Source organism: Filicampus tigris, chromosome 5 (genome assembly GCF_054856515.1).
Source record: "Filicampus tigris isolate MCC_2025a chromosome 5, RoL_Ftig_1.0, whole genome shotgun sequence".
NCBI classification, from domain to species: Eukaryota; Metazoa; Chordata; class Actinopteri; order Syngnathiformes; family Syngnathidae; genus Filicampus; species Filicampus tigris.
Genome location: NC_141221.1, coordinates 906,775 through 1,028,670, shown reverse-complemented (window position 1 = coordinate 1,028,670; position 121,896 = coordinate 906,775). Strand labels below are relative to the sequence as shown.

General features: G+C 42.3%; 6 protein-coding genes across 7 annotated transcripts; 3 read left to right on the top strand and 3 right to left on the bottom strand.

The window, feature by feature from the left end:
• Nucleotides 1-2,079: 2,079 nt before the first annotated feature.
• Nucleotides 2,080-34,713, bottom strand: aacs (acetoacetyl-CoA synthetase). 2 transcript variants are annotated; one of them, XR_015086895.1, is made up of 19 exons: nucleotides 34,428-34,713; nucleotides 33,256-33,359; nucleotides 32,701-32,821; nucleotides 30,424-30,537; nucleotides 28,101-28,198; nucleotides 27,045-27,159; nucleotides 25,635-25,716; nucleotides 24,732-24,885; nucleotides 21,977-22,057; nucleotides 21,765-21,889; nucleotides 17,464-17,528; nucleotides 13,473-13,595; nucleotides 8,738-8,851; nucleotides 8,213-8,338; nucleotides 7,240-7,309; nucleotides 5,016-5,074; nucleotides 4,601-4,803; nucleotides 3,526-3,758; nucleotides 2,080-3,193 (listed from the first exon to the last, which is right to left on the bottom strand). XR_015086895.1 is itself a non-coding variant. In XM_086031407.1 (18 exons), the coding sequence occupies exons 1-18, from the start codon at nucleotides 34,555-34,557 to the stop codon at nucleotides 3,621-3,623; spliced, it is 2,022 nt and encodes a 673-aa protein (XP_085887533.1). In that variant the 5' UTR covers nucleotides 34,558-34,713; the 3' UTR covers nucleotides 2,080-3,620. The 2 variants fall into 2 exon arrangements, 1 of the variants encoding a protein (XP_085887533.1); XM_086031407.1 differs by having other exon boundaries at nucleotides 2,080-3,758.
• A 3,344-nt stretch (nucleotides 34,714-38,057) lies between these two features.
• Nucleotides 38,058-65,164, top strand: gak (cyclin G associated kinase). Its single transcript, XM_086030433.1, has 29 exons — nucleotides 38,058-38,443; nucleotides 39,193-39,254; nucleotides 39,357-39,416; nucleotides 39,493-39,607; nucleotides 40,562-40,704; nucleotides 41,908-42,033; nucleotides 44,162-44,251; nucleotides 45,152-45,287; nucleotides 45,367-45,479; nucleotides 47,688-47,787; nucleotides 48,549-48,666; nucleotides 52,287-52,336; nucleotides 52,426-52,574; nucleotides 53,551-53,673; nucleotides 53,770-53,903; nucleotides 54,577-54,771; nucleotides 55,207-55,324; nucleotides 55,612-55,691; nucleotides 56,136-56,329; nucleotides 56,451-56,618; nucleotides 57,454-57,623; nucleotides 58,541-58,745; nucleotides 60,139-60,300; nucleotides 60,373-60,510; nucleotides 60,594-60,680; nucleotides 61,506-61,784; nucleotides 61,873-62,021; nucleotides 62,615-62,791; nucleotides 63,560-65,164. Exons 1-29 carry the CDS (start codon nucleotides 38,302-38,304, stop codon nucleotides 63,659-63,661), a joined length of 3,885 nt encoding a protein of 1,294 aa, XP_085886559.1. The 5' UTR covers nucleotides 38,058-38,301; the 3' UTR covers nucleotides 63,662-65,164.
• A 664-nt stretch (nucleotides 65,165-65,828) lies between these two features.
• Nucleotides 65,829-74,749, bottom strand: LOC147146793 (uncharacterized). The gene is made up of 6 exons (XM_086030434.1): nucleotides 74,606-74,749; nucleotides 69,095-69,322; nucleotides 67,073-68,059; nucleotides 66,929-67,000; nucleotides 66,757-66,848; nucleotides 65,829-66,483 (listed from the first exon to the last, which is right to left on the bottom strand). The coding sequence occupies exons 1-5, from the start codon at nucleotides 74,648-74,650 to the stop codon at nucleotides 66,786-66,788; spliced, it is 1,395 nt and encodes a 464-aa protein (XP_085886560.1). The 5' UTR covers nucleotides 74,651-74,749; the 3' UTR covers nucleotides 65,829-66,483; nucleotides 66,757-66,785.
• Nucleotides 74,750-76,953: 2,204 nt separating this feature from the next.
• Nucleotides 76,954-79,437, top strand: selenoe (selenoprotein e). Its single transcript, XM_086031305.1, has 4 exons — nucleotides 76,954-77,457; nucleotides 77,649-77,725; nucleotides 78,439-78,517; nucleotides 78,957-79,437. Exons 1-4 carry the CDS (start codon nucleotides 77,338-77,340, stop codon nucleotides 79,098-79,100), a joined length of 420 nt encoding a protein of 139 aa, XP_085887431.1. The 5' UTR covers nucleotides 76,954-77,337; the 3' UTR covers nucleotides 79,101-79,437.
• Nucleotides 79,438-80,252: 815 nt separating this feature from the next.
• Nucleotides 80,253-83,689, top strand: LOC147146791 (transmembrane protein 17A). Its single transcript, XM_086030989.1, has 4 exons — nucleotides 80,253-80,600; nucleotides 81,330-81,442; nucleotides 81,872-81,985; nucleotides 82,171-83,689. Exons 1-4 carry the CDS (start codon nucleotides 80,486-80,488, stop codon nucleotides 82,513-82,515), a joined length of 687 nt encoding a protein of 228 aa, XP_085887115.1. The 5' UTR covers nucleotides 80,253-80,485; the 3' UTR covers nucleotides 82,516-83,689.
• A 3,785-nt stretch (nucleotides 83,690-87,474) lies between these two features.
• On the bottom strand, nucleotides 87,475-109,921 carry cabp7a (calcium binding protein 7a). Its single transcript, XM_086031980.1, has 5 exons — nucleotides 109,424-109,921; nucleotides 93,141-93,284; nucleotides 92,938-93,050; nucleotides 91,834-91,984; nucleotides 87,475-91,114 (listed from the first exon to the last, which is right to left on the bottom strand). The coding sequence occupies exons 1-5, from the start codon at nucleotides 109,530-109,532 to the stop codon at nucleotides 90,984-90,986; spliced, it is 648 nt and encodes a 215-aa protein (XP_085888106.1). The 5' UTR covers nucleotides 109,533-109,921; the 3' UTR covers nucleotides 87,475-90,983.
• Nucleotides 109,922-121,896: the final 11,975 nt, after the last annotated feature.

Here is a 121,896-nt window from a genome sequence, read left to right as displayed (position 1 = left end):
CTTGTAATGCTGTTCTTCTTGTTAGCTCGTGCGACCTATTTCGTTTAAATTGGATTTGATATTTCAAAGCCCGATAGAGCGTGGAAAAAAAAAAAAGTTTCTTCAAGAATTAATTTTTTTGTCGCCAAGAGTCAACTTTGAGGTTTTGACGGTTGGCAAAGAGAAAGAACGTGTCGACGCAACCAGGACACAAATCAAGCTGTGACGGTGGGAGTGTGAGGTGGCGCCTCCTGCTGAGACATAATCCACAAAAAGAAAGACGTGATTGACATGTGGGATTGGTTTAAAAAAAAAAGAAAAGTTTTGACATGGTGTTTTTAGAGATGTGACTTTTCCATTCCACTTCAACGCCAGGAACATTCACAACACAGTGAAAAAGTTATGCTCGATATCTCATCTGGGCACTTGACCCATTTTTGCCGCTCCGTCCTCCGCCCGCCACCTGGGTACCCTTCCGTCCTCGGCCCTCTGTCCTTATTCATAAAAATGATCCTCCTCCGACCACGTCCGTCCTCGTCCTTTTAAAGCGCTTCTGTCCTTACATTCCGTTGCAATGTAACAAACGAATTTATTGACTAACTAGTTAGCTACGTATAGTATATTCCACTAACAAAATAACTAGCTACAGTACTCCCTAATGGCGACAAAAGGATTTTTTACAGCGGACTATATAGTTGACTCTAGGGCAGAAACGATGAATCAAAATACTCCCTACACACAACAGGATGTTTATACAGTCCACTATATTTTGGACTCTAAGGTTGAAACGATTAATCGAATACTCACTAAACACTATAGAGGATTTTTTTTACATATTGGACTATGTATTTATATGGTGTATAACCTATACTGATTACGCAGACTAACGGTACTAGAAAATGGCCAACACGCAATATAGCGATTCCCAAAACAGCCAACGGATAAAAGAGCTAATGTAGGAATCGTCAATTTGTCTTCCGATTACGGCGTAATGAAGGCGCTAAACGAGCCTCTTGATTTCACACATCCAACCGAGGCGTCATTAGTCATTATTGTACAATCTCATCCCCTCAATCTCATAAAGCGCTCAGTTCCATCGCGACATCTTTGAACACGAGCTCCTTTAATTTGCTGCCTTCCTAAACAAAATGCAAACATCAAGTACACATTCAACTTTGTACAAGTCGCTCTTCCCTTGTTGATTGACAGGTGTTAGCGTCCGCGCTTCTAAAGGTTACTGGGAGTTTCTCAGAGCCAGTTTGAAGGCAAACTACATGTCAATCAAAATGGCTGGCTGGCTGGCACGCGTGTGTGCGCGTGCACACACACACACACACGCACACGCACACGCACTCACACACACACGCACACGCACACAAAATGTCTCTATTCAGGAAGATGAAGAATACCAGGACAGAAATAGCTATCAAGGACCTTTCATACACAACTTACGTTCTTATCAACCTTCCACCAAGGAAATACTTGTCGTGCATTAGTCATACGTCCCAGAAAAAAAAAAAAAAAAAAAAAATTGTCATTAAAGAGCACATTTAAATGTATGATACCTAATGAAAGATATCAAATGTAAATACATCCAATTACAACTAAAAGTAATATATTAGAAAAGTTTAAAATTTAGATGCCCTGCGACTGGCTGGCGACCAGTTCGGGTGGGGGGGGGGGGGGGGGGGGAGGGGGGGGGGTATAGTCTGCCTTTGGCCCAATGTCAGCTGGGATGGGCTCCAGCACCTCCCCGCCACCCTGTACAGGATATGCGCTTTGGAACATGACACAAGTATATTGACAAAATTATCATCAATTTAAATACATGTCATTTTCCTGAAATGTGTTGGACTGAAAAGGTTTAGAAATAAATCCAATACTCTATTTAAAATGTATTACAACATGTAACATATACATGCAATATATTGAGCAATATAATCATTGTTGAACATTATGAATTTAATCAACTGAAATCATTCAACTGATCGAAATCCACGTACTATAAACTTGTGAATAAATGTAACAATTATTACATATCAGTAGACTAATTATTTAATCTTCTTCATTTAAAACAAAATAAATCAAATGAATACTAAATTGTGGATAATAAATTTAATAAATGTCAACAATGTATTAAATGCATGAACAAAATTACAATTTCCATGAATTACATAAACATGATATCAATGAAATACATTAAAATAAACACACTTTCATTAAATTAAATCATACTCCCCCCACCCTTTTTTTTTTTTCACATTGTTGATGTATCGTGAGGTCATTAGAAATATTTTGTCACTTTGACAACATGCACAAAGACAACGTTCCTAATCCATATTTATTTCTAGAAAATGTATTTTGTCCCAAGCGTCATACCAAAGACACACTGACGTTTGGAGTTGGCTGACACGTCTGCATGGAATGGACAAAAAAAAAAAAAAAAGTTCATATTTCCGTATTTTGGACACAAATATGTACACGTTGTTAGTTTTGTTGACGCGAGCTGGGTACCCGCCTGGTTCATGGAACCAAATGACCAAAGTCACACTGCCTTTCATTTATCATATTGTTATAATCCTAATCTAAAAAAAGACAAGAAAAAAGTCTAAAGCCTTCTTTTGACGACACTGACAAAAGCATTGGCCATTTGAGTTTAAATTTGCACAGCAATATGAAGAAGCATGTAATTCGAGGCACTCACCCTTTCGCTGTTTTTTAACCATTACAATGTTCAGTGTCACTTTTTGTCCTCTGCACTTCGTGGAAAGAGTGGAAGCTGTCCCAATACTTTTGTCCAAATAGTGCAATAATAAGAATTAAAGTTCAAAGCCAATAGCCCATGATTGTAAACCATTTGAATGTTAAATGTGAATTTTGCCACCCAACGTTTCCTAGAAGAGTTGACGTTGTCCCAATGCTTTTGTCCACATTTTGTCTCCCGGGACAGCAAGAATAAGAATGAAAATTCACATTTAACTGCTGTATCGTCTATCGTTGCTAACCATCCAAATCGTAATCCAATATGATTGATCCCCCACCAAGAGGTTAAAGTTGTTCCAACTCTTCGGTCCACTCGCTTCATCTCACGGGACAGCGATAATAAGCATTACAGTTCAAAGCCAATCCAAAGCTTTCCATTAGAATGTTAAGCATTACGCATTTCCCACAAGAGTGGAAGCTGCTCCAATACTTTTGTCCATGTAGTCTATTTCTGAAGAGCAAAAAGAAGAATTCAATGAAGAGCAAAAAGAAGAATTACAGTTCAAAGCCAAACATCCACTGTTGAACGAGAGGTTGGGGGTTTTTTTCCCCCCTGGAATTTCATAGAAAAAAATAGAAATCGTCCCAATACTTGTAACACTATGGTCTCGTCAGATCACAACAATGAGCATTCGAGTTGATAGCGCTGTATCATCCAATGTTTAGTGTGACTTTTTTTGCATTACGCGGTTATGGGAGTTCAAAGCAGGTGATCAAATGGCGGCTGATGTCAAACCCAAGTGCTAATGCTAATGCTAACGCTAACGCCAAAGCTACGAGTACCTCCTTTGTTGGCGCGGCGGTCGTTCGCTGCTCTCCGGTCTGTCGGGCGGCTAAACCGAATAGTCTTTTGTTCTCTTTTGCGACTTCCTTGTGGCTCAGAAGTTTTGCAGTTCCGGAATGTTCTTGTAGAGGTCGAGAGAGTCGGGGTTGGAGAAAGCCCCTCGCTGGGAAACCTCGCGGCCCGCCACAATCTGCTTGACCGCCACCTCCACCTTCTTACCGCTCAGCGTGTACTAAACAACAACAACGAGAAGAAGGCAAATTACCGGATGGCTGTCTTGTCACCAAAGGTGATCATGGTTTGGGATTTTTCATTTTGACTTTTGTTTTTTAAATTCAGTTCATTGTAATTAGTTCTTTAGGGCAGCTTTGATTGTTTTTATTTTTGGGTCAATGCTTCGTTTTAGTTCCGTATATATATGGAGTATTTGTCGGGTGCGAGATGAAGTTAAAAAAAAAAGGAAAAAAAAAAAAAAAAAGTTCAACCTTGTTCCTTCCATACAACTCAACAGTAATACCGAAATAAATACATTTAAAATAAACCCTGAAAGTTCATGTATGATATTAACTGACGAAGATGAAAAGGAAGGACATTTCTGCTGGAATTATGGTTAGCTCGATTTTTTTCTATTTTATTTCCTTAATGAAAATGTGTTTATGTTTATGTCATTAGTTTTCATCAATGAGAATAACTTTGGTTGCCACCTCTGTTGGCAATTTTGAACATTTCTTCAAATGTAATCAATTGAAAAATTGCACTAAATGGAAGAAATATTCGAAAAGAATATTTCAATTTCGCGTTAAGGCGATACTTCTCAAATAGCCAGAGGGGCGCATAAAATTAAGTGTAATTGCACATCCTCTCCGGTAGGTGGCAGTGGCCATACCTGTCAACTTGTACATTTGCCCGTATTTCCTACGTTTTTTTGGTCATTTCAAATTGTGTACGCCAACTTTCATGAGCAAAGTCGTCGTCCCCCATTTTTACGAGCAATACATTCGAATTTGATCATGACCTCAGTAAAGTTTCAATTAGTTCTCTATATTTGAATGTCCAAACTCGTTTTGGACTCACAGGAATGTCGGCGATCTGCAGCAGGAGGGCGGGCACGTGTCGGGCGGAGAGCGCCTTCCGGACGGCCGCCTTCACGTCGGCCACCAGCTGGCCACTGAAGGGCTTCCCGGGCGCCATCTTGAGGAACAGGACCACCCTCTCCTCGCCGTCGGCGTTGTACTGAGGCACGCACAGGCTGTCCGATACCTCCTCGAAGGCCTCCACTGCGGTGCGTAGAAAAGACGCGGCGTCACTTGTCTGTTTTGGAGTGGCTGGGAAAAGTCTACACATCCCTCTTCACATGCCCCAAAAATGAGACCAAGATGAATCTTTTCAAAACGTTCTTCCGTCATGATTGTGACCTACAACCTGTCATTGGATTGAGTCTTATTTTTGGAAATGAATCAGCTCGGACGTCGATTCCGTCGGGGCTCACCGATGTTGTAGATCTCTGAACTGCCGAAGCGAACGCCGTTGGGGTTCAACGTTCCGTCGCTGCCAAACAAATATACAAAGAGGACAATCAGGTTGCTTGGATGAGAAGGCGAGAACGCCGTCGAGACAAGCCGTCAAGAAAGTAATAGCAAGCTTCTTGTCATCTGATAAGTTTGCATTATTTGACCACATTTACCGGTAATCATTTTTTTGTTCATTATTTTTGTATTTTGGGAAATGTTTTTTGTTTTTTTTATTATTTCTATCTCGTATTTTTGTATTTTTGGTGATATTTGTGTATTCTTTTTGCAACGTTTTTGTCGTTTATAATTTTCAAATTGTTTTTTTTGTCTAACATTTTACTTTAACTATTTTAAATGATTTTCAATTTGTGTCTATTTTTGGAATATGTAGTATAATACAAGCATGATTTTATGCGAGCATTACTTTGTCCTTGCTAGTGGCTATCATTATTACATTATTATCATTATTTTCTTTGTTACCGAATGTTACTATACGTTTAAATTATTTCTTTGAATATTTTTCTATTATTGATTTGAATTCAGTCCACTGATAGTGTAGTGGTACACACGCCCGAGTTGTGTGCGGGCAGCGTGGGATCGATTCCCGCTCAGTGACGGTGTCTGTGTGTTCCCTGCGACTGGCTGGCGACCAGTTCGGGGTGTAGTCTGCCTTCGCCCGTTGACGGCTGGGATAGGCTCCGGCAACTCCCCGCGACCCTATACAGGATAAGCGCTTTGGAAGATGACATGACATGACATGATTTTAATTCATTTTTAGACTTCTATAGAGTGCATTAGGGCTGTTCGATTTTGCCTAGCAAGAAAATCCCGATTATTTTCTCTCAAACCCGATTTTACGATTACGATTTCTTTGTAAAATGAAAAATGAAGTATTTTGAATGTCTTTTATTTAAACTTATTTTTTCTTTCTTTGAACTCAAAATGCCGGTCAATTTAACTTAATCTACACAGAACAACCCATTGGGATTAACAGCATTTTACTTACACAATAGATTTCAGATCTGTTCTTAACTAAACCAATAATGAAAGAAGAAAGTGCCTATCCCTTCTGAAACGAAATCATCAACATGAGAGAAGGTAGACAGTCAAGTCTGTAAACCAAACAGTCTGTCAGCAAGTCATTTTGCCAACCAGCTAGAGACTAGTCTTTCACATTTCTCCCTGGTCTTACTTAAACATAAATCAATGATTCGTGCAAAACTGTCACTCAATAATACGATGCACTCTCAAACTCGAGTAAGGATGGCTAGTCCGGCTGGACAAGAGGTCCGTTGTAGAGGAGAAAAAAAAGGGACGACTTTCAGACGACTTGCTCACGGGTTGTATTGTACATGCAGGGGCGCACACTACACTACAGATCTATATTTGTCCGATTTATTAACTAAACGCTCACTTGCCTGAGCAAATAGCAGAATCGCCGGTAGCCATGGATGCTGTCGTTGTTGTTGCTGTTGTTGTTGTCGTTGCACTGCGCGCTCGTGGGAGAAAGTGGAAATGCAGAGGAAACTACGGTGGCTTAGATACACCAAAACTAAAAAAAATTGAACGCGCCCGATTTGAACGTTATTAAAATCATTTTATCCAGAAAATTCGGTTATGGTTCAAAATCCCTTAATTGAGCAGCCCTAGAGTGCATCATCTATTTCATGTGAAATATGAATATATAATATATAATGTCTATTTCCATATTTTTTTCCAAATATTTTTTGTAGCATTTCCGATGTTTTTGGTCCATTTTCTCATAGTTTTTCTCTTGTTTTTGTGTAATTTGTACAAGATTTTTTTTAGCACATCTATATTATTTTTCAATATTTATTGATTTATTTTTATTTTTCGGGCTGTTGTTGTACCGTCATTTCCAAAGCTGAAGACGCAAAAGAAGGAAGCACTTAAACTTTAATCATCATCTTTTTGTGGTGTGTATTTTGGATTAAATTCTGTACCTTGCGGTAAGCAGCGTTTTCGGGCTGCGATAAAACCAAAACGTCACTTCCCTGCGACGGATGTTTACAGGTTAGCGACCGTACACACTTTGGTTTTCAACATTGCACTGAATAAGAAAAGATAACGAGAGCCCATGTGCGGCGCTGGATACTCGTTGAAAATAGAATGAAGGGCTTGCCAGGAGGGTGGCGGGCGTTCGCCAAGAACGCAAGCGAGCAGCCGGTGCCTTTTACTGACCTCCTGCCGAGCATGACGATGCCTCCCGTCTTGGGATTGATTTTGCAGTAGTCGCCGTGGGCCCAGACGCCTGCAAACACCGACACGCCACACAAACTGTCATTCTTGTAAACTGACAAGTCCGATAGTCGAATGAGCCAGTCAGGACTGACTCCATTTTCTTGAAGCGGAAGTCAACCCAAACATATTTTTTCTCAAGAATATGTTGCCGGCAGGCCCACTAGTTGAAACACGGCATTCTGATTGATATTACGTTTGTGGGATATGAGTTAAGCAGCAAAATCCACCCCTTTTTAGCCATCTCGGGGGGCGGCCATTTTGCCATTTTCTGTCGCCTGAAAATGACATCACAACTACTCAGGGGTCAGGTAACGACCAATCACGGCTCAGCTTCGGAAAACAGGTCAGCCCTGATTGGTCGTGACCTGAGCAACTGTGATGTCATTTTCAGTCGACAGAAGTGACAAAATGGCCGCCCCGCCGAGATGGCTAAAAAGGGGTGGATTTTGCTGCTTAACTCATCTTTCATATGAATCATATTGCCTTGTTTCAACTAGTGGGCCTGCATAGATCAAATTCTTGAAAAAACAAAAAAAGTTGGGTTTGACTTCCCTTTAAGTGCAGAAATGAAAGGAGAAAGGGCCTTTCATTCATATTCCTGAATACCGGTCAAAATCAATATTTAGCTTGCGTTTGTTAGATAGGGGGCGGTCCCTTTTGCACTCAGCACTTTCTCCTGATTCTTCAGTGCAACACTAGACCGGCTCACATTTTTTACGTCACGTTTTCCATTTGTGCCGAATATTTGAACATTTTTCAATTTTCCTACAGGTGACCATGAATTCTCACGGCACTTAAGCAAACCAGTTAACTGCGTGCCATTCATACCCATGGAGCCGCTTTTGCAAAATCCAAACGAGTTGCGGAATTTGCCAGTGTGACACTGACCCGCACGGGCCAACTTTCTACTGACCCGGGAAGGTGGAGAAGTAGGCTTTGTGGTACTTGCTGCTGTTGTCGTCGTTCCAGAAATGTGTGGGCTGGCACGGGATGGGTTTCAAACACACCAGCTCGCCACTTTCTCCCCAAACTGGCTTCCCTAAACAACACACACACACACACACACCCCTTGGTGGTACATCCAACAGTCTCTTCTCCCTCAGGATGGTGTTAAAGAGGCTTAGCGAGCTCTTTCCGTACAAAAAAGTGGTTTTAAATGATCCAGTGGCCGGCATGGGACTTAGGGACTAATCAATGCGGGGGGGGCGAGGGGAGACACAGCAAGGGCTTTACAGCTAGATAAAAAACTCTTATTAAAAAATTGGCTTACGTTTTTTTTGTCAACCGAGTTTACCCTGGGAATGTTCCGCCTAATTACTCTTGGATTAAAAAGTCCACTCGGGAGAACAAGCGTGCGATGTTGTGACAGCTCTTTGCCCAAGGTTAACTTTTCAGGCAGCAATTGTATGCTTGTTCACCCACCGCGCTCATTTCTTACCCTCAAAATTCCACGCTTCCACGGCCATGCCCAGGTTTCTTGTCTGGATCTCGCCCCGATACACCGGAACTGTTGGGTTCTGACCCATGAAACAGGACACGATGTCTGTGCCGCCTGTGGACGGACGAGAAAAGAAAAAGGGTTGGTTTTTTTACAACCATTTGTTAATTCGGATATACGAGTCACATTTGGATCACACAAAATCTCTCGGGGGAGTTTGGCTTTGACACAACCCTGCAAGTGGGCAAATAGACCCTAAATTGGCAGCTTTAAAGCAAAATGGTACACACTTCCTGTGTGTTTTGGGGAATGGCCACTTTTTTCGTGGGTCTACTCGGGATCGATATGCCTACCAAATGCAAGGATGCTAAGTGAAACTGGCTTGAGGGGCTGAATGTTCAAATCAAGTCTTATGGTTGTGCAAGTTGAGCTTTGGGTTTTCTTCCGCCTATCTGCAATGATGAAAAGGGAACTTCTTCACAACAGAGTGTCGTCCATACGTGGTTCAAATTTGCTAGCGACCGGGCAAAATCTCTCGGCAAAGGTCGTTTTTGAAGGGATGCTGGGGAAAATGTCCAAAATGACCCAGAAATCACAACTCGAAAGGAAAGTGGCAAACTCACTCACTTTGTCTTTTCAGGTTTCATGTTTTTTTTGTGAGTCTACTCATGATCGACATTCCTACCACAGTTCGCGCCATGAGGTGAAAGAGGCTTCAGAGGCTGAAAATTCAAAAACTCTCTTTGATGGATTGTTGGAAACTGTAAATTGGCAAAACCAAAATGGCAGCCACGGCAAGGCCATCAAATTTCCTGTTACCAAGTGAAACTGGCTTCGGGGCGGAATTTTGGAAAAAAGATCAAAGCCCCCCAAAATGGTCACTCCAAATGGCTGCCTTCCTGTGTCTTTTCTGACATGGCTTCTTGAGACTTTTTGGTGGGTCTACTGATGAGAGCAACATTCGGTAGGCAGGTGAGTGTAAAACAGGGATCCAGGCCTCAGTCTTTCAAACTCCTGACGACGTTTGTCTTTGAAGGACCCATTGGAAATAGCCCAAATGACCCTAAAATGCCCACTTCAAACTAAAATGTGTCTTTTCAGCTATGTCTTCTCGAGACCTTTTTGCGGGTAGACGCATGACAGACATGCCCACCAAATGTCATGCTGCAGGGTGAATATGGCTTGGTGCAACCCCCCCCCCCCATTTGTCTCTTTGTGCTTTCCAATAATGCGGTGTTCCTGACGCCTCCCATTCATCTCCTTTCTTGCCGTTGTTCCACGTCTACCTGGTCTGCGGCAGCCGGCGTCATCCATCTTGTTTGCTGCTCTCTGCCCTTCCTGGCTTCCTTTCTATCTCTTCTTCTTCTTCTCATCAATCCCCGGGCCTCACTTTTATTATATCGGGCTCTCATAGCGCAATTTAATGAGCTCCCGCGGGGGTCCGGAGGAAACTTCTGATTAAACGCACAAGCCGACGAGTGGGAAGATGCGCAATTACTTCATTATTGTGCTGACTTGTATGGGCGGACACACAAAGTGTATTTTAGGCACTGTTGCTTTCTTTGGTGTCGTGTGCAGGTGAAAGTACAGAACATGTCAGATCCCCTCATGTGTATACCGCATTTATCTCAATACCGGATATATATTTTTGTCTCAACGCTTCTTATCTCACATAAGAACTTTTCACATCGTCTGACACAGTCGGCGGTCATGACCTGAGGCTGAGGCTTCATTTGAATTACTGAAGATGAAAATATGAGAAAGGCTGGAAATGGGTAAAAAAAAAAAAAAAACATCACTTTTTTTTTCTTTTCTTTTTTTTTTTAACCGTGCCCGTTTGTCTAGTAGACTACATTTGGTACCAGTTGGATAAAATCTCAAAAGAGGGGTCTCTCTTTGAAAGACTGCTGGAGATGGCCAAAATGCCATGGCAAATTTTTACGAAAAAAGCAATCAATCACGATCAACAGGTTTAAAAAAACAAAACAAAACAAAAAAACAATAACCGATCACGATCCAATTACAGGATGGAGCAGCCCGTCCATCTCAAATTTTTGTTGATTTATTGTATATATTTGTGTACTGTTTATGAGTATAAACAGAAGTACTCTTGAGCATTTGAAGACAGGCGAGTGAACAGTGTTGCACTCTCTGAAATATACGTGGGGGAGCAAAAAAAAAAAAAGTCCATCAAAATCAATCGACATGCTTGTTTCCCGAAATAGTCTTTTGGCAGCATAATTCGAAACTCCAAATATCCTGAGCACTGTTGAAGTGATGTTTCCGAGTAAAACCACAAAGACAACAAAAAGAGCAGCGAGTGAGCAGCTGTGACACTGACGAGACGGCAAATACGCCCGCCGGAGCGGCGTCGATGCTGCTTGAGCTGTCGATGCCTCCGACACCACCGAGATTGATTCTCACCCTTACATAACGATACTTTTGATACTACGGTCATTTGTTTGCAGTATCTTACCACAAAGGAAAGGGCTGCTGGTATAGATTAGCAGACTCTCACAAGAAGCACAAACGGCTTCTCCGTGCAGCAATGAACGTTGATCGAACGCGGTAAAGGTAGCGCCAAAACCTGTAAGAGGCTGTCAAACGACAATTGGGACGGTTTGCCAAAGGTAAACGTATATGTAGGAAAGAGTGCGGCTGTAACGTCTTATTTCGCAGAGCCAATCATGAAAGGTGCACAAAATGCGAAATATCAAGCCAAATCAGATAGATGGGTGGACAGCAGGGGCGGAGCCAGAATGTGGCTAATGGGTGGGCCTGGAAAAATCAGGGTGGGCCTGAATATTTCTCTCACTTCGCGCACAATCCTCCTATCCCGACACATCCTACATCCAAATAAAATGATCAACTGAATAATATGAAATTCAGGTCTTCCTTAGACAAACAACCACAATTATGCCATTCTCAATATTCAATCAAATAAAAAGCACAAATTCAAAAATAATTTAATAATTTACAAAAAATGTAAAAGTATATCTCTTTTTCATGAATCTCATTGGGTGGGCAGTCTGTCAATCTGTCTCAACGCGCCCTGGTGGGAAGTCTACTTTTCAGGCGTGGCTTCTTGAGAATTTCTTTCTGGGTCTGCACATGGTAGACATGTCTACCAAATTTCAAGACTCAATGTTAAACAGGCTTTGGGGGCTGAATTTTCAAGTAATACAAACGGATGGACGAGCAGTCACGTTCACCGCCGTGACCTTGATCTGAACTGGCCACTTCCATCAACATGGCACATTTCCTGTTCCTTTTCAGGCATGGTTTCTTGAGACGTTTTTGTGGGTCTAAACGTGACGGACATGTCTACCTAATTTTATGTTAAAGAGGCTTTGGGGGCTGAATTTTCAAAAACAATATGACCCAAAACAAGATGAGAGCTGAGCGAGGGAGTGGCATAAGGCGAATCGGACCACCTTAAACCAGGATGGGGGGAACCAGCAGTCAAAGTGTTAAAAGCCCCCAATGAGAAGCCACGGGGGTCTCACATCACCTGCTGAAGTGATTTCTCATTCTCAGGCACACACAATTGAGCAGAGAGCGTGCGTTGTCAGGGTGAAATGGGCAAAGGGGTCCTGTCGCAGATGTCACGGCGACCACCGGTCGGCCACATATGCTGGGATAAATCCTGACACGCACACACACACACACAGTCATGGCCTCAGGGGTCAGGGTTAGGTGGGCTGGCAGCCAATAGCATCGCAGCCTGCCGTTGCCCGTGACAACGAGGAGGAAAAGCAAACAGGGCGTGGCTCACTGTCGTAATGGCTGAAAAATCAACATGTACATGAGTGGATATGTCACGAGAATGGCACTACTCTGCCAAAAGACAAACACTCGGCAAACTTGGGCAAAATAAAGGTATGGGCAAACCCACCTAAAAATGGCCACTTTAATTCAAAGTTTATTTATTTATTATTGAGACTTTTTTTGTGGATCTACTCATGATAGATATGCCTACCAAATTTCAGGCTTTGGGGACTGAATTTTCAAACAATTGGAGAGAGCAACCCCTGATTCTCATCAACATTGAAAAGAAAAGATGACGGATCCGACATTGGCTGCCTTCGCAAGCGTTCCTTGCTCTGTGAGATGGCACTTTAAGCCAAACAATTCCATGAAATAGCCCAAATAAATGGCAAAATGGCTGCCTTCCTGTGTCAATTCAATCATGGCTTCTTCAGACTTTTTAAGTCAACCCCATGATTGACAAGCCTTCTAAATTTCGTGTCTCTAAGTGAAACTCACTCCAGGGGAGGAATTTGCAAAAAACTCTCTACAATAAAATAAAGCAAAAAAATAAAGAATAAAAAATAACATATAAAACATGGCTCCCTGTAGTATTTGGAGTGAAGGGAAAATCTATTTATGGATGTGTAAAAGCGTTTTACTGTCCATCTTTTCACGCCTCCTCCATCGAATGTGTGTGTGTGTGTGTGTGTGTGCGTGCGTGATGTCAGTCAGAAAATGTTAAACGCTTCAGAGCTCGCATAGAAAGACAGATAGCATTCTGCCGCTCTGTCAACACAACAATGGGCTGAAAGGGCCTCTGTGGGTGGCTGTGTGTGCAAAAATGTACACCTCCATACATTTTTCCCTTTGTGTGTCAATCCTTTTTGTAAGATCGTGTGTGGGGAAGCACTCGTAGGGGAAGTAAAGAGAGATTCCAAAAAATAATAATAAATGATAATAAATAAATAAATAAATAAATAATCACCCGAGATGGAGCCCAGCAGCACGTCACTCTTGATGCAGCGGTACACGTAGTCGTAGCTTTGGGGCTTGAGAGGGGAGCCCGTCGACAGGATGGTATGCAGAGACTGAAGGTTGTGGGTTTCAGCTGCAAGGCATGAAAGAGAAAAAAATGGCTACACATACATACACACATATATATATATATATATATATATATATATATATATATATATATATATATATATATATATATATATAAATATATACATATATATAAACATGTATATACATATATACATATATAAATATGTATATACATATATACATATATAAACATATATAAACATATATATATATAAACGTATATATACACATATATATACATATACATAAACGTATATATATACATATATATATATATACACATATACATAAACGTATATATATACATATACATATATATACATATATATACATATATATAAACATATATACACATATATAAACATATATACATATATACATATATACATACATACATACATATATAAACATATATACATACATACATATATATATAAACATATATATATACATACATATATATATATAAACATATATATATACATACATATATATAAACATATATATATACATACATATATATATATATAAACATATATATATACATACATATATATATATAAACATATATATATACATACATATATATATATAAACATATATATATACATACATATATATATATAAACATATATATATACATACATATATATATATAAACATATATATATACATACATATATATATAAACATATATATATACATACATATATATATAAACATATATATATACATACATATATATATAAACATATATATATATACATACATATATATATAAACATATATATATACATACATATATATATAAACATATATATATATACATACATATATATATAAACATATATATATACATACATATATATAAACATATATATATACATATATAGGTATACATATATACACATATACATATATATATATATATACATACAGTATATGCATACACACTGCTCAGAAAAATGAAAGGAACACTTTTTAATGTGAGTATAGCATTGCGTTTTTTTTTTTAAACCTCTGGAATATTGATCTGGTGAGTTAAGTAACAGAGGGGGTTGTTAATTAGTTGCAGCTGCTTTGGTGTTAATGAAATCAACAACAGGTGTGCAAGAGGGGCAACAACGAGATCCACTCCAAAACGGCACACTGACTGCCATTAGGTATTGGGATGATGTGTCATTGCAGCCATTTGCCAAAATCCCCAAAGTTCATTTTACTTCTCATTAAACTGCCTTTGAAAAGAAGTCTATTAGGGGGACACTTGCTTAGCGGCTAGCTGCTGGCGCTGGTATCCGGCGCAGTATGATACAATGTCAGCGTAATTAGAGGCTTTTTTTGTGTGTGTCCTTAATTAGCGATTGAAGATGATTTCAGGATGACTTTGTGTTTATGCTGTTGGAAAAAGGTTTGTGATAACAAATTAACTCAAACAGGGCTCCAAATTCCAGTCGGGAACACAAGTCAAGTCAGCCGCCACACTAACATGCGCTGCCATGAGCAACTTCAAAATAAAAGAGTACCAAGGCGCTGCTGTCAGTGTACCACTGTGAATACTGAATCACGGGAAGGCTTTATTTTGAAGTTGGCCTTCCATGTCTTACTGTCATGCAACGGCTTGACGTGTCTTCCCGATGGTGCAAAACAATTACAAATTTTAATCGAGGTACTCAAATTACTCGGAGACTGGTTTCGCCCCTAAACCAAAACACTTGAATAAGTGGGGATATACTGCCATTAAGTAGTAATGGGAAAATGAAGCTTCAAATGTGCTTCATTAACCAGTTGTTGTATTTTTTTGGAGTCCTCAAGATGGCACTCTCTGTTCAACATTGGGCTGAAAGAACAATGACTTTTGGCCATTCCTTAAATACCTTTATTCAAATCAACAATGCTATCTAGCGGGGCCAACAAAAATACTGGTTCATGAAACACAACACATTTGAAGCTTCATTTTCCCATCACTACCATTAAAAGATTGGCACACAAAGCAGAGGGTTGGCTCATGAAAAAAAGAGATAAATACTGGAAAAAAAAAATCTGCCAATAGGTGAATCCACGGGCGGCAAAGCGCGAGCAAAGAAAAACACGAGCAAGAGGGTGTGCTGTCCAGTGGAGCGGTAACAGCAACACACGCATGCTTGCATATGCAAATACACTCAAGTGCACAAACACAGCAAAAGACAAGCAACTACACGCCCGCTCACAAACACACACGGCCACGGGCAGCGGTTGACAGCAGTCGACTGTGAACCAGCGCCAGTAAAGCTTGAACCGTGAGAGCAGATGGACACGATAACGCTAACGATGACGATGATGCGGCTCGGCCGGCTAACGTCCTTTCGGCCGTTTAGGCGGCGGCGAGAGCAACAGTTTGCCGCGCTTGACACTCAATCACCGGCATAAAAGGGCCTGTTAGGCTTCTTCACACGAGTCACCGGGAGCGCCGGCTAATTGCTTTTAGTGTTGCGGCTCTCCCGAGATGGAAAAGGGGACTGCGCTCGTAATGGGAGCCGTGTCGGCGTTTATTAGCCGCCCCGCTAATCTTACGACCCTTTCCCCCCGCTCCCCGACCTCCGCCGTCCTCGTTCCCTGCAATGTTGTCCTTGTTCCGGCCCAAAAAAAAGAGAGGAAAAAAAAAAAAAAAGAAATCAGCATAAGCGAGGCAAATTGGTTACATAAATCGTCGGGGGTGTAATGATTCACCGGTGCCTCTTAACGCGGGCGGTTTGAGTTGCGGTTGATTAAAACAGATGAACATTTTCATTTTCAGGTTTGGTGTCAGAAGTGGGATGGCTCCGCCGTGTTTGGAAAAGTAGTATGCCGCGATCTACCGAGCACGTCCAAAAGCCTAACACAAAAAAGACGGTCGGCGCCAGAAGTGGGATCAATTGCAGCAGGGGGGCCTAGCGTGACCGCCACTCCGGTTGTGAACTACTCCTTGTGTCAGTGACAAGTGGTGTTCGAAGTTGGACGCTCCTTGTAGAGATTATGAAATGGGGTTCCTGTGTGGGACATGAACCCGCCGGTGGGAAGAGGAAGGAAGTTGGTGGTTGTTGTGTTGACTAACTGCTGAGATGTGTGGTGTCAGAAGTGGGACCGTTAGCCGTGAGGGAAACCTCCCACTACGAAGAGCCAGTCGGCCCAGGATGGAATCCGGGTCATGAGTACGACTCCGCAAATGTCTACGACACGCGCTGTTGGAAGTGGGATCAAATGTGCATCCGTGTTGACTCAACAATAAAACACACACACACACACACACACACACACACACTAATATACACAACTACAAGCACACATGCTTAAACACAAGTACACACAAAACACACACTAATAGCCAAACAGTTCCAACAACACAAGTACACGTTTGTATTCACACAAACACACGCACACAATGGCTACACGCACAACACACACTGGTACACATATAACCAGCAGTAACACATCCAGACCAGACCAGAACATGCGCGCGCGCGCACACACACACAGTCAAGGAGAGAAGTGCAGAGCGGGAATGCCTGCCCCCCCTCCCCCCTCCACCCACGGTGACTCCAGGTGTCCAGTCCAAATGTCAGCCCGGGGAAAAGGGCCCCTCCGCACGCAAACAAGCGCCGCCTTCCTCCCGGCCCACCGGAGGCCTTCTTTCTCTCGCCTTACACATGAAATGAGGGACCGTCCGTCCAGTGGTGTCCCACTTCACCCAAGCAAAGACGTCTCAGACATGCCTTCATTTTCACAGGGCCCGACTGGCACTTTCTGCACACACGATGGATTTCAACTGGTCGCAACACGGATGAGCATCCCACTTCAGACACCAATCGTAACACAACGGTGGGGTGGGGAAGTGTGGCGCTCTTGTCACTGACCGGGCTTGAGGTTCCTCTCCTGCAGCACCGACAACCACTTGGCGCCAGTGCCGAAGATGCTGATGCTGAATAAGAAGAGAGAAAAGATTCAGTCATTTCCGTGACAGATAAGCGTTCCAATATTGGTCACGCAGTGGAAACATCAACTCAACGCGTTCCACTTCTGACACCAACTGTCAACAAACTCTGGATTTGGCATCCTAGCATGTAAGGCGAACCGTGGCTTGAATTCGTAACACTGACTTGAATTTGAAGCTTTAATTACCAAGTCCTTCACCCTGGCTTGGAACACTCATTTGAAACATTGAACTAAAAACCCTAATGTGAAACAATACATTTAAAAGCCGATCCAGTCCAATGATTTGCGAACAAGAAAACCTGAAAGTTTCTCTTCAGTTTTGGCTCCCGAGCTGCCGTTTTGTCTCTTGAAATCGGACAAAGGCGACCGTCAGAGCAACGAGCAGCAATGAAATCAGCAGAGCTGGACATTCCGCCAATGTGACGGACGGGTCCGTCTATGGCCGTCCCAAGACGGACATCGTTTTGTAGGCGATGAACCATGGACGGGAAACTTATTAAAAAAAAAAAAACAGACGGACTAAGCATAGTCGGAAGCGCATTTTTTCCATCTATGTAATCGTCTATTTTCACGGTGAGACTTTTGTCTTTTGTTGGCCGTGGCTTCTGGGTCCTAAAAGAAGATCAACTTAGTCGAGGTGAGGCTTCATTTCAAATATTGCTCAGAGGACGGGGGTGAGTTGAAGTTTGCCAAAATTCACTGTACACTGAAACGCTAACGGAAGCCTGTTGAAAATGATCTGCGGGCCGGCCCTTAGGCCATTACTATTTGGTCCGGCCGGGCAAAATGGCGGATGAACGGACGGCGGAAGGGTAGCCCGGCTGCAGTCGGTAGGTGATAAACGGCCCGGGAAATTTGAGGCAAATGCCCAGCTTCGGAAATCAGCAAATGAGGCCTTGAAGCTGCCACTGATGCGGCTCATATCAGCCTTTTACCGGTCTTTTTTTAGAAATCATTTTCATCATCATTTTATCAACAAGCCTCAAACGTGACAATCACGCTCAATTTCCACCTTTTATTTTCCTTATTTTTTGCTGCTTTCAAAAGTTCAGGGCCGTGTCTCAGTCTTCAAAATCACCACGGTTGGGTTTCATCTACGATATATGTTTGTCCATTCCGGTAGTAACATTGTTGCTCAGTCAAACGGGTTTCAGGGGCTGAATTTCCCAAAGATCTCTTTGAGGAGTTCATCTTTCAAGGACCCTCGGAAACAGTCCAAAATGTTTTTTAGTCAATTTAGAGCTTTGTCAGTTCTTCAACACTGGTCATAAGCTTGAAGAAAATGGACACTCTTGCTCAAATTCCCCCTTTGCGTGTGTGTGTGTGTGTGTGTTTTGGAAACTTCTGAGGATCGTGTCACCCCCAGCGCAGTCCCCGGGACAGCCGCTTCTCGACGGTGTCACTTCAGCTCCCGAACCCCGACTAAAATGTGCACTGCGGTCAGCAAAAGTGTGTGTGACGATTTAAGGCGACGCGCTCCAAATGGCACGTTGCCGTCAGCAATAGACCGGCGCCGTCTTTCTGACACCGACGGGAAACGTGTCAGGTCAAAAAAAAAAAAAAAAATTTGCTGACTAATGAGCTCCTTTCACATCTCAGCGAGAAATATGGATTTCTGGATTTATTGGCTGGTGCAAAGATAGCTAGCGACCTGCTGCTGCTTTAATTGATTACGGCGATGACGGAACTTTAACGAGACGGGGTGGAGGTGGGTGCGTGTACTTTTTGGCAGAAATGACCGCCGAGAGGAGCTGCCGCCGTGGCACCAAGACAGATTGGAGCTTTTAAAGCGGGAGAGACTTTTTTTTTTTTTTTAACCAATTAGGGTGCAGACACATTTCCCACATCGCAAGCGCCGCAACGGGGGGGCGGGTAAAGCCCAGTGGGAGAGGCTGACAAGAACATTTTTTACACCCTCGTCCTGCGAAGGGAGGTTGGAGCGTTTAATTGGGGCTAAATCTGTCAGAGGCTCCGAGAGGCTTAAACTCACAGTGAAGCTTCCCGGCTTTTGATTTGGACTTCCACTGGTCCGCTCGCCTTATTACGTCCTATAATTGGCATTTACAGCAACTCGCAGTTGCCACACACGTTGATGGTAATCACTTAACGTTAAGAATCGTTGACAAAAAAACCAAAAAAAAACATACCGCCATCTTGAGGACGGGAACTTCGCCACACGAGACACGTTTGGTCGAGAGTTGTTTCATGGCGAGTGGTCAACCTTGGCTGCCACGCTCTCTCGTGATCTGCAATTTTGTGTCATCCATGTGGAAATGGCCAAGATGAGCCGACCGACGCCGGCTGCTTGGAAAGACAAAGGCAGCCTCGAGATTTTCTTGGTGGGTTTAATGATGATAGACATGCCTACCAAATCTCCCGCAGCCAAGCAAAACTGGCTCGGGAAGCTGAATTTTTGAATTTTCAAATGGTTCCAAGAGGGTCAACAAAACCAATTTGCGGGAATCACCCCGGCCAAATGTGGCAGTTTTTCACGCAGACGCTTAATCCAGCGTCGCTGAACTGATTGTTTTCCCTTTGAGTGTATTTTGACGTGGTGATGTAACGCGCGGCGACCTTTGCACTCTCACCCCATCAACGGCTCAGATGAAAATGGATCGATTTGAACCTACAGTCAATCCCATCACTCCGTGTCCACGCGGCCGTTTGCCTCCCCCAAGGGACGCATGTCTCGTCTTTTTTGAGGGAGTTGGCGCGGGGGTGCGGTTGACTTTAGTGGTTACCATGGCGATCAAAGCTGCTCCGGTTGATCAGCGGAGATGTTACGCAAGAGCAAGCGGTGTTATCTTTGACTTTTTCTTGTTTGCTTGGCGTCAAAGTCAATGGTCCCGACGGGTTTTTTTGTTTCCTCTTGGTCTTTCTCCGCCCGGCGCTCCGGTCAACGCGTTCTTGGGTACGCCTCAGCTGGTATTTCAACAACTCCCACCCCTGGGTGGGACCAAGTACAAATACTCTGTTACTGAGCTCAACGCGATATTTCAGCTTCGCTTACGTTTCGGTAGCATATTTCTTTTTCTGTTGACTTCTTAGCTTTTATTCTGTTGATTTTATGATTTAGGCGGACTCACGGCCGAAGACGAGGCGCTGTAAAGCGGGCATGCCGGTGGACTATGCGAAAGGACGATCAACAATTGAGTTCTTTCTCAAAAACACTTCTAACAGTATCTCTACTTGTAGTGAGAGTACTTTTCACAAGCGACAAGACACTCACGAACGGTGGTTTTGTCTTGCCTTGTCTTGTTTTGTTGTACACAAGGGTTAGGGTTTGAGAATAGGGTTTCAAGACAGGGGTAAGGTTTCAAATTAGGGTGTCAAGCAAGGGTTAAGGTTTCAGTGAAGGGTTTCGAAAAAAAGAGTTACAGTTTCAAATTATGGTTAGGATTTTACAGTAAGGTTCAAGCCAGGGTTAGGGTCTCAAATTAGGGTTTCATTCATTAAGGGTGTCAAACAAGACATGGCCACAAAGATTCAAACCGGGATTAGGCCTTTGATTTAGGGTTCCAAAGGCTTCAAATTAAGGTTTCTAAGAAGTGTTAGGGTTTACAACAAGAGTTAAGGTTTCAAATTGATGTTTCTGAGAAGGGCTAAGGTTTCAAATAAGGGTTAGTATTTCATAGTAGGGTTTCAAATCATTAGGTTTGGTACAAGAGCTAGGGTTTCAAATACAAGGTAGGCTTTCAGTCGGTTCAAATCTGGTTAGGAAATCCAAGGCAGGATTAGAGTTGCAAAGTAGCTTTTCGCATGAGGTTAAGGGTCAGGGTTTCAAATGAGGGTTTCGAGCCAGAATGATGGTTCCAAAGTACGGTTTCAAGCACAGTTTCAAGTTTTAAAATAGTGTTTCAAAGGAGGGCTTCCAACAAGGCTTAGGGTTTACAACAAGGGTTAATTAAGGGTGTCAGATTAGGGTTTCAAGCCCGGGTAAGGTTCCAAAGGAAGGTTTTAGAGTTCTCTAATTAAGGTTTTAAACCTGAGTTAGACTTTCAAATGAAGTTCTCAAGCCTGGGTATGGTTCTCAAGTCAGGATCAGCCACCAATCAATCAAGTTTGCAATCAAGTTTAGCGTGAACAATTGACCCGATGACTTTTTCGACTGACTCGTCACGCATTCAAACAGGCAATCGTCACTGGGGCCATTTGCCCCGTTTTCTCTTTGGCTCCGCCTTGGTCACGTGATCCCACGTCTTCCAGTTCCACGATTGCTCACCCCAGCGTCTCGGTCAGGTTCCAGAGGACGTTGGGCGTCGGCACGAGTGGCGAGCCGTCATAGAGGACCACCGAGGCGCCCACCGCCAGCGACGACACCAGCCAGTTCCACATCATCCAGCCCGTCTGATGGCACACGCACACGCACGCCGTTACAGAGGTCAACAAAACAACACGAGATGCCAACGAGGGCCGGTCGTCGTGGCAACCTACGGTGGTGTAGTAAATGATGACATCACTGCTGCTCATGTTGCCATGGAGAACGTGTTCTTTAAGGTGCTGGATTAGGGTGCCCTGCGCACATGCACGCACACACTAAATTACTGTTTCCGAATGAGGGTTTCAGGGATGTTCAATAACACTTTTCTTCGGGCCGATGCCACTACGAGCACTCACTGATACCATGTACCGATACCGCTAGCTCTTTTGAAGCTTAGGTTGAAGCTTAGGTTAACAATTCAAATTAGGGCTCTAAAACAGGGTTGGGTCTTAAATGTAGGGCTTCGGGCCAGGGTTATCGCTTCAAGGTAGGGGTTTAAGACAGTGCTTAGTGCTTTCAGCGTTTAAAGTTAGGACCGCAAATGACAGTTTCCAGGCCAGGGTTAGGGTTTGAAGGCAGGGTACCGAGCCAGGGCTTAGGTTTCAAATTAGGCTTTCAAAATAAGATTATCAGTGTGGTGTTAACGTAGGGCTTCAAATTAAGGTTTCAAGAAGGGGTCTGGATTTCAAAACAGGCCTGGGGTTCCAATTTGGACTTTCAGTCTGGGTTAGGGTTTGACGTTAGGATTTCAAGTCCAAAGTTGGGTTGAAATTAGGGTTGGGGTTTCAAGACAGAGTTAAGGGATCAAATCAGGGTTTGGAACACAAGGTAGGGTTTCAAACAAATGTTAGGGATTCGAATTAGGGTTACAGACATGAGTTAGGGTTTCAAATTATGGGCTGGGTTAGGTTTTTAACGACTGGGTTACGGTTTGAAATTAAGGTTTCAAACAAGTGTTAAAGTTTCAAATTAAGGTTTCAAACAGTTGGTGGGGTTTCAAGTTAGCATAAAGGTTTCGTTGCAGGCTTGTAAACCAAGGTTCATGTTTCAAGATTGGGTTTTAAACAAGGGTCAAGGTTTCAAATTAGAGTTCAGATTTCATAGTAGTATTTCAAGGCTTGGTAAGGTTTTCACATTCGGGTTAGAATTCCATAGTAGATTTTCTAGCCAGGGTTAGGGTTCAAAGTAGTTTGTGGTCCTTATTTACTGTCTGTCGTCAGTTTTTGGTAGCCAGTCTGTTGGCGCTCACCATGAATTGGCGATTTTCCACGCATCCGCCAGAGCAACACACTCACTACTTTTCATCATCACCGCCACCCCCCCCCCCCCCAAAAAAAAAAAAGATGTCAGGAGGGCCCCCCCCCCTCCTGAAGCCGCATTCGCCAGCAGTCAACGCTGGATCCCAGCATGGCCATCGGGCGCCGTTTTCTGCTGGGAGCCGCGACAAAGGCGGGAAAAAGACCGTAATTGGCCGAGGGCCAAACGTTTGGACTGCGGCGTTACTGTCCAATTAGGGAGCAAGACGGGGGTGAGCCCCACACAGAATGACGGAACCAGTCCGGGAAAAAAACGAAACGTTTGCCCGCACTCACACGAGGCTCCAACAACTCATTGAATTCAAATCGATGTGGCAACGTAGTAGAACGCAATTTTCGAAATCTGCTTTATTTCAGTTTACATGTCATTGTTTGATGAACACATTTTTTGCTTTATTGTTGGTTGACGCTACACTTGTTTGGTAGCTTCAAAATCGTTCGGCCCATTCGTCACATTCCCAACTACACAGACATGACAGGAAATGTGCGCAAAATACTCATTTGTGGCCACGAAAAACTATTTGTGGCTACAATACATCAATTCTTGGACAGAATATACAATAGGTGGAATGTGTGCGTGAAACACAAACCTGTGGTTTTAATATCATTCGTGGCCACAAAATGCAAAATTCATTGCCACAATATTCTATTTTGTGTTCGCAATATAGTCATTTGTAGCCGCAAACTACATTTTGGCTACCAAATACTCATTCGTGGCCGCATACTAAATAGTGTCCACAAAATACTAATCAATGTTCACAAAATACACAATCGTGGCCACGGAATACGGATAACATCATTCGTGGCCACAATATAATATTGGATCTCACAAAATACTCATTTGTGCCAACAATATATTTTGTGTCCAAGAAATAGTCATCTGAGGCCACAAAATACCCATTTGTGTCGACAAAATGCTGATTGTCATCCAAAAAACAGGTATAATGAGTGCAACAATACATTCGTGGATTTAATAATATCACTTACAGTACTTTGCGGACACCGTGTAGTTTATCATAGCCACAAATTAATATTTAACCCACAAACGACTATTTTGTGCACAAATTAGCTTTTTTTTTTTTTTTTTTTTTTTTTTAACCACAAATTCATTTCTGTGGCCTCTACCTGTATATTCCAATTTGTGTTGGCAAAGTTTTATTTTGTGGCAACAAAGTACTACTATGTGGGGTGTTTGTGGAGTCAGGTTTTTTGTTGGGTTTATGGTATCAAATTCATGTTTCAAGCCAAGTTGGATTTTTTTGTTTTACTTTAATTCTAGTTCTAGGCCGTGAGTAAGGTGTCAAGTAAGGAGTAGTCTTTTAAAATGAGTGTATTTGCGTGGCTTGGGCTAGGCTAGGACAGGCTCGACTAAGCTACCACACCTTCAACCCTCCTCCAATGTGCTGATGGAACTCTGCTGCCCTCTGGTGGAAAATGACACAATGGCAGGAATATTTCCACACAGAGAATTACACCAGAAGCGCCAACGCTGTCAAGCTAGGGCTTAAGTTTCAAAATAGGGTTTGTAGCCATGGCTGGGGTGCCAAATGATGGAGTCAAGCAAGAGTTAGTGTTTTGCTCTCCGTGTAGAGCCCAGTGGCGTGCTTCTCACCCCGGCCGAGTGGACCATGCACTTAGGAGCTCCGGTGGTTCCTGATGAGTACATGATGAAAAGCGGGTGGCTGAAAGGCAGCTGCTCAAACTCCAGCTGGGGGAGCTGATCAACATCACCACGACCGGACGCCAGGAAGTCGTCGATAAACACACTGGCCGGAACAACATAAAGAAATGGTTCAGAAATATATACAGCATAGTGATTCCTTTAAAACACAATTAAACGGCACAGGTTTTTTTTTTTTTTTTTTACCTGTTTTCACTCTGTCAAGCAATGGGAGATTATCGTATCACTTTCAGGGGGGAAAATAGAAGACTCACTTGCAGAGTTCTCTAATAAGAGGCAAAGCGTGCTAGCCTCAAGTTATTTGTCACTCCCAGTTCAAGTTTATTATAAGGTGACACATAGAACAAAAGAAAACATCGGATATCAAATCACCAAACTGTTCAAACAAACCACCTCAAAGCAAAGTCCAACTAGGTAAACGCTAACATGCAATGTGAAGCGCCATATACGGGCTAACGTAAGTTAGCATAGGTATCAGCGTAATTCTGAACCTTCAAACACCTGCTACTATACACGCAGAGAGCAGCAATACATACAAACCGCATACAAAAAAGGAGACCAAAGCAAAGTGTTCACCCAAACGTCATCATAACAAAAGTTTGCTATCTTAATGCTAACATATAATGCAAAACAACATAAGCAGGCTAAAGGGAATTGGCATCGATGTGACAGTGGTTATAAATACTTCACACACAAGTTGACACAAACACCAAAATGTAGCAAAGTCCGCTGGTTTAATGCTAACATGTACTGTGAAACGCCATAAAGAGGCTAAACGAAATTAGCATCAATGTTACCATGTACGCCGCATTTTGCGATTATTTGTGAGCATACCTGTTGGGGATGTTAGAGAGGTCGACATGTTGTTTGTCACGAGCGTATGGAATCACCACCACCTTCTGCAGGTCAGGAAGGCCTACAGGAGACACACACACGCACACACACATGCCTTGGGGATTTTTGTTCTTCTCGCACAAACTGGCAAGATTATTTACTTGGTTTTGACAGAGAAATACAGTGAAGGGTTCGGGTTTTAAGGCTTCAATTTAGGGTCTCTAGCCAGGGTTAGGGTTGAAACTTAAGGTTCCAAGCTAGGGCTACGGTTTCAAGTCTAGTTGAGAGTTTTAATAAGGGTTGAAGTTTCAAGGTCGGCTTCGAACCCTGGTTTAGGGTTTCAAAGTAGCACTGTGGTTTACGCAGGCAAATGTATTGGGGTTCCAAGAATGGAATAGGGTTTTGAACATGAGGTAAAGCGGAAGTCAACCCAAACATCTTTTTTTCAAGAGTATGTTCTTAGCAGGCTCACTAGTTGAAACACGTCATTCTGATTAATTTTGCGTTTGTGGAATATAAATCAAGCAGCAAAATGCACTCGGTTTTAGCCATCTCTGGGGGCGGCCATCTTGTCTTGTGTCGACTGAAAATGACATCACAACTGCTCACAATGACCAATCACGGCTCAGGATCAGAGAACAGGTCAGCCGTGATTGATCGTTGTGAGCAGTTGTGATGTCATTTTCAGTCGACAGAAGACAAAATGGCTGCCCCCAAAGATGGCTAAAAACGAGTGGATTAACACTTATTCCACAAACGCAATATTTATCAGGGATGCAGAATGTTTCAACTAGTAGGCTTGCATCGAACATATTCTTGAAAAAAATGTTTGGTTTGACTTCTGCTTTAAGGTTTGAAATGAGGATTTCAATCCAAGGTTAGCATTTCAAGCCTGGGTAAGGCTCTTAAGCAAGGGTTAGGTTCTCAAATTAGGGTTTGAAGCCACAGTTAGTGTTTCAAAGTGTGGTTTCAAGCCAGGGCTAGGGTTCTGAAGCAGCTTTATCAGGGTTTCAAGACTGGATTAGGGTTTTAAACATGGGTTAGGGGTAGAAATTCAGGTTTCAAAACAGGGTTAGGGTGTAAAGGTAGTGTTTGAAGGGTTATGGTAAGGATTTGAAAGAATGCTTTGAAGCCAGTATTCGGGTTTCAAGCTAAAGTGAGTGTTTCAAAGCAAAATGGTTAGGGTTTCAAGACTGGGTTAGGGTTTATAACAACGATTAGGCTTTCAAAGATGTGCTTTAAGGCAGAAATAGGGTTTCAAAGTATGGTTTCAAGTTGGAGTTGCAGTATTTGAGTCACGCAAAGGCTTTCAAACCTGGTTTAGTGTTTTAAACAACAGTTAGGATTTTGAAGTGGGGACTTTAAAGTTGTTTCAAGTCAGGATTAGGGCTTCAAGTCTGTGTACCAAACCTTTGACGACACAGGTGAGTTTCTCCATGTGGTCGTGAGTTTTCCCGTTGTAAACCACAGCGGCGACAGACAGCAACAGCTTGGGCTGGATTTGCGAAAATCGGTCCAGAACGCCCTGACAACACCACAAAGGGGAGGGTAAGGTTTTAAACAAGTGTTAGGGGTCCAAAATGGGGTTTAAAACAAAGTTTATGCTTTCAAATGAGGTTTTCAAGGAAAGGTTAGGGTTTTAAATAATGGGTTAGGATTTCAAATGTATGTTGCAACACAGAGTTAGGGTTTTAAACGCATGTTGGGGTTTCAAAAAGGCTGCAAAAAGTAGGGTTTCAAGCCAAGGTTTTAAGGGTAAGGCTTATGATTTTAAACAAGGTCGAGGGTTTAGGATTAGGGTATTAAATAAGGTACGGATACGTCAAATGAAAAGTTTGAAGCAAGAGTAGAGCTTCAAAGTAGGGCTTCAAGCCAGGATTATTGTTTCAGATGAGGGATGCCAACTTGGGTTGAGGTTTTAAATCAATCTTTCAGTCTTTAAACAAAAGTTTGGCGTTTCAAATGAAGGTTTGGAGCCAGGGCAAATTTTTCAAAGTAGGGATTCTAGTCAATGTTAGGGTTCCACATGAGGGGTTTAAGGCAGGGTTAAGCTTTTGAACAATAGGGTTTCAAGCAAAGGTGGGCAGTCACCAAAAATTGTCATCCAGGTAGGAGTACTGTTACTTTTGATTTATATGACTCAAGCTAATTCATTAATAATAATTATTAACTCTTAGTCAAGTAATTGTTTGTAGGATTACTTGAGTCACATTATTCTCGACTAACTATAGTAGTACTTGAGAACACTATGGCATGAGTCTTCCTCCTTGCGTGTGTATTGCACATGTTGTGCCACTACTGTCCAGAGGAGGCGCTACAACACCACAAGAGACATAGCCTGCATTATAAAGCTCATAAAACAAAAAGTAGATTCTGCGGCCTCTCAATCACGTTTTTATAGATCATATTTCTACACAATTTGTTTTGTTGAAAAAATAAATGAATGACAAATAAATGCTTGCTTACGTTGACCCCAAAGTCGACGGATGTGGAGCTCCAAATGGCTCCGATGCTGGCCGCCGCTAACATGGCTTCCACCGCGTGGATGCCGTTGGGAAGGTAGCCTATGAGCACACGCGAACGTTCACACAACAGCCTGAGATTCACGCCAAGGAAAAACAACTCAATAGCAATATGTTCTTAACAATAGATTTTCACTTCATACGAAGCAGTTGAACTTTCAAAACATAAAAAGACCTTCAAAAAGTCGGGTTTCAAGTCATGCTTAGGGTTTGCAACGAGCTTTCACGTTTTCTTGCCTCTTTCTATTTTTTATCTTCTTTTTGGTAGAGGTAATCAAGAAGGTGAAGCTTAGTCAAGTCCATCTAAGATTGATTTATTGTTGACTGGTGATTTATTGTTTTATATGTTCAATAAAATCAATCTAAGATGGCGCCCGTCTTGTCTTGATCTTATCGAAACATGCGAGGGACGTGCTACCGCATGGGATAAAAATGCCACCAGTCATCAATGATTTACTGACACAATTACAAGAGCAAGCACCCTTGCGTGCGTGTGCGTGCGTACTAGCTCATCAGCTAAGTGCCCATATATATCGTCTCCGTAGTAACTGGGGGGACAAGGACATTGCGGACATCGCTTCGTTCATTTCTCTTCATATATGAACACAGTTTTCTTTCTTAATTCAGAGGATCGGTCGCCATTTGCACGTAAAATTATGTGATCAAGGATGTTCAATGGCACTTTTTTCACACCGATTCACTGTTTAAGTGCTCACTGATACCGAGTACCAATACTTCTACTGTTTTTGATATAAAAAAAATTGCCTTTAAAACATTGACACAAATATGGGAACAAAGAGCTTTCTTTTTACAGTACAAAGTGCTGCAGTACAAAGTCAGGTTTAAAGCCGGGGTTCGGTTTCCTTATCACCCAAGGCTTGAAATGAGCTAAATATTCATTTATACATTTTTAAAAGACAACATTAGAATTCTAAGATGAATTCACGCACACCTTTATCTGTATTTGTTTTATTGATACCTTTTGTCAAATTCTCCCATTCTTATTCTTGATTTTGCTTGGATGTGATGTTTATGGTATTTGCTCACTGGTGCTGCAGGACGCAGCTTTCTTTTTGTACCGGATGCATCAAGCCAGGCAGGGAAGAACACCCAACACAAATATTAACGTCCACGTCGAAAAGGACGCTGAAACGTGTGCCAACAGCTCAACTGACATACAGAGCAACATTTTCCGTTAGCATTGTTTTTTAGCGTTTGCATTCTGGGTTAGCTTCTTCGTCACTTGTTTGACTGTTTTCTTCAAACAAACACTCATAGAGCTTTTGGATACATTTCTAGCTTGTCTGATATTTTGTCAGCCATGACACTTTTTGTGTTTAGCACTAGCATTAGCATTTCAAGTCGGCTTCTTTTTTACTTGACTGTTAGTTGTCTCTAACGACCTGTGGTATTGTAGCGTGTCAGACATTTTGTTGACCACAACATTGTTTTTGTTTAGTTTTTAGCATTAGATCTCCGAATTTGCATCTTCTTTGTTAGTTGTTTCAGATAACCGCTTATAGATATGTAGTATATATTTTTAGCGTGTCATACATTTTGTCATCATGAAATCGATTAGTTTGTTTTTAGAATTTGCATTAGCATTAGCATAGTCGGTCAGCATCCTAATTTGTTTGGTTGTTTGTTGTTTCAGATGACAGCTCATATAACTCTCGGGTACATTTCTAGTGTGTTGGACATATCAACCACAAAATTGGTTTTGTTTTGCTTTTAATATTAGCTTTAGCATTCCGAGTCAGCTCCTCCTTAATCTGTTTGACTTTTTGTTTTTTTCAGATGACCCCTCGTAAATCTGTCAGATACATTTTGTCAATAACAACTGTTCTGTTTTTTCTTAGTTTTGTACATTAGCATTCCAAGTCATCTCTTTGATTTATGTAACTGTTTGTTGTTTCAAACGACCCCTTGGTGAGCTGTCTGATACACTTTTACTGTGTCTGTCACACCTTTCGTCAACTTTGTCAAAATTGAAAGAGTTAGAGTCTTATCTGTATTTGGACATCAACTTCAAATGATGCCTTGTGCATGTGTTGAACACATTTATAGCATGGCGGTGATTTTGTCAACCATGCGATTTATTGTTTTTGTTTTGATTTAGTATTAGCATAAAACTTGAACTTCGCATTCAATCAACCCATGTTTATCAGTCAGACACGATTTTAGCATGTTGGACATTTTGTCAATGACAGCATCAATTGTTGTTTTGTTTGGGTTGTTTTTTTAGCATTAGCATTCTGGAAACTCACCCACGACTCTGTCTCCCGTGTGGACGCCCATCTTCCTCATGGCCGCAGCAAACAATGCCACATCACGCCTCAGCTCCCGGAAGGTGACTTTCACAATTTCCTCGTTAGCCTCGGCTGGAAAAAAAAGACATTTTTTTTTCTATGAATTATTCTGTTATCTTAGCATTCCAATATGAGGAGTGGAGCCATCCGTTTTTACAATGGTTTTGGTCGAGATTGCGCACCATAGAAATGAAAAAGATCCACTTAGACCATATGATTATAGTAAATGTGATGTGAGACACTGACATTTTTTCGTTCAAATCAATATTTGCAGATATTTGCTGAAAGTGAAAACGAGAGAGAAGCTGACACAAAAGTTGTTGTTATCAAACATAATTACACTGATCCGATACCAAAGTACCATACAGGACCAGGATTTCCGATACCAGCGCAAACATACAGCAAGACGGTGCAGCAGGATGGAACTGGTGGGTAAGCAGCAGCCAAGAGATGGAATCATAATTACATTAGAGCTCCACAGGAAGGACGCTAGTGCTAGCTATCTTTAGTCAGCATGCACACGCATGCACGACTATAAGAGGTAATGTAATAAAGAGGACGTACATTGATCACGTAGCCCAAAGGCACTGTCAGCATGAAGGATAAGACCACAAGAAGGACCAAACCACCATTATATATATATATATATATATATATATATATATATATATATATATATATATATATATATATATATATATATATATATATATATATATATATATATATATATATATATATATACATACATATATACATACATATATACATACATATATACATGCATATATACATATATACATGCATATATACATATATACATGCATATATACATATATACATGCATATATACATACATATATACATATATACATGCATATATACATATATACATGCATATATACATATATATATATATATACATATATATATATATACATATATACATATATACATATATACACATATATATATATACATATACGTATATATATATATACATCTATACATATATATATACATATATACACATATATACATATATACACATATATACATCCATCCATCCATTATCTGTACCGCTTCTCCTCACAAGGGTCGCGGGGCGTGCTGGAGCCTATCCCAGCTGTCTTTGGGCAGTAGGCGGGGGACACCCTGAACTGGTTGCCAGCCAATCGCAGGGCACACAGAGACAAACATCCGCACTCACAATCACACCTAGGGGCAATTTAGAGTATCCAATCAACTTACCATGCATGTTTTTGGAATGTGGGAGGAAACCGGAGTGCCCGGAGAAAACCCACGCAGGCACGGGGAGAACATGCAAACTCCACACAGGGAGGCCGGAGCCGGGATCGAACCCACGACCTCTGAACTGTGAGGCGGACGTGCTAACCAGTCGACCACCGTGCCGCCCACATATATACATATATACACATATATACATATACACATATATACATATACATACATATACACATATATACATATACATATACATATACACATATACATATATATATATATATATATATATATATATATACATACATACATATATATGCCATGTCATGTCATCTTCCAAACCGCTTATCCTATACAGGGTCGCGGGGAGGTGCTGGAGCCTATCCCAGCCGTCAACGGGCGAAGGCAGACTACACCCCGAACTGGTCGCCAGTCAGTCGCAGGGCACACACAGACACCGTCACTGAGCGGGAATCGTTCCCACGCTGCCCGCACACAACTCAGGCGTGTGTACCACTACACTATCAGTGACCTACATATATATACATATACTGTGTATATATATATATATACATATACTGTGTATATATATATATATACATATACTGTGTATATATATATATATACATATACTGTGTATATATATATATATACATATACTGTGTATATATATATATATACATATATATATATATATATATATATATATACATATACTGTGTATATATATATATATACATATATATATATATATATATATATATATATATATATATATATATATATATATATATATATATATATATATATATATATATATATATATATATATATATATATATATATATATATATATATATATATATATATACACGTATATATGTATAAAAAAATAAAAATTAAGACACCCATTTCTACCCGACCCTATCTAATAAAGCATGTCCCTTCAGTGTGTGTGTGTGTGTGTGTGCACGTGTGCAGTATACTCACTTGCGGCATAAAGGGCAACTTTGTCGTGCTCGACGTGTTTGAGCAGGTTCTCGGCATAGTTGAGGCGAGCGCCTGAAAACCACTCGGGAACGTCCGAAATACGCTTGGATATGTCCACGACCTGGAATACACACGCAAGCATGCACACAGACACACATGTACCATGGATGCACAAAAAAAGGACAGACACGCAACACATACGCACACAAACACAAAAACGAGCACACACAAATGCACACATGGACACACACACAGACATGGACACACAGATGGAGATACAAACAACACACAGACACACACGCACAGACACACATACATATTGGTCATTTGAAAGCAACAATACAAAGAACACACCCTGTCACAAGGCACTTTTCCCCCCACAAACTTAGCTGCCTGCAGTGCTTGTTCTATCTAAATAGGGCAAGCCGCAATGGCTGAGTTTTGTACTGTTTCCGAGTGAAATCGCACAGACTCACTATATAAAATAAATATTACTGTATCATAATTCAAAGTGGGTTTTTGGGGGGTTTTTCAGATAGATTGAATGACACTCACCTGGTGGAAGGGTTTGGAGCTAACCACGCCGCAGAAACTCCAAACGTGCGACCAGAAGTCGGCATAGCAGTCCACCGACCACTGGTACAAGTCCACGTAGTTGACTTGTGGTAAGAGAAACAGACACACAAACACAGGTCAATCCAACAAATCAGCCCTATATAATGGAACCCTTTTCACTCCTGAAAAGCAGTGAAGGAATGCCTTTGCACTTATAAGGGTTTTGTGAATGCTACACGCTAACTGCTACCATGCAGTTCTGGTCTGCACTTCGGGACAAACATGCAAATACAAAATGAGAACACTCACATGGAGCAACTTTAGCTACTGACGTTACTCACTATTTGCTGTTGATACCACAAAATGGCGGCAAAGCACTTTTTTGGTTGGACAGAGATGCTCTTGTTAAGCCCAAAAATTATTGAAAAAGCCGGGATATGCAGACATTAACCCTAGAACAATAATGTTAAAAAAATGAGTAACACCATCACTAACATCGGGTACATTTAACCCGATATAATATCCGGGATAAAATAGTTTTCATCAAATTAGAAGTTGTCTTCTTTAATTTCCCAATACAAAATATCACATTAAAAAAATTGTGTGGGTAAAAATCACCTGGCGTTCTCGGGTTAAGAGTTTTCTAAAAAAAAAAAAAAAAAACTTTGTTTCTTTTTCAGAAACATACATTTTTCTAAGCATTCATGTTTCAAAAAAATAACTTTGTTGTTTCTTTTTTTAATTGAACATTGAAAAAAAATCCGTGTATGCTGTAGGTGATGGCAAGTTTGATCCAGGATCGGACAATTTTCTTTTTTTTTTGTTTGTTTGTTTTTTTAATTAAGGGGAGTTCTCATAATCTGCTAGCAATCTTAAAGGAGCGTTTGTCTGTTTTAGCGGTTTTTTATTTTTTTATTTATTTTTTTATTTATTTATTTATTTTTTTAAATAAAGGGAAGTTCTCATAATCCGCCAGCAATCCTAAAGGAACGCTTGACTGTTTTAGCGGGGGTGGAAAACCTCTTCCTTTATATTGCCACTGACCGACCTTGGCGGAGGTACACCACGTCAGCGCTCACTTGTCCTTCTTCATTGCGGCCAGTAATCCCACAACGATGAAAGCTAAATTGAAGCCCCTTAACACAGTGAGATCCACCAAGCGGGCGACTCACCCAGATCGAGCCCGTGCTCGCGGTTCACCTGCCGCCTGAACTGGTCCATCCGCGTGTCCCTCTTGGAGTCCGGGTACCACAGCACCTTGTTTTCCGCCTCCATGATAGTGTCGCTCTTGTCTTTGGACATGTTGGCGTCTTTTCCCGTCGTCGCTCGCTCGCTCGCTGGCTGGCTGGCTCGCTCGGTCTGAATGCTAAAAGCTAAGCTAACAGTCAGCTGGCCGGCCCGTCCGTGCACTCCACTGGGAACCGCGCGCGTGTGCGCGGCTGTCAAGGAAGTGTGTCAGTCGCGGCGGGGCGGGGAAGAGAAAAGAGACGTGCCGTTGTATGAGATGACGTCATGAAAAAGGGGCGTGTTAAAGAGCAGGTGGTGTTTAAGCAACGTTTCGAGACTTGTAATGATAAACCGTGTTTTATTCATTTACACTGCGTTATTTACAATTCTGAATATGCGGGCATTTCTCTTAATACTCACAATGCAACGCGCCGTAGTCGGTGAAAACAACCCACCTGTTACTAGCATATAAAGCTCGCAGAAAATCATGCCTAGAAGTTGTTGTGCGGTTGCATATCCCAAGTTGCCAACCATGACATGATGGAAACTATTAACTAAATTATCATTCCATATAACTGTGTGGACCGTGAACGTCGGAGAAAGGACGGTTCGGAATGGAATCTAAGCATACATGCTTCAAGTGAGCACATCTTAAGTGGCATACAGAACACCCCGTTGCGATTATCATCAGTAGGTATAATGAGGTACAATGTGAAGTGCTTTGGGTACCGAAGGTAGAAACGCCCTATAAAAGTGACAGCCAATTTACCATTTACCATGATATGTAGATAAATACCTTTTTTAAATGATTATTATATTGTAAAGTATGTTTTTTTAGATGTACAGTTAAAATAAAAGTAACAACACAGTAGGGAAGTAATAACAAGATATCAGTTCCATTTTTATTTGATCCATATTGTTGTTTTCATGTCTTTTCTTTGAAATGTGTCCTACAGATTGGCAGTGGAAATCGAGGTCTTGAACGTCTCCCCGGCGTCCACGCGCACGCCACCCAACCCGCCGGGCTCTGATTGGCTCTCGGGGCTCTGGTTCCACATCAGCCGACAGATGGCTTCATGTCTGGGGGAGGAGAGAGAGGAGGCTGGGGAGGTGCTGCTTCCTTGCGGCAGCCAATCGGAGAGCGAGAAGAGCGTGACGCAGCAGGGGTGTGCCCTATCAGAAGGCATTGGGACCAAGCCGCCTCATCGTGTTCCGCTGTCTGTCAAGCCCTCTTCACAGTTAACAGCCAGATGGGGTATTTGATGCAGCTATCTGAAATTTACTTTGGCCACGTCAAAAATAACATCTGAGACATCTGATACTACTTTCTTCATTTCCACAATTAGCATTCCAGACATCAGCGAACTTTCGATTGGAGCTATCGAAAGTTCCATTCGACCATTTCGTCTGCAGGAATCCCAAATTCATAAAGCCCATTCACACGGATGGCAAATGTGACGTCATTGTTCTAAGACAGTGGTTCTCACAATTTTACACCGATTCTCCCACGCGGAAGTCGCCGGGATGTGCTTTAAAATGGCTTGACGGTTCGTTCGCGTACACCCTGTGCTCGTTGGGGAGCTTGAGTGTTTTTTTTGTGTGGTTTTTTTAATGTGACATTTTTCGTGGCCATGGCTATGACATGGCGAGCAATTTGGCGGCCCACAAAAGAAAAAACACACACTGAATAGAATAGAATACTGTACGCAACTGTGGTGAATGTCTCCTGAAAAGACGTTAGGTGGCAGCAGAGAGCTATGGGCGCAATGAAAATACTGTACTATTGTACTGTATTCCATTCATTCGGTAATTGCCCTTAACGCTTCGGAGATGAGCATTCCTTAATGCGTTGGTCCGTCTGTGGGTTTTCGACAGTGTTTCAGGCCAGTCCAGTCGTTCCAAGTCAGCCAAACTGCGTCCAAAACGGATTTACCGGTAGGTGTCCACGGCACACCCGACACGCAGCCAAATAAATAAAAACAATAATAAAACAGTGTTGTATACCTTTCGGTCATGTGTCCCATATTGTTTTGATTTCACCGACCACGCTGTGCATGCATATGTCCGTTGTTTATTATTTGTTTTCTTTATTTGGCTGTCTGCTTGTGCGGAGCTTGCGTGTGACTCGGAAATTATGTTGTCCACGAGATTGGCTGTCACTGACGAGCGACGGACTGGGCCCACGTGAGTCGGCCTGAAATATTGACGAGCCCTCCTGTGCAAACTTGTACATACATAACGACAGTAATCAAACAGTCAATAAAAGAGGGAGAATTTTATGAGACCTAAAGAAATAAGAGGTCTTCAACAATTCAAAATTACGAATATTAAATTACAACAGAAGGAAGTTTTGCAGTGCGAAGGTCTGTGTTCTCCCATGCTTTAACAACACGCCGGCTTGTTTCTCATAGTTGTTGACAGTGAACTGAGTACAGTACTGTGTTGCGATCTGCTTGACCGTTTTCTAGTGGACCCCATAGCGGTCAGCAAGATCTCAGTGTTTGGATCCAAGATTCCAAGGGCTGGCCTGCAGTTCAGAAACGTGCAGTCATCAGGAGGGAGCCTGGCAATCTGCAATATGTGTACTTGAAATTTCGTTCCTAAAATTCCCCACAGTCTCAAGAACTTGACATAAAATAAGATATATTTTTTTCCAAGTTGAGACAATGGTCTGTAACAGGAATTGTGACTTGTCATAATCAAAATCCAGATATCTCAACTCAAACGTACAATTCCGTCACAAATATCCGTAATTCACATGGCAGCCAAATTGTAGATATCTCTAATGACGAACCCCGAACATTTGAATAGCAAAAGTGCCGTCATTTGACCTTGGCGAAATTACATTGCAGATCAGTGGTGTTACCAGGATGCCAGGTGCGGGTGGGCATTAGTCTTCCCTGGGGGGGGGGCAAAAAAGTGCTACAATGCTCAAGTAGGTCGAAATCCAGCGTAGGGCTACTGCACCTTAAAACATGTTTTGTTTTCTCCTTAGTTAAGACAACTGTTGTTGTGATTTGGGATAAACAAACAAAAGTTGATTTCATTCTGATTTTTTTATATACCATTCATCAGAACTACATCTAGTTTTCTTTGGGTGGGCAGAGCGTGTCCGTGGGTGGGCACTGACCACCCTGCCCCTCTCTGGTAACGCCCCTGTTGCAGATATCGGAAATAGGAAGAATGTAGTTACGGAGATTGCAAATTATGCTGCATTCGAGGGAGGTGGGAACTCAGAAAAGTGCTTTGTGTGATTATTCCGATTTCCGACGTTCCCCAATTGCAGCATTAATGTTCTTTTGGACTCTGCAAAATTGAACCTGCAAGAGTTTCATTGGTAATAGGCTTGCTGTATTTTCATGTATATTTATATTTATATATTTTTAACGTTACTTACAACACGTACACTTTACAAGAAAAGATAAATCTACATTTAAATACAAAACAAAACTGTTAGGGGATGAAAGTAAAAATGATTTGCAGTACCAACTCCCGCCACACGATCTCTGACGTCACAGTCAGACCCGGAAGTCAGCGCCGGACCCTCTCACGTGATCAACTCGTGCCGTGACGTCACCACCCATCCCGGAAGTAGGCTCAAGCTAGAATGGAGTGATGGCTGTGGCCTCCCGTCGTCGTTACGACAACAGGAAGAACATGTTAGCAGGTCTTCAACACTTCTAAGCGAACTAGCAACGAGTCCGCTCGGACCCCCGTCGGCGTCACCAACGCCCCCCCCCCCGGTCCCCAACCGGCATTTCGGTGCGCCTTCAAAGAAGAAGAAGAAGAAGCCGGCTTAGAAAAACAAGTTGGACAAAAATGTCGTTGTTCCAATCCGCGCTGGATTTCCTCGCCGGGCCCGGCTCGGTCGGAGCGGCAAGCCGGGACCAGAACGACTTTGTGGGGCAAATGGTCGAGCTTGGCGACATGAAACTGCGTATCAAGCGGGTGATTGCGGAAGGTAAAAGGGTGACAGATTCGTGTTTAGTGACAGTCACAGTGAGATTGTGCTAACTAGCAGCTGGAAAGCTAACTTGCTAATATTTATCCGGTTGGCAGTCAATGACAGTTACAGTTATTTTAAGTCGATATTATCAATCAACTAAATTCGGGTGCTGTTGCATTGCTTTCACTATGCTTTGAAACAGGGCTGTATGGCTCCATGAACTCAAAACTAATGATGATGTTGACTTTGTGGGGAAATTGAGCTACCTGCAAAGTCAAGCTGTTTCGCGTTTCGCTTTACGCGAATTCACCTGTTTGCGGATTTTGTTCTGTATTTCAATGCACAAAGCACCCATACGATATTTTTGTAGTTAGGCCATTGCAAGTGTTAGTTTTGACCACCATCATCACATGTTTTTAAGATGTATTTCATCCTTGCAGAACACATGCAATGAGCAATGGTAAGAAATAAATCCATATTGAAGACGTGGAGAGAAAACAAACACACCCAGGTAATGACAAGAATTAAAGCAACGAAAAAGAAGAACGTGGGTGTAACGACAATAATTAAGGCAATAAAGAAAAAGTTAGCAACAGACCATTTTTAGGGTCAATAGATTTCTTCCTTGCGGATCAAAAACAGCTGAATTCTAATAAGAATTAAGGCAATCGTGAAGAAGGCGTAAGAGTGGCTAAACAAACGTAACCAGGTGATGATAAGAATTAAAGCAACAAAGAATTGTTATATAAAGTGTTTTCCCTCAGGTGGCTTCGCTTTTGTGTACGAAGCCCAGGACATCAGCAGTGGCAAAGACTACGCTCTCAAGGTTAGTTGAAATCAAGCCTCCCATGCTTTAATTATTACTCACTCAGATTTTTTTGCCTTGTGAACATGACACTTCAAATTCTGCTTATTGGTTTTGCTCCAGCGACTTTTGTCCAACGAGGATGAGAAGAACAAGGAAATAATCCAGGAAGTTTGCTTCATGGTATGCCACCTTTCGAATTTTGAAAATTTGGTTTGCATTTTGTTCAAACACTTTCCCGCTTGTGCCACCTTTGCAGAAAAAGCTGTCGGGACATCCCAACGTGGTCCAATTCTGCTCGGCCGCCTCCATCGGCAAAGAGGAGTCAGACACGGGTCAGGCCGAGTTCCTCATCCTCACTGAACTCTGCAAAGGTACGCTGATGTTTTGCGCTGAGTCGTGACTTTCTGGTCGGAGTCGATGGTGACAAATCGCGTTCCCGCCCGTCTGCAGCCTCGCTGAACCTTCACCCGCTTCCTGTCGGGAGTGTCTGCTCACTCTGGCATTTTACTGTGACTTTTCTTTCCTGTATGAAATGAATGGAAACACCATCAATCCGTTGCAGCGCCCCCATTTGTGATCCTTCTTGAGTGTGCCTCGGCCCCCTGGGGGCGGTATCACACACTCTGCATATGCATCTACACAAAGAAGACAGTCACAGCCGCTTATTAAGCTGCATTAATGTTAAGGGCCTTACTGAGATGGATTTTTTGAGGCTGATATTTGGCAGGGAAAAATTCAGGTAACCAATTAAACTGCCGGTCTATTTAAAACGGTATCCTCGTAGAGGATAAAGAATACATGCCTGTGTGTATTATCTACCCTTGTTGCTGCACCATTTGAGTTCAAATAGTTGCTGCAACCAATGCAACATCGATGCTAATTCCGTGTGCCCGTCTATGGCCTTTTGTATTGTGTGTTAGCATCTAGCTGGCGGATATCCTAAGGCTTGATGACGGTTTTAAATAAACATCTAATTCTCTTCGTTGACAGTAAACTTCAGCTTGGGACTGGCAATCATTTCGAAGAATTTTTCAGTAATTGCCAAATTGCTGCTTGTTATAAAAAAAAGTTTGCTTTTAGCACTCATATGTTTAAAAAAATGATTGCAAATAAAAGTAAAAAAAAGGTCTTAAGTGATAGCTCGTATGTAGAAGTCAAGGCACCACAGTACAGTACTGTTCCACTCCTGTCCTATAGGTGGTAGTAAATTCCGCATAAATTTTTTTTCTTCTGTCTTTTGCGTGTTGCTGCTCTGTGTGAACGACACTGACACAAAATGCCATGAGGACAATGTGGACACCGCAAACATTTCCTCTCGCCCTCAGGCCAGCTGGTGGACTTCCTGCGGCGGGTGGAGCAGCGCACCCCCGTGTCCTGCGACACGGTGCTGAAGGTTTTCTACCAGACGTGCCGCGCCGTGCAGCACCTGCACAAGCAGAAGCCCCATGTCATACACAGAGACCTCAAGGTGGGCCACAAGAACGACATCATGTTTGCATACACGACGTCGCCCATCTCCAGAATGACTATTTTTCAGGAAATTGACGAAAGAAAAAAACTGCATCATGCTCGAGTTAGCAAGCATCGCATCTTGATGCGACCAAAACAGAGATGAGCTCACTAAGCATTGGCTTAGTCTTAAGAGTTTTTACATGTTGTTGCATATTCCTAAAAATGCTTTAGACATGCCATATCGAGAATCCCACTGAATCGAACTGAATAGAATCATTACATTTTAAAATCGTTCCATCCTATAATCGCATGTATGGAGAATTGAATTGTCTTTTCATGGAGAGATGCACGCCCCTAATTATTCTTAACACTTTCATTTGGTTAGTAATGCGTAAAACTAACAGACAGCGTGGGAACAGACCAATAGCACCAATTTGTAAAAATAAATAAATATTTGATCATAAGAGGTTTCCGCCCGACAGCAGAGATATCCTGTGCTTCTGGAAAATATTCACAGTGCTTCATGTTTTCCAAATTTTTATATTCATTTTTAAGAAATTCAATTCTGCACGCAACACCTCATAATGACTTCACAAGAGTATTTTGGAGAAATTTGTTGTCAATGAATGAAGACATCACATACTGTATACACTGCATCCATGAAGTATTCGCAGCTCTCCGCCTTTTCCATATTCTATGTTCCAAAATGAAATAAATGGCTTTCCTCACAATTTATTACCTAAAGCCCCATAGTATCAGCACAAAATCTCTTTTTTTTATGGGGGTGTAATTTTTAGAAACTTATTCCTCCATGTGATAGTTCTTAATTGTTTGGTTGTTTTTATTACTAAACAATACCAATTGATTAATAAACAACAATTGGGATAAAATGGTTTTGCAACACGCTTTACTGCAAATGTCCGGTTAGTCGATCCCTTAATGGAATAATGATTGACAACCCTAATTAAATACGTTTCTCACTTCCAGTTCTATACACAATGCCTCCATAATGACAACATGAAAAAGCGTTTTTTTTGTTGTTTTTTTTTTGTACTCATGCAAAAACCCAAAGAAATCCCATGTACATAAGCAGTCATCATTTTTGCTGAGTACAGCGAATGACTTCAATTTGACAGCCTTGCAGTATACGTACGCAATTGTCGACGCGCAGGCGTCGGAAGCTTAAACTGGGCGCTGTGCCGCTTTCCCTGGCTTGCAGATTGAGAACCTGCTGATTAGCAACCAAGGCACCATCAAACTGTGCGACTTTGGCAGCGCCACCAGCGTGGCGCATTACCCCGATTACAGCTGGTCGGCACAGAAGAGGTCCATGGTGGAGGACGAGGTACGTGCGCAACGTCGCGCTTCTTTGCCACCGCTCACATTTCAAAGGGACTTTTAATCAACATTCACACTTGTGATTTGGGGATGCTGTCAATTGTCAAGTTAACTTTGAAAAAATTGCATTGGGAGACCAAAGGCAAAGCAGCAGGTGGCGCTATAAGGTCATACCAAGGAGAAGCTGACAGGAAAAAAAGGAAAGGAAAAAAAAGTGTGTTAGAAGAAAAGAATCCAATCTTAAATATTAAATTATTAATACGACATTTTGTGCACATACTTTTAGTGACTCTAAATAATATTTTTTTAATATATTTTCTTTTGTTCTGAATTAATTGCATATACTGCATAAGTATAACTATAAAAAAAGATATCCATGAAATTAAATATGTACTTAATATTTTATCATGCTTTGTGTATTGTATTTCATTTTAAATAACTTTAAATATTATTCAATTGAATAAGTATTTATGTGATGTCATAAAAAACATCTGCTTTATTTCATTCATTCATTCATTCATTATCCATACCGCTTATCCTCACAAGGGTCGCGGCTGCTTTATTTCATTAAGTCATTATTATATAATGTTTGTATTTACCAAATTTTATTAAACCTATGCACAGTTGCATGAAACTGTACTTTATTATATATTGTAGTATTCCTATATTTTTTGTAAGTTATTTTTATATTCTAAATTGTTATCATGTACAGGAAGTCCAATTATTATAGTTATCAAATTAGAATCTATTCAGTGTTGTATAAAATATGTACCCTTGATTTTTGTGATTCAAAATTCTAGCTATGTACAGGTAATGAATATATGCACATTAAATTTGTGTTTATGCAACAACGCAAAAATAATGTAGTTTGATTTAATGTATTATTGTTGTCAAGTATTTTTTGAATTTGTATCATTTTTACAATTACGATAGAAGAAGTACCAAAAAAAGGATCAATTTATAGTGTTGAGGTATACATACGACAAGATATGGTCGAAAGGGCTTCGTTCCCATGACTGTAAATGGCCATTATGCCCCCACCCCCCACCCGCCGCAATAACTGCATCCGCAGGAGAAATGGCATTGACAAACACCAGACCACTTTTGATTGAATAATGAAGCTGGCAGTCCAGGATGTTTTTGTCCGGCTTTAACCTCAATGAGATGCGCCCCGAGATTGTGTTTGTAAAGCTGCTAACGTGCTCATCTGTCACGCTAATAGCGGCCGTCTACATGTACACTGCAGTGCTTTATTGGACAATCACATGTGCTGCTCTCATTTTGCCCATCTTAAAACCATCGTCAGTTATTGGGGGCATACTGAGCATTGAAAAAACAAAAGACACTTTCCCCTCATTTCCATGGAAAATATTCCAATAAAATCAATGGAGACGTTTTCCAAATGTACCTCATTCTGCCACATTGCTCTTCCAATTGATTATTCCACATTTTCCGTGAGAAAAGGCAAAAATTAAGGCAGAAATTTGAACAAATGTACCTCATCCTTCCACATTTCTTGACCGATTCCAACTTTAAAACAGTACCGCCCTTTCAGAACACCTACAAAACTATTTTTCGCATTGCCCAAGTTGTCACATTTGCTAATGTGCCAAGACAGAATTCCCAAATTTTTACTGTTGTTACTTATCCGTCCACATTTCAAATTCCCATGTTTGCATTTTCAAAGACCAAATGCGCCAACCAAACTCATGCAAAAAGGTTTGTTTTTTTAAATCTATTCCTTCCACATTTGTGAGCTGATTTAAATCATTCCGACTTCAAACTGTTCAGCTCACCTTACTACTATCCCACAGTCCCCAAATGTTCAATTTTGTCCAGTATTGCTCATTTTCACAATAGAATTTTCCAATCTATCTCCTACTACCACATTTCTCACACGATTTAAACCATTCCAACCTCAAATTGTTCAGCTAATTCAGAACATTCGCTTCCTTTTCTCATGTCAGCATTTTTGCAACATGTTAGTATACCTATTGTTAGCGTTGTCGCAACTTGCTTTGCTGAATTTGATTGGAAGGGGGTGGGGGGGTGGTCCAAGCTCTCTATATGTAGTTTAGGGAGACAAAAGAAGACCCTGTCTGTTTGTCTTTTTCTATGTCGCTCTCTATCTATAGATCACAAGAAACACCACTCCAGCATACCGGACTCCGGAAATGATCGACCTGTATTCCAACTATCCCATCAATGAGAAGCAAGACATCTGGGTCAGACCGCCGTTTTACTTTGTGTCTAATTAGCTTAGCACAACACAAGTAAATGCCAATGTTTCATGTGTTAATGAAGGAGGCCGGTATCCGCAGACCCACTCTTCAAAATGTCTTGTCATGAGTAGACAGTAACATAAACAGTTAAAGCACTTACTTACTGTATTTCCTCACCCATTGAAAATTGATAAGGAATTGGGTCAAGAATAGGGATAGATCGGTTATTGGCCAGACCGATTATTGGCCAGGCCGATTATCGGCTCCGACATTCTGTGTTTTGACGAATATCGGCATCAGCCTTTTTTAAAAATCCGATGGTCAATAATATATCAATTTAAAACTGTATTAACTTTAAGGAACTATTTGATTAATTTTCCATTAACTTTGTAAGAGATTCCACTGACCCTGGGAACACTCTTTTTGTTTGAAATCAAAACAAAGACAAGTAAAATTTTAGCATTTCTGTAATTTTATTTAAATTTTGGAGGACTTTATTTAGTGTAGAAAACTATACTGTTGTTTAAGTTTTCATTTATCTTTTGAAGACATGCTGATGACCCTGGAGCTCCCTTTTTGTTAGAATTTTACAACAAAGATTTATATTGGCAAAAATGTATAGTAATAATTAAAAAATCAACATTATGCAAATCTGAAAAATTGTTCAATAAACACGCTTAAAGACATTTCAATAAAGGTACCAGTTTTAATTAGATTTTTATTTTGACGCCAATATTTTCCTTTTTGATGAAAATGAATATCGGCTCCAAATATCAGTTATGGGCCAACCTTGATTACTAATAATCGGTATCATAATGGCCCTGAAAAAAACCCATATTGGTCTACCTCTAATCAATAAGCAGTCAAACCGTTCCGATCCCTAATTTGTCCTTTCCTGCACAGGCCCTGGGCTGCATCCTCTACCTGTTGTGTTTCAAGCAGCACCCGTTCGAGGAAGGCGCCAAGCTGCAGATCGTCAACGGGAAGTACTCCATAGCGCAGAACGACACTAAGTACACAGTCTACCACAATCTCATTCGTAAGCGCGGCGCGTCTGGCTGGAATCAATACTCTGAATACGTGGCAGTATTGCGGGCTTCACACTTCTTTCTTTGCAGGCTCCATGTTGAAGGTGAACCCCGTGGAGCGGCTCTCCATCACAGAGGTGGTCAACCAGCTTCAGGAAATAGCGGCGGCGCGAAACGTCAACCCCAAGTCTCCCGTCACAGAGGTAGTGTCATCTTTTGCATTCTCTGTGCTGCAGTTCTTGTGGGAGACCGTGGGACACTAGTTTTGAATCGCAGGTGGCCGACAGACAGACACGAACGATCGGGGTGGAAAGCGGTCTCGCGAGTTGCTACTTAACAGCTGGGATCCGTAATCGGCCTGGCCAACTTTACATTATCCACCTGTGGGGGTCTGCTTGCAGTTCCTTACAAACGTGCTTTGTGAGCTTCGATCTTCTGCATGGACTCCAGCGAGTCTATTTCTGCCTCAGCCAATTCAAAGACTGTGTGCGCCACTCCTGCGCTGACTTTAGAGGAGATGAGAGGAGCCGCTTCAATTGGCTCGGAAGCAAAACGGCTGTGTTCACTCCCACAACGGCGCAAAAGTCTACGAAAATACCAAAAGAAAGACAATTCCGCCCTTGTGCAGTTAGACCGCGCTTTACACTAGAGTCACCCACTGTATTTGTGGGACTTGCAGGGATTTTTTTCACCAACATGGAAGCATTATTGAGTTGGCCGGGTTAGCCGGACAGACTGAAATAAAAGCTTCCTTCACCCCCCTTTGGCATGGTGCCTCACATTTAGCAGTTAAGTCACGATCCTTATCCCAAATCGTGCCACTCATGAGCAAATCCTCCACCAAAGTTGCGATTTATTCTAAGCTGATTGCAGGGTCAGAAAGCTGCCATTTTCTAGCCATCTTATATCTGGCTATATCATCTGCTTATATAATTGATCGTGCCATCAAAATAAATCAATGAACTTCACTGCCAGGTTCCCGTGATCAGTGAAAGTCAACAAAATAGAGATCCCATATTTATATATGTATATATGAAAACAGGACAGCAAATATATTTTTGGTAGTTTTACAACTCCCACATACTTGAAACACATATTAACTCATTAAAGCACATTTAAATTTATAGAAAGGCACTTTTGAAAGTGCTCTTTTTTTTTTTTTTTTTTTTTTTTTTAATTGACTTCCGGTACCTATGCACTTTTTAAAATGATGCATTTTTATACACTCATCAAAACTGTCATAGCTCGAATCATCTTTCTCCATTTAAATGAATAGAAATGTCATTCATCCGTTTCAGCTGTTCTTCCCCGCCCCCAAAAAAGCCAACAAAAAATGTTGCAATGTGTTTTTGATAAGAGAAATATTACTGCAGTAGTATACTTTATTAATGTATCCAGTAATGACATAATTAGAATGTGAAGAATGAAACTATTTTTGCTTCAATTCTATGGACATGTTGCTGCTCCCTCTGGTGTGCGCACATTGGCCATTAGTTATTTTTGTATTAGTTGTTCTTCTTAGAGGATAAAGAATATATGCCTGTGTCTACACATTTGGGACGGCATGGCTCCGGCCGGGGTAGGGTGGTCTTGTCCCAATCCATAGATTGCGGTCCATAGATGGATCCCCAGCCCCTGTGACCATTGGAAGTGTCCTTGAGCAAGATACCGAACCCCCAGTTGCTCCTGATGCTACGTCATTAGTAGGTGAATGTGGGATCAGTGTGAGTGCCTTCCACCCACATGTTGCTCTACAGTTTGTGTTCCAATATCAGATGCCCAAAGGCTTATCACAACACATCACTAATGATATTCTTTAGCACCTCTCTGGTGTTTTGCATTATTTGGTAGCATTAAGCTAATCAGATGTATCTAAAACAAAAGTATGTGGTTGTTTTAATTATACAACGGGTCATTTTCTTTGTTTTATGTTGAGTTTGAGGGTAAACGTCAACTGGGAAGTCACGAGTCCAAGCGAAAAATGAGCGCGACGACAGCCCGTATGTTGAAAAATTGCTAAATGGGGTCACTCGCATCTCAAGACGCCGCTTTGTTTTGCTGACTACCTAAGGTAAGGCTCACGAGCCCCAGTTTGAGAAGCACTGCTTGCCAGCACACCACTCTTTCCATAACAAGGGCGGCGAGTGTGTGTCGAGGGGGAGAAGGCTAATCTGATTAGCGATAAGGAGGGGTTTCCCTGCTGGCCGTAAGAAGATTATTGTTCTCCGCCTCCTGCTGAACGCCCTCCTCAGACGTCCGCTGACCACAGGGATGGCCGGGAGGGAAACGATGTAGATTCCGTGGATGGTCTTCTTGGGATTTTTTGGGAGTTGCTAACCTTTGGGAAGGGCATGATGTTGACGGCCTACTACTGCTGGCGTCCTGTGTATGACGGATACGAATGTTTGCAGCTCCTGGAGCAGAACGGAGGCTTCGGAAGTAACGGGGCAGCGGCGGCGGCGACGACGGCAGCGGTGGCGACGCCCTCGCAGATACAACACAACAACGCAGGTGAGCACCGCTTGTTTGGGTTTTTTTTTTTTGTCTTTGCTCGCACATAGCACCACATTTTAAAATGGTTTCCATGTTCCCAAATGAAAGCCGATGATAATGATGATGATAGGCATTCTGCGGCTAGGCGTGGCTCTATTTTTGTTTGAATTGCGCTTGTCAGGTTTTGACAACTATCCATCCATCCATTATCTACACCGCTTATCCTCACCAGGGTCGCGGGCGTGCTGGAGCCTCTGCCAGCTGTCTTGGGGCAGCAGGCGGGGGACACCCCGAATTGGTTGCCAGCCAATCGCAGGGCACACAGAGACAAACAAACAGCCACACTCACAATCACACCTAGGGGCAATTGAGAGTGTCCAGTCAACTTACCATGCATGTTTTTGATATGTGGGAGGAAACCGGAGTTCCCGGAGAAAACCCACGCAGGCAGGCACGGGGAGAACATGCAAACTCACGACCTGTGAACTGTGAGGTGGACGTGCTGGCCAGTTGACCACCGTGCCGCGCGCGCGCTAGAATTTAGAATTTAAAACACTTTCTTTCTTTTTTTTTACATTGAATTGAAATATATATATTTTTAATTGATTTATTACAATAATAAAATAATTTTCAATGAAATGTTATATATTTAACGAAAGAATACAAATGTATTTATAAGGTAAAAACTGTATGTATCCATTTTCATACAACAAACAAAAGCTTTTTTTTTTTTCAAAAATATTTATGCCCGCGTTTTTTTCTGAAATCATATTATCAAGGCATCTACGATCCTGACCAGTCGGGCAGCGGCTTCCTGGACATCCTCAAGGGAGGAACGGAGCGCTTCCTGACCAACATCAAGGACACCTCCTCTAAGGTCATCCAGTCCGTAGCCAGGTAAGATGCTTGTTTTCCAGATAATATGCAGTCTCGTCTGTTTTTAGGCAGTCCTAATGAGTCTTCCCGTATATCAACTGACATAACTCAGACGTTGCCATTGTTTCCCCCCTCATTGAGTGCAAATCATTGTGTAGTGAATGTTTTGACTAGACTTGCATTGTGACAGATTTGAAAGGGACTGGGTTTCCCAACATTTCCTATCAATTAACTGGAGCTTCCGGTGAATTTTGCTTGGGTAGCTATGCTGGGGAATTTTGGAACTATTTCCCCATTGGTAACTTTCCATGGGAATTGAAGGGAATTGAATGGGAAGTGAGGATAGATAATAGAAAGGTCTCACATTCATGCATAAGTATGAACTTTAAACTCTCCTTGTCCACATGCAAGACCATTACAGTACCGTACTTGAACTCATTCACCGCCGTGGAATTCAACTCTTGACTGCCTTTGACGTATATATCCTTCACGTCACTCGTCGTCGTGTTTTGTGTGCGTGCGTGTCACATCACAGACGCGTTGCGTTCACATTTGAAGTTGTTTTTGTGATGTGAACGACTATATGAATGTTTAAACTTACATGTAATGCTTTTTAGTGTATTAATAGGGCTGCCAAGTTTTTTTCCTTTTTTTTTTTTTTTTTTTACCCCATAAGCACAAATAGGTTATTATTGTGCATATTTGCATTGTCTTATTTCTAAATTGTTGTTGATGTTCTATTCCTCAGAAATGTTCACCTGGGCATGAAAATGAGTGTATCAAACTAAATCAATATCAAAGCATTTAAATCGAAGTCAAATCACAAACTAAAGAATTAAAATTGAATTGCATTGCAACAGAAAGAATCTGCATCAAATCAAATCGTGAGGTTCTTGACAATACCCTGCAATAGTACAACATGTGTTTGGCGATCGTGAGAAAAGGTGCTTCAATGACAAGGTCAATGTTTAAAAAAGAAGAAAAAAAAGCCCCTGACGTTCAAGTCAAGCCGTGTGGTGAGTCAGTGTCGCAAATCTCAGTTTTGCAAATTCCTGGTTTATTCCCCAAAATTCCTGTGAATTCCCACAGGAAGTTTCCGACTGAACAATAAGGGAATTTTACTAATTTGTCTGAAATTGGAGGTGTTGGACTGTTCTACTGTTTTTCCATCTGTTTGGGTGACTTCATTGTTTCCACCCTTTGCATTTGTTTTGGTCATTTTGTTTATTTGTTTTTCTTTTCTCCTCTGTGTCCAATCCCTCACTATGTCTCCATCTCCTAGCAAACCAAGGTAAACCTTGAGCCTCGGCCAAGCTCCTGTAGTTTGTGTGTTTTGATTTAGAGGAGTTCAACTCTGCTCCATTTGTACCGTCTGCAAAATAACTGCTAATTTGTGCTAACATCACGTCTTCCATAATGGCTTGAATTCCCACTAGCACAATCACGTACACTGACCAGACTATACATTTAATAAGCTTGTTTTGAATCGAGCGCTTGTCGTTGAAGTAAAGGGGACATATTATGGAAAGCTGCCCGGTCGAAGGTGCGCTATTATTTCTAAACCAAAGCGTTTTACCTACGGAAATTTGGAACAAGCAGGTGTAATGGTATTCCAATGTTTTTGCTACCATCCAGACGCAAGTTCCCGCACGGGACCTATTAGGTAAAAGGCGGGAAGGTTCCTAAAGCGCTTTGCTATAAAAAAAAAAAAATAAACAAAATACACACTGCTAAGGTTGCATTTTCCCAAGAGTAAGACAAACCATTAATTTTGGACTTTCCCTAAAAAGATCATGAACTGTTACTGTTGCGTTATACTCAAAGGAAGAGGACTGTTGTCCTTTCCTGAAAAGAAGAGAAACTGTTAAAGGGTAAGTCAACCGCAAAATCTTCTATCTTTCTTTAAAGAATATGTTCTATGCAGGCCCACTAGTCTTAACATGGCTTTCTGATTAATATTGTTTGTGGAATATGAGTTAAACAGTAATATCCATCCGTTTTTATCCATCTCTGGGGGCGGCCATTTTGTCACTTGCAGTCGACTGAAATGACATCGCAGTTGCACAGGGCTCAGGTAGCGACCGATGACGGCTCACCTGTTTTCTGAAGCTGAGCCGTGATTGGTTGTTAAAAGGAGGGATTTTGCTGCTTAACTCGTATTCCACAAGCACAATATTCATCAGAATGTCGTATTTCCACTAGTGAAGGCGCCTAAAACATATTACTGCAAAGAATGTTTTGGGGTTGACTTCCCTTTCCGCAAAAGATGATGAACTATTAATTGTGGACTTTCCCAAACAGCTCTCCTGTATGTACAGTGGCCCCATTTGAACCCCTTTTGGCTGGATTCCCTGCTTGTGTATGTTGTTGTTTTTCAGGAAAAATATCAAATCATAGCGATCATATTTAGTTAATGAGTGTCAATCATTGGCTGTTTTTCGTCATTTGCGGTCAGGCCTGGTCCTACCCCTCGCCAAGAGCGGGAGTCCGTTCTATTTGGGTTGAAACGGCATAATGTGTCTCCTTTAAAGACTAATAAGAGAAGTGTGTCAATGCATGACTGATTGCTAACTAAGCAATGTCCTAACCAGCATCATATGCTTCAGAACAGCGCATCAATTAGCTTAGCCGATTATAGAGAAGCTTGTTAAAACTTTTTAGCATGACTTTGATTTAAGAAACAACACTCGCACACAACAGCTCTTATGTTTCTGGGTCAAATTATTCTGCCCGGACAATATTGAGGATTTGTGGCATTGATGTGAACTGTTTCAGGGCTCTCGACAAACTTTTTTTGCACTGGTGGGTCCAACGTTCTTTCTTGCTTACACCAGCACTTAAGTTAGCTGCAGCTAAATTTGCAACCTCATCACACTCAGAGTTGCCAACCCCTAGAAATGTATTTCCTGAACAATTTATCAGAATTTTCATATTTGTAAAATTCCGTCTGGAACATTTCAGCAGGACTGTGCGCGGGAAAGTGTTTTATGTCTCCCGGTACATTTCATATTCAGGTTTCAAAGAATAAATCTCATTGAAGTGAGTGGGACTCGTAAATCTTTTTACACCGCACTTCACAATTTCATCCATTCGTAAATATGAAATTGTAAATACGTTTTTAGAGTCGAGGAGACTTTTCCACCTCCATCGGCTGGTTGCATGTTTACAACCAATAATTTTCTTCTGTCGCCCCTTTGTGAAAAGAAAGCGCCTGCACGGCCAAATTGGGTGCAGTCTAGAGCTCCGTGTTTCCATTTTTTATGTCGATGACACATATTAACCCTCATATTATGTTGCGGGCCAATTCGAACCAGTTAAAAGGCATTTTACCAGTTTTACATGAATTGTGTCTGGATCAAACTGACCCAGGAGCATCGTTTCTACTCCTGAGAAACAACATCAGAGGAGGGTAAGGACACTGAACGTCCACCTTTTATTGACCTTAAATCAGGTTCATTTGACTGGCAATGTAAGCGGAGGGCTAAGCCACAACACATACTACTTTTTTTGAATGCTTTAAAACAGGTTAATTTGACCGGCGGCAACATCTCACGAGGGTTATCAAATGTGGTTGTCGTCATGCGTAGAGCGTTCCCCCCACTTGTCTTTTCACCTCTTCGACTCTGCGATTTCTTTTGCAGCTACGCCAAAGGTGACCTGGATATCTCCTACATCACCTCCAGAATAGCAGGTGAGCATCTGGGCCTCAACTGTGCACCATTTTGTTCCCTTTTTCACATGCGAAGTAAATGTAACATTTGAGTGCGTTTTTGTGTGCAGTCATGTCGTTCCCGGCGGAAGGGGTGGAGTCCGCGATAAAGAACAATATCGAGGACGTGCGCCTATTTCTGGATTCGCGGCACCCGGGACACTACGCCGTCTACAACCTCTCCAGACGCTCCTATCGGCCGTCCCGCTTCCACAACCGGGTACGATTGCGTGTAGGCGGCTCGTCATCTTTTTCTTATTCTGGCTGAAGATCTCTGGTCAACCGTTCACATGACGCTATTCCCATCTGGTGTTTACATGTGCTACTACATTTAATGAATGCAGCTCTTTAACAGACGCATGACATGGGAAGATTGACGTAAACATGATGTGATTTATCAACATGGCACTCGGTCGTCTATTCAGCCCATTTATTGCGGTTATTTTTACTCTTTATTATAGCGTTTGTATTAAACGGACCAGTGGTGTGTGCAGTTTGGAAGCCGCCATATTTTCAAATGGCTAATCGACAAAGTCACGTCACTGCGCATTTTTGTCACAACAGAGCATGCGCAGCCTGACAATATTCTGATTTATTGTTTACGTGACCAAAAAAAAGACTTTTCATCGGTTTTGGAAAAGCGGCATCCCACCCCTACAAATCCAAACGAAGTTCCATTTGGTGTCACCCTGTTTATTCCGATTGAGGTGTTTATATTAGGGTTGCAACAAACACTTATTTTAAGAATCCATTGATCTATCGATTGTTGACAAGTCGGATGAAAAAAAAAATGTTCATTTCCATCTGTATATTCAAAAACAGGACATTATTTCAAATTGACAGTGCTGAAAATGCACAAATATACATGAATTACTTCATTAATCAGTTTAATTTTGATCCCAAACAAAGATTATTATTTTGCTTTCTGGAGGACCACACAAATTATTTACATTTTCAGTTGCTGAATTTCTGATAATTTGGACAATCTTAAACGGGGCTGTAACAATCAGTTAATTTGGAAATCATTTAGTTGTCCATTAATCGTTTGCACCTGTAGATAATAGGGAGTGTTTTTGTCCGGTTTGGCCTTCAACCTCGATTTTAATCGGACGATAACTCACAAACATCCACTATGACTCGCTAACCACATCGCCTGTGTTTTGGTGTTGTTTATTTGTGCGTCTTTTACGGCCTAGGTTTCCGAATGCAACTGGCAGGTGCGGCGTTCTCCCAACCTGCGCAGTCTATACAGCGTGTGCAAGAACATGCACCAGTGGCTGAAGCAGGACCAGAGGAACATCTGCGTGGTCCACTGCCTTGTAAGGAAGCAGAAGACAGTGGCGTGGCGACGTTGCCAACTCTGTCCCGGCCTGTTGTGTGCACGTGTGAGTTAATATTGTCTGTTTTTGCCGCAGGACGGCAGGGCGGCGTCCGCTGTGGCCGTTTGCTCCTTCCTGTGCTTCTGTCGCCTCTTCACCACGGCCGAAGCGGCGGTCTACATGTTCTCCATGAAACGATGCCCACCCGGAATAGCCCCATCTCACAAGAGGTGCCAACACCACCCCGCATTTGAGTCCGTTTTAATTCACGCACAATGACCGTCACGCGTAAGAGTGTCCCGACAACTTTTTCTCTTCCGATATGATACCGACATTGCAGCCTAGAGTCCTGTCCGATAACGATATTGATCTGATATGATATCAGCAGGAATGATACGCGCGGTTATGTATTTTTTGGTATGAAATGTTAGAACAGACTTGATCAAGTGATACTACTCACAAAAATAACAGTAGTCAGCAACAGTAGGTACAGTATGAGAAAGTAGCGCCCATTTATTCTAAACTTTTGGGTTACATATTTCCGACCTCAAACATGGGAATGCTCATTTAAGACCATTTAAGTAAAATAAATAAAAAATAAATTAAAGGACCCTAAGAAGGCACCCTACTAAAGTCAGTCAAAACTAATTACTCTTTGAAGTGCAAAATAACAATCAAGTTTACTTCAGTACAGTCAGAATCTTTTTTTTTTTTTTTTTACATTCATGCGGCTTGAAAGAAGAGCAGAGGCGGAGTCTCGAATAGACTGCTTCTATTTGAGTGCTAGTAACGGAGAGTTTGGCTGTAAATCGATATAACCAGACTTTTTTGGGGGGCTGATATCGGAGCAATATCCCATATCAATATCTGAAAGGGGACACCTCTGATCTTTTTTTTTTCCAGGTACATTGAGTACATGTGTGACATGATGGCAGAAGAGCCCATCATGCCGCACTGCAAGCCAGTGGTCATTCGCGCCATCACCATGACGCCCGTGCCGCTGTTTAACAAGCAGCGCAACGGCTGTCGGCCTTTCTGTGAGATCTACGTCGGTGACGAGAGGGTCCTCACAACCTCACAGGAGTACGACCGGATGAAGTATGTTTGTTTTTTCAGTACTTCAGACAACTTTATCTTGCTTCAAGTATGTAAACTAGATACAAAACACACTTATTAAACACATTGTGTTTGCATGCGTGCCTGTGTTAACTGCAGCGATGCGTGTGTTGTTCTGTACCAATTTGTCCATGCACAACCCTAGTAAGGATTGTTCAGAATATGGATGGATGTGTTATGTTGCTAACAAAAAAAACTGTTCGTTTTTCAGATGACAGAAGTGACAAAATGGTCCCCCGAGATGACTAAAAACGTCTGGATTAACTCTTACTCCACAAATGCAATATTTATCAGAATATAGTCTTGAAAAAATATGTTTGGGTTGACTTCCTTTTTAAATGTAATTGTAATGAGATATAGTCGTAGTGTAAACCTTGTTTTGGCCCACGCTGTATATCGCTTGTGTTCTGTTTGCAGGGATTTTAAGATGGAGGATGGGAGAGCAGAGATTGCCCTGAACGTGACCGTCCAAGGAGATGTGCTGGTGGTGATCTACCACGCCAGGTCCACGCTGGGAGGACGTCTGCAGGCCAAGGTCTATATTAACACCTCTGCTTAGGAGTTTTTTCCCCCCCACATTATGATGCACAAATTCTTTTAAAAAAAAAACTAACTGAAGGTTGAAAGTTTACCATGTTTGCACAAGCTCTAACGGTTAGTGTCCCTAAAATGTCTGCCTCCAAAACGACAGACTTCCTGTGTCTTTTCATGATGCACTTGCCTAGCAAATGCAATGTTCCTTGGTGAAACATCCTTCGAGGGGTTGAATTCCAAAGAATTCACTTTGGAAACACTTTCACTTCTCTGCGTTTGCTCTTTCAGATGGCCTCCATGAAAATGTTTCAGATCCAATTCCACACAGGCTTTGTCCCCAGAAATGCCACCACGGTGAAGTTTGCCAAGTAGGTCTTAAATGTTAAAGAATGCGCTCTCAGCTTTGAAACACAAATTGCAAAGTGATATCAAACTATGCTGTGTAATGTGCAGTTTTCATGAGCAGCACTTTCTACTGACACTTGCTGTAGTCTACTGTGACTCTCGAACATCTGCACAATGTTGGAGGATTGTTTATAACGATGTTTACTTTTTTTTTCCCCCTTCTAAAAAATGTGAATTGTACCATATGTCTTATTTCCTGAAAATAGATGACTTTTGACTTCCTGCGGCATTAGGGCTACACATGGAAATAATAATGATAAATCAGATTTGTACACTTTTCCCGTGACTCTTGCTATGTTTCAATTTATATAAGGGTAATGAGGTGGGTCCTTGTGAAAATGTGTCTAAAATATTTGAAACCCCCTCCCCTAAGATCTACTGCGATGACATTCCATTCTTTCCGGCAGGTACGACCTGGACGCCTGCGACATCCAGGAGAAATATCCGGACTTGTTCCAGGTCAACCTGGACATCGACGTGGAGCCCCGGGACCGGCCCAGCGCCAAAACTCTGCCGTGGGACGGCTTCCAAACCAAGGGCCTCAACCCCAAGATTCTCTTTTCGTCTCGCGATGAGCAGCAGGAGATCCTCAGCAAGTTTGGTAGATGGCACTACTTACCTGTCATTTTTCTTCTCAGTGGACTCTATGCTGGCCATTTTTGGACCAATCTGAAGTGTAAAAAAATCAAAAGTGAGTGTTCGTTCACCTTTATGATCTTCAGGTAAACCGGAACTGCCTCGTCAGCCGGGATCCTCAGCGTTCTATGACTCCACTTCGCCGCCACAGCAACCCGCGCAAAAGTCGGAAGGCTCGACCGCCTCGGAAACGGAATCTCCCGTGAGCAGCGACGCCAACGCCAACAATTTCTTCCAGACGCTGGATTGGGAAGGTAATCACGAGGAATGAAGTTCATTCCATGTGGTCCCTGCATGGGACTGCAAACTCCTTCACTCCATGAACTGCTTAATCTTTTCACACAATTGCAACAAATACTTTGTACAGCCTACAGCAACACATGCTCTGTTTATATCATACTCTTTGCTTTTGAGTATGAGGTGCCTAAACGTTTCTGGGGCATGTTTCTCCCTCATAATCGACGTGGCGACAAGTCAAGATTCACCTAGTTAGACACTTCAAATTAAAAGCAGAGTAAAGAAATTGAAAGTAGCAGACTAAAATTATCAACAGAACTTTGAGTGCAATTGCACGATTTTGGAGAACATGCTTTTAAAAATGCTTTGAAAGACCTGGGAAAAGAGCACAGTCTTGAACCTGGATTCAAAAGCATTTACACTTACTCTAGTTGTTTACAACCCTGAATTTCACAGACAAGCCGGGCGTTACTCTCTTCCACACGACCCGTTGAAAAACATATTTGACCCGTACATCCAGTACCATGCGTAATTATTGGCCCCCGTTGGTTAAGATTTGTTCTTTGGCTGACAATAAATTCTGTTTAGTTTTGTTTTTTCAAATAATATTGCACCAAATTAAAACAAAAAATAAAAAGAGGAAAAACCAATCTTTAATACAACTGCATTTATTCAGTGGGAAAAACGTCCCATATTAAGAAATACAGTAAATATAGTGTAAATATATATTTCCTTCTCTCCTCTGCACTCTTGTCTTCAAATCCCTCCACAGGTTTTCAATGGGGTTGTGGTACATGAACACATGAATTCCACATGAATTCCACGGGCCCTCTTGTCTTGTTTTGTGTTCAGATGTTGGCGGACCTCAGGACTCATCGGGCATCCAAACGGGAGGCTCCTCCAATGAGCAGGAAGACCTGAGCGACCAGTCGGAAGAAGGAGAGTCCTACTCGTGCTCAGCCCCCAGCGGCGAGCCTTTGCCGCGGGACACCAGCGAGCCGCTCTTCGATGCCGACTTCCAGGTACGCAAATAATTGCGTGTGGCTATCCAGGGAGAAGATCTGAACCAAAGCACTTTGCCCACGAAGAAAATTTGCGCACTCAACACCATATTGTCACACAAATCAAGCACTAATGTAATGGAAACTCACATAAATACTACCTTTTGGTGACAAATGACAAACAGACGTCGAGTGCTTCACAACAGTAGCTCAATTTGCAATTCTTACTGCTTTGCTCACAGAACGGGAATGGGAAGAAAAATGTCTACTTCTTTGAGAAAATATCATCGCATTCCACAGTTTCATTCAGTGGTCAGAGAAGGGCTAAGTCAAAGTGCTTTGTTGACAAAAAGTTGCCACAACAAATATGGCAATGGGAGCAAAAATGCAGACTTGCAGGTACCTCGCTGGGGCAGGGTTTGCGTTCCAGACCACACCCTCAATCAATGAAATCCGTGATATAGAAATAGCCTATTTAAATACACCCAGGACATGTTTTGATAGCATTTACAGCACTTCATTTTTTAGAGAGCTTAAAATATACGTTTAAAATAATACAAAATATACCATAATTTCCGGACTACAAAGCGCACCTGATGAAAAGCCGCAACAGCTGAATTTAGCCAGAAAAACAAACATGTACATATATTGGCCGCTTTACTTTCAAACCTAAAGTAGGATTGAACAGGATTTGACTTCATAATCTGCAGCAAAAACCGGGCTGGGCTGAAATGTTGTACTACCTATGTTCAGCTTTGTCCTTCATTCAAATTCACAGCGTCAAACTAAATAGTGTGCCGCCATCCAGCGGTCGACAGTGGCATTACACCCAAAATAAACAAACGGCAGAACGAAAAAGACGAGTAAGCATTTTGCTAGCTAGCATGAGAAGCTAACATAGCAGTGTAGCTCTTCACTCAACCCTCGTCACCCCACAGACTCCGACTCCCGCCGACGTCTCTCCCGCCGACGACACAGCCGATCTCTTAGGGTTGAACTCGGAAGCCCAGGCCCCCCCGGCGACCTCCTCCGCTGGCCTGAAGGCCTCATCCAGCCACAGCGACCTCCTCAACGACCTGTTTGCGCCACCTGCCGGACACACGGCGGAGGCCCAGGAGGACTTGTTCTTTGGCGGCTCCAAACGTAAGCATCTTTTTGTGGAGATTCGCGGTGAATTCCAAGCTTTCATGCATAAAAGTGATTTGAACTCCAGTTTTATGTGACTTTAGATGGGGTTTTTTTTTCCAGATGATTTTGGTCAAATTGTGAATTGTGCAACTCAAAAGCCAGTTGACTCCCATTGCTGACTGATTGGCGATCTCGTGCCGCACATTTCACAAGATGGCATGTGTCCAAAACTCATTTGAAGTGACTTCAAGCCATATTTCTCCAGAAAATGTTGGCTGAGTTTGTAATACAACTTGAGCAACGTTTGACTTGAGAGTTGATCTTTTGATGTTCACTGAACCGAGGGCTTGTGCGCCAACCTTTTACGTGACGTCATGCAGGTGAATGCTGGTTTGAACTCCCCTTTTTATTTTTCCAGAAAACTTTGGTCGAATTCCATATTTGGACAACTTAAAGGGATGTTTGGCGTTAGGGTTCATACTCACTGAACTGTGCCTGTAGCCCGACGCCAATGTTGTGCGTGACATCCTCCATGACAGTGGTTGCAACTTTTTGCCCAAAATTAGGATTGAAATTCTGCGATGTTTGACTTCTGAGTTGATATTTTGCTCACTAATTGAATGAATTTATTCGAACAGCCTATTGTCATATACACAGCCATATATACACATTTTCAGTACCAATAAAATGTACATATTGAATGCTGTGTAGACCATTCTGCTCTGCCTTTTAAGAGTAGTGTGGATTGTAGCCTGTTTAAGATTGAGTATCCCTCTTAATCCATATCCCCAATCTCTGTCATAAAATCTTTTTGAATACTTGATGGTAAAAGATTGTCTGACTTTATGCATCATTTGCGCTGATTTTTAATCTGCAAGATCCTGAAATTTTAATATCTGTGATTTCAGAAACAGATCATTGGTGTGATCAAGGTAGCCTACCTTATTCACTATTCAAATGTCTCTTGTTTGCAACGTCGGTGGTGGAGTGAGTGCCCTTATAAGTATTACCCCACACCTCCAAGTCGAAGTCTGTTCCTGCAACTTTCAAGGTGTACTTCCCTAGGAAGTGTTTGAAAAATGTAGGGATGGGCAAGTAACTACTGATACCAAATATTGGTATCGGGCTGTGACCGGCCTTTTTTCAATATCGGTTGCTTGTGAAGGCTGCTGATTCTAGCTAATGATACCAAAAGCGAGAAAAGTGAAAAAACATGGAGGAAGTCCTCCTCGCCAGCTGTTGGCACTTACTGTGGCGGTTTGGCACACTGGCCAATCATCATGTATGTCAGAAAGAAAGACAGAAAGGCCCTTGTTCACAAATTTCAGTCATTGTGTTCATTGAAATTGATGAAGATGTTTAACATACAATAAATATGCAAGGGCATGATGTGCTTTTTTTCGGGCAGCCATGAGCGACCCTTTCGACCCGTTCGGGATGGCCTCCAGCTCGGGCGCGGGCTCGTCCCGGCAGGCCTCCGGCCCCGACCTGTTCGGGGACTTGATGGGCTCCGAGGGTTCGGCACCGGGCAAAGCGGCTCCGACTTCCAACGCCAGCCTCTTTAACCTCAGTGAGTTGCACCCCTTCCCTTGGTACATCGTTGCACGGATGTGGACATGTTCCCACTTGTACTTGCTCTCAGATAAGTTAGTGAACAGCGCTCCCAAGATGACATCGTCAACCAGTCACCCCGACCTCCTGGGCGGCTGGGACAGCTGGGCGGCGAGCACGTCGGCGGGCGTGAGCGCCACTGCCGGCAGGCCCGCCTACGTCAGCACAGGTACGAAACGGGTTACGTATTTCAATGCATTATAATACATCGCGTTTGTTTGTCGGTCAACTGTCATATTTGTCTGCTCGTAGCTTCCAGTATGTCATCCATGTCCAAGGCTAAGTCTCAGACCTTCGATCCCTTCGCTGATTTGGGGAACCTCGGCTCCAATTTACCAAGTAAATGTTGACATGTCCCTTTCATTGAATACTGATGAGGTCCAAACTGAGGTGCCATACAACTCCAAATATAATAGGAAACAATTCCCCCCGTTACGAAACAGCACGATTCGGTCCAATTATGACACCATGTCATGCATTTCAAATTCTGATTGGATTGACTCCAGTGATCATAAGATTCATTCTGATCAAATAGCCTTGACTCCAATTATGCTACAAGTGGATTCGGCTTCAGTTGTGATACAATTCACACCAATTGCGATACAGTCACATTCGCTTGAATCCCAGTATGATGTGAGTTGCTCCAAGGACCGTAGAATATGATTTACTCCAGCTATTTATTGTATATGACAATGCACTCCAATTATAGGATTGGATACTCTCCCATTACAATACGATTCATTACTGTGTAATACAATTTACTTCCATAACGATACATGATTCACTTCAATTGCGGTACCATTCACAGCAGTTACGATAAAGTCAGATGCAATTACAATACAATATGAGTCACTCCATTTTACGATACCTTACGATTCTCCCTATTTACGATACAATTCGATTCCCCCCTATTTACGATGCAGCGTGATTCATTCCAATTACTGTTCCATACATGATTCTAAAAGTTTCAGTCCAATTTCTAAGGACTAGGATTCACTCCATTTTTAATGCGGTACAATTCATTCTTATTTACAGTGTGATTGCGGTTCAATACAATGAAAATGCTCAAATCTAATGAAGACATAAGTTGAGACAGCGCAGATGTGCACCTTTGAACCGAATACATTCAAATGAAACTGAAGTGCTTAAACTTGTTTGTTCCAGGTTCTACCAACAGTAACTTCTCCGGGCATAACAAGACTCCACCGCCGTCCTCTTCTTCCTCTTCGTGTTCGGCTAAGTCTCAAGGCCCGACGTCCTGGCAAGCCGGCAAAGCCCCGCAGGGCCACAACAAGCCCTGGCAGTCCGGATCCGCGTCCGCGCCTAAGGCGTCGGCGGCCCCCCAGTCCGCCGGCCCTCAGGCCACCAAGCCCAACTATAACCTCAACTTCCCCAGCGTCATCGGAGGCCGCGAGGAGAGAGGCGTTCGGGCTCCGGGATTCGGTATTTCCCCGCCGTCATGTCTTGCATGTGTATCGCAAGTGTCGGCTGAAATGTTTTCTCGATCGCACTTGGCGCTGTCGTGACGCAGGCCCCAAGCCCAAAGTCAAGGAGGACGACTTTGGGGACCTGCTGTCCACTCAGGGCTTTTCCTCCAAGACGGATAAAAAAGGGCCGAGGACCATCGCAGAAATGAGGAGGCAGGAGATCACAAAGGAAATGGATCCCCTTAAACTGCAGGTATGCGCTCCTCTGGATGGTTATATTTTACCACCAAAAGTCATTTGCCAGTCTTGGTTTTGTTGTTTTATAGTTTGAGGTGTCACCAAGAAACGGCCAAGTCTCTGTTCTGCTTTCTTTTCACAAACACCCATCTCCCACCCATTTTCACACTAGTTTTCAGTCCGAAACTAGTGTTCTTGATGAAACAAGCCCATGTTCCACTGCCGATTACTTAAGTAAGATAGAAATTCATTTGGCGGCCAGTTTTTTTTTTTTTTTTTGTCGGAAATACTGCATTTTGTAATGCTGGTCTCATCCCCTCCTCCCAAGTGAGTTTTGGTCAAAAAGGATTCGTGGCTTCAAAACCTTTGGTAAAGATCAAGATATAGAGTAAATAAATATCCAGAGCACTACGGTAGCATGACTTCCTCACCAGGGCTGCAAGATCCAATTTTTCCAGGCATGCAAAAACTCATCTTTGGAAAATTTGAAAACGAACTTTCAATTTAAATACATTTGAAATCTCTATTGTAGCTTGTAACTCAGAGTTTATAGTTCTCTTTGATCCGGCCGCATGCATTCAAATGACATTTTGTCTTCGCACCCATTAGATCTTAGACTGGATCGAGGGCAAGGAGAGGAACATCCGCGCCCTGCTCTCCACTTTGCACACGGTGCTGTGGGAGGGCGAGACCCGCTGGAAGCCGGTGGGCATGGCCGACCTGGTGACGCCGGACCAAGTGAAGAAGTTCTACAGGAAGGCTGTCCTGGTGGTCCATCCAGATAAGGTGCGCTTTGCACACACTACGTATACAGTAGTGGCGCTAGGCATGAGTTAGCGCACTTGCCCTTGCATGTGGGCAAGAAACACTTTCAGCTGTTTATAGAATGAGACAAATAGTCCAACACCCAAATACAAAATGAAAACACCCGCAGGGAGCATGGAGAAGACGCTAACATTACATTGTTATTTTCCTTGATTAAATTCATGTGACTAAAAAATTGCAGTTTCTAAGGGCGAACTAGAAAAGATGAAATACATTTCAATTCATTTCACTGTGTAACTTGAGACCGCAGATAGGAAATCTTGTTGTTAGCTTCATGCTATGCTCCGAGCCCACTGCGTGATACCCCAAACATTGAGACTCTAAACATGGAATAGAGAGAGCTTGCGGCTAGCTGGATTGCATTTCGTGATGCTAATCACAGACACCTGAGTTCTTGTTGTTAGCGTCGTGCTATGCTACTTTGCCGCCCATGTGCACCCCCTCAGTCAGAGCCCATGCAGTTGCCGCTCTAAGGTTGCATAATGCTAACTAGAAAAGTTGAATAATGTCGTTGATTGTTAGTGTTGGACGCTAGCTTGTTGCTTTAAAGCTTTTAGTGTACACAAAATGGTGTCATTTTGTCAACGTTAGTTTGACAATTCATTATTTGGGGGTTAATCGAATAATTGTTGTACCTGTACATGGCAAGCACTCATTCGTTCACGGTTTGACCCCCCACCCCACCCTCTCTTCTCCACCCTGTTTTTGAATCAACGACGGCCCCTGCAGGCAACGGGCAAGCCTTACGAGGACTACGCCAAGATGATCTTCATGGAGCTGAACGACGCCTGGTCAGAATTTGAGAACCAGGGATCCAAAGCGCTCTTTTAGTAGGAAAAACAACAAAAATGACACACACAAGAAAAAAAAAAGACTGTCCGGATGTGGACTGCATTTGAACAAATACCGAGCCCACTGGGGCCTGATTGGACGGGACTGAGCCCACATTGGGCCTTCTGTTTTTGGGGGGTGGGGGGTGTTGCGCAGCCTCTGGGAGATGTCCTCTCTTTCACTCCCTTCGCTGTCTCTCCACATCCTTGCTACATCCGTGAAAGAAAAATTGAAAAAAAAAAACGCCACTGTTGACTCTCTGCAAACATTCAAGGAGTGACAATCGGGAAGAGGATGAGGAATTCACGAATGCTGAGAAATCGTAATGAATTTTACAAACAAAAAAGGCTATATGCTAAAATGCTGCTGTGTTGATGCCTGTCAGCATTGCAGACAAGCATACAAAATGGCTGCCAAACACTTAATGTGATATGTCTACCAGTTACTATTGTGACACACCAACACATTGACACTCATACACACGCTACTTAGCCTAGTGGTAATTTCTGACAAAAAAGCAAGACCCACATAAACAAAAGTGCTCTTTTTTATTATTATAGCCGTCCACTCGTGCCATGCTACGTGGCTAACTGCTAACAATAAGGCTCTTAAAGATGGAGGGTGGCAAGCATTCAGTTAGCGCCATGCTGCGCTACCGCTAACTATTTACAGCCAAACAATTCAGCTTGTAAGGATGGAGGGAGAGCATTTAGTTAGCTTCATGCTACGCAGCTCGCCATAGGCGCTCCGACAATGCGACACAGAATGAAGGAGGGCCTACACGCAGTTAGCATCATGCTATGCTAACCCACTAACATCATGCACCCCAACAATCAGACTTTTTGATAATTTGGCAGGGGTCGTTTAGCCTCATGCTATGCTATGTCGCTAACTCGATGCAGTCAGACTATGAAGCAGTTAATGTGAAAGGGAGTGTGTCAGTTAGCGTCATGGTGTGCTAACTCAGCAAGCACATGCACCCTAACAGTCAGGCTAGTTTTGAAGAGGCAAAGCATGAAGTTAGGATAATACTACGCTATGACATGGATGCTGGACTGTTGAGCTCGCACTTGTTAGCATCGCTTGCTAACTTGTGAACGGCCGAGGCTGATATTTTGTGATTGACATCCATCAACAAGATCAGGGTGCGTGACAGTTTGGCTTTTCATATTGCAGCGGGGTCCATTGTCTGCATAATTATTGTAAATACAAAACATCCATCAAGTGACTTTGTGAAGATGACATTTGAGTGGCAGGTCCGTGTGTGTGTGTGTGTTTGCGCGAGTGTGTGTGCGTGTTTTTTTCTAAGAATAACATCACACTTTTGTTAATTGACTTCATCGTTTTAGTTCACATTTTTACCTCATGGACCAATCCAATCACTTTCTTATTTATTATTAGTCTTTTTTGACATTCTATTCATGCCTGATCAGAAACAATATGAATTAGTTAAAAAAAATGTTAGATTTTCTTCTGATAATATATTAAAGAGTGTGTGGGGGACCTCTTTGAATTCATTCCAAAGGTTATATGAATGTGCTTTTTACAAATCTATAAATATATAAATATATATATATACATATATATATATATATATATATATATATATATACACTCTATCTTGTTATACATCTTCCTTTTTTTTACCTGTTTTTTTTTGTTGACATTTTCCAAATTTGAGTTGACCGTATAATCATAAGGATGGAAAACAGAGATACAGTGTTTTACAGGATCAAATTGTCATAACAAAAAAAAAATGAATGTAGAAAATGATTAAAAGTTCTGAGGGAAATACGTTTTTTTTTTCTGACTGACCACACTTTCAGGCATGTTTCACTTCAAGTGGTCTACTTAATTTCACGCTATGTTGCTAATTAGCTAACATACTGCACTTACCGAACCTATTGATGCAGTGAGAACATTCGGTTAGCTACTTTGCAAAACATGAAGTTAACTGTGTGCGGTACTGTACTAAAGTCATTACCTTGAATAAACATCCAAGTACTACCCTTCATTTAGTTAACTGAATTGGAATTAACTGGTGAGGAAACATCAAATAAATGTGTTGTTTCCGTCGGTTAGTGAAATGCCAGCTGGTTAGCATGCTGCTAGCTCCATCTGAGTAAGCGTGTTGGATGCTGCATGTTGTGTATCACAAAAAAACAGCACATTTTTACAGCTTTATTTCAAAGGTTCAAAAACGAAACCACGGAAAATGTGCTCAGGTGCACACAACCCACATGATAGGAAAGGAAGTAGAAAAGAATGAGGATGAAACTGAACAGAAATGGGGTGTTCTAGAGTCAGTGGTCCAAGAAAGCACTTCAACCAAGAGGTCTGATTGAGATCGGCACACGGAAAATCCTTGCCAGGCTGCATTGCCATTGGAGAATGTTGATTACGCCAACAGGGTGTTTTTCTTTTGTTTTTTAACCCTTTGTCACAGTTTAAGACTACCAAATTATAGGTGTACCAAACTACTGCTTGGTGGAAACCAGGCTTGAATGTCCCTCAGATTCTTCAGAGAACAAACCAAAGTAGCATGTTTTGTCTTCCACTGTTAATGATTGTCATGCCAAAAGATCCGCAATGTGGTTCCACTTGGGTACACTTGGCTGGCTGTGCCTTGGCCTTAAGCGGCTTTGAGGGGGGGTGCGGAATCAAGGATGAGGGGGTTCTGGGCAATCTGGACTGGAACCAAGGCACTTGAAAATGGGATGTCCCTTCAATTTCCTGCTCTAATTCCTGAATATAAAACAGAACAAAAGTCATCTGGTTCATCCACTGTAAGTCTTCCAGGCCACCAAATGATCATGTGGTATCTGAAAGAAGATAAGAGATGAGTCAGTGCAAAACAGTGGAGGAGCCCAACTTTACACAGGAAGTGAAGTCGACAGAAAAGATGGGAGTTGACACCCAGCAAGAAAAGTGCAGAGGTACTGAAGATGGATGTTTTTTTTTTTTTTACCCAGGAAGTAAGGTAAACTCTTGATACCCAGGAAAATGAGGGAAATTGGCACCAAACAATCACCTTTGCTACCAGTAAAGTATGCTCGGCTGGTACCTAGGAACCAAGGCAAGGTTCCTCAACTTACCAAGAAAAAAAAAGGAGTGTGTTGAAGCTCTATTCCTCAATGGAGACGTCTGGAACTAGGTGACCATTCAGCGCTGCCTCCAACGGTGTTTCCTGAACACAGTCTTCAGTCTATGCACTAGAAAAACAAATGTGTTGTTTAATTAAAGTATGGACTGCGTGTTCCACCTCACCATTGTAGATCCCAGCTTCATCTGACATGACGGTATGCTGCTCTCTTGCGAGGGACATTTCAAATTGGCGTCCTGGGGGGAAAAAAAATAGCATCCAAGCATTCTAACAATCACCGTAGACAGAATGCAAAGTGTGGTACGCACCTCTTGGATTTCAACAAGCTGCTCTCCTGATTTTGTTTCTACTTGAACAGCAACATGTTCTGCTTCAGCCTTTGGTTCTGGTTGAGGTATGCAAGCAACGACCTCTGGTTCTGATTTCGGTCCAAGGACAACCTCCTGCGCTGGCTCAACTGCTTCAGCAACGGGTTCTGGGTCGAGGGAGCAGCCAACGACCCGTTCCGCCACCAGTTGAAGTGTCTGTTCTTCTCCAGCAACTGGTTCTGCTTCAGGGATCCCCTGGGGTTCCATTTGTCCTGGTACATTTGCAACAGAAGGTTCTACCGAGTCCGAATCACAGGCGCAACTGACCAGTTTTGGTAGACTGGTGGCAACCTGCTCTATCGACTCTGATTCCACCTTAATGGCCAGTTCTGCTTCAACTAGTGGTTGTGCGTCGAAGGTGCAACAGATGACCTCCTCTACCATCTTTTGGGTCGCCACCTGTTCTGGTTTTCGTTCTAGCTCTGGTAAACTGGGCGCAACCTGCTCTACCAAATCTGGTTTTACCTTAAGGGCCAGTTCTGCGTTAATGACTTTTTCTCGGTCGAAGGTGCAACTGACCGTCTCTGGCACACGGGCAACGATCAGCTCTGCAAATTGTGATTCCATCTGAACAGCTGGTTCTGCTTTAATTACTGTTTCAGATTTGAACGTGCAACTGACCATTTGTGGTACACTAGCTCCAACCTGCTCTACAAGTTTTGGTTCCGCTTTAGCGGCCGGTTCTGTTTCAGTGACCGGTTGTGGGTTGATTGTGCCACAGACCAATTCTGGTACACTAGTGACAACTTGCTCTCCTGGCTTTATTTCTTCAGTTTTGGTTTCTGGTTCTGGTGCATTGGAGACCACTTCTTGCATTGATTTGGGTTCAACTTCCTGTCCTGCAGCTGGTTCTGGTTCAGCTGCAGTGGCGGAAAGGGGCTCACTTGCATCTGCCAAAGGTTCCGGTGCCAAGACTTTGGGCTTGACCTGTAGAGAAGAGGCCAAATGTGAGTAATGCAGCCCAGAATTGTTTTTCAAATGAGAACCAAACCTCTGATCACCTTCCCAGCCACCCTGCAAAAATACTTCACTAACCCTGCATTGTGGCCATGTGTGTTTGGTCAGATTGGTACAAAAGAAGGTTCATTACCAGGGAAGTAGACGGGTACCAAAAAAAATCTGTTTGTTACCTGAAGAGTAAGGTAGACAGACACCAAAGAGGAAGGTTGTTAACTGGGAAGTATGAAGGATGTTTTTTGGTTTTTTTTTTTACACAGGAAGTATTGTAAACCAAAGAATGTTGTTATCCAGGAAATAAAGTAGACCAAAGAAGGAAGTTGATTACCCCAAATGTAAAAATTTGCGTTTTTATGTAGAAAGTAGAGTAGACCAATTAGACCAACAGAGGGAGGTTGTTTTCCAAGAGGTAAATTAGGTCTTGACACCCAGGAAGTAGAGCAAAGTCAGATACACGGGCTCCAAACATAGGATGTGTAACCCAGGGAGTAAAGTAGACCAAAGAAGGACAGTTTTTACACAGGGAGTAGCACAGGCCAAAGAAGGAAGGTTGTCCCATAGGAAACCAGCACCAAGGAAGAGAAGTGTTACCTAAGAAGCAACCCCCCCCCCCCCCGATCCCAACCCCCTCCAACATTCCCCCGGCCGTGGTGTTTTGAGTGTTTTAGGCCACATGAATAATTGCAAGCATCCCACAGTGTGATATTCAATAATTCATCCATTTAATGGCATCCATCTTTAATTTAGACTAGTGAAGCTTCACATCCCCAAATGGAGGCCGGAAAAAACCTACAGGAGCAAACGTAGACGTATACAATAGTAGGAAGAAAGTCAATATGGTGGGAACATGCACGCACACAGAAGGATAAGGACTGTGAAAGAAAAAGAAAACCGCTTTATATATACACACACACACACATATATATATATGTATATGTATATCATATATATATATATTCGTATATATATATATATATATATATATATATATCGTATATATCTTGCCTGACTTGCTGGTTGTTGTTCTGGGGTTGCTTCTCCAGGCTCCTTGTCAGTGGGGGCTGGTTCCAGGACGGCCGGTGTAACCTGGGCCGGTGCTTCCTTCACCACTTCAGGTTGGACCTTGGCGCTCCCTTTGGTCTTCTTCTTTGGCTCTTTGGGGGTGATTGCGGGCGAGGCTTTTGTGTGCGAGCCGCAGCTGTTGTGCTCCTGCAGCGCTCGCCGCAGCGCCTGCTGGATATGGAACAACAAACGTGAAATGAATGTGATGTTTACAAAAGCAAAAACCTGTACGGTAGCTTTGTAGATGACTAAATCGTCGATGATATTCGGACAGACGAATTTTAGGTTTGCCGGAGACTCTTAACAGTTTAAGATGTTTACAAAAGTATACGTTAGCTTTGCCGAACATAAAATATACAATGTTGGCAAATACATACATCGGGTTTGTCTTAGCCTCTAAATGATTTATGACCTTTAATAGAAAAATACATTCGTTCGCTTAGTCTGAGACTCTTTAATTCTCACTGTTTACAAATGGACATACTCTAGCTTTGTCTAAGACTAAAAATGTCTATGATCTTTTCAAAAATATGAACATAAGCTATGCGTCTGACTGAATCTTCAACAATAATCTTTGACAGTGTATACAGAAATGTGTTTTAGGTATATCAGCGTTTACGATATTTACGAAAAGACATGTTATTTTTGTCGACAACTAAGTACCATACTTACTAGGGGTGTTCATCTCTCCAAGAAAAGACGATTAGATGCGTACCTCAATACCTGGGTTGCGATACGATTCAAGAACGATTCGATTTTTAAATTGAAAGATTAGATTCGGTTCGATTCAGTGGGATTACGATTTGATTTGTTGCAGTGCGGCTCAGTTCGTGAGGGTGTGACGCAATGAGCTTCTTGTCATTTGAATTAACATATAGGTAGTGTAAATGTTTTAACTTATCCCTGCATTAAAAGACAATTTGATACCTTTCGCAACGTATTTTAAAGTGGACTGATCAGGTTCAATGTGCTCACATTTTTTAATCAAAACTGATTTTTTGATTCAAATCAGTCTTTGTTACGCACTTAATATTTACACACGTGTACGTTCACATTGCTTAACACTAACACTTGTCTGTTTACACAAAAGTGTTTCAGGTTAATCAGACCAAATTGTTTACAATTTTTACAAAAACATGCACGCTGGCTTTGTTGAAAGCAACCCTTTCTGTTTATAAAAATGTGCGTTGGGTGCGTCAAACATTCCATATTGTGTGAGTCCTATAAAATTGTTTGTTCGCTGTGCCAATGACTAAAGTGTCTACAATTTTGCCCCCCAAAATAGTCGTTTTGGTCAGACTTTTTAAATTTGAGGTTAACTGAATTGTCTTTGTTTACAAAAAATAATTTAGCTTGGAAGACTCCAAATTGTATTTCCAAAAGACCACGTGTTCATCGTACGGCGGGCTAGACGTCACATCGCCCCCTGTAGTTCTGCGCCGGTTAGCCAGCATGGACCCAACAAAAACATCAACAACGCTCACCGGTTACATAACTGGAACAACACCAGCGATCAGAACCCGAAGCGTCCTGACAGCTGCGGTGAGCGTGAAAGTGCGGCCGTCAGCAGAAGCCTCTTAGACGAGAGCCAGCCAGGCTAATCGCATCACCGCCGCATGCTAGTCATCATACAATTGCTGGCGGGAAAATGCTTTTGTTAGTGGCGGCAGCCATCAAAACAAAACCCTTGCTCACCAAAACATACAAACGTCGGTAGACGACTCAAAATGGGTCACGGTGTACGACTCCAAGCTGTCTTTAATATTCATTCAAATGTACTTTAGGTTTGTAAGTGACTTTAAACGGGTTATAAAAAATAAAAAAAAGACACTAAACTTATTCCCATGATTACAAAAAGACATACGTTGCTTTGTTCATGACTTAATTGTTAATGTTTACAAAAACTAGCTGTGTTGAAGACTAACTTGGCTATGCACACATTAGTTTTAGATAAGACAAAGACAAAAAATGTATTTGGTGTTTACAAAAACACGTACATTAGCTTTGTCAGTATTCCAAAATTATCTTTGTTAAAACAATGTGCGTTAAGCTTTTTGAAGACTAAATTCACATTGCTTACAATTCACGTAACCTTTGTGGAAGAAAAAATTATTTAGATGTTTACAAAAACGTTAGTTTAGCAAAGTCTCTAAATTGTCATTGTTTACAAATCGTCGCTGTCCTGTGAAAAACACTTATGTCTATTTTTTTTCTTTTTTTTATCGTTTCGTCAATGGGGTTTGCGCGTTAGGACATCCCATTGATTTGAAAAATGTTTTAAAAATGGACATACGTATGTGTTTTTCACAGGAGAGCAACGAAATGCATGCTAGGTTGACTGAAGATTTCCAATGTTTACAAAAACACTTATGTAAGCTTTGTCAAAGTCTTCAAAATGTTTGTGTCTTTACAAAAAAAGCATTTTTGGTTTGTTGGAGACTAAATATAGTTTACAATGTTCAACAACATATACTTTAACTGTGTGGAAGACTAAATTGTTTGTCCATAAAAACATTTGCAAGCCTTGGCGAAGACTAAATTGTTTACGATGTTGACAAAAACATGTATGTTAGCTTTAGCGAAGTTTCCAAATTTTTGCGTACCAAACATATACGCCTTGTTCATTGACAACTCAAATCATTTACGTTTGCAAAAACACGTACGTAAGCTTTGTAAAAGTCTCCAAATTGTCCGTAATGTTTACAATAAATGTACGTTCGGATTGTTGGAGACAATTTTTAGACAAAGAGTTTTCGATGTTTACCAGCACATACTTGGTTTGTTGCAGACTAAATTGTTCAGATGTTTACAAAAACCCGATGCTAGCTTTGTCCATTGTCCAAGTCTCAAAATTTTCTTAGTTTACAAAATATTTATAGAAGGTTTTTGGAAGACAATGCTTACAAAAGACATAGGCTGCACAAGGTTTTTTGAAGACCCACTTTTCTTTGTTTACACAAAATGTACGTTGGGTTCCTCAAAGACTCGATCGTTTCTGATGTTTCCAACACACGTACGTTAGTTTAGGTTAAGACTCTAAATTGCTTTTGTTTAATGCTTTTTTTTTTTTTTTTTGGTGGCACCCATCAAAAACAACGCTCCCCCCGTCCTCCGCCAAACGTCCAAACATGGCGTCAGGTAGCGGCTGATAACGTGGGCTGACTTCATGACTCTTTTAGCCAGCGTTATCAGCCCCACTGTTGTAGTAGTAGAAGATGTTGTGCAGACGTCCATTTGAGACATTCCGTTTGGACACGCCACCATATTTGGTCGCGTGCACCACGGGAGAAGGCAAAGGGGAAGTTTGTGGTCGAAAATATTGGGACAGCCGCAGGAGTCACAAAGTCCCCTTGTTGGACTAACCAAATTACGTACATGATTTACATGACAAAAATGTCTCCCTTTTTTTTAAATATATATATATATATATATATATATATATATATATATATATATATACACTTGAAGAAACACGTAAACTGTTCCAAAGTGTCTAAATTGTGTTTGATGTTTATGAAAATAAATGTTAGGTTCCATGAAGGCTGCAGATATTCTTTAATGGTCACAGAAAAGTCAGTTGTTTGCAATTTTTGAAAAACACATACTGCACGTTTGCCAGCTTTAAATCGAATTTGTCAAAGACTCTAAATTTTGCTTGATGTTTACAATAATCAGTTCTCTAGCTTTGTTCATTTCTCTAAATTGGCTTAAATGTTGACAAAAATGTTCGGACAGACGCGAGATTGTTTGATGTTTACAAAACCACGTACCTTAGCTTTGTTGAAAACTTTATAGTCTTTCATTTTTTTTAAATGTGCATTAAGTTTGTCAGAAACTTGAATTAGTTTTTATTCAAAAACGTAGATTAGTACTTTGCTCTTAAAAAAAAAATACTACTTGCATATATGAACAATTGTTGACGACTCCCAAGTTGTCTTGAATTTGTGCTAAAACGTATGCAAGGTTTGTGAAAGACTAAATTGTCTTTGTTTTGAAAACCTTTATTGGGTTTGCTGGCGGGTCTGGATTGTTTACGAAAATAATGACGTTAGATTTGTCAATGACCTTATTGCTTACGATGTTTACAAAAACGTGTTCGAAATTTGTTGAAGATGAAATTATCTCGAAAACTTATGAAAATGTATGTCAGGTTTGTCCGACTTTAATGTTTTTAATCATATACGTTCCCTTCATTGACAACACTAAATAGCGTGTAACGTTTAAAAAAAAAAAAAAAACGTTAGGTTTGTCAAAGTCTGGAAATTGTTTGCGATGCTGACCAAAACATTTTTTGGATTCATTAAGACTAAAATCTCTTTGTTTATTCCAAATGTATGTTAGCTTTGTCTGTTGTAAATGTTTACAAAAATCTACTTTAATTTCATTGACAACACAAACGAGTGTGTAACGTTGACAAAAAATGATCTTTGGGCATTCCACATCCTAAACTCCTCCCACAAAACTTTCCCCCCACCCAACGTTCATCCATTTTTCATCACGGTCGATTGCTGTTGTCTGATTTGGCGCCATGACTCAGCGTGGAAGCTCTCGTATGGCAGGAATTCACATGGGGTTTAGGGGGGGGGTGGCGGGGGGAAAAAAAACATTCCCCAGCCAGCCTCCTGAATGTCAGGCTATTTCAACCTCACATAAAATCTCCACTTAATCCAGCACTTTTTGTTTTTTCTCCAAGCTCAAATTAGAAACGCTTGCCTTCTTCCTGAAACGTGCCCCTTAACAATAAAGTACCTTTATTATATTCACACGGGTGCTAATGTTTTGGGGGATTTATTGAAGTTGTTCATTCTTGAATTGCATTTTTAAAACGATATATTTTTTAATTAAAATTCTCAAAAACTAAACTATGACTATGCATGCATCCGCTTTATAAGGAAAAGATGCTTGTCTTCCGTCCCTGATGCGTACCTGTCACCTGTCAACGACGCTAAGCTTTGTGAAAGTCGACCGAAGTTTGCAGTCGGAATCGCTAACGGAGTCTCCGGATTAGAGCCGAAATGGGCAAGATGAGTTTTTTCATTTTTTTTTTTTTTCCCCCGTACAAAAAATATACGGCGTACACAATTTGAAATGATCAAAAAACGTATAAAATACGGGCAAAACGTATACGTTGACAGGTATGCTGATGTCAGTGTGACATGACACTTTTCGACACAAATGTGGGCGTTCAAAAATCTGCTTCAAAACATCAGAAACAAGATGAAAATGACAACGGAGTCAGAATATTTCCTGCACACATCATTTTTATATCCAGAACTACCAAATCAGTGTCAGGACCATTCCAGATAGGACCTTCAATCCGACACTTACCCCCCCCCCCCCCCCGAGTCCTCGATAGAATCACTTGGTTACTTGGTTCAAAGTGCCTACTTGAAGAAGACGGTGCTGATGTTGATTTTTGAGAGTGTTTTATGTGGCGGCGTGCAGCTCACTCACCACTCTCCTCATGCGACGCTGGTTCTTCTTCCTCTTGCTGGGCATGTTGGCGTGTGAGGATCACTGATGATGATGATGATGATGGAAATGAGAGATGGAGTGACTGGAGCGCCTGAGAGAGCAGACTCTTTATACAACGCCCACTTCCCCCCCTACTCCCCCATACGCCCCCGTTTCCACACACACACACACATTTGAGCCCTATGTATGTGTGTGCGTATTTGTGAAAGTGACACACTCCTCTTTTTAGGACCGTGGACACCCGTGGCAACAACAAAGTGTGTGTTAAAGCATTTAATTGTATTCCGAAAACACATATGTGAGGCTCATTGAAGACTAAAAAAAAATCCGATTTAATGAAAAAACTTAGGTTAGTTGAAGACTCTAAATGGTCTGTTTCCTAAAACGTACATCAAGTGCGTTGACTGCGTTGATTTCATTTGGTGGTTACGTAAAATAAAGTACCTTAGGTTTGTTGAAGAATTGTGTTGGATGGTTCTGAAAACATACGCTGGGCTCACCGACAACTAAATTGTCGTCGTTTTTCTGAAAACATACGTAGGGCTTCTCAAAGCGCGAATTGCCTGCTACGGAAACGGACATGATTTTTGTCCAAGTCAAAATTGAATGCCATGTTTATCGACGACTAAATGGTCTTTTCCAAAAACATGTACGTTATCTTTATAGACAATGACAATATTGAGGTCTTTGCAACAGAATAGACGATGGTAGTTACCACTCCGTTTTTTTTTTACATTCAAAATAGTGCTTCTCTTACACTGACACTTTATTTTTACATCTTCAATTGAAACAGTAAAGCTGAATAAACTGTGGCCTGTGTGAAAGCCACGTGTGTAAGCTCTCCAATTCTTTTGGAATGATGTTTCTGTCTGCTACGGGGGCTGAGAGGTGCTGACTTTCTGGGAAAATGTTTGAGGGTAATTCCAAAGACGACCTTGGCTTTGGGGGAGCTGTTGAGCGAGGCGCTTGATGCCTTCGCGGACAAAGTGCTCCTGATGGTCGGCATCCTTAAAGACAATTAAAGACAAGAACTCCGTAGTGAGCTTCAGACCCACGTCGATCCTTTCCAGCATCTCCCTTGCTTATTCTTCAAATGAGAAAATGAGGATTTTTTTCATTCAAAAGGATTGTATTGTACATGGGCGGCGCGGTGGTCGACTGGTTAGCACGTCCGCCTCACAGTTTGGAGGTCGTGGGTTCGATCCCGGCTCCTCTCCCCGTACCCGCCTGCGTGGCTTTTCTCCGGGTACTCCGGTTTCCTCCCACATTCCAAAAACATGCATGGTAAGTTGATTGGACTCTCTAAATTGCCCCTTGGTGTGATTGTGAGTGCGGATGTTTGTTTGTCTCTGTGTGCCCTGCGATTGGCTGGCAACCAATTCAGGGTGTCCCCCGCCTACTGCCCAAAGACAGCTGGCAGAGGCTCCGGCACGCCCGCCCGCGACCCTTGTGAGGAGAAGCGCTATAGATGATGGATGGATGTATTGTACATCATGTAACATGTTCTGATCTCAAGTTTTGGACAGATGTGATACTGGTTTGGCCGGCGCGTGCATGCGTGACGTGGCTCACCACGGTCCGAGCAGTGCTCGGGGATTTGTTGTGAATGTGGAAAATTAGAGCGAACGTTGAACGAGAGGCAGAACTCAATGGGAATGAATTGCACAAATGTGCGCAAAAGCGGAAACGCCAACCTGGTACCTGCGCTAAAGTGTACGTGGCCGCCGGCGTGGTTTGCAATTCTGCCTCACAGTTCTGAGGTTAGGAGTTCAAATGTGGGCTTCACTACATGCTGGCTTCATTCAACGCTTCCATTGGCCGCGATTCCATCAAAATATATTCATAGATACAAAAATAATAATCACACCCTTTTCTAATGAAACTTTTCTGCTTTTGAAAAGACACGATTTTGCCCCTTCTTTTGTTTATACAAAGTTTGATCAACAAAAGTGTACTGTCCACTGTCGTCTCATTGAACGCGACAACGTTGTCCTTGTTGTTTACGAAAACATGCGTTAGGTTATTTGATGACTGTAAATGACCTTTGATGTGACGTACGTGTTGAAGACCGCAACTTTTTGTTCTTCACAAAAGCACTAACGTTAGTGTCTTTCAAGACAAAATGGTTTTTGAGCTTTACAAAGCATGACCAAATTGCCTTTAAGAAACTTTAGGTTCTTCGTAGTGTATTTCCTGTACAAAGTCACATATTTGAAGACTAAATTGTCTAAATTGTTTAGGAAAGAAAAAAACGTCATTTACAATTCCTGAAAGAATGAATTGGCATTGATGCTTACGACCTACGTTAGGAAGATGTTTTTAAGACTGCATTTTCCTTGTGTTTTCCAAACCCACGTGTTGCTTTCCGACGTGGGAAAAGGTGATAAGGATCCAGCTGTCACCTGTGACATCGTCAAATGTGGACCATACCGCCAACAACGACGGGTGACACTTTTAAAATGAGAATTCAAGTAACCCAAGGATAAAGAAGCTACGTCGACGAAAGAAGACCCGTACATTCACTGACGTGAATGTTTTCCACGGTGCTTGTAATTGTCATACTTTGAATTTTCTTGCTTGGAAGAAATATTCGTGCCCCCCCCCCCCCATCCCCCCCAAAAAGGGGAAGGTGGTCTGGTCCATGAGAGTCAAGTCCAGGTGGAAGCGTGCGCGTGGGCCAAAGCAACTCAGGAAAGCGCGGCGACATCATCATGTTGCTGACTTTCTTGACGCTAACGCTCGCCGCCGCCGCCGCCGCCGCGACAGGAAGCGACAACGAAACGGCGGCGACTCCACACGGCCAGATGGCCATCGCGCGGGGAAAACTGCTGGTGAGTCCTTCGTAGCCTCGACGTCAAAGTCAGGTCCGCGTGGGAAAACATTGATGAGATCAATATTTTTAATAAATGTACGTGAAATAGTTCATTTGAATCTGTCATTTTTAGAAGTGCGTTATTTATCATCCAATTTAGTTACAATGAATTAGCGCGTCAAAAAGAGTACATGTGTCTTTGTTTTCCAGGCTCCCAGCGTGGTTGGATGAGGCATCAAGAAAATGCCTGAGCTGCATCACTTCCTGTTGGAGCGCTGGGCTTTGTAGTATCCTTGGCCTCCACGCCTCTCCATGCAAACTGGTTTTGTTCATGGTAAAATGTTGGCTTTGACAATGGAAGACAATGCCTCGAAAGTTTACGAAAACACGTCTGTTGGCTTTGTCGCAAGTTTCATGTTGTGGTTATAAAAGCACGCATGTTGGCGACTAAATCTTCAATGTTCTCAAGAATGTATGTTATTGTGCTAAACGACTTTACATCATTTTGACAAAAACTAAAAACTTGCTTTGTCCCAGTTGCAAACATTGTTTACGCAAACAATTCTCTTTGTTGCCAATTTAAGTTGTAATGTTGACAAAAATATAACTCAGCTTTGTTGAAGGCTACATTTTCAATGTTTAAAAAAAATGTGTTCGTGTCATCAAAGACTCCAAATTGTCGTGACAATGTTTACAAAGCACCATATTGTCTTTGATGTTTACTAGAATATGCGTTGGACTAAAAGTTCTTAAATGTCTACAAAAACGTGTCAAAGACTAAGTTGTGTTTGATGTTCACAAAAACGCATACATTAGCTTTGTTAAACAAGAAATTTACAAAAACATGTACACTGTCAAATCACATTGGACATTTCTGTTCACAAAAACACACTTTGTTGAAGACAAATTGTTCACGTTGTTAAAAAAAGAAAAAAAACCTACGTGTGGTTTGTTTGACAATGTTTCAGAAATGACCTTGACCCGAGGTTTCCTTGCCCAGTCACAACTTGGAGTACGATTCCTCGGAGGAAGTGGACCCTCGACTAATTTTTTATGACGACAAGGACGAGGTCGTCCAGGTGACCTTCGACAGCCTCACTTTTGGCAACTTCAATTAGCCTTAAGAGGCGCGGCGCGGCGGTAGCAGCCACTGGCTGCTGTTCAAGAAATCTCAAGAATACCGCAACTGAAATTGATTTTTGTTTTTAGAAAGTTGGATTTTTACAACATAACACATACACTTTTTTTTTTTTTTTTACGAGAATGTAATTATAACTTGTGATATGGAGCGACAAATAGACATTTTTGAGGAGAGAAGCGTAATTCTTCAGAACTCCTTGACCCAGGAAAAAAAATCTTGAATGTATATATATTTATATAGAAAAAGATTTCCCCCAGAATTTTTTAATTTTCAAAAAAATGACTTTAGTCAAGAAAACATTCCCCCATCATCAAACGTCTTTTATTTTTTCTTTAAAGCCGACCAATATATGCTGTCTGCAATATTTTGATTTGTAGACGGTTGGTGTGAAAGGCATGAAGGCGGCGGAGATCGCCGCCCTGCTGGACTCCCTGGGCTTCTACAAGCGGTCGCAGAAGGGCGAAGCGGTGCCGGAGGAGTTCCAGAACTTCCCCCTGCGCGCCCCCCGCGACGAGCTGTGACGCCCCCCGATGGCCGAACGCTGCCACTGCGTCCCGCGCACGCCATTGATGACGAACGGAGCCTCAAGGTGTTCTCAAAAAACAAAATCCCGGCTCCGTTCTGACGGCTCGCTGGGCCCGACGTAGTGCGCGCCTGTCGTACGCGTGCTTCTCACGTGTCAGATGCAATTAAAACAAAAACAAAAAAAAACTCAAAAGCGAGAACATGATTGATTTTTGTACATAAATCAAGGATGTGAGTGGAAACTGGAAAGTTATTTCATTACATGTACAAGGCATCATTTAATTTAGTTTAATTTATGATATGAGATTCGTTGATATTTTTCTGATCTAAAAATTATTTCCCCATTTTTGTAAGTGATACTAAGAGATTAAAATCCCATCTTTTTTAGGGGGGAAAAAAATCACAAGTCACAATATGCAACAACAACAAAAAAGTTGGAATCTTTCGTTGGAATCTTTATTTATGCAATTTTAATCCTAAACTAAATAACAACATGCTCCTAGCAAGACTATAACAAATGTTTATTTCTTTTTCTTAAATAAAACAAGGCAACATTTTCAGTTTCTTCAACCTAAATGACTTATCTTGAAAATTGGCTGTTAAATTCAAGCACTTTTTTTGTACCCTGTGAACATCTAATAGAGTACGAAATTGGGTTGTACTCTTTTTGTCTGTTTGTTAATGGTGTGCAGCAGTTCGCTGGAGCCTCCGTAGATATGAATACTCCTTTTGAGCTGTGTGCCGACGGCAATGCTAAGTTAACGCCTTTGAGCCCCTGCCAACATGGCCGCCGCGTAGGCACGTCCACTATATGTGAGCCTGCTCTGGACTACTGTGACAACAGCAACACAACAGGAAAGACCTGCAGCGTTACTCACTCCCTCCGTCAGTTCGCCTGTCCGTCTGCCCGCCCGTCCGTCCGCTGATTACAGCCAAATGCGCAACAAACAGACTTGGACAGCTACTGGACAAAAAGGCCTTTGGAGTGGACAGGACGCCATAGTGTTCATTTTCTGTTCGTCAAATACAGAGTCCGTGGAATCCGGGTTCCAGTGTATTTGTCCAACTTTAATCTTGGTATCTACTACATATATTTTCTTTTCAGCGCACTCCTATCTCTCCCTTGAATTGTATTTGATTGAATTTGGCCTCTTTTATTTGTTGTGTTGAATTTGGACGACATGCAATATGCGCATTGTGTGCTGCTGTCACATTTTGTCGCAAAGACGTTGAATATCCAGCACGTTGTAATTGTTTCAGTTTGACTCATGAGAAGATTTCGACTAATCCGCAAGGCTCCCGCCTCCTGTTTGCTAATCTGATTAGCGGGCCGCGCGCATGCGTGCGTGTGCGCGCGAGTGTGCGCGAGTGTGCGCGCGCGATGCCCGTGTTCTACTCGCCGGTTCCCGACCACGTCGGCGTGGGCCCAGCCCGAGCGGGAACTTGGCAGGTCCGCAGAGAGCGCCGTGACCCTTCGCCTTCGGATTCACGTTCAGGTTGGTCCTCATTCTTGACTTGACAACATTCTGTGACGCATACGGTCAGAGGGGGATTAGCAAGACACCGAAAAGAAAAAAACAACAACACATGGGGACAAAACATGTCTTTCAAAACATTTAATTTCAAACAAAAGGAATGCAAAAATAAAGTCTTATTTGTATTCATATTGAAAGTCCTATTTTTAGAAATAAAAAAGTTATAGTAATGATACAAGTGATGAAAAAGTCATACTATTACAAGAGGAAAACATTTGAAAATCTACAGTATATATATATATATATATATATATATATGTGTGTGTCTATGTATATATACAGTATATATTAAAAATTGCGAGAATCAAGTCCACCGTTATTTTTATTTTCATGAGAATAAAGTGCCCATTTTTTCAAGATTTAAAAAGTCATATTTTTGTAGTTATATATTTTGAATCACATTTTCTTTTGACGAAAATGTAACATTGCAAGAATAAAGTTACTTTCAAGATTCAAAATCAGAACACGGGTTAGATTTAAAGGTACTATTATGAGAGAGTTCAACTTCTGGAGAAAATTTCGAATCTACAGTACGTTATTGTGAAATTCGTAGCTATGCCCGTTTATTTCTTTAAAAGTAATGTGACAAGATTTAAGTTGCATTAAAAACCAAAAGTTGAATAGGAAAAGTTTTATGCTGCCATTGCCCGAAAGCAAAAATAAATCTGCCGCCTTCGTCGTTGTTTTCAGGGTGGGCGTGCACGGAGGTGGCGTGCGACGTGGCTCTGCACATGTTGATCTACTTCAACATGTTTTATCTGCCCTGCTGGTGCTTTTCGTCCGTCTGCATGCTGCAAGTCAAGGTCAGTGGTGCGACTCATCGGCAAACGTGGCCCAGGCCACCGACAACGCCTGTGGGCCAACTCCGTTGTCGTCATCCTCGCCTTCAAACCTCATCCGGGTTGTCTGGGAGGAAAAAAAATGAGCAAACGGGGATCCGATTTTGTTTTTTTTTTGTTTTTTTGGTGGGGTGGTCCAAATCCAAACATCCATCAAATGTATTGATGTTGCTGAAAGATACTAACTAGCATTGGCTTGATGCGGCGGAATCCGAGCTAAAGCAGAGATGTATGACTTTCTGAGTCTTCGATCAAGCAGACGCTGATGCTGAATGCTGATTGCTGATGATGCACTAAGTACTGGCGGATTTTTGTCCGTCAGCGTAATGGTCACGAACCGCGTCCGTCAGTGGGGTTCGGCTTTCTTTGAAAGTCCGCCTGTTTGTTTTTCAGTTTGCGTACCTTCCGGGATACTATCAGGGTCTGCTGATCAGCGGAATCGTACTCGTCACTATCGTGGAAATCGTCCGCCTTTACCTCGGCTACTTTGGGAACCTGCACGAGAACGTAAGCGCTTTCGTTGACATTTATTCACCCAAATGCTTTGTGTACTTTTTCTGTCACATCCTGTTTGTTTGTTGTCATTTTGCTACTTACTTCATGTACTTTGTACCTCAAATACTCTCTGTACATAATATATTTGACTTACTTTTCTACTTTCGATATTTGTTTTGTCTGTACTTTTTGCCTAGGTTGCGTGGCTGTGCTGCTTCTGCGTGCTGACGCTGTCGTTCCAGCTGCCGGTGCTGCTGTTCTTTGTGACGGACGAGGGCGCGCTCATCCTCCCGCTGGAGCGCGCCGTCCACTCGCTGCTGCTGGCCGCCGCGCTGGCCCAGATTGCGGCCGCCGCGCTTGCGCTGCGCACCATGACCAGGAAGCTGACGCTGCTCTTCCATCTGCGCCAGCTGGCCAAGGTGGACAGCTTCGGCCACGCCGCCGCCGCCGCCACCAGCGCGCCCGGCCTGGGCCTGGGCCTGGGCCTGGGCTTGGGCCTCGGTCTGGGCCGGCTGGCCTACCGCCGGGTTACTGTTACTTGAGATGGTTCATTATGCTCATTTTGCTTTTACAGGGGGAGTCCAGTGAAAACATTTCTTGGCAATAATGTCGTCTCTGCGTCCCCACTCGTCTAAGCCCAGCATTCCGGTTCATATTGCGCTTGTGCAATACAGTATGAATGAAGGCGTCTCAGGGGGCGGCCATTTTGACACGGGCGTCACATGACCAATCCCAGACAACAGATGACGTTCGCAAACTGAGCCCTTCGGCGTTGTGACGTCATTTTCAGTCACTGGCAAAATGGCCGACCCCCTGAGACGGGTCACAAATGCAATGTTACCAGAATGTCGTGTTTAGACCAGGTGTGTTGCATACGACATATTATTGTCAAGAGCATTTTTCAGTTGACTTCCCATTTAATATGAATTTATTCGAGAACAAATATGACATAAATCCATCGGTATTTTTCAAGATTTTTTTTTAAGTATTGCCAGGATAAAGCCAAAATTTTCCAGATAAAGAAAAAAGTACTTTTTTTGGTTTAAAACCATTTTAGTTCCATGATAATAATCTTGTGTTTTTGCAGAAGTAAATAATTTTTTTTTTCTATTGCATTTGATTTTTTCCTAATTTCTTAATTCCATTTTTCGTCACAGCATTAGACCATTCTTTTAAACGATTATCATTTTTTTTACAATTAGATTTTTCTATTTTGCATTTTTCACAATTTGTCTCATTCATATAAACATCACCATTGTGCCGCAGTGCAAATGTGTTGAGCATTTGTGACCACCAGAGGGCAACCAGGGACTACAAATTAATCCCTAACATCTGCATCATGAGCTACACGAGCGATCTTATTTTTACACTTGAACTCGGGTTAGGAACGTTCAAGCGTCACTCCAAACATGCCCTGTGTAACAATTTCAAAATGTATGACGGCCACAGATTGACACTGGCACAGAGTAATTGATTGTTACATTTTTATTTGAACTGTTTTGATCATCTTTTTTTGTGTCAGAATATTGCAAGAACAAAGTTGTGTTTTTTTTTGCTCAGAACTTGCAAGAATTAAGCTTTTTTTTAAAGAAATAAAATTGCAGCATATTTTAAACTCTGAAAACTTTTCAAGAATAAAGATGCATTTCTACAAGATTAAAACATATCTGAAATAAATATCTTGACTTTTTTTTAGGAAAGTCTTGACAGCATTGAACACAGTTGTATTTTTCAAAATTAAAAGTTGCATTTTCCTTTAAAAGTCTTTATATTACAGCGTGATTTTTTACTACTATGTGAAAAAGTGGCCTTTTTTCAGGATAATTTTCAGCAGAGCACAAAAAAATGTGTTTGAAAAGCAAGCAAGCCACTGTGTAAATCCAGTACGACGTGAAACTTCATGACACTCAAAGGATGGAAAGTGTCTAGTAAATAAATACTCAAATGTATTCAAATAAATATTAATAATATGATAATTGTATTCATATAATATAATATTAAGACATAGATTAAAATAAATATTCACTAGCTGTTAGCTAGCTAAACAAAGTTGCCTTTTTTTAAGATGACATTTTATTTAAATGTAATATTGTGATTATTTTGGGTATCAGAGATAGAATAATTCAACATATTTCAACATATTTTAATTAACAAATCATATTTAGTTTGGTTTTCTAATTTAATTATACACTTTTTTTTATTTGCCAAAAAGTTGAAGAATCTTTCCTCATTAAAGCATTGCATTTTTAAAAAGTCACACCAGTAAGGGAATATTCACATATCCCAAGAAAAATCTTTCACTATTAAGAGACTGAAGTTGCGTTTTCGTTGAGATGAAAAAACATGCAGTTTCAGAAACAAAGTCGGATATTTTGAGAATATTCTTTTAGATGTGTTATGTTCTAAGTGTAATATGAGAAAAACAATTAAGTCGTTTTTTGTTCAGATCAAAACATTTTTGTTTTACTTATGTAAAATTATAAAAATGGGATTGTTTTTTTATGTTTAAGAATTAGCTATAATATTACAAAAAGAAAGCCATCATTTTCTAGAGTAAAAATCTGTGTTTTGATGATGGCAATTTTCCCGGCTGTTCATTTTCCCACTCTTGTTCGCCACCATGACAACCAAAGCACACGCCATCTTTTCTCTTTTTTTTTTAATACACTTTTTTAAGCTGGTGGGTGTCGTCACGGCGACGTTGGCCTACATTTTCAAATATATTTTTATCTATATTTGTCTGCGTGACGTTCAGGCGGATTGACGCACTCCAAGATGGATGGAGATGTTTTGTTCCTTTTTGCCGAGAACGGATCCCCACCTCTGCAGCCCCCTCCCCAGCACCCCCATCCATCCTGTTTCCATTAGCAACCGAGTAGAGAAAAGAAATATGCGCACGGATGGGACACTTGGTGGTGATAGGCTGCTGCATGTCGACATCATCAATTTGCCATACAGCCGATGGCCATGTGTTGTTTTGGAGCCAATCTCGCCAGCCGCCGTTTCACATTAGCCGCGGGATGTTTTCTATGTTGAGCGGCGCGCGTGAATATTTCGGCGTCTGTCACGACAAATCCGACACGAAGCGTAATTTGCAAAAACAAATGTGAAGAAGAATGTGCTTTTTATCCAAAGATGAGCTACGTTTTGTCCGCAGCGTAATGCTAACATGTTGGCGTAGCAGCGCTATGCTGCCGTTGAGCTGGGGACGGCGGGCGGGCGGGCGGGCAGCAGGGCGGGTCAGAAGCTGATTGGCTGATGACATGGTTCACGATTGGGTTGGATGGACAGCTGTTCTATACAGCATGTAGTTACATCGTTGTGTATATCAATCGGTGTTCCCTGACTGGGCATCCAACCCAAGCCAAGCCAAGACTGTGACAGCGACGAACGCTAACCCCTAGACCACCAGGAAGTTAGTCAGTCCCTCAGTCGGTCAACCGGTGGGTTAGTTTATGTTGGTTGATTAGCTGGACACACAGTTGGTCAGCCAGTAATGACTTAGTCTCTTGGTTGATGAGTTATTTGCCTTTGTCTGGTTGTCTGCTTTTAATGAACTGTTTGAATTAGTGGTTGGTTGCTTGTATACTTATTATACTTATTATTGTATACTTGTTTATTCATTTTATCTTTAGTCAGTCAGTCAGTTAGGTAGTTAGTTCGACAGCCCTTGGGTTATGTTGGTTGATTAGCTAGTCGCTCAGTTGGTAAGCCGGTTATTGACATAGTGTGTTGGTCAGTCAGTTAGCTGTTGGTTGATTACTTATTTGTTTGTTTAGTTATGTTGGTTGATCAGTTAGTGAGTTATTCAGTGGTTCTCAGTTAATGACTTTGTTACTTTGTTTGTTTTTTGTTTGTGTTGACTGACTAGTTGTTTGACTGTTAAATTCGGATGATTGGTTAGTCAATCAGCGCATCAGTCTGTTGGTTGGTTAGTTTAAATTGGTTTATTAGTTAGCGAGTGAATTATTCAGTTAGTTAGTTGGTTCGTTCTGTGGTTGTCTTCTTTTAATTACCTGTTTGAATTGGTGGTTGGTTGCTTGTATACATATTTAGCTGTTTATTCATTTTATCGTTTGTTAGTTAGTTAGACAGCTGTTGGGTTATGTTTATTGATTAGCTAGTTACACAGTTGGCCAGCCAATTATTGACTTAATTAGAGTAGTTGTTGGTTGATTGGTTATTGGTTATTCAGTTATGCAGTTGGTTGTCAGTTAACGAGTTAGATACTCAAATACATGTCATGTCATGTCATGTCATCCTCCAAACCGCTTATCCTATACAGGGTCGCGGGGAGTTGCTGGAGCCTATCCCAGCCGTCAATGGGCGAAGGCAGACTACACCCCGAACTGGTCGCCAGCCAGTCGCAGGGCACACATAGACACTGTCACTGAGCGGGAATCGATCCCACGCTGCCCGCACACAACTCAGGCGTGTGTACCACTACACTATCAGCGGACATAATTACTCAAATACATTCAAATAAATATTCACTCGCTGTCAGGTCATCAATATTCTTTTTGTTTGCCAGCTACAGCCCACCGCTCCACTTCAACACAATTAATAGTCAACGGAGTCCCGATCCAATCAAGCGCTTGACTAGCTTAATGAGCCAGGAGACACTGTGGACCCCAATGGAAACACAATCATGCTAATGCTAATGATAAGCACCACGCAAAGGCACAAAACGCCAGTGCAGTACCTAGATGGAATGGAAGCGTATGATAGCAGCCACCGATTAGTACCTGTTTGCACATCAGCACCTATTAAGCGTGGCTCAGGAGGTGGAGCGGGTCGTTCGGTAAGTGGAGGGATGGCTGTTTGAATCCCGCTTTGTGTGACTCATGTATCCTTGCGCCCTCGGGCAAGACATTTTGCCTCCAGTGCCGCTCACGCTGCTGTACGGATGGGTGTGAATGTTCGGCGGTGGTCGGAGGGGCACATTGGCAGCCGCGCTTCCGTCATCCTGGCCCAGAGCAGCTGTGGCTACATACTGTACGTCGCGTCGTTTACCATCACCAGAGTGTGGACGTGTGAGCACATCAACAGTGTGTCCATTGTGAGTGCTTTGAGTGTCCGCTTGTTCGGAAAAGCGCTAGATAAATCGGATGCATTAGCTTCTGTTAGCATGTTACCTTGCTTGTGCACATGCTACCGCATATTAGCGCAGGTTAGCATATTAGCATGCACAGTTAGTGCGCAGTAAATGTTAACGTGTCATTTCACGTTAGTGCATGTTTGAGCAGGGTCACGTATTAGTTACGTATTAGCACATTTCAGCATAATTCCAAGAATATTTATTTGGCTTAGTGCATGTTGACATATGTTAGCAAATTAGCATATGCAAGCATATGTTTTAGTGCATGTTCATGAATGTTATCACATTTGTGCTTTTAAGCATATCTTAGCATATGTAGGTGAATGAATGTAATTTCATGCTTGTGCATGTGCACATTAGAATGTATAGAAAAGGAACTAAGACAAGAGAGTTGAGAGCTGCGTAGCATGGTGTTTCATATTTTATTTGGTTTTCTTTTGGGGGCAAAAAAACACCACATTCCACGGACACAAAGAGTCAAACGCGAACAGACGGCCAATAAGACAGCAAAAGTCACGTCCACTTGGAAACATGAAAACACTTTGAAAACTTTCACACCGTCAACACGTTTTTTTTTTTTTTTTTGTTGGTTTGTTTGGGTTTTTTTGTATTTCAACAAGTATCAAGAAAATAATAAGGCAATAAACGAACTATTTATTACTAATTTATCACATAGTATGTGTGGGACAATCATGGCGGTCACTTGTTTTTGTTGTTTTTGTTGTGCGCTGCAGCGATTTGTAAAGTGCAAAATGGAACCGTGTGTTGACATGGCCAAACCCTCCACCAAGGAGATTGTTTAACTATTACTTATTTACAATTTGCACAAATTTTGTATGTTCTAGCATGGAGAACACTAGCAGGTTAGCATGTGTTGGCTCATGTTAGCGCATTTTAGCTAGCTCATGCTATCACCAGTCATATTGTGCTACCATGTTACTATATTAGCATATATGAGCTCACTTTGGCACATGTGTGTGTCTGAATGTTACCACATAGATACATGTCCGTGTGTTAGTATGTGCTAGCACATGTTAGCATATGATAACTAGGTGGCCTGTATTTTTTATGTTAGGGAATATTAGCATATGTTGGTACATGTTAGCATGTGTTAACATATGTGAGCAAGTATTAGTACGTTTAAATGCACGTTATAATGTATTGCTCTCGCAGCATATTTGAGATAGTTCGCAAATATCATGGAATGTTAGCATGCTACTTTGTTTTGATGAATAATAGCATGTTGTACATGTAAGTGAATATTGTCATATGTTAGCATGTTATGTCATATGATAGCATGTGCTAGTACATGTTAGCACCGCATTAGCATATACTGTATCAACCTGTTGGCATTTGCATGAAAGTAAATAGCAACGCATGATAGTTTGCGTTAACACGTTAGCATTGTACTAGTATATGTCAGCTTGTTGGTACGTTTTCTGAATGTAAGTGACTATAAGCACATATTAGCAGTGTTGGCGCATGTTTGCATTGTATCAACATATATCAGCTTGGTAGCTGGTACGATGATAGCAAATGGTAGCACATTTTAGAATGTTAGCCTGTCTTAGCACTTACTTACCTTATGTCAACCAATGTTAGCACGTTTGAGGATGCTAACATTTTCTAACATGCTGAGCACTTACTTACCTTATGTCAACCAATGTTAGGATGTTTGAGGATGCTAACATTTTCTAACATGCTGGCATATGTGAGCTTGGTGGCATGTGTTGGCGTTATCATATGTTAGCGCATTTTAGCATTGTATTAGCATATGTCAGCACATGTTAATGCATGTTATCCAATGCTAGTACAGGGAGTCCTCATTTTACGAACAAGTTCTGTTCTTACACTTGCGATGTAACACGAATTTCCACGTATGTCGGATTTCACCGTTAAAGTCGAAATTTACGTCAAAATACTTTGTATAACATGAAAATACATTAGGATAAAAAGATGCTGTACTTAGCATTACTGCCGAGAGGTGGATGGAGACGGAGGAGAGGAGGGCGAAAAAGGCAAAGATACTGCCGGCGCGCAAACAGACATGATCGAGACACTCTACGCAAGGTCAACCGCGAGGAATGCTGGTCTTTGTAGTACAGGAAATGCTTGTATGCGGAAGTGCATTGTTTGGCGCAAAACCCATCGCAAATACACAAGCAGAGGTCAACGACTCCGGAGACGCAGCACAAAAGCACACTTTTGGAGCCAGGAGAAAACCGGCCGCTGCATTTATGTGGTGAGTGACATGAATATCAAGTGTTTTATTGACACTTGAAAGTAACGCGCGGAAATGAAAGTAATGACGTCCATTTGAGTCACGACGCCGCGTGTCGCCGTACACAGTGGCTTATTCAAATGCCCGAGCAACTCTGTCCACTCAGTCATGTAAACGGGATATTCAGAATGTTTCAGAAATCATCATTTTGACTTGAACCCGAATATTGACTGCCTGTAAACGTAGTCACTATGGTGCTGGGGACAAAATGGAGGAGGAGGCGCGGGCGTCGTAAAGTCGAAACGTCGTCGGTCGCGTACGTCGTAATTCGAGGACTGCCTGTATAAGGTAGCATTGTATTAGCATGTCAGCTTGGGGACATTTGTTGTACATGTAAGTTAATATTAGCATATGAGTGCATGTTAGCACATGCTAGCACATTTAGCCCTCAAGTTAGCCCATGTTAACGTGTGTTAGCATATGTTAGCTTGATGGCATGCGTTATGAATGTGACCATTAGCACATTTCTCATTTTAGCATTGGGTTGCACATGTTAACGTTGTATTAGCCTGTCAGCATGGTGGCATGTGTTGTGCATGTCAATGAATATTAGTTTATAGTACATGTTAGCATTAAATATGTTAGCTTGCGTTAGCCAATTTGAATCAGGTCCATTTCAAAGACATGTTTGTGATTTATTGCCACATTTTTGGGCCTCCCAACCCTATTGTATTGCCAAAATGTTCTTTTACTGGATTTTTTTTGAAGTGCTTTCTGAAATGAGTGGTTGGAATGCCACTGTACGCCGTCTTTGTTTATTGCTTCATCGCAACATTCTGTCACACGTACACACACACACACATTACACACTTGAGACATTTTGGTGACCTTCCCCAATTTGTGACAAGTCCAGAGTAAAGCAGCCCTTCCTTTTCACACACCCAGACGCAGGCACACACACACACACACACACACCGGCTCACAGTTTAGCATTAATACACAGTTGGTGTGATCATGATGTAAACACGGATCTACAAAAACACGGTCGCTGAAGTCCATGCATATCATGCATAGATGAGGTTATCCCAGTGTGTCGTCGTCCACCACCGAGGCCCCCCGCGGCCTCGGGAGGCTCGGCAGTACAGTGAACCCCCGTTAGTTTGGGGATACTCCCGCAGTCGTATTTTTCTTATTCGTTTTTGCAGCACACAGGCGAGTGAGTCCCCATTTCCAGTTGCACACCCACAAGTGTAGTAGCGCAACGTGCCACAACATGCCAAGGCAGCACTGAGAACAGATGCAGCATAATTTCGGTTAACTTATTGTAGTGGTTGTTCCCACCGAGAAAAGTATGTTTTGCTACTAGTTAAGTACCATGTCATCAATGCTAATTACTTTAGCCTGTCTACGGCATTTACATTTATATCCCAGCATTAAGATAAGACTGAATGTATTGCAATTTTTTTTTACAAGCTTTTTCTATATTGGAAATGTATCCCTGCGATAAACGGGGGTTCACTGTACTGTATCGCACGCACACACGCACACCCACACACACACGTCACGACTCGCACGATGACAACGAGTTGGAGCGATATGTGGTCCATCATGTGTCGATTTGTCCAACAGCTCCATAAAAAAACCTCCCAGTTGTTTTTGTTGTCCGTTAAGTCTTGCAGTTTGTGGACTTTCTATTTCATGCCGCTGCGCAGCACCTGGTTGGCGGCGATCAGCATGACGCTGATGATGAAGGCGATGGCGAAGGCGCAGATCAGGCTCTTGCGCACGCACGTCTGCTTGACCTGCTGCGTCGGGCTGGAACCTCCGCACCGCAAACACCACAAAGTACAACAATTAAAGCCCCAGAAAGTTCATCTTAACATGAGAAAATTGTAATAATTTGGGAGTTTTTGTCTTGCAAAGTCGCAAGTCAAGTGAGAAGAAGAATAATGAAAACGTATATTTTTGCAAAATGTATTTCTGTCTTTTTGTCAAAAGAAACATTTTCATCATTTTTAATTTCAAAGTATTTTTAACTAAAAATAAAAAGAAGGTCATTTTTGTGTGTGGAAAAAGTTGTAATTGTGAATTAAATGTGTTTCCCTGAAAAGTTCTTTTTTCATCATTTTTGATTTTGCTTATTAAAAAGGTTTTTTGAAGCACCCCAAAAGTTCTTTTTCATGAAAAGAAATTGTAGAAGTGACCACCCATCCATTAAAAAAAATTTTTTTTTTTACTAAGACGTCTTTATCATGAAAAGCTGTCTTTTTTCTTTAAGTTGTTTGTCTTAATAAAAAAAGTTTTTTTGGGACAAAATTGTCTCTTATGAAGTTGTCTTTATTGCGAAAAAAAATATTTTTGTGATATACTACTTTGTGAAAAATTGTGAATTAAAAAACTTCTTGAATATTTGTTTTGTTTTTTTCTTACTTTTTCTCCGAAAAGTAGTACGTTTTCATGACGTGTCTTTTTCCAACGAAATGGTAGAGAAGAAAATGGCATTTTTGGGCGGCGACGGCGGGCAAGACGAGGCTTCCTTACTGTCGATATCCACCTGGCAGTCCTCGGGGTTCTCGATGTGGTTCTCCTCGGTCATGATGATGTTCTCGATGTCCTTCATGGACAGGTGGTCACAGAAGGTGTCGTACAGCAGACGCTTCAGTTCCTCCACCGTCAGCTTCTGCATGTCGCACTGACCCACCAAAAACACAAACAATTAGCAATCTTACCTCGATAAAATCTGGAAAAAGTACGCAAGTGTGGAACTGCCAATGTGGGGTGAAAATGTTTGACTGGCAAATACGCTCGAATACGTAAAGTACGTTCGAATGTACTCGCAAAGACGTTTGAACGTACTTGTAGGCTAAATGCTACAAACGTAGCATTTTTTCCCACAATGCCACTGGGTATTGACGTGCGCATGTACGAGTAAAGCATTTGTCCTAGCATTTACAGGATATGTTTGAAAGTTAAGTAGGCAAACATTGTTTCTTCATAATTTTATAGTTTTATTATGTCTGGAGTACACAATTTATATCCCGCAGTGTTATGTGGTAAAAATGACAAACATAAATAATAAAATGACAGATAAAAAATGTTTAATTACTAAATTTTTGAATATATTTGTATAATGTAGGCTAAATGCTCCAAAAATGCTTTTTAATTTTATTATTATTTTGTTTTAACTCGTGCATGCGGCATGTCAATATGCCGTGGCATTATGGGGAAAAAATGCTAGGTTTGTAGCATTTAGCCCACAAGTACGTTTGAACGTATTTGCGAGTACGTTCGCACCTATTTAAATACGTTTGAATGTATTTGCCAGTCAAAAATGTTGACCCCACATTGGCAGTTCCACACTTCCAGAAAAAAAAGTGCCTCATAAAACCCAAATGAAGGCATGTTTCTTCTAGGGAAGGATGTCAAGTTTTAATAAAGTTGTTGTTGTTGTTGTCGTCACTTTTTTCATGAAAAAGTCATCATTGCAACAGAATAAAGGTACATTTTGGGCTTCAAAAATCGTAATGTTGTATTTTTCATTAAAAAAAAGAAAAGTGTTCTATTAAAATAAAAGTCTTTTCATGAAAGTTGCATTTTGGAAGGGGAAAAAAATTTCAGGAAAAAGTAGCTTTTGTCGTAGTTTACCTTCCAGAAAACGGAGTCAAAGTCGGTTCCGTTGAACTTGTCGGGCATGGCGGCCGCCGTCAACTTGGGGCCGAGCAGCGTGACAAACTCCTCAAAGTCCACCTGGCCGTCGCCTGACCAACAAACACAACCACACTTACAAAACTTCCCAAAAATCAAATCAAATAATAATAATAATACACGCGCGTGTGAGTGTGCGTCACCGTCCATGTCGAGGCGCTGAATGATGACCTCGAGCTCGACCTCGTTGGGCATGTATCCGAGGGAGCGCATGGCCATGCCCAGCTCCTGCTTGGAGATGAAGCCGTTGCCGTCGCGGTCGAACACTTTGAACGCCTCGCGGATCTCTGCACGCACGCACGCACGCACGCACGCACACGCACACACGCACGCACGCACACGCACACACAGCCAAGGATGAATTGGGGCTACATTGGAAGCTTACTTTGAGACCTCAACCTTGCCTTGAGACCCCAACCTTGTTAGAACCTAACCTTTACTTGAATGGCTAATTTGAAAAGCCAACCCATACTTTGAAACCCAAATCATACTTTGAATTCTTCATTTGAAACGCTAACCCTAATCAGACATGCTGTTGAAACACAAATTGCTTACTTTTACAGCCTTTACTTTAAAACCTTAAACCATGAAACTAACATTTGAAATGCCATTTTGAAAGTCTAACACCAATTTAGAATCTTAGTTTCAAAGTCCAACCATGATTGGACAACCTACTTTAAAAACGCTGCTTTGAAACCCAAATCCCAGTTCAAAATCCTCCTTTGAAACACGAACATTTCAACACGTTTGTAACCCCACTATCAAAAGGGAAAACTTTTTTAAACACTCATTTGAAACCCTAACCATAGTTTTAAACCCTACTTTGAAACCTTAGCCCTAGTGTGAAACCCTACTTTGAATCCCCAACCCTAAGTTTGAAACCCTACTTTGAAAACCTAACCCTAGTTTTAAAACCCTAAATGGAAATCTTAACCCTAGTTTAAAACGCAAATTTGAAACCCAGATCCTCGTTTGAAACCCTATTTGGAAACCCCAACCCTAGTTTGAAACCCTACTTTGAAACCCTAACCTTAGTTTGTAACCCTAGTTGGAAACCCCAACCCTAGTTTGAAACCCTACTTTGAAACCCTAACCCTAGTTTGAAACCCTAGTTGGAAACCCCAAACCTAGTTTGAAACCCTACTTTGAAACCCTAACCCGTTTGAAACCCCAACCCAAGTTTAAAACCCCAATTTGAAACCCTAACCCTAGTTTGAAACCCTACTTTGAAACCCTAACCCTAGTTTGAAACCCTACTTGGAAACCCTAACCCTAGTTTGAAACCCTAGTTGGAAACCCTAACCCTAGTTTAAAACCCTACTTTGAAACCCCAACCCTAGTTTGAAACCCTACTTGGAAACCCTAACCCTAGTTTGAAACCCTACTTTGAAACCCTAACCCTAGTTTGAAACCCTACTTGTAAACCCAAACCTAGTTTGAAACCCTACTTTGAAACCCTAACCCTAGTTTAAAACCCTACTTTGAAACCCTAACCATAGTTTGAAACCTTAGCTGGAAACCCTAGCCCTAGTTTTAAACCCTTGCCCTAGTTTGAAACCGTAGCTGGAAACCCTAACCCTACTTTGAAACCCTAACCCTAGTGTGAACCCCTACTTGGAAACCCTAACCCTAGTTTAATGCTACTTTGAAACCCTAACCCTAGTTTAAAACCCTAGTCGGAAACCCTAACCCTAGTGTGAAACCCTACTTTGAATCCCCAACCCAAGTTTAAAACCCCAATTTGAAACCCTAACCCTAGTTTGAAACCGTAGTTGGAAACCCTAACCCTAGTTTGAAACCATAACCCTAGTTTGAAACCCTACTTTGAAACCCTAACCATAGTTTGAACCCCTACTTGGAAACCCTAACCCTAGTTTAAAACCCTATTTTGAAACCCTAACCCTAGTTTGAAACCCTACTTGGAAACCCTAACCCTAGTTTGAAACCCTACTTTGAAACCCTAACCCTAGTTTAAAACCCTACTTTGAAACCCTAACCATAGTTTGAAACCCTTCTTGGAAACCCTAACCCTAGTTTAAAACCCTACTTTGAAACCGTAGTTGGAAACCCTAACCCTAGTTTGAAACCCTACTTTGAAACCCTAACCCTAGTTTGAAACCATAACCCTAGTTTGAAACCCTATTTTGAAACCCTAATACGAGTTTGAAACCATAACCCTAGGTTAAACCCCTACTTTGAAACCCTAACCATAGTTTGAACCCATACTTGGAAACTCTAACCCTAGTTTAAAACCCTATTTTGAAACCCTAACCCTAGTTTGAAACCCTACTTGGAAACCCTAACCCTAGTTTGAAACCCTACTTTGAAACCCTAACCCTAGTTTAAAACCCTACTTTGAAACCCTAACCATAGTTTGAAACCCTTCTTGGAAACCCTAACCCTAGTTTAAAACCCTACTTTGAAACCGTAGTTGGAAACCCTAACCCTAGTTTGAAACCCTACTTTGAAACCCTAACCCTAGTTTGAAACCATAACCCTAGTTTGAAACCCTATTTTGAAACCCTAATAGGAGTTTGAAACCATAACCCTAGGTTAAACCCCTACTTTGAAACCCTAACCATAGTTTGAACCCCTACTTGGAAACCCTAACCCTAGTTTAAAACCCTATTTTGAAACCCTAACCCTAGTTTGAAACACTACTTTGAATCCCCAACCCAAGTTTAAAACCCAATTTGAAACCCTAACCCTAGTTTGAAACCCTAGTTGGAAACTCTAACCCTAGTTTGAAACCCTACTTGGAAACCCTAACCCTAGCTTGAAACCCTACTTTGAAACCCTAACCCTAGTTTGAAACCCTACTTTGAAACCCTAACTCTAGTTTGAAACCCTAACCCTAGTTTAAAACCCTACTTTGAAACCCTAACCATAGTTTGAAACCCTAGCTGGAAACCCTAGCCCTAGTTGTAAACCCTTACCCTAGTTTGAAACCGTAGCTGGAAACCCTAACCCTACTTTGAAACCCTAACCCTAGTTTGTAACCCTAGTTGGAAACCCTAACCCTAGTTTAAACCCCGACTTTGAAACCCTAACCCTAGTTTGAAACACTACTTTGAAACCCTAACCCTAGTTTGAAACCCTATTTTTAAACCCTAACCCTAGGTTGAAACCCTAACCCTAGTTTGAAACCCTATCCCTAGTTTAAAACCCTATTTTGAAACCCTAACCCTAGTGTGAACCCCTACTTGGAAACCCTAACCCTAGTTTGAAACCTTACTTTGAAACCCTAACCCTAGTTTAAAACCCTACTTTGAAACCCTAACCCTAGTTTGAAACCCTAGTTGGAAACCCTAACCCTTGTTTGAAACCCTAGTTGGAAACCCTAACCCTAGTTTGAAACCCTACTTGGAAACCCTAACCCTAGTTTGAAACCCTACTTTGAAACCCTAACCCTAATTTGAAACCCTAACCCTAGTTCTCAAACCTACTTTGAAACCCTAACCCTAGTTTGAAACCCTAGTTGGGAACCCTAACCCTAGTTTGAAACCCTACTTTGAAACCCTAACCCTAGTTTGAAACCCTACTTTGAAACCCCAACCCTAGTTTGGAACCCTAATTTGAAACCCTAACCCTAGTTTGAAACCCTAACCATAGTTTGAAACCCTAGTTGGAAACCCTAACGCTAGTTTAAACCCCTACTTTGAAACCCTAACCCTAGTTTGAAACCCTACTTTGAAACCCTAACCCTAGTTTGAAACCCTACTTTGAAACCCCAACCCTAGTTTGGAACCCTAATTTGAAACCCTAACCCTAGTTTGAAACCCTAGTTGGAAACCCTAACCCTAGTTTGAAACCCTACTTGGAAACCCTAAAATGTTTGAAACCCTAACCCTAGCTTGAAACCCTAACCCTAGTTTGAAACCCTACTTTGAAACCCTAACCCTAGTTTGAAACCCTAGTTGGGAACCCTAACCCTAGTTTGAAACCCTAATTTGAAAACCTAACCAAAGTTTGAAATCCTAATTTGAAACCCTAACCCTAGTTTTCAAACCTACTTTGAAACCCTAACCCTAGTTTGAAACCCTAGTTGGGAACCCTAACCCTAGTTTGAAACCCTACTTTGAAACCCTAACCCTAGTTTGAAACCCTACTTTGAAACCCCAACCCTAGTTTGGAACCCTAATTTGAAACCCTAACCCTAGTTTGAAACCCTAACCATAGTTTGAAACCCTAGTTGGAAACCCTAACGCTAGTTTAAACCCCTACTTTGAAACCCTAACCCTAGTTTGAAACCCTACTTTGAAACCCTAACCCTAGTTTGAAACCCTACTTTGAAACCCCAACCCTAGTTTGGAACCCTAATTTGAAACCCTAACCCTAGTTTGAAACCCTAGTTGGAAACCCTAACCCTAGTTTGAAACCCTACTTGGAAACCCTAAAATGTTTGAAACCCTAACCCTAGCTTGAAACCCTAACCCTAGTTTGAAACCCTACTTTGAAACCCTAACCCTAGTTTGAAACCCTAGTTGGGAACCCTAAGCCTAGTTTGAAACCCTAATTTGAAAACCTAACCAAAGTTTGAAACCCTAATTTGAAACCCTAACCCTAGTTTGAAACCCTACTTGGAAACCCTAACCCTAGCTTGAAACCCTACGTTGAAACCCTAACCCTAGTTTAAAACCCTACTTTGAAACCCTAACCATAGTTTGAAACCCTAGCTGGAAACCCTAGCCCTAGTTTGAAACCCTAACCCTAGTTTGTAACCCTAGTTGAACCCTAACCCTAGTTTAAACCCCTACTTTGAAACCCTAACCCTAGTTTGAAACCCTACTTTTAAACCCTAACCCTAGTTGGAAACCCTAACCCTAGGTTGAAACCCTAACCCTAGTTTGAAACCCTAGTTTTCGAATCCTACTTTGAAGCCCTAACCCTAGTTTGAAACTCTATTCCTAGTTTAAAACCCTACTTTGAAACCCTAACCATAGTTTGAAACCCTACTTGGAAACCCTAACCCTAGTTTAAAACCCTACTTTGAAACCCTAACCCTAGTTTGAAACCCTAGTTGGAAACCCTAACCCTAGTTTAAAACCCTACTTTGAAACCCTAACCCTAGTTTGAAACCCTACTTTGAAAACCTAACCCTAGTTAGAAACCCTAGTTTCAAACCCTATTTTGAAGCCCTCACCCTAGTTTAAACCCCTATTTTGAAACCCTAACCCTAGTGTGAACCCCTACTTGGAAACCCTAACCCTAGTTTAAACCCCTACTTTTAAACCCTAACCATAGTTTGAACCCCTAGTTGGAAACCCTAACCCTAGTTTAAAACCCTACTTTGAAACCCTAACCCTAGTTTGAAACCCTAGTTGGAAACCCTAACCCTAGTTCAAACCCCTACTTTGAAACCCTAACCCTAGCTTGAAACCCCAATTTGAAACCCTAACCCTAGTTTGAAACCCTACTTTGAAACCCTAACCCTAGTTGGAAACCCTAACCCTAGTTTAAACCCCTACTTTGAAACCCTAACCCTAGTTTGAAACCCCAATTTGAAACCCTAACCCTAGTTTGAAACCCTACTTTGAAACCCTATCCCTAGTTTGAAACCCTAGTTGGAAACCCTAACCCTAGTTTGAAACCCTACTTTGAAACTATAACTCTAGTTTGAAACCCTAACCCTAGTTTAAAACCCTACTTTGAAACCCTAACCATAGTTTGAAACCCTAGTTGGAAACCCTAACGCTAGTTTAAACCCCTACTTTGAAACCCTAACCATAGTTTGAAACCCTACTTTAAAACCCTAACCCTTGTATTAAACCCTAGTTGGAAACCCTAACCCTAGTGTGAAACACTACTTTGAATCCCCAACCCAAGTTTAAAACCCCAATTTGAAACCCTAACCTTAGTTTGAAACCCTACTTTGAAACCCCAACCCTAGTTTAAAACCCTACTTTGAAACCATAACCCTAGTTTCAAACCCTACTTTGAAGCACTAACCCTAGTTTTGAACCCTACTTTGAAACCCTAACCCTAATTTGAAACCCTACTTTGAATCCCTAACCCTAGTTTCAAACCCTGACCCTTATATGGAATCCTACAGTGAAACAACGGATTCCTTGCTTGATCTTTAAAAGTCTATTCCTGACTTAAAACCCTAATGTTCCTAACCTAACCTAACCTTGACTTAATGCCTTACTTTGAAACCATAACACTGGCTTGAAATCCGACTTTAAAACCCAAACCTGACTCAAAACCCGACTTTGAGCTTTGAGCTATAAGATAGGCTTGAACCACTCTGAGCTTAATTTGAAAGCAAGCTTTTCATCATCAAAGGAGCGATCGGCTCGCAAGTTTGAAACCTTCCTTTTGGCTTTCACTTGCGCGTCTTTGATTTTCACGAGGGCTTCGCCGGCTCGCGAGCGGCGTGGGAAATTGTATTCTGCCAGTGTTTTAGTTGTCTTGATGTCGAGATCTGAATAATCTAAAAATGTTATTCGGTTATTTCAAGACACCGCATTGTCTTTGATGCGGAAGAATATATCGACGTTCGTTTAACTGAAGACTTAAAAAGCCATGTTCGCTTTCTTTAACCTGCCGGCAAAATGTGCAATCTTTTCTTGCTTGCCTTTTTTGTTCTGGCCGGTTGAGGTTCAAGTGGTGTAAATTTGCGAATGGAGCCAGTATGAGGCCAGCCTCCTGAGGCTTGTTAGCCGCACGCTACGAGAACCGGCCGGGCGGCAGGCGAGACGCTCATTTGGGCCCCAAAGCCTCTTTGTGGTTTTTTGTGTTTGTTTTTATTCAATTCCAGTCTCTGTTTTCACAGTGCCGTGGGTTAACGACTACCCTGCGCCATATTGAAAAAAAAAAACAAAAAACATGTATAATTTCTTGACATGTCTTTGAGGTTTACAAAGTTACACACACCCGTTGGGTTTGTTGAGGACTGATAAAGCGCCTTTGATTTTCTCAAAGGGACATATTTTCTCAAACATCAAAGGCAGACTTTGATTAAGAAACTCGAGTAGGACCTTGAGTTGTTTCGTCGACTAAAATAGGACTGTCTTCAATTTGGTCAATTTCATCTTTTTTCACAAAGTGATGCATCAGGTGCATGTGGTCATGTGCTTGTTTTCTCCAAATGACTGACCAACCAAAAGTGTTGAAAATGGCTTGCTCTCTTTGATGATGTCAGCATGACTAAAATTGAAATTCTCTCTGGTCTTTGTATGTTGTTGACAAAAACACACGCGGTAGCTATTTTGAAGTTTAACTAACAATAAGCACCTTAAACGCAATGTAAAAACGAGCTTTACTGAAGACAAATTGTTGATGTTTGCTGAGGACATCCATATTTTGGAAAGCATCAACGACTATTTTTTGTCAGTCAAAGACAAGTTAATCTTCAACAGACAAGCATAGCTAATTTCTTTACATCAAAGACAAGTATGTCTACAGCGGACGTTTAATGTTTTAGTAAAGAACAAATACAATTTAGAGTCTGATAGGAAAGGAATAAAAAAGGTTTTTTCCAAACATCAAAGACAATTTTGTGTTGAACAACACTAAGGTGAGTCAGAACGAGTGCGAAACAAAATCCGCCCTGCTGCCAACTTTGCGCTCTTTAATCTTCCTCCACCTCCGCCCATTGAAGTCGGACGACCGAAAGGTCGGACGGAGATTTCACAGCTCGTTTCTCAGCCTCTGTCCCGCTGTCATTGATTTTTGTTGTTGTTTGTCTCCACGCAGCTGCCAGATTTCATCATGAGACGATGCCTCAGACAAAAAGCCGCCAATCGTTAGCGCCCGCCAATCGTTAGCGCCCGTCTGACAAGCGCGGCAACCTGGGCCCGTTTGTCACGCAGACATTCCGGCGGGCGGGGGTGATGTCAAAAGAGGATGGAGAGATTTTCTGAAACATCAAAGCCAAAAAATGGATGTGTCTGCGAAGCTCAACCATTTTTGGGGAGACAAAAGACAATGTGGGGTCTTTCTTCAACATCAAAGTCAATTTTGTCTACAACCAAAGCAACATCCGTTTCTGTCAATGACAAGGAACATAAATATTTGATGTCGTCTTCATCCATCCTAACGTATGCGTTTTTGTGAACATCAAAGACATTAAGTCAAAGACAATTTGGCGACAAAATAACCTACTTGGTAAACTGCTTCAATAAGTATATTTTGTAAATGTCAAAGACAATTTCAAGTTCAACCTGGAGAGAACCCGATTTTATAAACAGAGACAATTTAACCTAGCATACATTTCTTCAAAGGCAATTTAGCATCTCAACGTACATGTTGTCTTAAAGTCTCCCCAACACAAATGTTGGTGATACATGAAAGAAGCTCGGCATTTGTCAGCATCAAAGACCTTACGTAACAGACACTGACCCAATGTTAAGTCATTCAACTTGAACTTGTCTTTGATGTTTGTCAAGTTTGTTGAGCCATTTCCAATGTGTTTGTGTTACGTAAAGAGCAAGGACAACTTTGAAAACGAAGGCGTTTTTGCAAAGGTCAAAGGCAATTAAATCATCAATAAAACCGACATGTAACTTTGAATCCTCTACGAAATTCGCACACGTTTCGGCACTTTGAATTCTATCGCTCATTTCATACATCGGGTAACTCAATGTGGTCCACATAATTAAAAGTAGAACATTTAAAAGCAAAGAGTTAAAGAAATGTTTAAAAGCACAGTAAAGGGACAAAAAGTGAAATTACTAAAAGAAGAAGAACCCATTTTTAAAAATGCTTTGCAAAACCTCAATCGCAGCTTTGCATCATTGTGAAGCTAAACTTGAAAGCATTTCCACTTGGAGCTGCCTACACTTCTGCTGGCAGCTCATCATTTCATTGGCATGCAGCATAACAGCGACACGCCGCTTCACCGCGTTGGCTCGGAACTTTGGCCTCCACTAATTGGCCCGAGTCTGCACACCTCAGAGCCCGACTGGCTTTATTTTCCATCGACATTTCTGTACTATTGAGGGTCTTCAATGAAACACGCCTGTGACATTTGATCAACATCAAAGACAATTCCGTTTCACAAAACCCACAGAATTGAGCAATTGTAACAATTGTAAGATCAAAAGACAAGTAAGTCTCCAACAAAACCATCAAAGGACTTTTTGTAGCATCAAAGACAAATTTAATTTCGGAAAAGTAGTGTAGGTGATTTCGTAAACATCAAAAAGACATCAGGCCGACGAAAACGTCAAAGGAAGAAGCAGTTTGAGAAATGTGTATCGGCAAAGCCAAATGGCCATCTGATCTTCAACAAACCGTCCAAGAGCATTTCAACAAGTATTCAACGAGCGTGCCGTCTTTTTGACGGACGACAAACGAGCTCAGCGCTCGGCGGGGGCCCAGCGAGCGAGCGCCTCATCGTCACCCTCTCCACCTGCTCGTGTCAAGTGGAGCTTTGGGAGAAGAAAGAAGGGACGCCGCCAGGTTGAGGCTCCGGTTTTTGCCCGCTTCCAAGGCCACAACGTACGTCAAAGCAGGAAAAAACAAAAGCTGTTTTGGAGTCATTGTCTCATCGCGGGAGGATTTGTCAAGACAACTTTTGAGGCACGACTTGCACCCCTTCAAATGGGCGTGTTCTTCCACATTTTGTTTTTCGGGGAGACTATTTGGAGCAAATGGAACACGACGAGGGACGCGATGAGACGCGATGGTGGACATCACGGCGAAAATGAGACGTAATTGGTCATGATGGGACATCATAGGACCCAGCCGCACCACTTGACGCCGTCCTTCTTTGACGCCAGGGCTGCCAAAGTCGTTTTTGTCGCGGGCCACTTGGGTTTCCTTTGAAGCCGTTATGACTGTGAAGCCAAATACGGAGATGACGGACGGCCTCATATGACATTCGCGCAACAAATTGAAGAAGAAGAAGGAAATCCGAGGCCAGAGAAAACTGTTTGTTCAAATATTATTACACCTATTTGAAAAGGGGGATTGGTAACAAAAAATGCTTGAGCATTTACAATTTTGATTTTGTAGCAGGAAAAACAGGAAGCCGATGCGCATAATTTGCTTCGGCGGGCCACGTGAAGTGATGCGGCGGGCCGGATCCTGTCCCCCGGGCCTCCAGTTGGACACAGCGGGGGCAACTGAAATGACGATGGAGGGGGCCGCCATTTTTCATCGGCGCTTATGCTCATTGGCCAATGGAGTGCATTTATATCGCGCTTTATTGACACGAGGTGGATCGCTTCACAATGCATGGAAAAAAGATGCCGCCGCCTTCAGGGGTTTGGACAATCCAAAAACGGAAAGATGGCCATTAAAGGATGGCACAAAACTGCTGAGCAGCAAGCCAACACACACAGACGGACGCAGCAAATTGACGACACGAAGTTCGACTTGGGCCTGACTTCACTTCTGTTGGCAACGTTTTCCATTTGCATGCAGCATAACAGCTAAATGCCGCGTCACCATATGTGCTTTGATTTCATAGCATTCAGCTACTAAGATTGTCCTGCAACAAAGCCAGGTCTGCCATCTAGTGGCGAATGCTGGTATTACAACTTCCCCCCCTTAAAAAATGTTGGGGGGAAAACCAAAAAAACTTTTTTTTTTGGGGGGGGGGGGGAATTAATCGAGAGGTCAGTCAGAGTGCGGGCGCAAGCCACCAGTTGCCCATTTGTGCTTTCCATCATTTGTTTGCTGGCCATTCCGCCTACGTGACGGACCGCTTCGTCTATCGGCCGAAGACGGAAAAGCATTTTGGAGGCCGTAAACTTATAAAAAAATTGCGGGAAGCCCATTTTTCCGTCTATGTCATCAGGCGAGATTTCTGTAACAATAACATTGTCAGATCGACTTGTTGTTGTTCGGGGGACAGATTTGAGTGAGGGAACAGGCGAGAGGACTGAGGGCCGGACTAAATGTGTCTCCTTCAAACGCGCCCAGGCTTGTGAGGTCCGCAAAGGTCCCGGAAGGTCCCGGAAGGTGCTCAAAGGAGACACATTGAGTCCGACCGCTTCCATGCCGCAGTGAGTCAGTCTTTCCTTTCAAATATCGGCCGGAGGGGTGGGGGCATGGGGGCCAACCTTTTACAAAGGACAGCTACTTCTTCAGTGCTAATCAGCGCAACGGGCAAATGTGTTCCAATGACCTTTCATTACGAATCCTACTTATCATTATTCTCATCATCTTTGTGACGACACTCATCATAATGAAGGATTTCCCTTTGGAATGATCAAGAACGATTTGACAAGCTAGGAGGGAGATCGTTTTGCAACACATCTGATGTATACATCCCAGCAAATGACCACTTGTACAAGGTTCCGAGGAAATCGCATTGTCCCGACACCGGTGGGCTGCTTTTAAACGCGGCTGCGGGCTGCCGAGCGCAGCTTTCCAGCAGCCTTTCCGCTTTTCCGCGCTTGAAATAGCCTTCGTTTGCATGCCCGCGTTTCCCTCCACCTCACGGCCAAAGCCACAATGAGTCAACGTTTGCGCTGCAGTAGGAGTGGAGCGCCAACATCAAAGACGGCCGAGCCGGTCCGCGCAAAGGCGCCCAAAAAAGGCGGCGCTAGCGACCTGTCGCTCGCAAAGCGGCACAAATCGGCACAAATCCACTAATCGGCGGCGCGGTGGGGGGCGGCGGCAGGGAAACGTCCCGCAAATGCGCTGCGACTGTTTTGGCCGCAGCGTCTCAGACAAGAGCTGGAAAAAACTCCAAAACATCAAAGACAATCTCGAGTGAGCCTAGCGTATGTCTTTTGTAAACATTTTAGACGGTTTAGTCTTTCAAGAAACTACATCCTGGAACCGTTCAGAGTGTTCGACGAATCTCATTTTTGTCAACATCCAAGACAACTTAGAGTCTTCAATGAAGCTAAACGTCCGTGTTTTGAACGCATTAGAGATGCTTTCGTCTCCTTCACGAAACTGTAACCGAAGACGCTTGAGTCTTCATTAAAGCTGTTTACACTTTGAGAGTCTTCAACAAGCCAAAACATCCCAGATAAGTGAGCGCCTTTTAAGAACCTCGCACGTTTTTGTAAAAACTTCGATGTACTAAAAATGAAGGCTTGGAAAACCATTGCCAATATTCTTATTCCAAGAGCACATCAGGTGTATTTCTATGAACGACAAAGACAAGTAAGTCGACAATGACCCTAAAAAAATCACAGATGATTTTGAAGGAAATTCATAGAACAAAACAATGAACCCAACATACGTGCTTTTGCACTGGATGATCCTACCTTTGTGTGTGTGTGTGCGTGCGTGCGTGCGTGTGTGGGCGTGTATGCGTGTGTGTACAGGATGTTTACACACGCACACAAAGACTTTTAAGATGAGCACTGGGACTCATATTGACGTGGCAGGGCTGCTGTTAGGCAGCATGGTAATGGGCTACCCACTTTATTCTACCCGCTGTGTGTGCGTGCGCGCGCGTGCGCGCGTGTGTTGCTATCTATATCCAGCTCCAGTAATTTGACCATCTATGTTCTTTCATCCCTCAAGTGTAGGAGGTGAAATGGAGAATATGGAGCCAGCTTCCATTTTTTTATTTTTTTTTATCACTCTGATCAAGGTACATTAAGGAGCGCTCTACCGCCCCCTCCACGAGCGCACGCACGCACGCACGCACGCACGCACGCACGCACGCACATGGAGCGTTAGGAGAACAGTAGAGCAATTGTAGCAGCAGCCAGCAGGGGATGGTGGCACCATTGATTGAAAATCCACTCGTTGTGCTGCCGTGTGTGTCAATTGAGCTCACGCGCGCGCGCACGCACGCACGCACGCACACTTGAGCGGTCATGTCACAAGTACGGCAACATTTGAAATTGAGAATCAACTACACGTGCTGCCGTGCGCGCGCGCGCTCACACACAAAACGCATAGGCGTGTGCACACGCGCGCACGCACATATTGAGCACCAGAAAAGTGTGTCCAATTCAAGCTACGCCAAGCGGCCATGTCAGCGACCCTTGAGAGCCTCCAGGCTGGTAATTGAAAATCAACTCGCTGCCATGCGTGCCACACACACGCGCACACGCATACTCGCTATTGTGCAGTTTTCTTTCTTGACGTGCACCCCCCGCGGGAAAGAGGGTGATGATGGCAGGAAAGCGAGCTGCCACATGTGTGTCAGTTCAGGCTGTCCCGCTGTTGATTGACAGCTGCGTAAGGAGGAAGTGCTCGTCTCAATTTGCCTTTATCGGGTTATCCCAGTCAAATCCAAACGTTATTTTAGGGGCCCTTTCTGGTTCGTGTACGGAAGCGCCATTGGATTCGTTGCCTTGGATAGTAAGCGGGCGACTTTTTGATCCAGCGGTGCAGGAGGGGCGGGTGGGAAAGTGCCCCACCAACTGATGGCGCTGTCGCAGGAGGATTCCCTTCATGTCTGACTTTGCTCTTTTTGTGAACAATTGTCTCACACGAATCCTGCCTGGCAACACATGACCGTGCAGATGACATACGTGAGCAAGCTTTGTGCTGCCTTGTGACGAACGCTCGCAACATTCTGCTGACGCCACACACAAATTCCGCCCGGCGACAAATAACTACGCAAATGTGCGACGGGGCCACCGGTGGCCATTGATCATGCCTGGGAACATGTGGTCACAAATTTGCTCATGTTCAACGATTTTGCCGCAGCAATTTTGCATAACAACGGTTGGTTGAAAAAACTATTTAGTTGACTAGAAACTGTGTCCCCAAATTCTGTCTAGCAACAAGTGGTGGCATACATTAGTAGAACAACTGTGCCATTCAAATTCTGCCAAACAACAAGTTGTCGCAAAAATTCTGCATGGCCACAAGTGACCTCACAAACTTGAGTAATGATTGCGACATCAATTCTGCCGAGCAACAAGCGCTCACAAAAATTCATCTGCCTAGTAACAAGTGGTCACTAAAATGCAAATTAGTGCCCCATAAATTCTGCCTCGCAACTAGTGTTCACTTACGTAAAATGACAAACATTTGTGCCCGACGACATCTGCCGAGCAAGCGGTGGTGTTACTTGTAGTGCAAATGTGCCATGTGGCCTTCAATTGTGGTCACACAACTATGTTTTTACGATTGTGCCACATGAATTCTGCCTAGCAACAAGTGCTTGTAAAAGTCGGTCAAATGACGCCAGCCCATTAATTCTTCCTGGCAACAAGCGCTCGCACACATGCATACATGACCAACAATTGTGACCTGCAAATTCCGCCTAGCAACAAGTGGATGTGCAAATGTATCACGTGGCCAACAATTGTTGCCACATTAATTCTATCCCGCAACATATAGTCACAAAAATGCATGATTTGACCCAAAAAAGTGCCCAAATTCAACTATTGCACCGCATGGAATCTCTGTGGCAGCATAAAGTCCCTTGAAGGTGAATATGACAAATGATTGGGGCCCACAAATTGGGCACTGGAGGAGGTGTGCCCTTTAAAAGTCAACAAGGTTCTTGTGTGCCATCACTTGCGCTAACTAGCCGACAATAGAAGCTCGCTCGCTCGCTCGCTCGCAGGGGATCACTCACGTCGCCGCTGTTAAATGTGCATTAGTGCCAAGCATCCCGATGCTGCAATAAGTGGCACCGCAGTGCCCGCCGCAAAAGGCCCAGATGGGCTCTGGCTTTTAGGAGCACGCCGCAAACGTATCGTTAGAATCGCTCTTTATTGGACCTCAACTCAACTCTCCACCGGTGAGAACACGGGCCGCACAAGTGAGCGGCAACTTTGTTCAGCGCTACATTCACAAAACAACCCCAAATGATACGCTGAGGCTAAGCTAACGCTAATGTCATACAATCGCCACAAATTGCCACGGAATTTGCTCAGAACGGCAGAGGGGTGAACAAAAACAAGACTGTAGGAGGCTCGTGATCACGACATCGCAACGTAGCGTAGGGAACACGAGACGCAAGTAGGGCCCCCTTTTGGCCGTTGGGGGAAGTACAACAAGAGCAATAGCCTCGTGCCGCTGCCCACTGATGCTGAGCAGGGCTGGCCCGAGCCAATGTGGCGCTCGAGGCAATCAAGCCAAAATGGCTGACTTCCCGAGACTTTTTGGTGGCTTTACTCATGATCGACATGCCAAACAAAAGTCTTGGCGCGACAAGGAACTGGCTTTGCTGAATTTTCAACAACGCTCAGGAGGAGTTTGTCTTTGCACACAAAGACAGACGCAATATGCTAATCACTCTGGTGGTTGTGTTTACACTTTGCGTGGTGTCCTCGAAGGCCCCCCAAAAATTGGCCATAAATAAAATGTCTTTTTTACTAACATCATTAATCCACTACATTCGTGATTACCAACCTCAAATGATCCAATTGTGCTTCATTTCCATTTTTTTTTCATTTTTTACGACCAGGAATACAGTTGAGCCATCTATGCCGGCCACGTATTACCACAAGAAGAACAATTGATTATTATCCTGTGTATATCAATTTGTTTTGGACAATTAGATTTGGCAGTGTGGCGTGAGGGAAGGGTTGCAAAACGCAACTTTATACCAGCATTGTTTGGAGCTGATCAGAAGCACATTCAAAAACAGAGGGACCCACTTTACAATCCCAAATGTGTGTTGACAGTACTCACGCCGTCATAACATTAGCTCCACCTACACCGCGCGCAACAGTGAACTCGCATATTTTGCAAGGAGGACACCCTGCAATAGGTGAACAACAGAAATGTGGAGACAGCACGTCAAATGTTTTCTTGTATGTAGTTTTAGCCCTCCCAAGAGCTTCAACACATTAAAACGTATCCAAGCACACTTTACAAAGTGTCCGGCAGGTCTCGCTCCGGTTTGCAGAGTTTTCGGAGGGCGCTTGCTTCAAGCGGCCTATTTGTCACTGCCAGTTGTCAAAGTGACACATGAAACACAAAACACAATTCCACATTGCATATTTGAACAGGAAAATACGCAACCACAACAAATATGAACAAAGTTGCGCTGGCTTAATGCTAACATGTAACGCGAAGCACCATCGACGAGATCATGGAAATGAGCGGCGATGTTTTGTGAACCTTCAAGCGACTGCCGCTTTAACACGCACGCACGCACACACACACGCGTACGGAGCAGCAACACACCCAACCTGTGAGAAACCGAGACTTCCTGCGATTGATTACGCCGCACATCTTCCAGTCGAGCTCAGCGCTGCCCGCCGCTACGTTGTGGCATAGGGTGGTACTACACTGAAGGCACTCAAAACTTGGACTTTCCTTTACTGTTATACTGTAAAAGTTTTAAACCCATAAATACAAATAAGGCTTACAAATGCTGTTGCTCGATTAACTATTATCTTGAGTTTTTTTCTTTTTTAATCCGAGAGCTATACGGAGGTTCCAAATATTCAGAACTGCGTTGCTAGAAAAAAGAATCTGTGCATAAATAGAGCTCATCAGGTGTACCTAATGTTATGTCTCGGAGCACCACCTTGCACCTACATGGTGTGGGGGTTTGGGGCTTGGGGGTGGGGGGTGTGCGGGATTAGCGTCTCACCTTCCACTTCGTCTTCGGGCAGGTTGACCGGGGCGCTGTAGGAGAGGATGTCCGGGATGGTGCACATCCCCCGGTACATGAGCGTGGAGGTGACCGGGTGCATCGGCATGGCTGCGACCCTCGTCCCGGCGATTCCACGGGGTAAGGGGGGAGGGGAGGTGCGGGTGGAAATCTAGCGGCGGCAACCGGACTCGCCTCGACGGCCACCGGCGGAGCGCAGCAGCAGCAGCGGCGGCAGCAGCGGCGGCAGCAGCGGCGGCGGCAGCGGCGGCAGCGAGTCCATGGAGCAGGCTGCAGGCAAAATCTTGCCTCGCTCACTGGCATTCATTGGAAACGATTGCAATCATCAAAATACACACGCACGCACGCACGCAAAAGTCCAGGGTGCGCGCACATGCTGCGGCAGCGTGCTTGTGCGTGGCGGGGGAGCCACTTGTTGGTCGAGCGCGCACTTGCTCGCTCGCTCGCTCTTCCTTCCTTCCTTCCTTCCTTCCTTCCCACTCCCACCCCCCCCCCCCCCCCCCCCCCCAGGGGGACGCTCACAGCACCCACGTACGAGGCGCGCAATGAGGCGTGCAGGAGCAAGCCCTTTCCCGCCTTTCCCGCCGTCGCTCTCTCCAGACTCGCCACCTCTTTTTACGCATTGTTTGCGTCCCGCGCGTCACGCATCGTGTCACTTGTACACTCACGCGGACACTTCATTAGGTACACCTGCACCAGCCCATGACAGCCGATGCAAACATTCACGAGCTGTTTTTTAACCAAAAAAAAGATAATGCACATTTGGGGGAGAAAGACCCCCCAAAAAAGAAAAAAAAAACAATCAAATGTCATTTTTGTGGTCGTTGATTCAAATCTGAATCGAGCCAATGAAATCTTGTTCTTGAATCAAAAGGAAGCCATGGAAAATGATTCGAACGGATTGGAAGATTTTGTTGTTATCAAATCAAATGCCATCGTCTCATTGTAAATGAGCCAAATATCGTTTTCGAATCGAATCAGCAGCCCAGAAAAAAGGAAACTATTCTCGTCCGTATCGTTTGACGGTGATTGAATCCCACGGTATCGGTTTTGAAGAGCCAAATCTCATTTTTGAATTGAATCAGAGCCGTGGAAAATGATAGCAAATGATTCCGTAAACTGCTTTTCAATGAAAATTAAACCACGAGAAGTGGAACTTGCCAACTTGTTGGTCACTGAACCGAAACGGATTGTACCGTTCTAGAGCAAGCAAATGTCTTTCTTGAATCAAATCGGAACTTTGGAAAACGATGGCAATCTCTTCCCCCTGCGTTGCTTAATTCTGCCGAATCGGAATGTATTGCTTTTGAAGTGCCAAATATTATTCTTAAAAACAATTCCAACCATGGAAAATATTTCCAATTGACTCTGGTCATTGATTTGAATCGAACTGTATCAGTGAAGATGTGCTAAACATCATCTTGAATTGAATCAGATTTCCATGGCAAAGGTCTTGACTTTTTTTCCCAACCTATGCATTGTGTCAAGCAATTGTAAATTTAAAGATTGAAAGATCAAAATGAAAGGATATTATTTTCTCCTGACAACAATTTCATATACACCCACACAGAGAGAGTCTATTTGAAGCCGTCTCGCCACAGGAAGCAACAGCAAAGGTCGAAGCACTTTTCGGAGCCAACGGTGGCGTGGGGCTGATTTTTCTTTGTCGTCACCCGACCGGCGCCCCCTGCGGGCCGCCCGCTCTCATGCCATCTCTGCCTTGTGGCGCGGTCACTCAGTCAGTCAGTCAGTCAGTCTGTTAAATGTCAATTTTAGGGGCGCAAGAAACATGAACAAGAGTTTCAAGAAGAATCAGCCTCAGTTTGATTTGATTATCTGCAAGAAATTTGGTGGTCATGTCTATCATGAGCCGACCCACAAAAAAGTTTCAAGAAGACACAAAAAGTCTGCATCAAATTTTGCTTTGAAATGAGCACTTTCAGGGCTCTTCAAACAACAAAGACGTTTTAGAAAGTGACGGAGAATTTAGTGCGTGTGGGCCGACCGAGTATCGTGAGATAATTTGCCCTGTAACACCATTTTTTTTAAAGTCAACTCCATCGGGTCAGACCTTGAGGGGACTCGGAAAGACCTCAAATAAAATAAGCCGTATACTTCATGAATTCAAATGTGAATTGAAATCAAATGAGCACTTTAAATCAAACTGTCGGACTTCCTGTGTTTCAGGTGTAGCTTCTTGAGAGGTTTTTGCGGGTCAACTCATGATGGACTTGACAAGATTTCATGTTGCTAAGTGAAACTGGTTTCACCGGCTGAATTTTCCATTTTTCTTGAAGGACTTCATCTTGGTCACACCCCTGGAAATCAACCTAAAATGGACATGAAATCCAAATAACGGACTTCCTGTTTCATGCTTAGTTTCTTGAGAGATTTTTGTGGGTTTACTTACTATAGACATGTCTACCAGACTTGTACTAGCTAGGTGGGCTTTGTTTTCCAAAACTCACTAGGAGGACTTGAGCTTTCCAGCATCCTGGCAATGAACTTCCAAGTGTCCCTTTAAAGCAGCGAGCTAACTTGTTGTATGTTTTCGGCCACAGTGTCTTACGACTTTTGGATTGTTTTACTTATAAGACATGCCTAGCAAATTTGTCGTACCTTAGCGAACCAGTCTTTGGGGGCTAAGTTTTCAAAAAGTCTCGAGAAGTGGTTGGTCACAGTAGGAGCCATGGAAATGAGCTCATGTGAACATTTCAAACCCAAACCGCTGATTTCTGGTGTGTTGTCGGCCGTGACTTTTTGAGACTCTTTTGGGAGGTTTATTTAGGATTGACCTGCCTGACAATTTTCTTGTAGCTCAGTGGAATAGCCTTCAAGGCTACATTTTCTAGGAGAAGATTGTGGAAATGAGTTGAAGAAAGCTAAATATCTGACTTCCTGTGTTTTCAGGCACGCTTTGTTGCGACGTTTTTGTGGATTTGCTTATGATAGGCACGCCTACCACATTTCTGGCAGCTAATGAAAAAAAGGCTTTGGTTGCTGAACATTCAAAAACTCACCAAAAGGAGAGGCAAACTATCGGACTACTTCCTGTGAGTTTTTTTTTCTTTTTTCTTTGTGCTTATGAGAAGACATGCCAGGCAAATTTCATGTTGCGAGCTGACACCGCAGCATCCCACCACGCCGAATGCAAGACGCTCGCCACCCCCAAAAAAAGGTCGCGATGCGGAGTGTGTCAGCTTTTTTCGCGGGCTCGTCTCAACGAAGGCTCAACATAAGCCGCGCCGCTTGGTATTCCCTCGCGTCTCCGGATTGCCTTTATCTCTGCCGCCTTCCTACTCGTGTACCCCGCTTGGAGCTTGGACCCCGCCAGTAGTTTTCCCAGGGTGCATTCTGGCGCACGGCTGCTCGGGCAGATTCCGAAGAACAAGCAAAATGTGATTAGCGGCTTTCGGGCTGCACGGAATGAAGGGGACGGGCGCCGACCTTTTTTCCGTGTTGCTGTTCCGCATAAATAAAGGCAGGAAGTATGAGAACGTGTTTCTCTGGGTTGCCGTTGCGTATGCGTGGTAACGTCCTCTCCTCGAAGCCGCGACGACGAGCGTTCCCATATTGTCCGAGTCCGCAACTGCCATAGAAAGGCGACTCGCGCAAACAGTTGCCACGTAAACAAAAGGCCGGTTCGGGTTCGCGCCGGCATGGCAGTCGGGTCCACGATTCTCGCAAAGGCTCGTGGGCCAAAGGAATAAGCTGGATAAGCAGCGCCAACACGAAACGGGGAGATGAAATCAACGGGGAATTTTCGAAGTAGTATCGGAAACCCCTTTTTGCAAAAGCTATCACTTTGTAGATTTGCCATGTTGCTGCTCAGTATAAAAGGGACTGACATGGAACCGAGGAAGTCAACCAGGAAATATTCCAACTTTGGAGCTATAATACCATTTTTCCGGACTGTAAGTCGCTCCTTTTTTCCTAGGTTTTGAACCACGCGGCTTATGTAAAGGCGCAGCTATTCTGTGGAGTTTTATTCCACCACTAGGGGCGCTCTAACCGGAATTAGAATCAAAACGAAGAAAAAACAAATCAATGCAAAGAAGAGTATGCGACATTTTCTTCAGCAGATAGAACACGGACTTCAACTTACAAACAGTGAATTCTTTTCAAATCCTTCATCCTGGAACCCACACGAAAAAGTAGGTATGATGCAATTTTGAAGTGGAAGACCATGGATCTTGCTATCCGGGAAGGAAAGCGCGCTGCTGCGCGCAAGCTAAATGCCTTCAGTGACGTTGAAGGCGGAAGCGGGAAGTCAAATCAAGAAGTGTACCGATTATTTTCTCTTGGTTCTGTTCCGTTTTAATCAGCAAAAGTTGCTGCCGTGTCAAAATGCACTGTGAGGAAACAATCTGTTCAGGTACAGGACATACATGTACATTTACAATTCAAAATCGTTCTATAAATGCAGTAAATATCCCATTTTTCAACAGAAAGGTGCGGCTTATATATCGTTTTTCATTATTTTAAAAAAAATGGCGTGGGTGCGCCTTATATAAAGGTGCGGCTTATAGCCCAGAAAATACAGTCCATTTTTTTTTTTTAATACACCGCCTGTGAGATACAGCTTTTGCACCCCATGTCGCTGTACCGTACAAATGGCAGCAACAGGTACAAAGTCAAGGAAATTTGACACGTTCCAAGGTAGCATCTCTTTGAAATTGCTTGCAAAATCCAACATTTGCCATTTTTGCCCTTGTCACGGTTGTGTATAAGCAATGCCGACATGGAACATGGAAGTGAGCCTGGAAATGCCCCGCCTTCAAATGGAGTACCAGAAGCCCCTTTGAAACTGCCTGGAAAGTCTCCCATTTTCGAGTGTATTTTCTAAATGGCACTGAGACGGAACCAAGGTGAAGCCAATCTGCAAATGCTCCGCCTTTGGAGCTAGTATGACACGCCCCCTTTACACTGACTGGAAAACTTGGCAATGGACATTTTTTTCCGTCTAAACGGCACAACGACATATCAGGAGGTGTACAATGTCAAACTGGAAAATGCTCTGCTTTTGAAGGCAGTATCACAACGTTTTACCACAGGATGTTCATTTCATGTGTATTTCTGTTCATCTCCTGGAAGTGCCCCCCCCCACCCCCCTCCCGGGAAGGTACTCAGCGGGAATCCCGAGGGTAATCCAGCTTTACCTTATCTGCTTTCACTGAACAGATGCATTGGGTTTTTTTTAGTTGTTTTTTTTTTTTTTGCAGTGCGGCTGAGGCTGATAAGGAGCAACAGTGCTGTGTGTGCACTTCCTCGCCGTCACGATAACGCAGCGTGAGGGTGTGTGTGTGTGTGTGTGCGCAATGCATCACGCAGGTCATTAAAAGCAGCAGTGTTGTTCATTAAAGCACCACCCCCACCACCCGGCGCACCCCTGCCCGCCCCTACCAACAACGCTTTGATGAGACTTAATGTTCCATTAGGCCAGCATCGCTTGGATGCTACATGATATGGATGATCATTAGTGCTCAAAGAGGAGCCGCTTCCCAGGGCTGGGATTCCCAAATCCGTAGTGCGCCCTTGAGGGGATACGTTTTTCCCACCAGGTGGGATTATTGTTGTTTATTATTGCAAATAATGTTCCATATGAATGTCTCTGATAACAGCTTTCTAACAAACGTTTTGAGCCACGCACCCCTTTTGAAATGTCGATTGGAGTTGGCGCACCCCCCCCCCGCCCTTGAACGGACCCCAAACCTGATGACGGCCATTGAAGTCACCACGTCGTGCAAATCAACATGAATCAACGCGTGACATTTCTAATCTGGCGCACCCCGAAAAGTGCACACACAGCCCAGTTTGGTGAAATAAATGTGTTTCTTATTGTTGGGTGTGCACAGGTTAGAGGGGGTGCACCAACTTTTTCAAAGGGTGTGTGTGGATTCAAACATGTGGGGAATGGCTGCTTGAGAAGCAACACCAGTTATTACATGAAAGCCAGGTTACATTTTAAATAGAGCACGCCGTCATCACTAAAAATGACTCCTTTTCTTTATTTCAAGCGGAAGTCAAGGCAAACATATTTTTTTCAAGAATATGTTCTATGCAAGCCCACTAGTTGAAACATTCTGCATCCTGATATATAAAATATAAGTGTTAATCCACCCGTTTTTAGCCATCTCCGGGGGCGGCCATTTTGTCTTGTGTCGACTGAAAACGACATCACAGCTGCTCACGACGACCACTCGCGGCTCGGATTCAGAAAACAGCTCGGCCGCGATTGGTCGCCGCGAGCAGTTGTGATGTCGTTTTCAGTCGACACAAGACAGAATGGCCGCCCCCAGAAATGGCTAATAACGAGTGCATTTTGCAACTTCATTTATATTCCGCAAACGCAAAATGGATCAGAATGCCGTGCTTCAATTAGTGGGCCTGCTGGGAACGTAGTCTTGAGAAAAATACGTTTGGGTTGACTTCCGCTTTAAGTTTTTTTTTTGGGGTGGGTGCAGGTTATGGGGTGTGTGCCAATTAGGGGGGGATCTTAAATGGGATCTTAAATGCAGAAAGGCTGCTCTAGAGACACTAGTAATTATGATATCACAGCGCCATTATGTTTTTAAATGTTGCGCACCCCCATGATTAAACACGATTCTTTTATTTGATCAATTTTTTTTTTGAGGGTGTGTGTTGTTTAAAAGAGGCGCACCAACTTTGTCAGGATGTTCAAGGGGCCTAAAAACTTTGAGAATAAACTTTTCTACAGACACAATTATTACAGTAGATGAGATTACTATTGCCGTTTAACATCCTCAGGGGTGCGCCAACTCTGTCGATATGTCGATGGGGCTGTGCGTGCAATAAACAGGTTTGGCAAAGGCTGCTCTACAGACACTAACAATTATGATATCTGAGCACTCTTACTGATTTTTTTTTTAAATCCGGCACACCCCCTGGTAGACCATCATGTCTTGCTTGGCGGCATATCAGATCAACAGCAGGCTGCCGAACGGTGCGTGCGCACCGCATTTCTTCATTTGACGGGGAGAAATGTTGCGGCACATCAAAAGCGCCTCATGACCCAGAAACGGCGAGGAACCATGGCAGGGAGATTTCAAGCCTTTTGGAGGAAAAATAAAAGTTTCTGAGCAGGAAAGAGACACTTTTGTCACCAGCGGAGCCCCACTTCACGCGCCATATCTTTTGTCAACTTTCCGTAAAGTCGGGAGGATCATCGCGGCTATTGGATCACCTCCTCGGCGCGAGGGGGGAAAAAAAAAAAAAATCCATTATTCACGCTTGTCTCCCGGGAACGTGCGCCGCTGCCGCCTTTACCGAGTTGACGCAAAGTGCGAGCCGGAATGTTCCGGCTGGCAGCTTGAGCGGAATGACAGCGGCCTCCTTTTCTTACACACCCCGCCTGAATCGTAAAAAAACGTATTAGCCGTACGGCTCCGCCACGCACGCACTTCAAGTCATGTCCAAATACTCAAACGTCAAGCGCTGAGTTTCATTCCCTCGCTTTGTACGAATGCCAACGACGTCGCCCGACCTGTTGGTAGCTAATTGATTTTTTGTCCACCGCAATTCCGAACTGTGCTAATGCGGAAAGATAATTTGTTTTCAGCCAATTTCTTTTTTTAAATTTATTTATTTTGCATCGCAGTTAATAGCAATGTTATCTCTTCGATGAATTAAACAGCACTCAGTGGACAAAATGTGCAGCTTGTTCGAAAATAGTTCATAGTTTATGAGGAACAGGCAACGTTTACAAAATATTTGACTTTCTTTTCTAAATTGCGCTCATGCATCGGTTATTCGTCACACTTAACAGCAATCTTATTTCTCAGCAAATTTCCACGCATCAAAGTGCAAAATGCGTACCTTATTCAGAAAAGCTGGGCTATTATTTGACTTAGCGGAAACATGAATTGTTTACGGAATATCAGACTTTTTCCTTTTCTAAACTGAGATAAAGCATGTCTTAGGCTTGTCGTTTTATGTAGGACAGTTTATTTCAGTACCACCTCTTGATGAATTTCCACAGACTTGAGAATAAAATGTGAAGCTTGTTCAGATCGGCAGTGCTATTACTTTTCATAGCGCAAAATGCTAACTGTTTACAAAATGTCAGCCATCTTTTTTTAAACTGCGCTAACGCATCTTTCACATACATATCGAGCTTTATTTTCTTTTTTAGGCCAAACGCAAATTGTTTAAGAAATATCGGCCGTTTCCTTTGCCAAATTCAGGCAGGTCAACTTTTATGGTAATAGAAATGTCACATTTCAATAGATTGATACGCAATTAATGGACAAAATGTGTAGCTTGTTTGGATAAGTTTTGCAAATACTTTTCCAAGGTACTAATACTTTTTAAAGTGCAGTAATCCAACTTTGATGTATCTCAGTTAATAGCAGCATTCTCTCAGCAAATTCACAGGCACTCAATGGACAAAACGCGTAGCTTGTTCGGGGGAAATTTGCTCTTCTTTTTTTGGCCTGAACACATATTGACCGCCAAATATCAGACTTTTTTTTAAGTTGGATAATACATCTTTTATGTATCACAGGAAATAGCAGGGTCACCTCTTGAAGGTTTTACACATACTCAAAAGTTTGCTTGGATAAACTGAGCTGTTACTATTCTTGGTCAGAAGGCAAATTCTTTAGAAAATATCCGAATTTTATTGAACTCTTGGTCCAAGTTGTCCATCGGAGCTGCCAACTCCTGACGGATGAGATCACGGCGAGGGTCCATTCGCCGGACGTTTCTGGTCGATTCTGCTTTCTGTCGTCTGCTGACTGACAGCTGGCGCCTCATTTGGGACGGGATTATTATTGACGGGCCGCCTGTCACTCAGATCAATCGGGATCACTTATATGCGAGCGGTCCCCTGCCGTTTGCCGCCGTGTGGCCGCGTCGTCTTTCGTGTGGATTTTCACTCCCGGGTCTGACTTGAATGCACATTTGAACATGCCTTGCGGATCGACATTCAGGATCGTTAAAGCGACGCTAAGTTGACTTGTTGGCTCGCGTGTCCCTGCAAACTCATTTTAGATGGTAGACCTTACTGCTTTTAGCCAACAATTGCTAATGGTCCATGCTAAAAAAATGCAACTTTTTTTTTTTTTTTTTTTTTTTGAAGATAGCGAAAGATCGCTAAGGCTACGCTAAATTGACTTAAACAAGTTGTGGATGTTCAATAAAAATGAAAATTACAGCATTTTCTTTTTTTCTGAACATAAATATCCCGGTACTTTTCCCCATAAACAATCAATCGTAACTCCTGTCAAATTCATTTCATTACTTTTTTGAAAACTAATATTTCTGGTAAAATTGTTAATTATTTCTCATTCAATTAATCGATCAAAACATTAGGATTTTTGCCTCATTGAAAAGATACAACTTTATTACTAGAGTTTTAAAAATGTAATCATCCCACCATTATCATAATTGAATTGTTTCCCAATAAAAACATCACTCGATTTGGAAATCTACTACTAAATAAATTGGGAAGAAACTTCAGGACTATTTTACCATTTTTTATAGGCTACTTTATAATTGTACGTAATAAATCAAGTTACATCATTATTACAAATAATAAAAAGACACTTTTTCACGTAAAAAATACTGAATAAACACATAAACTAAGAAGTAATTCATCAAAATATAATGAAGTAAAGAAAAACATTACAGTACTATATTTTAAAAGGATATATAGTTTGACAACTTTATTACCGGAACAAAATGTGGACTTAATTCTCATACAATGAATATATTTGTAATGAATTAATTCAATTTGAATGCTTATTGCATTTGATTGTCGAGGTGGTCGCGTCGTTTAGGAGCAAAATGCTGCCAAAGCTCTTCCAACTGGCAGCAATCATCCAAGCACAACCTGATTGATCTTGGGTGATATTGATCTTGTTGATATTGATGGGCGCACTAATGTGGCCAACGTCCAAATGAGACACGACTAACAGTGCACCAAACGGCCAGTATTTGATTTCTATCTTTTTATTTTTTTTCTTCGAGCGACCTGAGGATGATTTACGGAACGTTTTTGTTGTGCACACCATCGGCGTGTTGGTATGTGCATGCACAATTACTGTATGTGCACACGCGTGCGTGTGTGTGTGTGTGTGTGTTGCAGATGAAATTTATTACGTAGCCTGTGAACAGAGACGAAAAATACATAAAAACTCAGCAATATGATTGCAGCCACTGTTTTGTCCCACCTTTCCTGCTTTACCAGACTTTTCCCATAAAACATATCTTTTTTTTTTTCGAATAAAATAAACACTATTTAAATAAATGGTTTAAAAAAAAAAAAACACCTTTTCTTTTTTTTTCCCCCCCGATTTTTTTTTCAATATGAAAAAGCCTTTTTTTTCATCTAAAATGTCACATACATGGCTAGAATATGACTTTTTCTAGAACACATCCCTAAAGATGGAAAAAACAATTCTGGGAAAAATACACATTTTAAAAAATATAGCTTTTTCTTTTAATTGGAATTGTAAGAAAGACTTTTTTTTAACCAATAAGTAGGATTTTTTTCACAGAATATGACCTTAAATAAAGACGCAATTCATTTGTTTTGACAAAACTACAACTTTTTCAAAAAAGCTTTTGAGTCGCAAAACTTTTTGTCTTAGAAAAAATACTACATTTTAAACAGTAAATACAGCTTCATTGGATTTGTATTAATTTTTGTACAGAATATGACCTCATAAAAACTGGCTTTTTTCTTTACAATTTTTTGTAATTTTTTTCTATCCAAATTCATTTGTCTCCCACATTCAGTATATTTCAATATCTATCATCACATTAACGGTGTGCCAATCATACTGTAAATGTTGGCAAATACCTCATATGTTGTGACTGAGCGAGACTTTATGACTTGACTTACGACTGGCTTGAAATTTGGTGGCGACTCGACTCGACTCGCTTGATTTTTTTTCCCCCCACCGTGAGCCAGGGCGACTTATTTGCGACTTGCACCTATGTGACTTGCTCCCACCTCCGCTGCTTTCACACCCCACCCGTTGACAGCGACAATTGCTTTCAACACAACGGGAGTGAGCGACACCCTCCAAAGGCAGAATATTGGCACAACGACAAAACAATCAGCAGCCAATTTTGAATTTCTATTGCCGACGTACACGTTTCTTTTCCATCGGGCAAACAAGAAAGACGGCAAATAATTGGCCAGCTGTTGCCCGGTGGCGCTCACAATCCACGCCGACGTCTTTCCGAAAAACTCCGAATGCCGTCACGACGAAAGACCTCGGGAAGAAATTGAAGCTCACGAGCTCGGGTTCCTCGGCAGACCACCTGTGCCGCGCCGCAGCCTGATTTTTATTCCGAGGACGCTCATTATGGGAAATGCTTGGCGGGAGATGACACGGACGTAGTGCCAGATGGTTGTTGCGGTGAGGCAGATGTCAACGTGTGTCTGCGGCGGTTTTTGTTAAGCCACGCCTCCCAAAAAGCGCGGCGGTCAATCACAGCGCAGCAAGCTACAAAGTTTAGAATCCAGTAGCGATCTTCATATGTTTCATTATATTCCGTTTTTGTGTTTTTACGTAAACGAAAAAGTTCGCTCACGTCTTGATGTCAACGGGATAAAGTTCACATTTGAACGTGACAAATGTGTTGTAATGTGATAAGTTTGGCATTGTAACGTGATCAATTTCAGATTTCAATGTGATAACTTAGCATGTTAGAAATGTTATAAGATGAGAGAGAGAACTTTTTTCTTTCTTTCTGGTGTGGCAGCAATAGGCTTTCAGAATGTTTCACCTGTAAAAATGTGAATTTTCTTCACGATATATGCTATTATTATATTTCTTCACGAAATATGACTTACATCTCAAAGACTTATGGGCGGATCATGCCGTTTCTCCTCGGAAAACACTTTTGCTCCATGACTAAAGTTGCCTTGCCTTTATGCTCCAATATAAACCAATAGAATTCATTTGAGTGATATTACAACTTTCCCCTTGAACATACACCATTATTTTTAAACCTCCGACAAACATTTCATCCTGAAAAGATTCAACTGCACTGTGATTGAGCTCTCATTTTTGAAAAATATAACATATACTGTAATATATAACAAAAAGCTTCATTTGCTTTTATTATGCAAATCATGCAGAAAGACAAGAAATGTCCTCTAAATTTGCTTTGACAATCGGCAAAGGTTTGACGCTATTAAATATTTGCATTTGATTAAAATTCAGTGCGGAATCACAAATCATCTAAATACAATACCTTTATTGTTTTTTTTTTTTTTAATTGGAATCCCCCACCATAATAAAATGTCCAAATAACATAATGACCTTGTTTTGATGAAGCCGAAGGTTAATATGAAATATGACAGAAGCGCGGTGGTGATTGCAAACATGACGGCTGGATTCGGACGGACGCTGATGAGACATCGATCGTCCAATCCCGCGGCCTTCATTCAAATTGGCCACGAAGCTCCCGCTCAG

Excerpts from the sequence above, each read along its gene's own strand:
- aacs (XM_086031407.1), bottom strand. The coding sequence starts at position 34,557 with ATGTCCAAAGACAAGAGCGACACTATCATGGAGGCGGAAAACAAGGTG. Across the intron at positions 33,360-34,427 it reads CGAGCACGGGCTCGATCTGG|TCAACTACGTGGACTTGTAC; the intron begins GTGAGTCGCCCG and ends TCTTACCACAAG. Across the intron at positions 8,852-13,472 it reads GCTGCTGGGCTCCATCTCGG|GCGGCACAGACATCGTGTCC; the intron begins GTGATTATTTAT and ends GTCCGTCCACAG.
- LOC147146793 (XM_086030434.1), bottom strand. The coding sequence starts at position 74,650 with ATGCCCAGCAAGAGGAAGAAGAACCAGCGTCGCATGAGGAGAGTG. Across the intron at positions 69,323-74,605 it reads AGCGTCGCATGAGGAGAGTG|CAGGCGCTGCGGCGAGCGCT; the intron begins GTGAGTGAGCTG and ends TTCCATATCCAG. Across the intron at positions 67,001-67,072 it reads AGCTTGTTGAAATCCAAGAG|GACGCCAATTTGAAATGTCC; the intron begins GTGCGTACCACA and ends TTTTCCCCCCAG.
- LOC147146791 (XM_086030989.1), top strand. The coding sequence starts at position 80,486 with ATGCCCGTGTTCTACTCGCCGGTTCCCGACCACGTCGGCGTGGGCCCA. Across the intron at positions 80,601-81,329 it reads GCCTTCGGATTCACGTTCAG|GGTGGGCGTGCACGGAGGTG; the intron begins GTTGGTCCTCAT and ends CGTTGTTTTCAG. Across the intron at positions 81,986-82,170 it reads TTGGGAACCTGCACGAGAAC|GTTGCGTGGCTGTGCTGCTT; the intron begins GTAAGCGCTTTC and ends CTTTTTGCCTAG.
- cabp7a (XM_086031980.1), bottom strand. The coding sequence starts at position 109,532 with ATGCCGATGCACCCGGTCACCTCCACGCTCATGTACCGGGGGATGTGC. Across the intron at positions 93,285-109,423 it reads GCCCGAAGACGAAGTGGAAG|AGATCCGCGAGGCGTTCAAA; the intron begins GTGAGACGCTAA and ends GCGTGCGTGCAG. Across the intron at positions 91,115-91,833 it reads CTGCCAGGTGGATATCGACA|GTTCCAGCCCGACGCAGCAG; the intron begins GTAAGGAAGCCT and ends TGCGGTGCGGAG.
- gak (XM_086030433.1), top strand. The coding sequence starts at position 38,302 with ATGTCGTTGTTCCAATCCGCGCTGGATTTCCTCGCCGGGCCCGGCTCG. Across the intron at positions 44,252-45,151 it reads ATGAGAAGCAAGACATCTGG|GCCCTGGGCTGCATCCTCTA; the intron begins GTCAGACCGCCG and ends TTTCCTGCACAG. Across the intron at positions 45,480-47,687 it reads CCAAGTCTCCCGTCACAGAG|CTCCTGGAGCAGAACGGAGG; the intron begins GTAGTGTCATCT and ends GAATGTTTGCAG.